This window comes from Acinonyx jubatus, chromosome D4 (genome assembly GCF_027475565.1).
Source record: "Acinonyx jubatus isolate Ajub_Pintada_27869175 chromosome D4, VMU_Ajub_asm_v1.0, whole genome shotgun sequence".
Lineage (NCBI taxonomy): Eukaryota > Metazoa > Chordata > Mammalia > Carnivora > Felidae > Acinonyx > Acinonyx jubatus.
This window is the reverse complement of record NC_069391.1, coordinates 994667-1118302: the sequence shown is the minus strand read 5'-3', so window position 1 is coordinate 1118302 and position 123636 is coordinate 994667. Positions and strand designations below refer to the sequence as shown.

The window sequence follows — 123636 nt, the reverse complement described above, 5'->3', positions numbered from 1 at the left end:
TCCCCACCCCTGCCTCCAGCGTCCCCACCCCCTGCCTCCTGCTACCCTCCAGCCCTGCTGAGAGCCCACACTGCCCCCAGGCTGGGTGAGCGATGTGGTTCCACCTCAGGCCCTCAGGGACAGTTGGGAAACAAGCCAGGAAAGGCGGGCACTGGCCCAGAGCAGCTGTAGGAAACACCTGTGCGCTCACTCCTCTGTCCCGGCTGTTCCTGGCCATGTGAAATTCTGGAACGGAAGGTTGGGCCAGTTTCAGGTGGAATACAAAATGTAGACGCTGCGGGGAGGGCTGAGACCCAAGAAACACAGCAGGTTTCCGGGGGAGATGTGCGTCCCCCGACATCCCCGCCCCTGCCAGGCGGCCCTGCCGCCCCAGACCCTGCACGCCAGCCACGGTGTCTCCCGCCGGGGTGCTGGCCGGGGTCCAGCGTCTGCCATGACCCTAATAGTAGAGGATCTTGTTTCAGGAAATCTAGAACCGGGTGTTTGCAGACATCGTGTGTGATACCTTGTTCCAGGTACTGGCATATTTCCGACAGGATGTTAGAAATGAGAAAAAGGACAGTGATGGGCCCGGGGACACCCCATAATCCCACCGCTGACCTCCACCTCCCCTGGCTCCCAGGTGGGTCCTGGGCGTTTGAGTCGGCACCAAACTGGGAAAAGGGTGTTTGGCTTTCCGCGGCATCGCCCTCGGACGCCCCAGTGTCGTGGCTCCAGGGACTGACCGGCTAGAGGTCACCTGCTTAGCCCACACGCGTGTCCAGACAGGCAGGCTGCAGGCCCCGGGCTCTTCTCCCTGCCCTCCGCGTCCGTTCTGTGCTGCCCCTGCCCCTCGCCTGGGGGCCGTGTGGACTCCGCTCCCTCCCGCTACTCCCTCTGCCGCAGGCCGGCGGCCACCACGTCCCCAGCCGGAGAGGGAGGGCCGACGAGAACACCCGCAAGCGACGTATTTCTGGCGTCTGTGCCCGGCTCGAGCGGCACCCGCTCCGGTCAGCTCCATGCGCACACACCCCGTCCCGTCCCCTGCTGGATTCTCAGCCCTCAAAGTGTGCCGGGTGAGGAATAACACTTCACATCTCGCTGACTCACTGGGACCGTCCCAGAGCCGCATGACGCGGGCCCCGCTGTTGACAGCGACAGATGGGAGCCGCAGCCCGGTGTCCATTCACTCATCCCCGCACGCGTCAGCACCCGTGTCTGTCTGCTGCTGTGTGCAGGCACCCGCACACGATGGTGAAGCCCAGACACCACCCCGCCCTCGAGCTCACAGCCTCAGCGGTGGGACGGCGTCTCCCCCACGGTCAGCAGCTGGGGGCCACAGAGGCAGAGCATCCCCACCCTCCCCAACCTGCAGTGACCCCCGACTCCTGGCCCGACATCCGGCGCCCTGCGTGAGCTGGTCCAGACGCCCTGCCCCGTGGGCACCCCTCACCCCGCTCCGGCCTCCCTAGGGCCTTCTTCCCCCAGGGAGCCCACGGAGCCCCGGCCCCTCAGAGGCCCCTGCTGCCACCGCCCCTCCCATGGCCCCCACCCAGGACGACCTCATCTCCGGGGTTGGAGCCTCCTCCAATTGCAGGCTCCCGTGCAAGCTCAGGCTTTGGGTCGGATTGTCTGGGGGTCAAAACCACAATAGGGCCATGTCACAGCCCTGTGACCCACAAGCTCACGTGGTGGGTGTCAGAGCCTCATTTTCTTCGTTGAAAATAGGGTCTGGGACTCCCATCTCAGGAAGGTGAGCAGGAGGCACGGGGGTCACCTTGCTGGGGGAATCCCAACCCAGGACAAGACCTGTGATGGTCAGGGCAGGGCTCCATGAGGGTGAAGACTGAGTCCCTCGTTCCCATTCACGGCTGGACTTGGTCACTCAGAGCTGAGTGCCCTTGATCCCGGGGCCGCAGTTCATGTATAAGAAGGGGTGAAGTCAGTGAGCACCCCGGGGAGTCCCTAGCAACTCTAACCACCCCCAACACTCAGACATCCCCACGATGTGCCCCCTCCTTCCTGGGCTCCCTCCCACCCCTCTGACCCAGCCAGGGCTGCAGCCAGGGACAGGCTGCCCCTTGTGTCCCGGGTTCTGGCAGGAAGACCGCGGGAGGAGGTGGAGAGAAGGAGGGGGAGGCGGGAGGTGACAGGCCGATCCTCTCCTTGCCCGTACTTGGTGTCCACCGTCTCCTCCAGGACCCCTGCCCCAGCCGTGCACCCAGCTGGACCCTGGGGGGGAGCGTGGGGTCTGTGACAGCTGGGACGGCATAGGTACATTCGGCGACCCTCGTGTACCCGCGTGTCCAACCCACCCGGCCCTCAAGTCTGCAGCCCACTGGCTGGGGTGAGGCTGATCCGAGGGCTCACAGGATTTGGGGTTACAGGGCAGCGGTCTGGAGGCAGGGCTCACACGGAATCAGAGGCACGGAGCCCCCCGGGGAGGGCACACGGCCGTGCCAGGCCGAGGACACGAGACCCAGCTGCCCTTTGCTAGGGAGGCCTGTGTGCCTGGCACATCTCCTCTCCATCCACCCAGGAGGAGAGCCTGGGCCCTGTCCACGCTGACGTCACTCCACGCCCAACCTCAGGGCCAGGTGGGAGACTGAGGCCAGGGACCGGCCCAGGATACGTGAGGTGGGCAGAGTCCAAGCAGTGGGGGTCTCCGTCCTAGGCCAAACTCAGTCCTCCCCTGGGGTTCGCCCTGGGAATGAGACCCCTGAGATCCCGTCGGATCCCTATCAACCCCATACGAGGTGGGGCTGTTATATCTGGATGTCCCCACACCGTACAGGCAAGCACACGCACAAACACACAGACACACACACACGCACACACACAGAAACACACACACACACACACACACACACATGCACACTGACCACCCGGCAGTGGCTCAAGGGGAGTACACCCTGGAGGGGGGAGGTGACACCGGGGCAAGAAGAAGGGGACTGGAGGCAGCTCTGCCACGGGGCAGGGGCGCCCAGTGGGCTAGCAGCACGACCAGGGCTCATACGTGGGGTGGGGAGACGTGCCAGCCTGATGGCCAGCGGGGTCTCCAGGGTACCCAGGGGGCTGCCTGGGCTGGGCGCTTCCCCGGGACACCCGGAGAAGACGGGGTTTGGGGTCCTGTGTCCACCACCAGCCTGGAGCTAGAAGGAGACACCCCCCTACTGGGAGGGGGCTACGGGACAGGCCTCAGCTTACTCCTGTGTAAAGTGGGCTGCATAGACGTGGTGTCCCAAGGGTCCCACAGGCGTGTCTGCTGGCCCTGGACCTCCACCCCTGCCCCAAGAGGCTCCTGGTCCTGGGAAAATGCTTTCTCCTCCCTCAAGGTCCTTCTGAGCAGAGGGCAGCCTGGGGGCTTGGAGGACCGAGGACCTGGGTGGGCAGCACGTGGCCGAGCAGCGGACACTGGTGTGGGGACCGAGGTCAAGACCCTCCTTGTCGGAGCCCCGGGACCTCATTCGGAAGGGCTTCCAGAGGTAGTGCCCTGGCTGGGGTGAGGAAGCCTTAGGAATGAACGGGGCACCGGGACGGGAGAGGTGGAACGGGCGACAAGGGAGGCTTCTGAAGTCCTCACATCGCCCCTGGAGCCCGCAGGTCCTGCCCCTGTGGCCCCCTAGGGCCAGGGAGGGCTGCTGCCTTGACTACATCCAAACAGAGGCCTGTGTTTTGTTTTCTGGTTTCCAAGCCTGGGACTGTCATGCTGGTGCTGACCACCAGGGGGCAGGCTGTATACACTGTGCTCAGTGAAGCCTCTGGAGCGGGAATGGACGCTCAGGGGTCAAGCTGGGCGTCCCTGCCTCCAACTCAACATGTACCTCTTACTATTAGTCTGCATGTCCACAGCGTGAGCTGCTCAGACGCAGGTAGGGACTCTGAGATCCTCTCTGGACGCATTCAGCTCCTGTGCTTCTCACTGTGAGCAGGGGCTGTTGGGCCCGGGGGCCAGAGTCAAAGGTCCTGTGAGGTCCCAGCCCTCCAGGAGCTCACAGCCCAGAGGGGGAGGTGGGTCAAGGCACAAGAGCGAATCCGTGTGAAAGGAAAGACCAACACTGTCGGGAAATGAAGCAGGGTGAAGGAGGGCGGCCAGGGGCCCCTGGGTGGGGAGGGGGGGGGTCTCACAGACCTCCAGGGTGGCCCTGATGCTGGGACCCAGAAGGACAAGAGGAGCCAGTCCCGCACACGTCTGCAAGCAGTGTGCTGCGGGGACGAGCAAAGCTGCAGAGACTCGGAGGCACAGAGGGTTTGTCCGGAGAGGAGCTGAGGAGGAGCCAGTGTGGCCGGAGAGAGCTCGGGAGGGAGGAGGGCGGGCCCAGCCCCCAGCCTGGAGGATGGGCTGTTGTCTGTGCTGGGGGACACATTCACCTTCCTTGGACCACCTCACACTTTCTGTACCAGTCTCCCGGCTCAGCTCGGCTGGGAGCCTCAGCCCCACGGTCACCCAGGAGGCCAGGGCTGCAGCCTCAGCTGAGGCTCCACTGGGGCAGGGTCCGCCTCCAAGACCGCGACCGGGCACGTGCTCTTGGCAGGATTTGGCTGGGACTGGGGTGTCTCAGGACTTCTGTGTCTCAGCCCGGAGCCTCTGCAGGTTCTTGGCACTGGGCCTTCTGGGGCACCTCATATTATCTGCTCTTCCTTCGTCAGAGAGAGACACACACACAGCCACACACACTGACACAGAGACAGAGAATGGACCCGGGAGAAAAGGAACCCGGAGACACCACAGGCTTTCATGAACCAGCTTGAAAGCGACACCCATCGTTATATTCTCTCCCTCAGAACCGGTCACACGGGCCTTCCACCGGGGAGGGGAGGGGATGTCACGAGGATACAAGAGGCTGTGTTAGTAAAAGAGGGCACGTGTCGGAGATAGAGACCCCTGTGGGTGTTGTGACGCCACAGTCTGATGCCAGCAAGGACAGGGCTGGTCCTCCCGTGGCCCAAACAGAAACCGGAGATGCAGAAGGCCGGATGGTCACACAACAGAGGGGAGAGCACCCCTCACGACCCAGGGCCAGAAGGTTCACAGGCCTCTGGGCCAAATAATGCACCAAAGCCAGTGCGTTCCCCGGGATGGAGGGCAGACCCGTCGCAGTCCAAGGGGAGGCGACCCCCATGGGAGCAGGCGTCAGAGATGCGGGGCGTCCCGGGGAGGGACTCGGGCAAGTGAGACCCGAGGGAGGCAGCGGTGGTCTCTTCAGACGGGCAGGTTTCTGCTCTGGGGACCAGCCGCCCGGGTGACACGTGAGGAAGCAGAGGTCCCCAGAGACAGGTGTGACGGGCTCCCGTCTCCGGGAGAGAGTCCTCAGGCAGAGAGGAGGGACCGGGGGCTCCAGGGGGATGCTGCCAGCCTGCCGGGAACCAGCCCCTCCGGCTGCTGGTGCACCCAGGTGGCAGAGGGGACCTGAATGGGACAACACTGCGTGGCCGGCCTCGCTTTCCCCATCCAAGGCCAACGTCCTCTGCAGCCCTTGCCACACCGCCCCTCATCTCAAAGCAAAGTGGTCTGTTCCCTCAGGTTCCCTGGTGCCTGTTCAGGACAAGGATGCCTCCTGATAAGAAAGAGGAGAGCCGGCGGGGCTCACAGGGCCCGGGGGCCCCGGCAGACAAGCCGGCACTCGGCGTGTGGGCCACGGCCCTCTCCTGCCCCACCGGCACCGTCTGCCCTCTGTCCCCTGACCCCCACCTCCCAGGAGACGAATCCAGCCCCGAGGACAGCCTCGGGGCCCTCCTGGGAAGAGCCGGGTGGAAGGACAGGTGAGGGAAGACACAAGGGGTGTTCTCGACTCCCAAATCTGACGACCGAAGTCTGGGAGGCGAGAGGAAGACGGGAGGAAATGCAGGGTGCGCATTTGCACGTCTTCCCAAGAGGAGAGGTGGGTGGGTGCCCCAGGGACTCGGGCGGAGACCTGTCGCCTTCAAGGGAGCCGGGAGGAGGATCCGAGAGAACCAGAGCAAACCCACAAAAGCACAGGGGCGGCGGGAGGTGCAGGACACATACGTGTGCGGGTCCTCCAGGGCCCCCACCCTTCGCTCCGTGTGTGTGTGTGTGAGTGTGTACGATGGTTAAAAACCTTGGTGAATATGGCTTACGTGTCTTCTTAGGGGGAGGAGGGCCATGGGGACGGTGCCCCCCCTTGCTGGCTGCGGGTGAGAGGCCGTACTACCTCCTGGGTGGGGTCCGGGGCTCGCTTTGGGGATCCAGGTGCGTGCACACAGCGGGGAGCAGACAGGGTGCTGAGGGCAGGCATGGACGCACCCACAAAGGAACAAGGACAGAAGCGGTTTCTGTCAATGACAGCACCTGACGCATATCAATTCATCTGGTTATTCAAGAAAAGGTAAACGTCCACTACATTGCAGGAAGGTTCTGGGGACTTGGACTCAGAGCAATGAGCCAACCTAGTTCCTGCTCGCATGGAGCTGACTGGAGCAGGGAGGGGTTCACTGAGGACTTCTGGTGACAGCCATGTGGTCTCGCTGGGATCAGCGGGCTCGTCCGGCAGCTTAGGACCAAGCCAAGTGAGGCCCGCGGTGGAGGGGCTATGCCCCAGCTACCCCGGATAAGCAAGCCTCCGTTCCCTTGGCCTGTCCTTAGATTTCCCATCTGTCAAATGGGTGTGTAGGGAAACACGCCCCTCGATTTGTCCGTGAACTTGGTCTCGACTCTTCCGGGCAGATGAGGAAGAACTTCCTGGTGGTCGGTCTCCCCACTGGTAACTCCAGGAGAGGGGTTGACATCACCAAGGGGATGGGGCGGCATCCCCGGGGGAATGGCTAGGGATCCTTTTCTGGTTAGCGGCCAAGCTGGACCGGGAGCCCTGGCCTCCAAACTCCATCCTCAACCTCCCTACCGCCCAGATCCTCCGGCTCGATCCCTTGCTGTGACCTCCGCCTGAGATCCCGGAGGAGGCCCGGGAATGTCTCCCAGGAAGGAGGGGCTACGTGGTCGAGCATGTCTTAGAACCCTGGAAGGAACAGGAAGACAGGGCTCCCCAGACCTTACTCTCCAAGGGCAGGTGGGGGCAGGGCCTCTAGCCCAGTGAGTGCATGCACCTCCCTTTGCTTACCGGAGGGCAGAACATTCTGTTTGGAGCAAGGGCCAGCGTTTTCCCGGGAGCCCAGCAGACGGCTCTGGAAAGCTCAGGGTAGACCCAGACATCCATGTCAGGCCCCGCGGGGCCTCGGTACCGGGACTGGGCGACAACAGGAGACGTGTCTCTGTGGACAGGTGCCAGGTCTCAGGCCACCTGCCACGGGCTCTGCCCTTGAAGTTCTGGGTGACCTTGGACAAAACCTCAGTGTTCCCTGCTATAAAAAGAAGCGATGGGTTCCTCATGGGCTCGTCAAGCTGTGCTTCTGGGATTGGGGGTCGGGCCTCTAGGGGGCCGTGGACGTTCGGGGAGTCCACGCCTCATCCCGATGTCACCCTGAGCAGCTCTGTCCTGTGTTTGCCACACAAGGCTTCTGCCTTAGGTACCGTCGGGACAGCATACGCCCACCCCCATATAGGTGAGGTTTAAAACCGTAAGGGCAGGTGAGCACTGGGCCAAGCCTGTCCCTCCGGGTCTCTGCTCCTCTGTTCCTTGTTGTCCTGTGCGCTCAGGGGGGACCAGTGGCTATGCAGTCTGGTTGCTCAGTCTACAGGAGTCGAACTGAACCTGCAGGTCATTCTTTTACCAAATCCCAACATCCCGCACTCGCTAAGGCCTGGCCTCGACCCACAGCCCCCATCCTGTCCCTGATCCCACGCTGGTCATGGGGAGCAAATCTGCAAGCTCTTCTGAGACCAGTAGGCCAGGACTCCAGGAGCAGACCCAGGGAGAGGAGAGGGCTCCCCCTGCATCGGGCAGAGGAGCTGAGGGTGGGGCAAGGGGCCCAGACCCAGATGTGAAGGAGGGCATGTTCGGAGGGGCCTGTGTGCCCAGCAGGCTCACCCTGGGCTGGAGAGAAGGCCTTGCACTTTGGAGAAGGCTGGGAGGGAAGGCTGGAAGGTCCAGCCTCCCTCATCCACTGTGGGGGTTGGGGCCGCCTTGCCGGTCAGGCTCCACAGGCTGGGACCTGGGGCAGGTATCTGGACCTTCCGGACTCATGCTTCCTTGCAGGCACATGTGCAGAGACCTCCCTCCCAGACTCGCCAGAGGGGACACAGCACAGGAAGATTCAGACCCTGCAAAGGAAGATGCCACCCGGGGGACCCCGGAGGGTCGTGCTCACTGAAGAGGTCATGGTGCTCAGCACACAGCAGGGACCTGAGTTCCCCAGCTGAATTAGGGAAGGAGGAAGGGAAGGAGGGAGGGAGGGAAACCATAGAAGCAGGGTCCACACCAGGTCAGGTCAGAGGTCTGGTCAGAGGGTGTCACAACTCGGGCCCTGGAAGGGGGCACGGGACACATCCTTCTGTCTCCCAGCGCTGACCTTCCTCCACGTGGGACCTGTTGACCTCCTGGATCGTCTCCACCTCCTCCGCAAACAACGCTGGGTGTTCCCAGAAGGGGGACAGCGGGCAGGGGCCTAGAGGGGCTTCCGGAATCCTGTGCCCTGGGAGACTCTGGGACAGCCTTCCGGGTGGCCCTTTATGTGCTCTAGGCACCAGGCCACGATTCCACCTCATCTCTCAGGGAATGCGACAACCCATCTAGAAGGCCCGTTACGTCCCCATGTCACAGATGGGGGCACCGAGGCTAATAACACAGCCTGGGTCACTAGTAAGATGACCTGGGTCAGGAAGCCCATCTCCTTGATTTTGGATTGTCCTACCCACAGGCGTGCATCTTGGCGTCCTGGGGCTCGGGGTCCCTCTTCCTGGGAAACCCCACCATCTGCCGAGGGCCCCCCCCCGAACTCAGGGGAGCAGAGCTGACCAACCTGCCTGGGGCCCCACATGGGCTGGGGAAGGGCCGACTCTGGGCTCTGGGGGCTCTCCCAGTATTGGGCCAGCCGGTCCCCTGCAGGACGAGGACTTCTCGCTGGGGATCAGCTGGGGCCTCTGCTTCCTCACGTGGACACCTAGGCTGCCAGTCCCCAGACCAGAAACCTGCCCGTCTGAAGGTGACCAGCGCTGCCTCCCTCGGGTCTCACTTACCCGAGTCCCACCCCGGGACGTCTCGCATCTCTGACGCCTGCTCCCACGGGGGTCGCCTGCCCTTGGACTGGGATGGGTCTGGCCTCCATCCCGGGGAACGCACTGATTTGGAACATTATTTGGCCCAGAGCCCTGTGAACCGTTCTGGCCCTGGGTCGTGAGGGATGCTCTCCCCCCTGTGGTGTGACCGTCCGGCCTTCTGCATCTCCCGGTTTCTGTTTGGGCCACGGGAGGACCAGCCGGGTCCTGTCTGGCTTCAGGCTGTGGTGTCACAGCACGCACAGGGGTCTCCACCCCGAGACCGTGCCCATTGTCACCGAAGGGGCCTCTTTTTTCCCACCTAATCCTTAATCCATTGTGATTTCAATGTCAATGGAGAAAAAGTCTATTTCAAACGGCCACAAAGTACAAAAATGAATCTGTCTCGTCTGAAAATTCGGTGCAGACCCAAAGGTATCTCTTGTGAGATTCCACTTGAAGGAAACCTCCAGAGGAAGTAACAGAACATGGAGAGAAAGCAGACTGGGGGTTCCCAGGGGCTGGCGGGGGCACGAATGGGGAGTGAGGGCTCCGGATACACGGTGACCCTTGGGGACCGAGATATTCTGCCGCAAAATTCTGTGGCGTGGTTCACGGCGTTGTGAGCATACCCAGTGCTCAGGAATTGCACAATGTAAAATAAATAAAACTTTTTATTGAAGATTACTATAGATTATAACTAATGAACAAATAAAGTAACAGCTAAAAAGTAGAAGAGAAAAAGTATAAGGGAGAAGAGGAAGAGATATTCTGGTGGGGGGTCGGGGTCAGGGATTGGAGAATAAATTTGAAATAAAATATAACAAAAGTAAAGTAAAGTAAACACCCCGTGTAGGCCTTCAGGCCCTTGATTTGTGACTGGCATCCATGTGGGAGCAAGGGCGGGGGCAGGGGCAGGGAGAAGGGCGTTGACAGGGGCGGGGGCAGGGGCGGGGAGAACGGCAGTGGCAGGAACAGTGTTGGGATCAGAGGCAGGAACGGTGGAACCAGGAGAAGCGGGAGCAGAAGCAGGACCCAGCTGACTCTGCTCAGTTGCCTGCTGTCCCCGCACAGGTCCCAGGTCACTTGCTGGCTCCCAGGCCCCTGCAGGAGTCGCTCCAGACTCCACCCCTGCCTGCAGAGGCTCCGAGGACCCCGATGCCCTTGGGTCGGGCTCTGGAGCCGCACCGGCTTCTGCTCCTGCCCCGGACTCTTGAGAAGGAAACAGAGTGATGGTTGCAGTGGCTCCAAGGCGTCAGGGTGAGAAGAGGGAAGGTCCCACCTCACACCAGCGCCAGCCTCTCCAGGGGCCTTTGCAGAGACACAGCTCACCCCAGAGCCTCCCCGAGAAGCCGCGGCCAGGAACCCACACCAGGACCCCTGCCCCCCTGCAGGCCGCAGCCCGGGGCTCTCAGTCTCTGCTCCTGGCCCCACACCAGCCCCCGGGGGCTCCTCCCTGGGTGGCCCAGCACCGCCCGGGCCCCGTGAACACACATCTCCCACCCCAGCCTTCTCACCCTCGGGCTCTGGCTCCAGGGGCTCCGGGTCCTCATCCCAGGACCGGTGAACCAGGACCCTGTGGAGGGGCCAGGGCGGTGAAGGAGGCCTTCTCAGGCCAACTCCAGGCCCTGCTTCCCGAGACCTCCGTGCAGCCACTCTCTCCCTGGGTCCAGGGTGGCCCTCCTGGGCGACGGGGCACTCGCACAACTCTGTAGGACAGGTGAATCGGGATTCCGACAGTCGCCTCCCGAGTTCATCGGTTGATTTCTGTAAAGACAGTGACCCGCGGACGGCCCGGAGACATCACAGCCCCGCCCAGCCATCCTCAGTGTCCTTCCGCCCTCTCTCCCCGCTGCTCCCAGATCGGACACAGACCTGAGTGTGCACAGCCCTGCGCTTGGGACACAGTGACATCCACCAGCAGGGCTCAGGATGAACCTTGGGGAAGAGAGGGCTACCCCAGCACAACCTGTCCCTGCCCTCCAGCCTTGACAGGGGTGTGAGCCTGACCCGCCCACCAGGCATCTAACCCCTTCATCAGCCTGCACCTGCTCAGGTGGGCCCTCCACACACGACCCCTCCTTCCATGCACACACACACACACGGGAGGGGACGTGGGGCCGCACAGGTCCGATCAGAGCAGTGTCGGGCTGGACTGGATGTCTCTGGGTCTCCTGTGTTACCTTTGGGTCCCTGCGAGCTAGAGACCTGAGGCGTCCTGTGGACGACCTGACCCACTGTCTCCAGGGTCGGGAAGGGTCGCGGCCGCGGGCTCCCCCGAGCCGACAGCCGCGGGACACGGGCACACAACAGGAGAACATGTTCGTCAGGTGAAGGTGTCCCAACGAATGAGCCCAGTCGGGCACTGTCCCCACAACGTGGGTGCCTGGTGACCCGGGTTCCGAGTTCTGTTGGGCTCTGTGACCAGGGAGGTGAGGTCACTTCCTGGGGTCCCCTTACCCGGCTTCCTGCTCCTACAAGAGCCCCTCCCAGGCTGCAAAGGGCTCCCCTCCCTACAGTGCCCTGTCCCTACAGTGACACCAACACAGCCCAGACACGTCCCCGCGAGGCCTGGTGCAGCCGGGGCCGCGGCTTTGGGGCCACACAGCTGGGTTCAGACCTGGGTTTTCCTCCTGACCAGTGCTGGGACCCCACACACACCCTGTGCCTCCTGGGGTCCCCCGGTCTCCCCGTCTGCACAGTGGGGTCCTTGTGGCATCTACTTGTAGGGGCGCCATCAGGGAGCCACCCGTAGACACGTCCCGTGCCTGCTATCCCATGAGGCTCGTGGGCACACGTGGGCGTGGAAGGATGAGGAAGGGGTGGGCCTGGCACGGAACACACTCACGCGGGCCTGGGTCTGCTCCGGGTCCAGGCACGGCCACCCCTCCTGCCTGAGTCCCAGGCCCGGGGGAAGGTGGAGGTGAACTCGTTCAGACCCTGGGCCCACCAGACACGCACTCCAGGGGCCCCATTGCATTTGGGCTCTGGTCCCAGTGCCTGGTCTGGGCCTACGTGCTGGGCGGTCCCCACTGTGGCTCCCAGCCTTCCCGAATCCTGGTCCCACGTCCCTCTGTCACCCCGTCCCCTCCCGTGTGGATGGCCCGTGTGACTGGGTTCTAAGGGCTAGAACATGATGACCAGTGTCATTTCCTGGCCGATTCATGGAATTTCTGGTTTCCTCTCTCCTGGGTCCATTCTCTGTCTCTGCCTCGGACTCTGTCTGTCTCTGTGTGTCTCGCGGAAGCAGGGCCTGTGGGCTCCAGGGTCCAGGTGACAACCCTCAGAAGCCTCCTTTGTGGCCTGTGTCCCTCCCCTGGCCCGGTGTCAGCTCACTAATGAGTCCTTCTCACCCCAGCCAGGGCGCTGCCTAGGGAACCACTTCCTAATGAGGACCCGAGACTCCAACAAGGAGGGTCTTGACCTCGGTCCCCACACCAGGGTCCACTGCTTGGCCACGTGCTGCACACCCAGGTCCTCGGTCCTCCAAGCCCCCAGGCTGCCCTCCGCTCAGAAGGACCCTGAGGGAGTAAGAAGTGTTTTCCCAGGAGGGGAGAACAGAGGGCCAGGGATGAAGATCCCAGGACACAGACTCATCTATGAGCCTGTGGGACCCTTGGGACACTGTCGACGCAGCCCAGTTTAGGAGGAGGAAGCTGAGTCCTTCCGTGCTGTAGCCCCGTCCACGCTTCCTAGCTCCACGGGCCCAAGGTGGTGGACACCGGACCCCAGACCCCATCTTCCCCTAGTTCCTGGCAATCCCCCCGGACACCTTGGGGACCCCCTGATCTCAGCCGGCATGTCATCCTCCCCATGGTGTGGGTCCCGGGCTATTGCCAGGAATCCTGATGTCCCTGCCCCATGGCCCCACTGCCTCCAGCCTTTCTCTTCTTTCCCCCGTATTACCCACCCCCTCCCAGTGTGGACTCCCCTCTGATCCCCAGCTGGGCAGTCAGTGTCAGCGTGTGTGTGTGTTTCTGTGCGTGTGAGCCTTTCTGGAGATGGCCAGAGGTCACAGCCTCACACGGGTGGGGTGGATAGGGAAGCCCGAGCCTCTCAGGGGCTCTCATTCCCAGGGAGAACCCCATGTCAGGGTAGAGGCTGGCCTAGGACTGGAGACCAGCCCTGCTCCTTGGACCCTGCACACCTCGCATGTCCTGGGCCAGTCCTTGCCTCTCCTGACCTCAGTGTCCTCTCTGTCCCTGAGGATCAGATGGGGAAGTGCATCAGCATGCACCTGCACCTGGCAAGCTGCGGTGACCCCAACTCCTTACCTGACATCCGGAGCCCCATGAGAACTGGTCCAGATGCCCTCCCCAGGGTGTTCCCCTCCCCACTCCCTAGTGTTTTCCTCCCCCAGGGAGCCCACCATCCCTGGCCCCTCAGAGCCCCCTGCTACCACTGCCTCACTTCACGGCTCTTCTTGTTCCCCGAGCGCAGAAGGGACCCAAGGCTGTGAGTGGTCCAGGGAAGCCAGGTCAGCGTGATGCTGGGCGTCTGGCCTGGCAAAAGGAGGGGTCCTGGACACAGCTGCAGTGTGGGGGTGGCCTGGGATGCCAGCTGACGTAGAAATTGCCTGGAAGCCTCATCCACTCCTGTCTGTAGTTGCTTATCTACCCAACAACCCAGACCTGCACAGTGGCCCTGTGGATGGCTGGTGTCCACAACAGTTAGAAGGTTCCTCTGGGTAACTAGAAAAATAGATCAAAGGCAACCTAAAAATATTAGATCGAAAGAAATTATAACGATAAAGGAAACAGAGGAGCCCTCGAGAAAATCGGTGAAAACAACATTCTTTCTTCTAGAGATTTACAAAATTGACAGAATAGACAAAAATTGAACAATTTCGCACCAAGAAATTGGCTGAGACGAAACGTATCAATTCTGAGACACACACAAACTACCGGAACTGACTCCAGAAGAAATGGAAACCGCGAGCAGACCTGGAATAAGTGCAGAGACTGAAGCGGTACCCAGAGCTTTCCAACAAAGCCAACCCCAGAGCCTGACGCTCTCACTGGTGGTTCGTCCCACACGGTTCAAGAAGGAGCCATTGTTGCAGGATGAGCTTTGACAAAATCTACAACCTTTCATGACAAGTGCTGCCAAGGAAATAGAAATAGGAGATTGCATTATGACAAAGGGTATTTAGGAAAAAAACTCACATGTGTGTCATTCTCAGTGGTTAAACACTGACCGTTTTCCCCTGATGATGGTGACTAAGGGAAGGATGCCCTCTTCCAACACCTCATTTCAACGGCTTAATGGAAGTTGGGTCAGAGCTACTATACAAGATGGATAATTTAAAAGTTCTCGAACGGACAAGAAGAAGGAAAATATGTGTATATATTCCATGACCTCACGGGCAAAATCTCATGGAATAAAAACATTCTGTGTGAGATTATGATGCTTTCACCAAGCTATGGGCACAGAAGTCCAACACATATGGATCAATGGAATCCAACTGGGAATCAATGAATAAATCCGTACGGGTATGGTCACTTGTTTATGAACATGGGTGCCAAGACCGTTCCGTGCGGTAAAAACGGAGTATTCGCAAACGGTGTTGGGAAACCAGATTCCACACAGAAAAGCGTGAAGTCAGAACATTACCTGACACCACGGAAAACAATGATCTCCAGGGGCACCTGGGTGGTTCAGTCAGTGAGTGGGTCATCCAACGTCAGCCCAGGTCATACCTCACAGTTCAGGAGTTTGAGCCTTGTAGCTGGCTCGTTGCCATCATGGTGGACCCCGCTTCGGATCCTCTGTCCTCCCCCCCACCGCCGCTTGCCCACTCATGCTCTCTCTCTCAAATATAAGGAAAACATTTTCTCAAGTGCAAAAATGTTAACGCCCCAGAAATCAATAAAGAGCACTTAGAGGGTGATCTTCATTCCCTTGGGTTTGGCGGTCGTGTCTCTAGTGTAGCACCGGAGGCAAGGCAACCAAGGAGAAAAGAGACACACGGGACTTCATCATTGCCAAAACGTTTTGTGAATGACTGACGATCTCAAACGAATGTAAAGAAAACCCAAAGAATGGTAGGAAATATTGGCGCACCATAAATCTGATAAGGGTATTGCATCTGGAATATACAAAGCAAAGGAAATGCAACCCGACACCGCACCACCACAGTAACACGCCTTCCCACACCCACAAGGAGGGACTCTACTGAATACACCGACATCACACCTGTTGGGGAGGATTTCGAGAACTCGGAACCCGCTTACGTAGCTGAGGGAGACGTAAAATGGTGGAGCCTCTGTAGCAGAACGTTTGGCACGTTCTCGAAGAGTTAGGCGTACGGGTATCATTTCACCCAAGTTCTCTATCGTATAACCAGAAGAATCGAGTTCAGGTGCTCTAACGAAAGCCTGTACGTAAATATTCATAGCAGCACCATTCACAACAACCCTTTAGTCGTTCGGGCACAAAGGACTGAAGTGTGGATACGGGCTACAGTGTGACGAACTCGGTGTTTGTTTCTTCAGAGAGAGAGAACGTACGCACAGTGTGAGGGGCAGAGGGAGAGGGAGAGAGAATCTGAAGCGGGGTCCACTCCTAGCACAGAGCCCGTCTCTGGGTTCCACCTCGTGACCCTGAGATCATGACCTGAGCTGCAGTCAAGAGTCTGATGTGTAAGCAACTGAGCCTCCCAGGCCCCCCCGACGTAGGTGAACTAGAAGACGTTATACTGAGTGGCAGAAACCAGACACAAGATACCACACGCTGTAGGATCCCACCCGTGTGAAAAGCTCATAATGATAAGTAAAGAAATAGTGACGGGAGCCACGTCGCTGGTTGCCGGGGAGCACGGGGGGTCGGCAAGAGCAAGCGCCTGACCCCTCGGCGGCGACTGGTTTTCTGCTTGGGGTGATGCGGCTGTTCCGGAACTAGATAGTGGTGATGGCGCCCGGCAGAGGAAGCGTAGTTAAGGTCAGGGACTTGTACCGTGTTAAATGTTTAAAAGGAGAAAGTCGACGGGCACCTGGGTGGCTCAGTCGGTGAAACGTCCGACCTCGGCTCAGATCACGATCTCACAGTTCGTGAGTTCGAGCCCCGGGTCGGGCTCTGTGCTGACAGCATGGAGCCTGGAGCCTGTTTCAGATTCCGTGTCTCCCTCCCTCTCTGCCCCTCCCCCGCTCACACTCGGTGTCTCTCTCGGTCTCAAAAACAGACGTTCAAAAAATTAAAGCGAGAAAGTCGATTTTATATTACCTTTAAGACATAAATACACGTACTCGTGAAAAGAAGCAAACCAAGAAAAGAGAAAGAATGCCTTCCCGGGTGAGGACGGGAAGACTCCGGTCTGGAGCTGGCACTGGCCGTGTCTCGTAAGCGGTGCCGAGGCAGGCGGGAGCCGGGTCTGGCTCTGGAGCCGGTGCTGGCGGGGTCTCGCCCGTGTTGAGGGCATCGGCTTGCGAGAGCGAATGCGGGGCCGGCTCTAATCTGGGCCTTGCGCCGGCTCTGTCTCCGCGAACGTGTCGGAGCGGGTCACGGCCCTGGAGCAGGGAGCCCAGCCGACACCGGGGCAGGTGACAGAGCATCTCTGTCTCTGGAGTCTCCGGGCATGGGGGTGCTCAGGCTTCTGGGAGCTTCTGTGTTGGACCTAGAGCTGGTCTGGCGGCTGGAGTTGTCCCTGGAACTGGCCGGGCTCCAGCTTGGAACTGGGCCCGAGCTGGTTCCGGGCCCGGCCCTGGCTCCAGACCTGGGGCTGGAACGACGGCTGGAGCGCTCCCGGGGCCTGGCCATACACCTGCCTCTATTTCTGGCATCGGCGCTCGAACTGATGCTGGTGCCTTCTGCCTCCAGCTTTGGCGTCAGAGCTGACGCGGGAACTTCGTCTCGCTCTGGAGCTGGCACCGGAGACCCCCGTGCTCGGACGTCGGGGCCGGGACTGGTGCCGGCACAGGTGGCGATGTTGGAGCTCCTGCTGGAGCCCGTGCTGTGGCCGGCCCGTCCTCTGAGCCTGGCTCTGAGGAGTCGTTGCGGAGCTGGTTCTGGCTCTAGGGCAGTCCTGCCTCAGTTTCCTGCTGTGTCCAGGGTGGGGCTAAGGCGTCCCTCCTCCCGGGGACGGGCATGCTGCCAGGAAGAACCGACTGGGCTCGGTCACGAGGAGCCCTTACAAAAGAGGACCGGACGGAGGGAGGAGGGCACCGAGAGGCCTCCCTGCCCGGGGGCGCCCCGGGCTGCTCTCGTGCAGGTGGCCATTGTCCACATCCGGGGTGACGCGGGTGACCCCTTGTTGTCTCCGGGCTGGAAGCAGAGCTGCAACGCGGACCTGTGGCTGCAGACCCCCGACACAGAGCGTTTGTGGGTGCGTGTGGCAGGCAGGGCCTTGGCGGCAGCTGAAGACGAGGGGCTGCTTGAGGCTGACGGTGCCAGAAACCACCCGGGACGGAGGTGGGCGCGCGGCGCGGTGGGGCGGGCGCGTCCGGCCGATGACCGGACCCTGCAGGGCACCCCAAGCTGGGCTCCAGCTCCTGGGCCCCGGCGCCCTCGTGGGTGTGGGCTGGAGAACACGGCACCGGGAGGGGCTGTCGGGGAGAAGGGCGGGAGTCACCTTCTCCCCCAAGCTGTCCAAGGCAGACAGCGTCCCGGGGCAGGACCTGGCCTGGGCGTGTGTTCTTTCCAAACCCCCGTGTTCGGTGGGCGCTGCCCTGTCTCTGAAAGCCCCTCAGCCCCCAGAGCCCCCTGGGAGTGAGGGGCTGTCTCCAGCCCTGGCCCAGGATCCCGCCCGGGAATGACCCTGTCTTTGGGAGGACGGGTCTCCATCAGGACCAGGGAGGGGACCGGCCCCACCCCTCCCCACGTCCAGTAGGCTCAGGACCCTGCGAGAGCTCTCTGTTCGAGGAGTCCTTGAGAGCACGTGTGTCCCCTCAGCCTGGCAAGTGAAAGATCCAAGCCACAAAGCTCAGGTTCTAGTAGAAGCAGAATTTCCACCTAACAATCAAGTGTAGCGTCTCTGTCTACAGCCAGTCTACACCCGCTGACCCCCAACCCCCGCCAGGGAAATAATCACGGGGAAGAGCTGTCTGGGCTGGGGAGGGCTCCTCCCATTTCTCCTGGCCTGGGGGGACCCCAGAGAACGTCTCCATTGTTCTCTTTCCTTCCAAGGGAGGAGCTGCCCCGAACACCCCTGCACCCTGGGTGTCCCCGCCCCCGGGTCCTCACTGCTGAGAAAGAGACCACAGTGACCTGTGTCAGGAGTCTGGTCGGCCACCGCTCCTGGGGCCATGCCAGGCCCTGGTGGCTGGATGGAAAGGCTGGATGGCTTTGGGGGCGGGGCCTCACTGGCGTCCCCTCCCCCCTTCCCCACTGCGGTCTGCGATCCGGGTCCTTTACGGGTGCTCCATACGTCACCGGTACCCGCCTTGTTCCTGCCATGGGAATGATCGCTCTGCATCACCCATTTCACGGAGCAGGAGAGTGAGGCCCAGAGAAGGGAGGCAGGTGTTTTTGGGCACAGGGCTGGTCAGCAGAGAGCTGGAATACCACCTCCGGAGCCCCGCCAGCCCGGGCAGGGCCCCCCCCGAGTCGAGGGTGATCCTTCCCCTTGTGCCTGGCCACTCATTCTTCCCAGACCTTGACGGTGGCCTGTTCCTTTTGGCCACAGATATTGCTGGCCGACCAGGAGGGAGTCCAGCTGGTAGGACAGGTCTAACTACAGGACACAGGGACACCTGTGAGCTACCAGGAGCCACATTGTGGTCTCTGTCCCCGAGCCTGCCCGGCAGCTGGGGTCCAGGTGCCCTAGGGGTCGGCACACACCTGGGTCTGGGCTGAGCAGGAGGCCATGACCTCAAGGAGACTCCACTCGGCCCTCTCCTGGCTCCTGCCCGGTCTCACCTGTCCTCCCTGAGGGGCTCCAGGGCCCGGATCCAGGCCCCTGAGGGCTGCTCGGGCTCCAGCCGCGAAAGATGCAGAGCCTGTGGAGCAGCTGGACCTCTTGGGGCTGGAGGGAGGGCCGGCCACCCACGGGCCTTGGCTGGGGAGGATGAGGGCCTCTTGGGGTGAGGAAGAGGCCGGGACCCGGTCCCGGGGTCACGGTTCATGTATACAAAGGGCTGAAATCACTGAGTGCCCGGGGGATGGCCAGTTAAAGTAGCCCCCTGACACTTGGTTTTCCTGGAGGTGCCCCCTGGCCTCCAGGGGCCTCTTCCCACCCTCTGACTCCGCCCAGGGCTGCAGCCAGGCACAGGCAGGACCTCTGTCCAAGGTCCTGCCAGGAAGACAAGGCGGAAGGAGGAAAGGAGAAGGGGAAGGGGCGGACCGACTTCTCCCTGCCCTGAGTCGGCCTCCACTGCTGCCTCCAGGAGCCCTGGCCCAGCCATGCCCCAGGGTCCAAGCACCTGGACCCCGGGGTGGAGTCTGCGGTCCAGGCCAGCTGGGTGGGGTGGGTGTAGTCACTGGCCGTCGTGTCCCCAGATGTCCAACCCACCTGGCCTCGCACCCTGAGGCTTGCCTGGATGGGGAGGGCATGGTTCTGGGGCTCAGGAAGGTTGGGGTTCCAGAGTAGTTGGCGGAGGTGGGAACATGGGGGACCAGCCAGGTGGGGAGTGATCGGATTCATGCACGTCAGCGTCACCTCTGGATCATCCACAGGTGCTGAGTGCCGGTCCCTGGGCATACCTGGCCATGACACAGACCCGGCTGACCCTGGAGAGGGAGGCCTGTGTCCCCGGGGCACCTCCCCTCCACCTACCCCCGGGGGCGAGCCTGGGCCACGGCCACGCTGATGCACTTCCCCGTCTGACCCTCAGGGACAGGGGGGACACTGAGGTCAGGAGAGGCAAGGACTGGCCCAGGACATGCGAGGTGTGCAGGGTCCAAGGAGCAGGGCTGGTCTCCAATCCTAGGCCAGCCTCTACCCCCACATGGGGTTCTCCCTGGGAATGAGAGCCCCTGAAATGCTCAGGGGACCCTATGCACCCCATCCGTGTGAGGCTGTGACCTCTGGGCATCTCCAGAAAGGCGCGCGCGCACACACACACACTCTGACTGTCCAACTGGGGATCAGAGAGGAGTCCACACTGGGAGGGGGTGGGTAACACGGGGGAAAGAAGAGAAAGGCTGGAGGCAGTGGGGCCCGAGCCCAAATGCAATGGGGCCCCTGGAGTGCGTGTCCGGTGGGCGACGGGTCTGAACGAGTTCACCTCCACCTTCCCCTGGGCCTGGGACCCAGGCGGGAGGGGTGGCTGTGCCTGGACCCGGAGCAGACCCAGGCCCACGTGAGTGTGTTCCATGCCAGGCCCACCCCTTCCTCATCCTTCCATGGCCACCTGTGCCCACGAGCCTCATGGGATAGCAGGCACGGGACGTGTCTACGGGTGGCTCCCTGATGGCGCCCCTACAAGTAGATGCCACAAGGACCCCACTGTGCAGACGGGGAGACCGGGGGGCCCCGGGAGGCACGGGGTCTGTGCGGGGTCCCAGCACTGGTCAGGAGGAAAACCCAGGTCTGAACCCAGCTCTGTGGCCCCAAAGCCGTGGCACCGGCTGCACCAGGCCTCGCGGGGACGTGTCTGGGCTGTGTTGGTGTCACTGTAGGGACAGGGCATGGGGTGGAGGGGAGCCCTTTGCAGCCTGGGAGGGGCTCTTGTCGGAGGAGTAAGTGGGGTAAGGGGACCCCAGGAAGTGACCTCACGTCTCTGGTCACAGAGCCCAATTGAACTCAGAACCCGGGTCACCAGGCACCCACGTTCTGGAGACAGCGCCCGACTGGGCTCATTCGTTGGGACACCTTTGCCTGACGAACATGTTCTCCTGTTGTGTGCCTGTGTCCCGCGGCTGCCGGCTCAGGGGAGCCCGTGGCCGCGACGCTTCCCGACCCTGGAGACAGTGGGTCAGGTCGTGCACAGGACGCCTCAGGTCTCTAGCTCGCAGGGACCCAAAGGTAACACAGGAGACTCAGAGACAGCCAGTCCAGCCCGACACCACTCTGATCTGACCTGTGCGGCCCCACGTCCCCTCCCGTGTGTGTGTGTGTGTTGTACGTGTGTGTGTGTCTGTGTGTGTGTCTGTGTGGAAAGAGGGGTCGTGTGTGGAGGGCCCACCTGAGCAGGTGCAGGCTGATGAAGGGGTCAGATGCCTGGTCGGCAGGTCAGGCTCACACCCCGGTCAAGGCTGGATGGGAGGGACAGGGTCTGCTGGGGTGGCCCTCTTGTCCCCGATGTTCATCCCGAGCCTGTAGGTGGATGTCACTGTGTCCCAGGCACAGGGCTGTGCACACTCAGGTCTGTGTCCGATCCGGGAGCCGCAGGGGGAGAGGGAGGAAGGACACTGAGGATGGCCGGGCGGGCTGTGATGTCTCCCGGCTGTCCGCGGGTCACTGTCTTTACAGAAATCAACCGATGAAATCGGGAAACGATTGGCGGAATCCCGATTCACCCGCCCTACAGAGTTGTGCATGTGCCCTGTCGCCCAGGAGGGCCACCCTGGTCCCAGAGAGAGAGTGGCCACACAGAGTTCTTGTGAAGCAGAGCCTGGAAATGACCTGGGAAGGCCTCCTTCACCGCCCCGGCCCCCCCACAGGGTCCTGGTTCACGGGTCCTGGGATCAGGACCCAGAGCCCCCGGAGCCAGAGCCCGAGGGTGAGAAGGCTGGGGGTGGGAGATGTGTGTTCACGGGGCCCGGGCGGTGCTGGGCCACCCAAGGAGGAGCCCCCGGGGGCTGGTGTGGGGCCAGGAGCAGACTGAGAGCCCGGGCTGCGGACTGCAGGGGGCAGAGGTCCTGGTGTGGGTCCCTGGCCGCGGCTTCTCGGGGAGGCTCTGGGGTGAGTTGTGTCTCTGCAAAGGCCCCTGGAGAGGCCGTCGCTGGGTGGGGGTAGGGGGGCACCTTCCCTCCTCTCACCCTGAGGCCTTGGAGCCGCTGCAACCACCACTATGTTTCCTTCTCAAGAGTCCGGGGCAGGAGCAGAAGCCGGTGAGACCCCAGAGCCTGACCCAAGGGCATCCGGGTCCTCGGCGTCTCTGCGGGCAGGGGTGGAGTCTGGAGCGACTCCTGCAGGGGCCGGAGAGCCAGCAGGTGACCTGGGACCTGTGCTGGGACAGCGGGCACCTGAACAGAGTCAGCTGGTTCCTGCTTCTGCTCCCGACACCGTTCCGGCCACCGCCCTTGTTCCCCTATGGATTCCGGCCACAAATCAAGGGCTCAAAGGCCTTCGAGGGATGTTTATTGTATTTCTAATTGTTGCTCCAGACCCAGTCCCCGACCCCTCCACCAGAATGACTCTTCCTCTTCTCCCTTATCCTTTCTCTCCTCTACTTTTTAGCTGGTACATTATTTGTTCATGGTATGTTTAAAATCCACATTAATCTGCAATAAAAATTTATTTATTTGACGTTGTGCAATTCCTGAGCACGGGGCACGCTCACAATGCTGTGAACCACGCCTCAGAATTTTGCTGCAGAATATCTCGGTCCCCAAGGGTCACCGTGTACCCGGAGCCCTCATTCCCCATTCGTCCCCCACCAGCCCCACAGAGGCGGGGTCCACACCAGGTCCGGTCAGAGGGCGTCACAGCTCGGGCCCTGGAAGGGGGCACGGGACACGTCCTTCTGTCCCTCCAGCGCTGACCTTCCTCCATGTGGGACCTGCTGACCTCCTGGATCATGTCTACCTCTTCCGCAAACAACGCTGAGTGTTCTCAGAAGGGGGAGAGTAGGCAGGGGCCAAGGACGGGCTTCCGGAATCCTGTGCCCTGGGGGACTCTGGGACAGCCTTCCAGGTGGCCCTTTGTGTCCTGCAGGCACCAGGCCACGATTCCACCTCATCTCTCAGGGAATGCGCCAACCCATCTAGAAGGCCCATTACGTCCCCATGTCACAGATGGGGGCACCGAGGCTAATAACACAGCCTGGGTCACTAGTAAGATGAGCTGGGTCAGGAAGCCCATCTCCTTGACTTTGGATTGTCCTACCCGCAGGCGTGCATCTTGGCGTCCTGGGGCTCGGGGTCCCTCCTCCTGGGGGATCTCACCACCCACCAAGGGCCCCCCCGCACTGATCTCAGGGGAGCAGAGCTGACCCACCTGCCTGGGGCCCCACATGGGGCTGGGGAAGGGCCGACTCCGGGCTCTGTGGGCTCTCCCAGTACTGGGCCAGCCAGTCCCCTGCAGGACAAGGACTTCTTGCTGGGGATTGGCTGGGGCCTCTGCTTCCTCATGTTGTCACCTGGGCCGCCGGTCTCCAGACTAGAAACCTGCCCATCTGAAGAGACCACCGCTGCCTCCCTTGGGTCTCACTTGTCCGAGTCCCTCCCCGGGACGCCCCGTATCTCTGACGCCTGCTCCCGTGGGGGCCGCCTCCCTTGGACTGCGACGGGTCTGGCCTCCATCCCAGGGAACGCACTGCTTTTGGCGCATTATTTGGCCCAGAGGCCTGTGAACCTTCTGGCCCTGGGTCGTGAGGGATGCTCTCCCCTCTGTGGTGTGACCGTCTGGCCTTCTGCATCTCCCGGTTTCTGTTTGGGCCACGGGAGGACCAGCCGTGTCCCTGCTGGCATCAGGCTGTGGTGTCACAGCACAAACAAAGGTCTCTGTCTCCAACATGTGCCCTCTTTTACTAACACAGCCTCTTGTATCCTCGTGACATCCCCTCCCCTCCCCGGTGGAAGGCCTGTGTGACCGGTTCTGAGGGAGAGAATATAACGATGGGTGTCACTTCCAAGCTGGTTCATGAAAGCCTGTGGTGTCTCTGGGGTCCTTTACTCCCGGGTCCATTCTCTGTCTCTGTGTCAGTGTGTGCGTCTGTGTGTGTGTCTCTCTCTGACGAAGCAAGAGCAGATAACATGAGCTGCCCCAGGATGCCCAGTGCCAAGAACCTGCAGAGGGTCCGGGCTGAGACACAGAAGGCCTGAGACACCCCAGTCCCAGCCGAATCCTGCCAAGAGCATGTGTACGGTCGCGGTCTTGGAGGCGGACCCTGCCCCAGTGGAGCCTCAGCTGAGGCTGCAGCCCTGGCCTCCTGGGTGACTGTGGGGCTGAGGCTCCCAGCCGAGCCGAGCCGGGAGACTGGCACAGAAAGTGTGAGGTGGTTAAGGGCTCTTCCTGCAGGCACCTCATTAGGGTAATGTCTTTGTGGAGACTCTGGAAGAATTATGGTGTGCATAGTCCTTGTGCAGCTGTACAGAAGGCATCTAGGATGCTTGAGGCCCTCTCTCTCGGAGGCTGATAGTCCCCAAATTCTAATAAGCTATTGCCTATTTTGCTCACTGCCCTCTTGCCAGCAGCGAGCACGTGCTTGGCGTGTCACGGGTGCTTATACGTGTTTCCCGAAGGAGTGGGCGGCTTCATGGGGAAGTGTGGGGTGTCAGGGAGCCCGGGGAGCGGTGCGCAGACTCACTGCAGAGAAGACACGCGGCAAGGATTACACTGGACCAGTCCGAGGTCTATTTCCCAGCAGACAAGAGATGACAGCCCCTCTCGGCCGTGTAACCTGGAGGGCACGAGCTGACGGGCCAGGACTGGACTCTCCCTGCCGGCCAGCACGTGCCCTCCTATCCCCAGCTCCTGAGGATCATCAAGGATCCCTCTTGGGCTAGAGCCACGGCCCTTGGACTTCACCCCATCAGCGGCCTGGGGTCACCAAACACCTCTCAGCAAGCCGCGGGATGAGAACTCCCGGAATCGCGAAGAACGCTCCTGGGGTCTCGGAGGACCACGAGCGGAGCCCCAAAGTAAAGGTGGTGGCCCTCAGGGCAGGATGGTGTGCGCACAGGAGGCTGTGGAGGGAGAGGGGCACTGAGGGGGCACTGCCCGGTGGGGGCCGGTCTGCCCACGAGCGTTCCCTTTCTCTCCCCGGTTTCTCGTGTGCTGGTGTGGGACACTGTCCTGGTCCTCCAGCCACGGCCACAGAGGCCAGACCGGATAGGCTGCCCGGTGCCCCCTGCCCACGCCCATCAGCAGGACGAGCCTGGTGCTGATGCAGGACCGGGCCGTGGAAGGGGAGCACCTCCCACGGGGCTTGGAAGAGACTGCTGTCACCCCTCCTCTCTCTGCCCCCGGTGAGCCGACCCTAACAGGGCGGACGGGGCCAGGCACGGCGCGGACCTGGACAGTGGGGGGCACGGGGGGAGGGCTCTTGACCACGTGTTACCGTCTTTCGGAAGAACGGTCACACCATCGGCGAGCTCCAAAGTCTCACATATGTCTATGAATCTTTTCATGCTCAGGAAGCTGGACGTGTTCCATCTGCCTGCGGTCGGGAAGCACAGTCACATCAGTTACCAGTTCTGGCCGCGTGGGCTGCACCCCGACCCCCACAGACACCGCCAGGCCCTCGCAGGACAGAGATGCGAGGGTGCTGCCACGGGAGGCACAGCAGACAGGTGATAGGGAAATGTCCTTCTGTCCCCTCTGTGCCCCGAGGCGGGCAGGTGTCCCCAGCGAGGCCCTGGAGACCGGCTCGGGTAGCCCCGTCTGCTCACCCAACCCCTCTGGCTGCAGCCCTTCCCCCCCCCTCCGCCCCCCCTGTGCGTGCCCTGCGTGCCCCACGTGTCCCGTGTCTGGAGGGGTCCTTTCCCAACCCCACTCCCTTCCTTACCGCCTCCGCCCAGCACAGAACCTCTCCCCGTCTGCCTTCCCTTCACCACCTCCACCTGCCCCGCCCCCAACTCCCCCCATCCTGCCCTCAGTGCCAGGGCCTGAGCCTCCCGCGGATGGCCAGCCCCACTCCTGGCCTCTCCTCCTCCGGCCTCCCCCCCTGCACTGGCCTCCCCCACTCACCCCTGCAGCAGCCACCTCAGAGACCTGCCCACGTGGTCTCCAGGCTCCGCCCACCCACCTGCCCCCTGCCACCTGCCACCAGCCTGCCCTGCAAGGGCTGCGACCCATGGTATGGACTGCCCGAGTCCTCCCAGAGTCATACACCAAAGCCCCAGTGCGACGGTGCGAGGGGTCGGGGCCTCCGGCGGTGCATAGGGTTAGCTGGGGTCCTCGCGACAGGATCGGTGCCCTGGTAAGAAGAGGAAGGGACCGGAGCCCCCTCCCCAACACCAGACACGGCGAGACGGCGGCCGCCTGCAGACCCCGACCCTCCATCGGGTCTGCGCCCTGAGCTGTGAGGATCGGTGTCGGTCGCGGGCGCCCTGTCGCGGAGCCCGAGCTGCAGCAGAGGCCTCCCTCTGAGCCTGTGCCCCTGCGCCCCCCCTTACCTGCCCCCGCACACCCCCTCCCCCAGATGTCACTCACTTAAGAACAGTAGCATCTTGGCGGTCCGGCCGGCGCGGCCCAGGCACAGGTAGACCACGCCGAAGCTGTAGTCCGTGGACAGCAGGTGGAAACCCTCCACCCCCTTCACTGGGCGGGAGAGAAGCAAGGCAGGGGCATGCGGGAGGGGTCGAGAGCCCCCTGCTCCCCCCGGGGCCACGGCCCGCCTGACCGCCCCTTGTGCCAGGTGCCCATCCCGCCCCCCTCCACGTTCCCCAGGACAGAGGGGCGGCCGGGGACGGCGCTGGCAGAGGCACCCTGTCCCACGTCTGGGTGACGAAGCCGGGGGGGGGGGCACTGCCACCCCCGGCCTCCCTCTCCCGGCCCCAGGCTATCATACGTACGTGTGTTCCTGAACACCGCCTTCTTCCCATCTTTCCGAAGAATTAACGTGTGTGACTGGCACCCCTGTGACCTAGGGGGACAAGGCGGGACGCCCATTTCTGGAATTTTCCAATTTGGACCGGGACCGGTCCCACAGCTTAAGGGAAACACTTCGAACACCCAGTGCCTGCTGAGTGACCCTGTGTAGCCTGGGGGCTTCTCCCAAAATCAGGCTTTTGAATTTTAGGGGCAGGAAGTGACGGGTTTCAGGGCTGCGGGGACCGTCACTCTAGGCTTTCTCGGTGATCCGGCTCCAGCACCCCCACCCAGACAGGATGATGCCCCAGGCTGCCGTGGCCAGGGCTCTGGGGAGGCTGTGCTGGGTCCCGCGCCCTGCTCCACTCACCGGCTAAAGGCCAGGACCACCTTCAGCTGGCCCACTTTGTGAACCTTCACCGTGGATGCCCCCAGCTTCCTCCTGTGTCTGCCAGGCAAGAACCCCTTGCCATCAGAGGCAACAGCCAGAATGTACCAGAACCCTGAAAACTGTGCAGAGGTGCTGAGGAAGGCGCTCCTTCCCAGGCTCCCAGCCAGGCTCCCGGAACCCACCGGACAAGGGATGCCTCCCAGACACCCAGCCCGCGTCCAGCACCCACAGATCTGCACGGCAGACACCAGACTGTCCGGGGGTGTGGAGGCTGGGCAGTGGGAACCGTGTGCTGTAACTTTCTTCCCGTGCAGGGCCTCCGGGGGGGCCCCATCCCTCTGATTTCCTGCCACAAACCCACAGTCCCAGACACCGCCACAACCCGCTCAGCCTGTGCCCACAGCCACCTCCGCTGGAGGGTTCCACCTGCCAGCGATCTCCTCGTTCCAGAACACGTCCTGCTGATTCCACCTCTGCCCACCTAGCATCTCTGGGTACACCTGCCTGGGGCCCTGCGCCCTACCCACCCCCCATGGCCGGCAGCTGCTCTGGGAGAGGCCGGGGGGGCAGTCCCACTGGGCTGGCAGGGGCCTGTGCCGGAGACTCCTGCCAGCCTCGGGGCACTGCCCAGGGCCCCGGAAAGGCCCTTGGAAGATTTTTAGGGAGCGATCTTCCAGCTGCCCACACTCGGACGATCCCTGGCCCCCACAGCCTGGGTGCCTGGCTCGGGGGACAGCAGACCTACGGCTTTACCTTGTTCCAGTTGAGGCTGTGGGCCTCCCTGGGCAGCTGTTCCTGTGGCCGGGACCCCATGGCCAGCACAAGCGCCAGGACCAGCGTGGACACCAGCCTCCCCGGTCCCATCTTCAGCCTCCCTCTTCGGCCACCAAGGCACTGAGTTTAAATCTCCCCACCCACCGACCCTGCCGTGGCCGTCCAACCAACCCGGAGCCTTGAACCGGCCTGGGGTGGGCCGATGGGAAGGCCGGGGGGCTTCGGGCCCTCTCCTGCCCCGGGCACAGAGGGCCAGCCCAGGTGCTCAGCCTGGTCGGTGCCGCCTGCCTGGGAGGCATCAGACAAAGCCATCGTGTTCCCGAGGTCACTCCCCCCAGACCTCAGGTCACCACGTGTCCCCTGGAGCCGTCCCTCCTCACAGTGGGAGCCCTGGGCCTCTCACACTAGCTCCCCACCCCCGGAAGAGAGACAACAGCCAGCTAGTGTCACTATGAGTCACTTCATAAGGTTATCTGCGTGTGAGAAGGAGGACCTGAACGCAGGGTCGCCCTGAGCAGGTGCTGACGGGGGGTCTGTCCTGAGCAGGTGCTGACGGGGGGTCTGTCCTGAGCAGGTGCTGACGGGGGGTCTGTCCTGAGCAGGTGCTGACGGGGGGTCTGTCCTGAGCAGGTGCTGACGGGGGGTCTGTCCTGAGCAGGTGCTGACGGGGGGTCTGTCCTGAGCAGGTGCTGACAGAAGGGGCAGCCGGTGTGTGTGCACAGGCACATGGGGTGCGTGTGCGTGTGCGTGCAGCTCTCCTGTATGTGCCCGCCTGCTGCCTTCCTGGCGTGCACCCCACCTCGCCGTGAGGGATGGGCAGCCCCCACCCCAGCTTCTGCCAGGACCTCTGGCAGGGCCCCACCAGACCACAGGAGGACCCACAGGCCAGGCCTCTGCAATCCTGGGCCCCTGGCCTTGCCCCAGAGCCCTGCCCCGGACACCGAGGTGCCCCAGCCCGGCACCCCGGTGGGCACCAGTGCCCACCTCGTCGGCCCAGCACCCTGTCCAAACTCGAACCGCAGGCCTGCTCTCACTCGGGCAGACGACCCTCCCATCGGCCCGGGGCTGTGTGATCCCTCCCTGGGGAGCGGCTGCCTCCGGCCCAGCCCCTACTCCCCAGCCAAGACCCGTGTGTGCGGGTCCCCCCACCCAGAGGGACTCTGCCGAGGGACACAAGTGCAGGCCGGCCCTCTTGCCCCCAAGCTAGCTCTCTGTGCTGTGTGGTTCAGCCGGGGTGTGCCCACCGCACCCTATCCTCTCCCTGTGTGGCCCGAGCCCCACGAGAGCGGCGCCCCGTCCATCTCTGTCCGCCCTCAACACCGAGCCCAGCCCCGCACACGAGTGAGAGGTAACTACAGCGGTTTGTGGAATCGCTTTATTTGGAAATGCAGCAAGAGTCCCTGGGAGCACCTGCCCAGCACCCAGCACCCAGCACCCGGGTGGCTGAGCAGGTTGCCAGCGCCTGGCCGGCTTCGCCCGGACACGGTGGGCACTGTCCCCACTGGAGGCGAAGCATTCACTGAAAACCAGGAAGAGCACTGGAGGACCCCAGGCTCGAGGGGCGTCTGCCTCCACCCAGGTCCCCGGCCCCTCATGGCTGCAGAGCACTGGGGTGTAGGACACGGGGTGATGCTCGGGAAGCCAGCTTACCTGGAAGGCCTTGTGCGCACAAGTGACTGGAGGGACAAGAGGAGCCGTGAGGTCTGGCCCACAGCCTCACCGGGGGGCTGACTCCCTGTCCCTGTCCCTCCCCTGTCGGCCTGACTTCGGGCAGGGAGCAGGTGACTCCTTGAAGAACTCACCCTCCCTAGTCCTGCCTGACTCACTGAGGCCGGGAGGCTCCCCGAGACCAGCGGAAGTGAGCCGGTTCTTGGGCATGGGGGTGGCCCCGGGGGACCCTTGGGCGTGGGGGGCGGCCCCAGGGGACACTCACAGTCCCGCTGCAGCGCGGCCTGCTGCTGGGACAGGAAGCCCAGGCCCCTGCTCCACCTGGTGAAGAGGCGCACGGCCTCCTGGCTGGCCAGCTCCGTGCGACCTGCGGGGCAGGAGGGGACCCTCACACCTGTGCCCCCCGCCCCAGCTGCCCCTCTTGCAGCAGGGGGAGTGCAGGGATGAGGCCCCAGGCAGAGAGGGCCATGGCGAGGCGCCGGGTCCCTGGGGGCACAGGGGCCAGCCCAGGCGGCAGGCCCCTCTCTCTGGCCCCGGACCCTGGGACGATGTGCTTCCCGCACAGCGTGGCTGCGGCCGGCAGGGAGTTTGTGGGCGGGCCCGGGGTCTCCTCCACTTACTATATAGCTCCCGGTGCTGAAGGCCTCGTCCTTGAACTCCAGCTGGGTGAAGACGACGGCGTAGTCCCTGAAGTCGGTGCCCAGCACCCAGTAGTCTGACACGCCCAGGGCTGGGAGACACGAGAGGCCCCCCGGCAAGCTCAGAGCCCCAGAGCCCCGTGGTCCCCGGGTTCCCGGTGACGGATGGCCAGCTGGCGAGGGCCTGTCCCAGCTCATCCGGGGTCACACTCCCCCGGTCCTGTCCCCACGGGGGCAGAGGGCCACCCCCCTGCACACCACAGAGGGAGTCTGGGGGTGACCGATCCCCTCCCCTTCCCGCAGTGCTGGCCAGGCGAGCGAGCCCATCTACGCTGCCCCGCACCCCGAGGGACACCGCGGAGGCTGTCGCCTTACAGGGGTTCTCAAACACCCATCCAGAGTTCTGTCTCCACAGCAACACCGTGCCCACGTCACACCTGTCCAGCCCGGAAAAGAGACCGTCCATCCTCAGCTCAGGGTCCAGAGTCAGGACCAGAGGACACAAGGGTCCTGCCACCGGGGCCCGGCCTGCCACCAGCGTGTCGCAGAGGGGACCCTGGCTTCCTCTGACGGCCCCCATTACCCAGAAACCTCGCTCTCCAGTGAATCCAGCCTGGCTCGGGAATGAGCCACAAGAGAGCCAAGTTCAGATCAGCTCCCTCCCCAGGGTGGTGGGGGCACAAAGGGCGCAAAATGAGACTCAGACAGACGCTGGGCCCTCTGCATTTTTGGGTGAGGAGCCCCAGCATCACAAGGGACCAATCAGTCCCTAAAGTGAACGGACACAACAGACAGGCAGTTGGTCTTGGGGTGGCCAGGGGGCTCAGGTGGTTAAGGGTCCACTCCAGATTTCAGCTCAGGTCATGATCTCATGGTTTGTGGGATCGAGCCCCGTGTCAGGCTCTGTGCTGACAGCGTGGAACCTACTTGGGATTCTCTCTCTCTCCATCTCTCTCTCTCTCTGGCCCTCCCCACTCACAATTTCTCTCCCTCTCAAAATAAGTAAATAAACTTTAAAAAATTAAAATTAAAAAAAATAAAACAAACAGAAACAACCCGTCTCAATGTTATAAGAAAAATTACAAACTGGGAAATATATTTGCAACTAATTTTTATCACAGATGAGAGGCTAATATCCCAAACACTCAAGGGTTCTTACAAACCGGTAAAAACACACCTAACAGAAAAATATGCCAAAGATACGAACAGGCAGGGGCGCCTGGGTGACTCAGTTGGTTAAGCGTCCGACTCTTGATCTCGGCTCAGGTCTTGATCTCAGGGTTGTGAGTTTGAGCCCCATGTTGGAGAGGAAGCACAAAAGGCACGTTGACATGTCCCAGGATGCCCCTGGCCTTTGTCCTTACAGAAGATGTATAAAAGCTGACACAGGGCCATCTGCTGCCCATCAGATGGCAAAGAACAAAGAGTGAGGGAATGCCCGGGGCAGGCGCCAGTCCAGGGGACCGGCCACGTGTGATGTGGAGACACGGGGACTCCGAGAGATGTATCCTTCGGGTAGACCCCTGGGCCCACTCCCCAAAGTGTGTTTCCAACTGCAAAAGATTGGAGACCCCCGTCTGCCCAGCAGCAGGGCGCTGGCACAAAGCCTGCTGGACCAATACGCAGCTGTAAAACAGAGCAGAACCTTAACAGGAACCCATGGGGGAGGGGAAGGAGAAAAAAAGAGAGGTTAGAGTGGGAGAGGGCCAAAGCATAAGAGAATCTCAAAAACTGAGGACAAACTGAGGGCTGATGGGGGGTGGGAGGGAGGGGAGGGTGGGTGAGGGGTATCGAGGAGGGCACCTGCTGGGATGAGCACTGGGTGTTGTATGGAAACCAATTTGACAATAAATTTCATATATTTAAAAAAAAACAGAGCAGAGCGCCTCCGAAAATGTGACATGGAATCGCCGTGTTGACCCCGCGGTCCCACCGCTGTGAGTGCCCAAAACCGAAAGCAGGATCTGAAGGGAGACTTACACACCCACGTTCACGGCAGCGTGATTTACAAAACCAAGAGGCGGAAGCTGCCACGTGCTCCGGCCACACCACGGGACGTCAGCCTCAAAAAGGAGGGGAATCGCGGCACCTGCTAGCACGTGGGCAAACCCGGAGGACACCGTGCTGAGTGACGTCAGCCCGTCACAGGGGACACGTCCTGTAGGAGCGGACGCTCACCGGAGGCCCTGGAGGAGTCGGAGCCACGGACACCGAGAGCGGGAGGGTGGGGCTGGGGGAGGGGAGGGTCCACGTGTAACGGGACAGAGTCCAGTCTGAGAAGACGAACACGTTCTGGGGACGGACGGGGGCGGGGGGGGGGGGAATGGCTGCACGACAGTGTGAGTGCACCTGACGCCCCCGAACTGTGTCCTTGAAAGTGGTTAAGACGGCCGTTTCTGTGCTGCATTTATCTTACCACAATTTTTAAAAATTCAGTAAAGACAGAAGAGAATAAAAGGTGAAATGTTCTAAAAGAGAGCAGAGGTGGGGCGCCTGGGTGGCTCGGTCGGTGAAGCGTCCGACTTCGGCCCAGGTCATGATCTCGCGGTTTATGGGCTCGAGCCCCGCGTCGGGCTCTGTGCTGACAGCTCGGAGCCTGGAGCCTGTTTCGGATTCTGTGTCTCCCTCTCTCTGCCCCTCCGCCATTCATGCTCTGTCTCTCCCTGTCTCTATCTGTCTCAAAAATAAATAAACTTAAAAAAAATAAAAATTAAAAATAAAATAAAATAAAATAAAAGAGAGCGGAGGCTGTGTGGACGGATACGGAGAGGTTCCCGGCGTGCGTGGCTCGGTGACACACGCGTGCTGGCGTGTGGCCGCCCGTGTCTGAGGAGCCGCCACGAATCACAAGCATGGGTCACCTGCAGGGAGGGGACGGGCTGGCTGGGCAGGTGAGAAGGACCCGCTCTGAGCACCTTTGGGGACTCTGATTTCTGAGCCATGCAAATGCACTTCCTATCCGAAGGCCAACAGATGACTTCAATTCAATTCAATTCCATTCCATTCAATTCAATTCAATGTAAGAGGAACCACTTGCAGTCCTGGTGGGGAGGGGGGCTCGGCACCATCCGTCTTTCCAAACCAGCGTCTGGCCGCGGTCCCCAGAGGTGCAGGTGACACAGCACCAGGGGGCGCTGCTAACCAGTCACACCAGACAGCGGACACCGGAATGGCGTCCCAGCCCCGCGGCCACCCCCGTGGCCCTTACGTCCACCCCCGTGGCCCTTAGGTCACCGGTGGCTTTTCACAGAGCCTGAGGCTCTCCAGACGCCTAGCTTCTGGATTTGGATGTCTGATTCCGCCAGCCTCACCGGGACACAGCCAGCCACGTGGCTTCGTAGCTCACACCGTGGCGCACGTGACCGTGTGTGCTCACCCAACACAGCGGGGCCGCCATCGGACCCCAGACCTCCTCTGTCCTTGCTCGTCCCATGGCCAGGCCCGTCCCAGCGGGACCCAGGGCCCCACGGCTCCCGAAGGCAGACGCAGGTGTGGGAGGAAGGTTACCAGCGGCTCCGAGACACCACGCGCGAGCCCAGTTTAGGCGGCAGCTGAGGGGGGGCCTTGCCCCGAGAGGCCTCCCGCATCCACCGTGATCCCACCCAGAGGCCCGCCAGACCTACTCTCCGGGGACACAGGCCCACAGCACACAGCTCGCTCACCTGGGCCTGGAGGACAGCATTTTCAGACTGTTTTCTGCAGTAAGGGTCACCACGACACCCTCGATGTCCTTCGTGGCCTTCTCCACCGCAAAGCCCTTCTCACCGGAGGCCACGGCGAGAACGTGCCAGGACCCCAGAAGCTGGGAAGAGAGGAGCAGGTGAGGGGGGCCGGGTCCCCCAGCCCCTTGAGGTGTCCTCTTCGTCTGGGAGTCCAGGGCCCCTGACTCAGGCTGACCCGTCCCCCCGTAGCCGGTGCCGGTCTGGGCCGGCACCGGGAGGGTAACCCAGAGACTGCGGCCCCACAGGAGGGGCCTGGGCCCCTAGGACCGACGGGGCTCGAGGCCAGCGCTGGCACCAACGGATGGGCCATTACCTGCCTCGGGTCCAGCCTTCCCAGCCACACAGCCTGGGTGCAAGACACTGAGACCAACGTCAGAAGAGCAGTGAGCAGGACGCTCCCCATCTTCCGGAAGTCTGTGCACCAGCACACCTGCCGTGGGGCCCAGGGCTGCGCAGTCCCTCCGGCCCGTGTAAACCCGTTCAAACATCTCTGCGTGGGTCACTGTGGGCGGCCACTGACCACCAAGACACCACGCTGGCCTGTCTCCTTGCAAGGTGGTGACATTTCCCGAGGGGGTGACATTATTATTCAGTGGTGGCCCCTGTGCCCTGCCCGGATGCACTGGAGAATGGGGATTGGGCCCCGGGGAGCATCAACACTGCCGTGCCGACCCCTGCTTCTGTCTGCTTCCTTCTGTTGGGCGGTTCCAGAATGGGCACCCTAACCCCGGTCAAACCACTGACACCACTGGGGATTCAATGCTCTCCCTTGCTCAGTCTGGGAAGGCCAGAGACCCTGGTCTTTGACCGTGGCTGGCAGCAGGCCAAAGTCAAGACCAAGGGAAGGCACAAACAGTTCTAGAAGCTGCACTTCAGATCTTTTGTCTCAATCATTAAAAATAGGAAAAAAAAAAAAAAGCTCCCACTCCCCCCTGGCCCACCCATTACTCTGCTCTCCTGGCCTTGGCCTCCTGCCCCCACACACAGTCAGCAGCCAGCCCGGAATGTCCTGTTCCTTCTGCCCCTCCGCTCCACCTGTCTGGACTCGCCCACTCTCCGGCCAGGCGTGGCCTGCTGCCCCCCACCTCTGTACTCCATGACCCGGGCCAGGAGCTGCACATCCCCCAAGTTTCCGTGAGAGTTCTCTGTGGGCCTGGGTTTCTCACCTCTGGGTCATCTGAGCCCCTACCTGGGAGCAGAGGGCAGAGGGCTTGGCGGGATCCGTCGGAGCCCCTGAAATCCAAGGGGAGGCGGCCAGCAGGATCCTTCCCCGGGGGGTGGGGGTGGAATGGGCAGACTACGTTTCCAATGGCTTTGCCAGTCGGCTTCCAAGGGTTCTAACAACACAAAAACAAGCAAGATATGGAAGGTGAAGGAAAGATAAAGCCAGGTGTCTTGCCAGGTCTAAGGACTGACCCCTGATGAGCCACCACCCGGCCCTTGGTGAGCCCCGTGGGGAAGTTGGACACAGGTAAACCAGCCAGCCCCGGCACAAACATGCATCTAAGCTCCCACTGCCCCGGAGCCCGGGGAGTGTCGGGCCTCGAACGTGGATTAGGATGGCCCCTGACTGCCAGCTTCTCCGACGCCTCGCAGCTGGAGATGACTCACAAGGACAAAAATATCACCCTACTCTTCAGAGTAATCCTATTTGCTGTTTTTTCATATAGAGATTCCTGACAAAACATTCGGGGAGACTAAGGTGAACAGAGAGAAACACAGCAGAATAAAGGTAACAGAAGCCCCACGGACGCTTCCTGCATTGGGACCCCCAGGCAGCCTCCCTTAGTGCCCCGGGGCTGGCATCACAAAACCACACACCGGGCGGCTTACGCGCAACAGACACTGATTTCTCCCAGTTCTGGACGCCGGGTGTTCCAGTCAGCTGTGCCTGCAGGATGGACAAGGGCGTCTCGGTGTCCTCACGGCGGGGGGACGTAGGGGGCTCCGGCTGCACCGATTCCCCTCATGGGCACTCCACCCCCATGACCTTGTCACCTTCCAAAACCCCACCTCCCAGCGCCATCACGTTGGGGGTCAGGATGCCGACAGGAATGCCGGGGGCCGACACACACGTTGGAACCACACAGATTGTGAGAACGGCTACGAACACCTGGCTTAACAAGGTAAGAGCCACATCCGAAATTACACCATGTTCTTTAAATTCTCGTAATGTAGCTGGAAACCATAAAACATGGTAGAGATGAAAAGACATCTGGGTAACCCGAAATGATCTTACGGAATGCAGATTTAGGGAAAAAATATTATACAGTAGGCTCTCCTGAGCCAGATTGAACACGTTGTGCTGCAAAGGAGATGTCTCAAATCCCAGGAAAAAATCAGTTTTTGTAAATAAATGCTGTCAGGGCAACTGAATATCCATCTGGAAGAAGATTAAAATGAAACATAGTCGCCTCATGCACGAGAGTAAACACCAAATGGATCAGAGATCTGACACTAAATGTGGAAATAGAACCACACGAGTAATGAATGAAATCATTGGTGAATTTCCCTATTACATGGATGTAGGAAAAGGCTTTCTAATTGCATCAGTTCAGTCCTGAAAGCAGAACCACCAGGAGGCATATGAATTCACAAAAAAGGGATTTGGGGCAGGAGTTTGACCCCATGTCGCTGTGGGAGCTCATTCCATAAGCCCGGTAAGGCTGTCGCCTTCTGGGAATTCTGGGAAACGCCGTGCAGCTGAGGCAAATCAAGCCATTACAAACCCATAGGCCACACTAACTTGCATCAAAATCCAGATGTAATTTAAAAAAAAAAAAAGTATTGATAAATAACCCGTCTGTATTTTTTAAACTTTTTTATAGCAAAAATAAGCCACAAAGTCAAAAGATGAATGACAGATCTGGAGAAAGTATTTCCAACATATATCACATGCAAGGGCTAATAGCCATGCTCTATAAGGAACTTTTAAAAATTAAAGAAAAAGGGCACCTGAGTGGCTCAGTCAGTTAAGTGTCCCACTTCAGCTCAGGTCAGGATCTCACAGTTCCTGAGTTCAAGCCCCACATTGGGCTCTGCACTGGCAGCGTGGAGCCTGCTTGGGACTCTCTCTCTCCCTCTTTCTCTCTCTGCCACTCCCCCACTCGCTGTTTCTCTCTCTCAAAAATAAATAGTTAAAAATTAAAGAAAAAAGGGCCAAAAACTCATCAGAAAAATGGACAAAGGACGTATCCAGATAATTCATGCAAAAAAAATTAAAGCGATGCCTAAACATACAAAAAGATGTTTGCTATGAATTGTGTGCCCCCCAAATTTCTCTGCTTAAGTCCTGACCCCAGCACCTCAGAATGCAGCACTATTTAGAGATGGAGCCTTTGACGAGGGATTAAATCAAAACGAGGTCATACGGGTTAAACGTAACTGGGGTCCTTATGAGAAGAGATTAAGACACAGACACCACCCAGGGGAGACCGTGTGGGGACACGGGGAAGAGATGGCCGTGAGAGAGGCCTCAGGAGGACACAACCCAGCCACACCTGCATCTCAGACTCCAGCCTCCAGAGCTGGGACAGAATCCACCTCTGATGTTTAGGGCTGTGGTCCTTCATAAGGGCACAGCCCCAGTGAATGAAGACGGTCTCCATTCTCATTCACCATGGGAGACGCACAAATTAAAACAACACCGATAACTGTTTATCACCTATCACCTGGTGAAAAATCGAAGAGCTTGGCCCCACCACACGCTCCCTGGCCAGGCCGTGGGGCCCCGAGCGTGCCACGTTTGGCTCTTCAGACCGCAAAAGGGTACGATTCCTATACAGGGAAATGTGGCGACATCTAACAAAACCGATTTATCTTCTGATCTAGAACCCCGCTCAGGAACTTACCCTAAAGAATCACCTGCCAGGACCCAAAAAAATGGATGTGCGCGGTGCTCACTCACCGAAGCACTGTTTCTAACGGAAAGCTGTTGGAAGCCACCTAAATGGCCACGCACGAGAGCTTGGTTGGCCCAAAGACGGTGTGCCCGCAGCGGAGCCCTACGCGGCGACGCACGCGGTGGGAAGTCTCCGTGAACTGGTGTCGGGTGACATGACACGCAGGTGTACCATCAAGTGAAAGAACAAAGTGCCAAAGGGCACGCGAAGCGGGCGGGTTGTAATGCCCGAAGTTCCGAAACCTCCCACAAAAGACCACCAGAGTCATAAGTCAAAGCCAAGCGGCAAGGGTCGTTTATTGCAGATTCGAACTTGGACCTCTGCTCACTCATTGCCGGTGACGCTAAGAGGCAAGGCCGACCGATCGGGACCAACATTCTTGATAAGAGTGTGGCTGACCGATCGGGACCAACACTCCTAACAAGAGTGTGGCTCTGAACAGCCGGGGTACAGAGTTTTTAAAGCCGATCACATCGTTTTATCATTGTCTGGGAACAGAACAGAGAAACAGTTTCTAGATGAGTTAGAAACAGTTGCCAGATGAGTCAGAAACAGTTATCGAATGAGGTGATTATTTTAGACTTTCTGCCGCTAAGTTGCAACCAGTGGATCTCCTTGACCTTGTCTCTGATGCTCTTTTTTGAGCTTTTCTTTCCTTCATTGGTAAAGCCTGATTCACAAGAGTATGAAGCATGATTTACAAGAGTAAAAGCAAGGTTGTTATCTTTTGACCTTCAGTGTCAGAACAAAGTTATCTTTCAAGCTAAGCGTTAGCCCTACAGTACAATTTAACCCTTACACGGGTGAGACTCAAAACGTGTGTGTCTGCCTCCTTCTGCCAGAAGAAACCCAGAACAGAGAAATCAGAGTCTAAGGAGTGCGGTCCCCCCCAGGGGCAGGTAGGGTAGGTAGGGCCGGGGAGGAAGTTAGACCCCCCTCCCCCGTGCATGCCTCCTTGGTGTCGCTTTGACTTTGGGATCTGGGTAACCCATTACATCAAAAGCAAACGAGTGGAATTCAACTGCACAGGGCGCCTGGGAGGCTCCGTCAGTTGAGCGTCCGACTTCGGCTCAGGTCATGATCTCGCGGTTCGTGGGTTCGAGCCCCGCGTGGGGCTCTGCGCTGACGGCTCGGATCCCGGAGCCGGCTGCAGATTCCGTGTCTCCCTCTCTCTCTCTGCCCCTCCCCATCTCGCACTCCATCTGTCTCTCTCTGTCAAAAATAAACAAACATTTAAAAATTTTTAAAAGGAATCAAACTGTATAATAGACGAATGACATAACACCCGAACGGGGTCAGCGGAATCAGCCCTGATTTTTTCTGTATATTCTCAGGCTAAAGAGTAAAGGAACCCCAAACAAACCCTGAGTTCTGGATCTTCTGAGGCTCGTCCTTCGCGGCGGTTTGGGGGAGCAAGCCCGAAACGGCTTTCTGTGCGCTCCGGGATGTGTCAGAGGGCGACGGTCTTCTCAGGGTTGGAAAGCGGGGGACATCTCTCTGCCGAGGCCAAGCCCATGCCAGCCCAGTGAGGAGGGAGCGGGGGGCACCTGGCTCTCGGATCTTGCTTTCTCAACACCGCTCTCTGCAAGAAGGAGCCGGCTCCGTGGGGGGATGACTCCAGGGTGGGGTCACGGACAACAGGAAAGGACTCGGAGTGTTTCCGGTAAACACGTGTTTGAGGAATCAGGGAAGTGTGTCAAAAGGACTCAGCGGCTGTCCGGGGGGAGCCCCCACTGGACAGATCTGGACGGGTTTGCGCCTCTAGAGGAAAGAAGGGAGCGTTCCCGGGTCCGGACTGACAGGCAAGAAACACGTGGCGGAGAAGCGGAGTCTTGCGATCACGGGAGGTCACTGACCCTCCGTCCCCGCTGAGCACGCTCTCCCAGCATCCCCTGCGCCGCCGTCCTCCCCGCGGACCTCGGGGGGCGTCGCCTGCGATTTCCCTCTGCCTGAGGAACATGCTGGCAGTAATTATTGTGCCGCAGGTAAACGAGGGACAATCTCTCCACGTTGATTTCTCGAAGCGTAGCTTTATTGGGGCCCCCGGGGGCTCAGTCGGCTAAGCATCCGACTCGTGATTTCGGCTCAGGTCATCATGTCACCGTTCGTGGGTTTGCGCCCCGCGTCGGGCTCTGCGCTGAGTCAGCTTGGGGTTCTCTCCCTCCCTCTCTTTCCGCCCCTCCCCTGCTCGTGCCCCCCACCCCAAGAATAAATGAATAGATTTTAAAAATACACTTAAAAAGCATAGCTTTCTTTCCCAGAACTCCGAGTTGGTTTCAGAGATGTGCCTGCGTCTCGCGCCACGAGAAGGCAGCTGTCACGGCCTCTGGCTGCGAAGCGCCTTTCCTCTGCGGCTCCGTGAACGTCGTCCCCAAGCCGCTGCGTCCACTTGAGCACGATGTCCCTGGGGGTGGTTTCTTTCATCCTGCTCTGGCTTCCCTGCGCCCGGGACGTGTTCGGTCAAGTGGGCATATCTTCGCCTCTATTTCTTCAAATCTTTTTCTGCCCAATTTTCGCTCCCTTCTCTTCCTGGGAGTACTTCACACGCCCGACCCCGGCCGCTGGCAGTCATTCTCTGCTCCTCAGCTTGGACAGCCTGTGCCGGTGTGCCCCAGGCTCACGGCCACTGGCTCGTGCCCCCCGCGGTCCCCTACGCCCGTCCGGGCAAGCTTTCGTCTCGGCTGCTGTGCCACGCGGCGCTGGCGTCCCCGCCTGGCTCTCCTGATGGCCTCCGTCGCGCTGCCCCCCGGCCCCGTTGGCTCGCTCGTTCTGGGTTCGTTAGCCAGCTGTTTAATTCTGCCGTCTCGTCGGTGAGTTAGCCCCTTGAGCCTGCCTTCCTTTCGACGCTTTGTGTCCGTACCAGGCCGCTCTCCACCTGTCTTCTCACTCCGCCCACGGATCTTCTCTGGCTCACTTTTGTTTTTATTTTTTTTTTAATGAAAGACAGAGCGTGAACAGGGGTGGGGCAGAGAGAGAGAAGGAGACACAGACTCCGAAGTAGGCTCCAGGCTCCGAGCTGTCAGCACAGAGCCCGACGTGGGGTTCGAACTCACGAGCTGTGAGATCATGACCTGAGCCGGTCAGATGCTCAACCAACCGAGCCGCCCAGGCGCCCCCGGGTCACATTTAGCAGCGCTCCTGTTCGTTGTGTGTAGCTCAGCCGTCCTTTTCTGTTTCCTCGTACGTCCAGCAGCGCGTGCACTTAGGACGCAGTGCGGAGGCCCTGGACCCAGAGTCAGCCTCTGAATCCCGCTGGCTTTCGTTAGGGACTGAATCGTGTCCCCAGAAATGCAACTGTTGAAGCCTTAATCCTCACTGTGGCTGTGCCTGGAGACGGGGCCTCTGAGGGGGTGACGGGGTGGAGGGAGGTCGTGAGGGTAGGACTGGAGCCCTTCTGAGAGGAGGGAGGCAAGACACAGAGGTCTCTCCGGGGTGTGTGGGGCAGGGGCCTGGCGAGGGCACAGCCGGAAGCCCGCGGGCTCCAGGCCGGAAGAGGGCTCTCAGCAGAGACCAACCCATCAGCACCCGGGTCTCGGGCTTCCAACTTCCAGATGTGTGAGACATAAACTCTTGGTGCCGCATTGCTCCCCCGAGCCCCGCCGCCCCCTCTCCAGGCCCGTGGAGCTTGTGGCGGCTGCCAGAGCCGGTGAGCCCACCGGCACGCGGACCACCCAGCACCGCGAGCTTCGGGCGGACAGATGCGTGGAAAGTCCCAGTTGTCCCCTCTAACCTGTCAGGGGCAGCTTCAAACAACATGGGTCTGTCGGGAGCCTGGCTCGGGATTCGGTCCGGCAGGTCCCAGGCAGGCCTTGGTGGAGGGTGCTGGACGCCTGAGCCGGGGCGGTCTCTGCTGGGGCTGGGCCGGTCCCCACCAGCCCCCCAGCACTGCTTGGCCTCACCCGTGAGGCAGCTGCTCCCTGTGAGCCTTGGTCATCCTGGGCCGAGACCTTCCCCACTTTCTCTGCCCTGACCAGGACACCCTGTCTGCCCTGTGGTCCCAGCCCCCGCTGGTGGAAAGGAAGTGGGGCGATCAGTCAGTGTAAGACATGGGGTGACAGCGTGCATGAGGGGACCCGGACACTGAAAGGGCTGAGCTGACCACGCAGGGGAGGGTGGGAGGAAGCCAGCGGGTGGACAGAAGAGCGGCCTTGACTGGAGGACTTTGGACTGCATGCCTGTGGGATCTGACTTTGGGGCGAGAGGGAGCCATGGGAGAATGTAGGCAGAAATGCAGTGTGGTCCCCTTTCATCTGGGAGACTAAACCAGCAGCTCAGCTCAAGGGTGCCCGGCTCGGGGCCGCTCAGGCTCTCTGGGAGCGGGACGGTGGTGGGAGGATGGTTGCGGGGCCCACGCACCCGGGCAGCCTGGCTCGTGGGCCCCGAGCAGGGCAGGGCCGGGTGAGACCCTCAGGGCGGGAAGGGGGGAGGTTCCGGGGGCTGTCACCCTGCATCTGAGCTGGGTGGCCCCCGGGCCCCACAGGGAAGGAAACACGGGACAGACGGGGAGCCAGCCTGCCCAGAGGCGGCCCCCGAGCCCAGCCCTGTCTGGGCAAAGGTCCAGCGAGGGACGGGACCTGAGTGGTTCACACGCGCCACCGTTCACGGTGAACAAACACGCAACCCTTAGCTTTGCTGCTGCTTCAGGGAAGCCATGGGACACACACCCACTGCACCCACCTGTCACCCCCCGGGCCCGCCTCCCCAAGAAAGACACTCAGGGCAGTGGGCTTGGCATGGGGTTTATTCGGAGCGGGTGCGAGCCGCCCCCCGGGGCCAAGGCAGGCCAGGCGGGCGGGGGCTCGGACCATGCTGGCCTGGGGTCAGGGGATCCTCTAGATCAGCTCCTGAGACACAGAAGGGCAGGGCCTCAGGGCAGTGGTTGGGGCCACAGGTGGGAGCCCGTGTCTTAGCTGCATGACTGTGAGCAGCCTCCCTGGGCCTCAGTTTCTCTACCTGCAAAGCAGGGTGATAGTCCCCCACCTCTCGGGGCTCAGGCAGGGGATGGGCCAGCACAGTGGGAACCTGAGACACGGGGTCTGTGTCCCCACCCGGGTGGGACCTACGGGCTCCGCCTCTCCCCTTCCCTCTCCCAACCCTGTCGTCAGTCCCCCAGCCTCCAGGGTCCCCATCTGGCAGCGTGGATCCAGAGTGACCCAGGGCCCCTGTCAGGCCGGGAGACTCAGCCTGGGGGCTCGGCGCAGCGGGGGGCAAGGCTCACCTCCTTCAGGAGCTTGGCACACCTCCCTGCGGGACAGGAGAGCATGAGGTACTGTGGGACGGGCCTCCAGACCCCACCCTCGGGGTCCGCAGCCCAACCCCCGCCCGGAAGGCCTGGGGCTCACCGTGCCAGGCCACCAGGTACAGCCCTACATCAGCTGTCAACTCCCGGAAGCTCCAGAAGCCTGGTCCGTACTCGTCCTCGAGGCTCCGAGCTGTGGGGACACCAGGGGGCTGGGCTAGGCCGTCCCCGGGACGCGGGAGCGAGGCCAGCCCCCACCGCGGGGTGCGCTTACTAAAGTATTTGAGCACGTGGAAATCCTGGCCCTGCCAGTGCAGGGACACCCTCAGAATGGCGTCCTGCTCGTAGTCCGTGTCTATCACGTGGGTCTCCCTGTGGCCTGGGGGGTGGGGGGAGGAGAGCCCGCGTGCACCGGGCTGGGCAGGGTCTGACTCCATCCTGTCCCGCCCAGCACCAGACCCTCCAGCAATACCAGGCAGGGGGCCGGGGGGACCCAGCCCTTGAACGATGGCCCAGTTTGTGCTGCGAGAACGGGAGGGTCTGGGGCATGAGGAGGAGCACAGGGAACGGCAGAGCCGAGGAGAGCTGGCCTGCAGGGCCAGGGGGTGGCACCTGTGACAACCGGGCAGCGGTTCTTAGCAGGAAAAACAAATCTCCCCGAAACGTCGGTTTCTGAGCCCACTATGTTTTCTGTCTCACAACTTCCTGAGCTGGAAGGGAGCAAAGGGCCCATGAGGGAAAGGCCAGCCTGCGTTCTTTCTGCCGGGTCCGTCACAGGGGTGCGGAGAGGGGAACGCGTCTTCACAAAGGGCTCCAGCAGTGGATCCACACCCAGGAGGGCCTGGGGCAGGCTGAGGGTGGCGGCGGGGGGGGGCCGGGGCCCCGCCAGCCTCTGCCCCCCTGGGTCTGTGACCCCCAGGGGCCCCAGCACTGTTTTCTCTCTTTTCAGTTATTGGGGTTTTTTCAAAACTCTACGCTTATCTTCAGGTCTAGGAGCAGATCGACGTGTGGCAGCTGTGGGAGCCCGGGGTGCGGGGCTGGGGAAGCGGGTCAAGGTCTGGTGTTTTGGACACAGCGGGGACCGGTCCACCAAAGGGACACCGTCCGGCTCCCGCAGCTACAGCCGGTGCAGCCTGGGGCCGGCCTCACGTGCCTGTTCCTGCCGGAGCTCCCGGGAGCCCCCTGGGGCCCCTCACCTGTCATACGCAGCCTTCCCCGTCAGCTCATCTCCACTCAAGGTCAGGAACAAGGCCTCCAGCCTCTTTCGGGTCTTTAGCGCCAGGTTTTGGCTGGGGGCCACACCAACTTCTCGCCAAAATCCTACAATCTAGACAGAGAAGCCGGAGCCCCGTCCAAGGGAGCAGAGCCCACACCACCTGGGCAGGGTCAGGGTCAGGGTCAGGGAGCAGGCCCACACCACCTGGGCAGGTCTGAAAGGTCAACAAGCCCTTGTGGCAAAGCGACGGTCACCACCCTCCTGACAAGCCCCTCTGGCCCATCAGACGGCGATGCCCTGTCCTTGGGGCCAGGATGCCAGGGGCAGCGGTGGCTGGAGCCCGAAAGACAGGAGGGAGCAGCCAGCAACCGTCCCCCGCAGGAAGGGCACAGCTGGGGGAGGGGACTTCTGCCTTCGGACACCCACCCGGAGCCCAGAACTTCCATCTGAAACTCAGAAACTGATCGTTTTGCAAGAGAAAAGAATTCGTGTCCCCAACGTCTGTCATCTCTGTGCCTTCTGGTGTGCTCCTGACTCAGCAGCCAACACAGACTGGCGAAGAAGCATCTAGACGGGAACCAAAGGCCCCACGCTGGGAAAGCCTCTTCCGGGCGCCACGGGGTGTGGCACCATGGAGGGTGGGGGCGACCCCACCGATCCGGGAGCAGGAGGTGACCACGCTGAGCCCCGGTCCCTGGAGACCCCGCAGGGCCAGCCGGCCTGCCCACAGGAAACGCTCAGGGAGGGCTCTGGCCCTGCCGGTCCCTGGGTCCTTGTTCTCACACCCCGTCTCCAGGAGAGGCTCGTGCCCTCAGCAACCTGGGTGGGCCCCGGGGCCCCTGGGGTGGCTGCTGTGGCATCGGCTGGGGGCTGGAGGGACGGAGGCAGGGCCGGCGGAGCGGACACACAGGCCCCTCCCTGCCCGACCTGTCCACGTAAGACAGAAGAGCCACCTTGTGTAGATTGAGGTCCTGCGTGGCCGTCTCCACCCGCACTAGGACAGTGCCCAGGATGACACTCAGCAGCCCCGCGTCCATCGCCGCTCACGGAGCCTCTGCTGCCCCAGCACCTGGGTTTATATCGGGACGGTGTTGCACAAGCTCCCGGGGACACCCACGGCCCCACGGTGGGCCCGCCTGGGGTCCCCGAGAGGAGGAGGGAGGAGGCCCCCCACCCCCATGGGGCGGCTCGGGACCACAGCCCCAAGCCCGAGGGGCATGCCAGGCCCAGGCCCCACGGGCTCAGAACAGCTTTCTCTTTCTGGCTCTTTCAGATCAGCCTTGGGACAGTGAGGAAACGTCCTGACGGCCGGGTACATCCGGCCAGCGCAGCACCGAGCCGATGGGGGCCCTGCCCTCCAGGTGAGGAAGTGAATGATGGGTCCCTCTCCCCACAGAGGTCTCCAGGGAGGAAGCACAGAGCCCCGGTGAGGGGGAAGACTCATGGGAGATTCGGGGGGGCCGAGGCTCAGGGACCTCTGCAGACACCTTCCTATGGCCTGTGTCCTCTGCCACCGTGACAGGAACCAGGCCAGGCCCCACGCCCATCCCCCACCGGACTCACTCAGGCCTCGGTGCACAGCCAGGTAAGACCCGGAGCCCAGAAGGCCAGCCCGAGAGCGGCCCTGTCTTGCTGACACTGACCAGGACACGAGCCAGGGTGGTGGGACCCAGCCCCACCTCCTCCCCATCTGGACCCCCCCAACTTCAGTTTATCCCAGTTGATGGTTTCATGAACAGCAGCCCCGGCCCCACCAGCTGTGTGACTCGGGGCACGTTGCGCTGCCTCGGTTTCCCCACGTGTACTGGCGACAAAGCAGAGGGACAGTACCACGTGGCCAGGAGGGGTCTGAGGCTGCATCCTGGTTCTTGACCGGTAGGAGGGATCCTTCCCAGCTTCGGGGCCAGAAAAGCCCACCCTCGGATGGCCCCAGGCTTGGTCAGCCGAAGGGGAGGTCCCACCCACCAGGGGGACCGGCCACCTTGGACCCTGGACACTGCCCTCCCACAGAGGCTGTCAGTTTAGGGTCAGGCAGGTGTGGAAAGGTCAAGCTAGGACGGGGCGGCCCAGGGCTGGCCGGCACGCCTGAGACCGGGGGGGGGGGGGGGGGGTGGGGGGGCATCGACACAGCGGGGGCGGCGGGGCCCCGAGGAGGCTGAGGACCGGCCGATCTGAGCCCCAGGCTGCTCCCGGCCCAGACTAACAGGAGAGGCCCCCCCAGGACGTGCTTGGCCAGGCAGGAGAGGGAGGACAGGAAGCGCGGGGGACACTGTCTGTGGATAAGCAGGAGCAGGGCTAGGACGGATGTCCCTCATCTGATGTGGCTGATGGCCTCCAGCTCCAGCCCGTGAGCCATGAAGCAGGACCGCCACTACCTTCCTGCCCCACCCCCGCCCCCACCCCTTTGAAGTGTGTTCACTGGATGCAGCTCCTAGCGGGGGGGGGGGACGGCAGCGGCCAGGGCCCCAGGGAGGCCTCTCCTGCCCCCTACGTCTCACGGAGGCTCAGCATGGAGCCCAGGCCCTGGAGCCCGACCCCGGGGCCCGAACCTCAGCCTGGCTCCTTGCCAGGTAAGTCACCAAGTTCTCTGTGCCTCAGTTTCCCAAACAAGGAGGGAAACAAGCTCACCGTGTGTCCAGGGATCCACTGTGGAGCATCTGGGCCGGGCCAGCGGCGAGGGCCCCGAGGGCACCAGCCATGACCATGACCCGTCTCCAGGCCTTACTGAGGTTTGTATGACACGCCCAAGGTCAAGGTCACCCCAGCGGCAGGAGGGCGCTGTGCCTCCAGGGGTGTGTGTGCACCGCGGAGCCCCGGCTACAGGCGCCTTGAACGCGCGGGGGCCAGGCCAATGGCGTTAGACGCCGACCGCCTACGGTGCAGCCCCTCACAGGTGCCAGACGGGCTGGAGCCTCCTGTCCCCTCAAGCCAGGAGGTGCCCAGTGGCCAGTGGCTCCTGCACGCCCGCCTCCCTGCCTCAGTTTCCCCAGGAGTTCTGGGTCAAGACGGGGCTCACTGCGCCCTCCCCAGGGGCCTCTGCAAAGAGGTGAGGACACGCTAGACTGCAGAATACGTTTATTGAGCAGAAGAGGGAGGCCCAGAGATGGCGAGGAGGCAGCCACCCAAAGGCAGGGGGGCCTGGGGGGGTGGGTCCAGACAGCTCAGGACGACAAGGCCGGCTGCCCCAGCTCACCCTGCAGGGACAGGAAAGGCACCGTCACCGCGTGCACCCAGTCACTCAGCAAACACTCGGGCCCCTCTCTCGGCCCCCGTCACACGTCGCCTGCCCGGCCAGGGCAAGCCAATTCCACCGCTGCTGCCCCGGAGGCTCCAGGCCGAGTCCAGCACCTTCCCGTGGCCTGGGCACCTGCCGCACTCCCGGAGCCTCACTTGCTCGCTGTCAGGAGATAAGGGGCTGGCATGGCAAGAAAGCCCCAGAACGGCCCCTAAGCCGCAACGACACCCATATTCAGCACCGGAGTGGCCCACTTGGGGCACTTTACCTTGAAAGTCAGGGTATGGCACGCAGCAGGAAGATGGGGCTCACACGCTCCAAAGGCAGAGGCTTCCAGAAGGTGTGTGATTTGGCACAATTCCCTCCCTCCTCTCCTCCCGCCTAAAACAGCTGCACCCGTGGTAGGGGCAAAGCCGGGAGGCTGGGCAGGCGTATTGCAGAGCCACGGGGAGTTAAAACAGCCCGAACGCCCCACTGGGTGCATAGCCAGGACGGCCAGGGAGAGCGGGACGACGGGCACGCAGGCTGAGGAAGAAGCACCCCCCCCCACCCTCTCCTGCCAGGGCGGCCGCAGGGTGGCCTCCCACGCTGCAGGATTGTCACGTCTCACCTGTCATCTATCGTCTAACGTAGGTTCCCAAGTTTTGCACTACGAACTTGGTAAGGGGCGGCACGGGTTCCTGGTGACCCCTTTGGGGGAGGGTGTCCCCAAGAGTCCACCCGCGTCCATGTCCCAAGGGCTCCTGGGACCCAGCCCCGTGACGGCAGTGAACGAGAAGATGGCGGGCAGCGCCCACCTCATGAGACTCTCCCGGAGAGACTGAGATCCCAGGCCCAGCACCCCAGGGAGGGAGCCACACACTGTGGGGACACACAGCACACCGGACAGCGTCCCCCCAGATTCACGTCCACCCAGGACCTCAGAACGGGACCTTACTTGGAGTCTGGGTCTTTGCAGATGTGATCGGTTAAGGACCGAGACGAGACCGCCGTGGGTTGAGGGCGGGCCCTGCATCCCATGACGGGTGTCCTCGTAAGAAGAGGGAAATTTGAACACAGACGCAGAGAGGGAGGGCGGCCATGTGACAGCCGAGGCAGAGGTGGCAGGGACGGGTCTACAAGCCAAGGGACGCCAAGGACCTCCGGCACCACCAGACGCCGGGAGAGGCCAGGTTCTCCCCTGGAGCCTCCAGAAGGGGCCAGGCCTGCCGCCTCCTTGACTTTGGACCTGCGGCCTCAGAACTGCGGAGGGGATACATTTCTGTCCTTTGAAGCCACCGGTATGTGGTGACTTGTTATGGCAGCCGTAGGAAGTCAGAGGAAGCTTCCTGGAGGAGGTAACGTGTGAGCTGAGGCCTGAATCACAAGAGTGGACGGCCAGGCCGAACAGGGGGCAGGGGAAGTGGGGGGTGGGGTCCGCACGTGCAGAGCAGGAGGCAGGGTGAGAGGCAGACAGAGGGGTGGCCAGGAGCTGCCCGGACAGGTGCTGGAGAACAGGACAGAGGACGTACCCCATCTCCCTCCTACCTGGGAAGGGCCACGGTGGGTCTCCCAAGGAGTCAGGGAGCCTCTTTGTCCCCAGAGGAGCATGTGTCTGTGGGAAGGAAGACAGCGATGAGGCTGGGCCGGCCGGGACTGCCCACGGCCTCCTGCGGCCCCTAACCCCTGGGGGCCCCGGGCCCCCAAACAGCCCCACCCTCTGAAAGACTCTCCCTTCCCAGCTGCCTGAAACCTCTTCTGCAGTGTGTGTTGTGGGGAAAGAGGGGCTGCGGGCAGGAGGGCGAGGGCCTGACAACCTAGCGGGGAAGGGGGCTGGGGGCTGGGGACTGCGTAGACCCTGGCCCGTGTACCTGACTTGGGCAGCATGACCACCATGTCGTCAGGGAGCCCCACCGTGGGGTAGAAGTCCCGGAAGGCCTTCACAGCTTGGGGACTTGCTTCCTGGGTCCGGCCTGGGGCAGAGCAGGGCCCCTGTGAGCTCTGTGGCTCACGGAGGTGGGGGGCAGGGGAGACAGAGGTCCCTTCCTTGAGAGTTGGGAACAGGTTCGCCACCCAAGGTTGCGCAGGTTGTGCACTGCACAAAAGTGCCTGCCTGGCTGAGAGCCCAGTGGGGACTGGAAGCCACCCAGAGGGGTGTCCTTTCCTAATTTGCACAAGAGCGTCTGAGAGACTGGGATGGCCTGGCTGTTTCCCAGGGCCACATCCCCCTGGGCCCCACATCCCTCGGGCTCCCGAAACCAGCCTCCAGCCCTCACCCCAACCTCTGCACCTTGGGGAGGCCCTGGCCCGCTCTGCCAAGGCCCTCAGAAATTAAAGCGAAGCAGGATCTCAGCCCCCGCTTAACTCTCAGGCAGTGGGGCCGGGCAGGGAAGGGGGAGGGGGGTCCCCACCCACAGGGGGCCAGAGAGGTACCCGAGCTTCCGCCGGGGTGCCGGGGCCCCAGAGGCCCCTCGAGCCAACCTCGACCCATCCGAAGAGCTGTGGGGGCCCACCACCCCACCCCCGGTCCTTCTCGGCTTGGACTTGGGGGAGATGGCTGAGGGGAGGCCGGTCCCAAAGGGGCAGGGCCGGGGGGAGATGAGAAGGCGGGGCCTGGGGGGGGAGGAGAGGCGGGGGGTGGGGGGGCCTCACTGTACAGCTGCACCATGGTGCTGAGCGCCCCCTCCAGCTCCTTGTAGATGTAGACCACGGCGAAGGAGCTGTAGTCGGTGTCCACGACCCGCACATCGAGGTAGCCCAGGGCTGCAGAGGAGGTAAGCCGGCCAGCCGTGGCCAAGTGCTCGGGGCCCGGGCGCCGACCCCCACCCCCACCGGCCTCCGCGTCTGGGCCCCAGGGAGGGGCGGAGGGCGGAGGGCGAGGGCGCGGTCAGGAGATGGCGCCGGGGGGGTGGTTCGGGTCACCCCACGGAGAAGCCGCGTCAGGGGCCCCTGAAGGCGGGCGGGGCAGGACCCACCTGGGACTCTGAAGTGGCCCTGGGAGCCCACCCTCAGGTACTCGGCGTCCGCCTGGTTGCAGCCGTCAGCCCTGGGGGTGCAGGCCCGGTGTTCACTCCCGGCCGCCGGCCCGGCTCGCCCCCACCCCCCCCCACCCCGGCCCACCGCACTCACTGGGGGAACTCCATGTGGACGCTGAGGTTGCCGCCTGCCGTGGCCTTGACGACCCTGGAGGACATCAGCAGATGGCCCTTCTTGCCCAGGAAGACCTTGCAGTCGGAGACCATGGACACCACGTACCAGCGGCCTGAGAACTGTAAGGAAGCTCGGTGGCCGCCAGGCCAGACCCCCTTGCCCTGGGCCCCAGGGCCCCAAAGCCACGTGGGCACACAGGCTTGTCGGGAACCACGCGGCCAGGGGTCTCTGAGCACCTGTCTCTTGGTCCGAGCCCCTGTTCTGCCACCTACCTGGGTGGGTCACGTGGCCTCACTTCCCCCGGCTGTGAAATGGCTCAGTAATTATCCCCACGGGGTCGTTTCAGGATGAAATGGAGAGACGACCCCCAGGTTTGCAGGCCCAAGGCACAGAGCAGGCGCCCGTGGCCAGCAGCGGCAGCCGTCACCCCGTGGTGGAGCGTTGCCGTGGGCTCAGCCCCCACCCCACCTGTGGCGCAGTGCAGCGGCCTCCGTTACCTTCTTGGCATCAAAATCGGGCTGCACCAGGACCTCGGCCCAAGCCACGGACACCCAGAGCAGCACCAGGACGCGGCCCAGGAGGATGCACTTGGCCGCCATGTCTGCCCTCGGGATCGGTCGGAGCCCCAGGAGGCCAGGCTTTATAGCCCGGCCCACCAGCTGGGCTCAGAAGGCACTTGGCTCTGGAAACCCCAGTCCCCTTTGTCCATTGTCTGGCACGATCACTCAAGAGCACCCCCCCGCCCCCGCCCCCGCCCCAGGGGTCATTTCCTGGAGGGCCCCAGAGAGGTGAGCTCTCCCCTCTTCTGACCCTGATCTGTGCCCCAGGCCTGCCAGGCAGTCGCCGAGGACGAAGCAGAGACATCATCCTGGCCTCCATCCACCTCCAGCCTGGCTGGGGCTCGGGACCCCCTTGGGGTTGCTCCAGCCACAGGGTCCCACTCAAGGTCTGGGCCCCCAAAGTCCTCAGTCCCTCCTCCCCACACTGCAACGGAGTCGCCATCGGCCAGGCCTCGGGGCCTCACCTAGGAGCAGAGCCTGCCCGGGCCAGCTGTGACAGAGGGGACGTCGGAGGCCTGGGTGCCCCTCACTCTAGACCCCACCGCCCCCTACCCAGCCACCAACTGGGCCTCCAGCAGCCCGTCTGGAGGGTGGAGCTGAGCCGCCCGTCTGGGTGGATTATGGTATCACAACCACCTTATCAAGGGTTGCATAAGCCTGTAGGCGTGAGCATCGCCAAGGAGGCGCCATGGGCTGGTGGGGGCTCCCCAGTGACCTCTTGTGTGCACACACGCAGAGCACCCAGAGACACTACTTGCGATCACCCTGTGTCCTTGGGGGCACAGCGCCCCGACACCTCTGATGGGGGGCAGGGGTCCCAGGGAGGGCCGACACTACTGAGTGCTTCGGAGTGGAAGGGTCCCCCCGCTGGGGTGGGTGGAGGGTGGGAGGGGGGTGCTTCCGAGTGCAGCCAGGCCCCAGAGTCACTGGGCACAACACAGGAAAAGCCTTCCCATGAAAATATTTTCAAAACACACATCTGATAAGGGGCTTAAATCCTGAATGTATAAAGAACTCTCGAGACAGACGCAATGATAAGAAAAACAAACAATCCGAGTTAGAAAAAAAAAAAAAACAGGAAAAAGATTTGAAAAACCACTTCACCAAAGAAAACATCAGGAGGAAAGTCAGCACGTGAAAACACGCCCATCAGTCAGGGGACAGGAAGGGGGAGCCGCTCCGAGACGCGAGACGCGCTGCGCGGCCCTCAGGTGGCAGGGCCGCCTGCAAATACACCCTCCTGCGGCCGCTGGGCGGGAAAAGCCAGGCGCCACCCTGGAAAACGGTGTGGCAGATTCTCACAAAGGGAGACGGTCCTGTCCCAGGCAGTCGCGCACCTCGGCACTGACGCAAGAGAAATGAACCCGCGAACCCGCACGCGGATGTTCGGAGGGCTCTATTCACAACCACTAAAAAGCGGAGACAAGCAAATGTCTTCAGTGGGTAAGTGGACGAGTGGGGTCCCTCCGTGCCGGGAGCGAATGAAAAGCCCAAACCATCCGCTCGGGTAAAGAGCTTAGACAAATCCCAGATGCGTTTGCTGAGTGAGAGAAGCCTCTCCGGAAAGGCCACGGACCTGCCAGAATAGGTACGTCCCTGGGGACAGAAGCTGCTCTGGTGGCAAGAACAGGGGTGGTGGAGCGGCAGAGGGCAGAGGGACACACGGACACTTTTGGAGCCCGGACCCTGGTGGCCATGTGCCTGCATCTGTCAAAACCCGCAGATCTGTCCCCAGAAAGTGAGTCCTACCATACGTAAATCATACCTTGTTTAAAACACACACGCACAAGCTCCAAGATCTTCCTCAAAAACACACCCCTTGGGTTGGGGGACAGGAAGGCCAAAGGAGTGCCAAGTCCCCAAGTCCCCACGCCCCAAGTCCAGAGCTCCAAGTCCCCACGTCCCCAAGTCCCCAGGCCCCAACTCCAGAGCTCCAAGTCCCCAGGGGCCCAAGTCCCCACACCCCAAGTCCCCATGCCCCAAGTCCCCATGCTCCCAAGTCCCCAAGCCCCCAAGTCCCCAGGCCCCAAATCCCCACACCCCAAGTCCCCAAGTCCCCAAGCCCCCAAGTCCCCAGGCCGCAAGTCCCCAGGCCCCAACTCCAGAGCTCCAAGTCCCCAGGCCCCAAAGTCCCCACACCCCAAGTCCCCAAGCACAAGACCCCATGCCCCAAGTCCCCAAGCCCCCAAGTCCCCAAGCCCCCAAGTCCCCAGGCCCCAAGTCCCCAGGCTCCAACTCCAGAGCTCCAAGTCCCCATGCCCCCAAGTCCCCAGGCCTCAAATCCCCACACCCCAAGTCCCCAGGCCTCAAGTCCCCAGGCCCCAAGTCCCCAAGCCCCCAAGTCCCCAAGCCCCCAAGTCCCCAGGCCCCAAGTCCCCAAGCCCCCAAGTCCCCAAGCCCCCAAGCCCCCAAGTCCCCAGGCCCCAAGTCCCCAGGCCCCAAGTCCAGAGCTCCAAGGAAAGGGTGGGGGCAGGACAGACATGACCTCCAGCCACAGGACTGCTATGCCAGGGTGGTGCTTCAGTCCTTCCTCCAGCCAGCGAGGACCGAGGGACAGACCCCCCTGAGGAGCCTCAGCGGTGTGAGGCAGCGCCCCAACCCACAGAAGACACACCTGCCACCGGCGTGCCCCTGACCGGGGTCTTGAGTGCCATTCGGCCACCTGCCGGCCCCCCTGCTCCTCGCCCCCCGGGACGTGCTCTCCACACCGTGGCCGGAGCGAACCCTGAGGGGCACAGATCTGGCGCATCCCTGCTTACGACCCTCCCGAGTCGTCCGCCGGGGCACCTGGGATGAAACCCAGCCTCCGGCGGCATCGGCCCCCTGGCCCTGCGGCCCTTCCAGCACCCGGGGGAGCCTGCTGCTCCCAGGGCGGCTTCCGGCCTCTGTCTCCTCCAAGCAGCCCTCCTCACACCCCAGCGTGCACCCCACCCCTGGTCTGTTTCCTCCGGGCTTGAGCTTAATATTTTCCTCCGTGTTTATTTACTCTCCTCCTGCTGCACATGTTATAAACTCGGTGACAATGGGAGCTCTTGGTGGCCCGTTGGCTTCTGAGGCCCCACAGGGGGTTCTCTGTTCACAGTTGCGGATGAACAAGGGAGGAAAGTCACGTCGGCCAGCGGGGGGCGCTACACACCGTGGCCTCCGGAGACACCGCAGCACTCGCGGCCGGGGCACAGGCTGTGTGGGTGGCTTCAGCCTGCCTTGTCCGTGGCCGCAGCAGGCCCTCGAGGCCGCAGCCTCGTCCCCCGAGCCCCCCAGAGTGCACGCAGGGGGCAGCTGCCGGGCCTCCCCACTCCTGCCCGCCCAGCGCCCCGGAGGGCAGTGCTCCACAGCCACACACAGCAGGCTCTGTGCGTGGGGAGATGGGGGGGGGTGCTCCCCGCTGGCTGGACCCTGAGCTGAGGAGGGGCTCGGGCGGGGCGTCCGGCCCGCCGGGAGCGTGGTAGTCCTGGGACTGGAAACCCGCTTCAAACCGCAGGGAACGACAAACACAGAGCGGGAGACGGCGCCCAGAACAGGGAGGACCGAGGACCGACCGGCCACGTCGCTGATGAGCCTCGAGCGCGTCGTGCAGAGACACAGAGACCCGAGCCACCCCGTTCTGTGGGCCCACAGAAAGGCCATCGGTGGCTGCCGGGGCTGGGGGTCCCGAGTGACTGGTCAACGGGTCTGGGTCTCCCCCAGCTGGGGCTGCCCGACCCCCGCGCACGCTTATGGCTGAGCTGTGGGGTCGCGAAGTAAACCCCACACTGTCAGAAGTGACACATGCTGCCGGAGGCCATCCTGGCTTCCACAGACGACACAGGTTATGACACAGACAGAGCCATAGACTTAATTCCAGGAAAAAGAAAATGTACACGTGAAGCCTGCCTCCTGCCCCACCCCTACTCCAGCCGGGCACAGACAGCCCACTGGGGGCGGGCATGCACAGACAAGGCCCAAGGCACTGAAGGGTGGCCTCCCGGGAGGCAGGGGTGCATCCGGCTATGGCTTCTGCAGCCCCCTCTCCCCTCACCTGCAGAGACACCCTGGCCCCAGGGCTGGGGCAGGGTGGGGGGCTCTTTCTTGACGATGGGTGGGCACTGAGCAGGTGGCATCGCCCTCTCAGCCCCCCGGGGGAGACCAGGGACACAGAGGAGCAGGGCCCCAGCCCCAGTGCTGCGGGGGTGGGTGCCATCCAGGAAAGGCCAGTCTGCCCTCCAGGGCTGCCCCAGACAAGCTGAACCCCTATGCCCTGCCCACTCTGCCAGGGCTGGTCCAGCTCCATAGTGAAAAGATGCAGGGAAGGCGGGCTCTCCGAAACGCGGACCACACCCTGGCCTTTCCTCCGTGTGCCTCCTGGGGCCAAGTCAGACAGAGATGCCCTGCGGGTTGAGGAGGAGGCCCCACTGTGGGTAAAGGAAGGCTCTGGCCATGAAGAGGCCACCTCCTCCCCTCTCAAAGGGAAGCAGGGACTTCCAGCAGCTCCTGGTGAGAGGTAGGGAGGGGTGAGGGCGGGGGGAGCCCCTCCCCTGCAGGCTGTGTGGAGGGGTGGGCCCTGGGCCCTGCCCAACTGCAGCACAACCACCCAGGAGGCAGGAACCGGGGCTCCCCCGAGCACCCTTCACCTGCTCCTGCCCTTGTGCCAAGCTCGAGCCAGCAGCCACTGAGGACAGAATTGGTGGGCAAGGGGCCGTCTGGCTTCCTTGCCTCGGCCCCTCCCAGCGTCATGCTGTGAAGGCCAAGGGGACAGGTGTGGGGGTTGCCACCTTGTCCAGCAGCGCCTTTGCCCCCACCCTGGGGTCTGAGCCTTGCAGGGAGGAGCCCTGGGACTCGGGGGTTGGTTGGAGCCGGCACCCCCAGCGTGGCTCAGACCCAACACTTCCCTTGGTGGTTCTTGTTCTGTCCATCTCCACTCACCAGAGCTGTCCCAGACCCCACGGGCTTGGTTCTCCAGCTTCCTGACGATCCAGGAGCCCCAGGATCCTTCCAGTCACTTCTCACTGGTTTCGGTGGCTCAGGGCTGCTGACCGTCTCCCCCAGGCCCAGCCGTCAGGTTCGTGGCACTGCTCTCTTCCCCCAGACCTCTGCCCTCGGGGGAGAAGCAGTCTCCAGGTCTCCGTGCCTCCACCCTGCTGACCACAGAGGGAGCCCGAACTGTGCTGACGATGTCAAGGGCCCCCTGGCCCCCTGCCTAGTCAGACTCCACCCCAGGGAGCCCCTGCAGGAGCTGGGAGGGCGGAGGCCAGATCCTCCCTATGGTCACTGGGGGCCTCACCTACACAGTTCACCTCGACCTTCTAGAACCGGTCCTCCCCTCCACCCTTTGACCTGGGTGGGTCAGCTCTGCTGCTCCCAGCTCTAGGTTCCTGCACGGGCTCTCAGGGTCCCCTGCACCCCACCCACGTGCGCATAGTTTCTGTGTAAACACACGACCCACTTTCTCCTAACCTGTGGGTGCCCTCTGTGTCCCTCCAGGAAATGGGTCGGGGCTGGGCATCTCTGCCTGGGGCTTCAGGAGGGGCCCCTGCCCCCACCCTCACCTGGAATCCAAACCAGGCAGCTGCCTCCAATGCTCCTGTCCCTCAGGTACCTTCAGCACCCCGATCACAGGCTGCAGGCCACCGTGACCCTGCCTCAGGTTCAGTGTGCAGGGCAGTCAGGACGTGGGCTCTGCGGGCCTGGGTCGTCCCAGCCCCCACTGCTCAGCAGCCAGGCCCCCGTGCCTCCTCCTCTTGCCAAACCTGGGTGACGTGTCATGCACCTGATGGCAGGCCCGAGAGCTCGCACCCATGAGAGCATCTGTGGGGCCAGGTGGCGACCTCAACCACCAGGTTGCCTCAAGTCAGCCTCTGGCCCACTGGCAGCTGCCCCACCCGGGGTCTGGAGATCCTCCCATGTGCCGGGCCTCCAGTTTTGCTGGGGCAGCCACACTAAGTATGGGAATGAGAAGAGAAGGAGGAAGAGGAGAGAAAGAGGGAGGGAAGAGGGGAGGGGGGAGTGGAGAAGAGAGGAGGAGGAGGGGAGGGGTGGGAGGATAGAAGGAGGGAGAGAAGGAGGGGAGGGGAGGAGGGAGCAGGAGAGGGGAGGGAAGAGGGGAGGGGGAGAGAAATGGGGAAAAGGAGAGGATGAGGGGAGAGGGGGGAGGAGAGGGATGTGAGGAGGGGAGGAAGCAGAGGGGAGGAGGAAGGGGATGGTGTCCTCCAGGCCAGAAGAGGGCACAGCCAGGCAGGAGAGGGGCTGACCCCACTCGTTAGTGAGAGGCCACTGTGGGGTACCCGACCTGGAACCAGGGAGCAGCACGCACAGAGAAACGGGGTGGCCTGCTCTCTGGACCCTTGTGTCTCTCCTCCGTCTCTTCCCCTCCAGGGCCCCGGGCCAGGAGGGAGGCCCCTGTCCAGGTAAGAGGGGCTCGCGCAGACATGTCAGCACACACACACACACACACGTGCACAGGCACACGCACACACTCTAAGGACTGGGCATGTGGGAGGCAGGGGGTAGGAAGAGCAAGAGAAGCCCATCCTGGCAAAGGGCGTGTGGACGGCACAGGATGGCCTCCTCGGGGTGCCGGGGAGGGGGCGGGGGCACCAGCCTGCAGCCCACCCTCCCCTGTTGTGTGCGCAAGCGAAGGTAGTGGGTCTGGGGGTGAGGACAGGGTTACCATCCTCCGAGTCAGCCCTGCCTCTCCCGGCCCACAGAGGAGCCACGCCATACAGTGTCAATCGGGGGAAATCACGAGTTACAGGCCCCATGGGCAAAGACCTACACCACCCCTCCTACAAGAAATCCAGGCCCCTGCAACTCAGCCTGTGAAAAGTCTCCATCACCCTGAACCCTTGCTTTTCTCCATTGGGTTTGGTTCAGGACCCCTCCCATTTCCTTCTTCTCCGTAAAATAATGTTTCTCTCCTCTGTTGGACTTGTCTGTGGTTTTGCCGTTAGCTTGCATATCCCAAATTGCAATTCTGCGCTATTCCCCAATCAACCCATATCTGCTGGTAAAATAACTTTCATTCTTAAGGTCAACATGACCATTTAGTAAAGGGCCGGAGCCTCAAAGGAGGGGTCTTGCCTCACCCAGAATGCCCAGCCTTGGCCACTGGACAGGCACTGCCCCCGAGTCAGGAAAACAGCCCAGGCCTGGCCTCATCCTCAGGCCAGGCGGTAGCTTTGCTTCTCCACCGTGGCTGGGGCATACAGGTAAGCTAGACCTGCCCACATGTCACACAGGACCCAATAGTCCAGGGAATCTGTCCATTCCCAGGTCCCTGTGCCAGCTGGGACTTCAACGTTCTGACCACCGACCTAAACTGATGGTCAATCTACCCCAGAAGACCTGGCCAGGACCCAGCCTCACTCCCCTTCTACTTCAAAGGCCACCTGAGTCCCATCGCCCAGACTACCCACCATCACCCCCCACCCTTTCCCACCTTCTCACAGGACCCTAGCCACGCCCCCCCACGCCTCCCCCTTCCGACACAGGCTCCGCCCCTCCTCTCGCTCCCGCCCCCTCCGCGTGTCCTGCGCAGGCCCGCCCCTCTGTTCGGCCCCGCCCCCTCCGCCGGGTCTTGCGCGGGCCCGCCCCTCTGTTCGGCCCCGCCCTCCCCGCCGGGTCTTGCGCAGGCCCGCCCCTCTGCTCGGCCCCGCCCCCTCCGCCGGGTCCTGCGCAGGCCCGCCCCTCTGCTCGGCCCCGCCCCCTCCGCCGGGTCCTGCGCAGGCTCGCCCGCTGGCTCCCGGTGACCCGCCAGACATGGTGAACCTGGGCCTGTCCCGGGTGGACGACGCCGTGGCCGCCAAGCACCCGGTGAGAAGGCCGCCTGGAACGCGGGCCCCCGACCTCAGCAGCTGACCTGAGCGGAGCGGGTAGAGGATCCGTGGGGGGGGGGGGGGGGGGGGGGGGGAGGGGTCCTCGTCAGGGAAGAGGGACAGGGACAGAGAGGGGGGGAGCCTCCTGCTGTGGGGACCGGGGCATCCTGGGTGGACATGCAGGCAGGTGGGATGTGTCCAAGCCCTCAGGGCCTCACGAGGAGGTCTCCTTCCTTACGGCCCGAAGGAGGGACGGGAGGGACGGTAAAAGAAGCGGGAGGGGAACTGGGCCCTCAATCCCCTCCCTCATCCCAGGGACTCCGGGAGTATGCCGCGTGCCAGTCGAGCGCCTTCGTGAAGGGCATTTTCACCTTTGTCACAGGTAGGCTGGGTCCCCGTGTCCTGGGGTATGGAGAGACCTCGCCCTCCTGTCTCACCCTGACTCCCCGGCAGGTGGCGTCAGGTGCTGGGAGCCTGACAGGTGCCGGGGGCGCTCAGCACCTCGTGGACAGGCTGGCTGACGGAGACCTTGGCTCTTGGCAGGCACCGGTGCAACCTTCGGCCTGCAGATGTTCCTTCAGAGGAAGTTTCCGTACCCCTTCCAGTGGAAGGTGCTGGTGGCCGTAGGTGGGTACTCCGGGGCCTGTGCCTATGGCCTTGGAAATGCACCTGATTGCCAGAGGGGATGCTGGCTCTTCGGCAGGGGTGGGAGGCCTGCCTCCTGGGATGGGGTCCCAGTTCTCAGTGGGCGTCCTGCCGAGCCCACCACCACCATCTGCCCAGGTCCCCTTTCCCTGAGAAGTGCAGAGACCCAGGCCCACAGCCCACTGGCCCCTGCCCCTGTCCCCAGTCACAGGCTCAGTGGCCAGCTATTGGGTGACCCGAGTGGAGTCGCACAGATGCAGCAACCTCTGGCTCTTCCTGGAGACGGGGCGGCTCCCCAAAGGCCTGGGCACAGGTGAGAGGCTTCTAGAGACAGGTGGCTCCCCAAAGACCCCGGGCACAAGGGAGAGGCTGGGGGCAGTGGGAAGCAGAACCTGAGGGCCCAGTGCCAGGGGCTGAGGCAGGCAAGCCCAGGGTCCAACGTGCAGGCTGGACAGGGCCTCTCCCTGCTGGCCTGTCCCTCCTGCAAGGGCGGGAGTGGGAGGCACGCCAGACCTTCCTGAGCCCTTCGTGCAGGAGGGGTCGGGGGCCCTGAGGTGGGGGGAGTGCAGAATGAGGAGTGTGGGCACCCCAAGAAGAGTGGCCAGACGCCAAGCTGACTGATCTCAGGCCTGGTCAGCAGCTTAGGGTGCGGTTCTAGCCGGCCCCCTTTATCTCCTACAGATCGGCGCAGCTAGCAGAGCTCCAGCTGGGACGCAGAAGACCTGGGCCAAAGACTTCCGGAACACAGCCCTCAGGGCGTCTGCACCCCAAACTGGCCCTCTCCCCCCACGAAGACCCTCCCCACACCCTAAGGTGACCCAGCGGGTGTCCCCTGCACACAGGCGTGGCCAGATCTGCCAAACCTGTGCAAACTGCTTCCACGCCGGCCCAGGAGGTCAGACCAGAGGGGCTGTCCCCATGGTGGTTGGCTCCCATAGGGCAGTGAGAAACACGGTGGCCACCGAGAGCTGCAGAGGGTCAGAGAGGCTCTGGGCACTTGGCGGAAGGGCCATCTGCATGCTCTGGTGCTCTGACACTCCCTGTCTGGTCCCGGCGTCCCCCACAGTCAGAGGTGACAGCTGCTGCTGGGGGTCGCTGGACAAATAAATGCCTCGCCCTTCTCCAACCTGAGTTCTGCAGCCATCGGGAAGCACGTCAAAGCAGCAAGATGAGAGACAGATGTCACCTTCGCATCATACACGGGAGGACCTGCCAGGGCAGTTCCTAACACTGAGCCCCAGAATCAGGCCCTGCGGGCACTGGAAGGCCACCACCACGGCCTTGTCCTATGGGACCCACTTCCACACAACCAGTCCCTGAGGGGCAGAGCAGAAGGTGTTTGGCCAATCAGCGCCTGACTCCCAAGAGACGAGGGGCAGGAAGCGGCTGTGCCTGCCTGCCTGCCATTCCAAACCCACCTATCAGATTCCGTCCTTCTCTCCAGGGGAGGAGGAAGCGAGGGGTGGGGGCAGGCCAGAGCTAGCTTGCAGAAGCTCCGTCCGCTTGGCAGGCAAGTTCTGGAGTGGGTAAGATGACACACCCCACCCACCCCCCAGCAGAGGAAGAGGCAGAGATCACATAAAACCTGGGCAAGTCCACCTTCCCAGTAACCTGAGGACACACAGGCACAGGGCCACGCCGCCCCAGCCCCGGCTCAGCTCCCGTACCTCTCGGCGTAGCCAGTCGTTCGAAAGAATACTGTGCACCTACTGTGCAGCAGGGAATCTGTTAGCGGGAAGGCACAATGATGGGAAGCCCGGGATAACCACGGGGGGAGCAGGCCGGGGTTTGAGTTTTCTTTCGTGTCCAAGTGGGTGGTCCGGGACCCACAGGCCGTCAGGGGCCCGGGCTCCGTTTGGCCCGCTCCCTGCTGTGACGGCCTCTATTCCAGACCCACCTCGTGGTCCGAGACGGTGACAGCGGTGCTAGTTCCAGTCCCTGGGGAGGAGGACAGCTCCCTCCCACTTGTGCTTACACTCCATTGGCCAAAACAGAGTCCCATGATATCCCTGGTGCCAAGGCGCCTAGGGGGACAGCCTTGCTCTGGGCCACCACGTGCCCCACTAAAATTCAGAGGGTGTACATCTGCGGAAGAAGGGAGAAGCAATATTGAGGGACAGTGAGCAGCCTGGCCTCAGGCCCTGGGAGGACAGGGGGCAGAATTGGCACTGTAGGGAGCAGACCAGGCCCTTGACGGGTCCTTCCAACCCCCTGAGGTCTCAGAGGGAGGGCAGAAGCTGAGCTTGGAGTTTTAAATGGGTCTGGACTCCCCTTTTAAAAACTGGCAATGACTTGGGGCGCCTGGGTGGCTCCGTCGGTTGAGCGTCCGACTTCGGCTCGGGTCATGATCTCGCGGTTGATGGGTTTGAGCCCCACATCAGGCTCTGTGCTGACCGCTTGCTCAGAGCCTGGAGCCTCCTTCGGATTCTGCGTCTCCTTCTCTCTCTGCCCCTCCCCCGCTCACGCTGTCTCACTCTGTTTCTCAAAAATAAATAAATGTGTAAAAAAAAAGAAAAGAAAAAAAAAACTGGCAATGACCAGAAAGCCGAAAAGGTCTGTGTGAGGTCGTGGGGGACCTGCACGTGACAATATGTGAGTGAAGGCCGTGGTCATGAGCGGGGTCCCCGGATTTACATGTTGGACCCCTAACCCCCAGGACCTCAGAACATGACTGCACTTGGAGATCAGGCCTTTAAAGAAATGGTTGTGTTGAAACGAAGCGGGCCCTGATCCACTCCGGCCTGTGTCCCTGTTAGGAGAGGAGGTCACGGACACGCACGGAGGGACGGCCATGTGGGGACACAGCGAGAAGATGACCGCCTACAAGCTGAGGAGGAGCCAGCTCTGCTAACACCTGGCCTCCAGGATGTGAGACGAGCAATTGCCATTGTTTCACCCACCTGCCACTTGGCTGTGGCGGCCCCTGCAAATCCATGCGGCGCCGCTGGAGAAAGCAACCCATCCGGCGTGCCTCCCTCAGGGTCCCAGGCTGGCAGGTGTTCGGAGCGCTTAACCGCACGGGAAGCTTGGGCTGCACACGACCCCGCCTGGAGTAAGCGGCATCGAAACTGGACCCGGGAATTGCCCCAGGAACGTGGAGGTGGAGCAGGGTGGGCTCCAGGCAGCAGGTGGAGGTCAGGGCGGGGTGAGGTCGTGGGGGCTGACAGCTGAGGTCTCGGGGCTGACAGCTGAGGTCTCGTGAGCCAGGTCGCCCCGGGGTGTGGAATCTGAGCTTGGGGTGGGGTGAAGAAATGGAGATCGCATAAGGCAGAGATTAGAGGTTTTAGGAGGCTCAGCGGAGGACAGCCTTGGGGTATGGAGGGGATGGGGAGGGTACAGGGGGCTGGCGTGGGGTGCCGTGTCAAATCACCACAAATCACTTCGCTATGGAAAGTGCCTTGACCCCAGCAGTGCTCCTGAGCAGACAGCAGCTGACCCGAGCATGCAGGGGGCAACCCCAAGGCTGGCGGGGGGCACAGAGAGGGGGCAGGGTGGGCCGGGATCTCCAGGGCCCCGTGGTTGAGAATCTCGGCCCCCATCACAATGGGCTGAGATTCCGGGGACATGAACTGCCTGTGGCTCTGCTGAACAGGCCCAGGACAGGGAGGGCGGGAGCTGCACGGGGGCCTGGAGGACCCTGACAGCCACCATGAAGGCATGCAGCGAGGCAGATGTGGAGGGGCAGATCCAGGAGCTGAAGACAATCACTCGGCTCCAGGGTGAGCCCTCCACGCCCCCCCCCCCCGCCCCCCCGCAATGGACCAGCCTGCCTGGCCCCATGCAGGGCCCAGGGGCTTTCAGATCTAACACAGGGCCGGTCCAGGGCAAACAAGGGCTAGCGGCCACCCCCCCCCCCCAACAGACCTGAGAGGAGGGATCAAAAGGGTCTGCCATGCAGGGGGCTTCACGGAGATTTGTGAGCACAGTGAGCCCCAAAGCCAGAGGGGACGTTCTCTGGCCATTGGGTCTGGAAGGGATCACAGGACGTGCCCACCTCTGGCTGCCACCTCACGTCCCCCACTGCGCAGCACAGTCATCACTAAGAGCCATCCAGATAAGCACTGCTGGGCAGTGAAGCCTGTGGCCCTCGAGTGGGGGCAGGAAGGAGCATCTCCGTGCCCCTCCCCTCCCCCCACCAGAGCAATGCCGGGCACTGCAGATCCAGGCCGTAAAGGAGAAGACGGTCAAGAACAGAGCCACGCTGGCTCTCCTGCACAGCACCATCCACCGTGGGGCCCAGGACTGGGCTTTGGCCAAGAAGGTGAGCAGCCCTGCTCCCCCTCCCTGCTGACCACGGGCTGGGGATGGGCACATGCTGAAACAGGCCCACACACGAGGGGACAACAAGGACCTCCCCCTTTTCCCGCTCTTACCTCTCGGGAGCCAGGGGGCATCTTGGGGAGGGGCTCCCCAGGACCTGTCACTCCAGCAAGCCCGATGGGCAGGTTCCCCACCGCCCATCCCAGATGGCAGGGTGGGCCTGATGGGGAGCTTTTCCTGGGCTCCCCCTACAGCAGGGGCCCCTCTGGCTCTCTGGCCATGTAGGGGAGACCTGGGTCCTCTTCTCCTGACTCCCATCACTTCTGAGCTGGGATAGCCTGGATGGGCCCTCGCTGCTGGGCTAGCACAGGCTAGAGAGGCCCCGGGGAGAATGCCTGGAGGGAGGGAGGGACTGGTGGCTGGGGGTACACAGGGAGACCGGGGTCCCAGCTCAGCCACCACCGCTCTGCAGTATGACCAGCAGACCATCTCCAAGGCCTGCGGGAAGGACGTGCCCATGAGGTTGGCACACTGCCGCTGCTCCATGGAGGTAAGGTGGCAGGAGGGATCCCTCGGCCTCGCCCGGCCAGCGCACCGCCCCCCGCCCCCCACCCCGACCACCACCACTAAACCACGTTGCGGAGCCGGTGGCGGGCAGAGCGAGTTCCCAATCCCAGGGGTCCCGCCCCGCCAGCCCCGCTGTGCGCGGTCCCCGCGGCCCCTTGCGCACCCACGCGCGGGCCGTGCCCTCCCCGACCCAGGTGGCGCGGGAGAAGCTGCAAAAGTACGTCTTCGACCGCGTGAACGTGCACAACGTACTGATCCACCTGGTGCGACGGCGGGAGCAGAAGCTGGAGAGCATGAAGCTGGAGCTGGCTAGTTTGCGGAGGCAGCCCGACCACACCAAGGAGGAGCAGCGCCTGCGGCAGGTGGCGGGAGGGGCGGGGCCTCCGGTGGGAGGGGCGAAGCTCCTCCGGGAGGCGGGGCCCCGGGAGAGAGGGATGGGACTCCGTTGGACGGCGGGGCTGGGAGAAAGCCACACGGGCAAACCCTCCCTGGAAGAAAGCGCAGCCTCCCCGGTCGGCCTCCAGGTGGGCATCCACGCGGTCTGTCCCAAAGCACCGTGTGCCCTCGGGCGACCCCCAGGTCATCCGCCAGCTGGAGAACAACATTGAAAAGACCGTGATCAAGATCACCGCAAGCCAGAACATCTACCTGCTGTACGTGGACCTGCTGGATTATCTGAAGAAAGTGAGCCCCCTCGCCCCACACCTCAGCCCAGGGAGGTCATCTGGCCCGGAGGGCGGGAGTGTCAGGCCCCAGCCTGCACGCAGGGCTAGGATCTCAGTGGGGACCTCAGCCTCCGGGGCAGGGCCACCCCTGCCACCACCACCCCCTCCCGTGGGGAGGGGGCTGAAACTCTCCTCCAGGCCGGCTTGCCTCCGGGACAGAGCCCTGCTTGAGGCCCCAGCTGAGCAGGGACACCCTGCACCTGTAGGTGGAAAACATTCCATCAAGGACGTGTAATTTGCTGTTTCAAAAAGGCATATTATGGGACACATCAGAATTGTTTGGGTTTTCTTGCACGTACTTGATGGTTCGGTTTTTATCTTGCCCCATCCTTTATCGTTGCCTGGCCTCCGAGGGCAAAAGATGGGCCCTGAGCCTTCAGAAGGTCCCTCATCCCAGAGGGACTTCATAGACGGCAGGCCAGTAACCTGGAGCTTGCTGCCCAGCTCTTTTAAGCCAGCCGCCCTGCCCCCAGCAGAGGACGCCTGGAGGAGGCCCCCAGGGGCCACAAGTCCCACCGGGAGGCAAGGCCTCTTCATGGGGAGGAAGAGGACCAGAAGATGGGAGGGCTGGACGGTGGGGGCCCTGGTGCCGAGAGGAGGAGGGGCACAGGGAGAACGAGGAAGTTGTCCACACTCCCTCACCCCAAGGCTGGGGCAGGGGGAGTCCTGGAGGGCAGCGCAGCGAGCCAGGTGACAGGTGGAGACGTGGTGGGATGGGCAGACACCGGCACTCTTCCTGGCTGGGGTCGCAGCCCCCCAGGCTCTGCCCAAACTGCACAGGCAGGTGTCACGGTCCTCCTGCCTGTCCCTCTTGCCTCAGCCCCGTTGCTAGACTCAGCCGAGGCCCTGCACACCTCGCCTTCCTGGGCCCACCACCCCACTCCGGCTGTTACCTGGGGTCCAGACCTCCTTCGTGTGACCAATTATGTCCCCCGGGAGGCATGTTCTTTTCAGAACATACGCAGTTTTTAAAAATAACTCCTGGGGTCATCTGTATTTTTTTTAAAAACTAGGGAAATTCTACAGTATGTAGTTATTAACAACAAACGACTAAGGGTCAAGATATATTAGATACTGGGGCACCTGGGTGGCTCAGTCGGTTGAGCGTCCGACTTTAGCTCAGGTCATGATCTCACAGCTCATGAGTTTGAGCCCCGCGTCAGGCTCTGTGCTGACAGCTCAGAGCCTGGAGCCTGGAGCCTGCTTCAGATTCTGTGCCTCCCTCTCTCTCTGCCCCAACCCACTCACATTCTGTCTCTGTCTCCATCAAAAATAAACATTAAAAAAAATTTTTTTAAAGATATATTAGATATATACGAGCCTGGCTCTGAGCTTAATACTTCATTACATATGGATTCTGACAGCAGCCTTGTGAAAGAACCAATTATCCATAGGTGGGCACACTCAGAAGTGAAGTGGCTCTCCCAAGTCCCCCTAGCCCGCTGGTCAGGGCAGCCTTGGCCTTGAGCCCTAGTCTCTGACCCCACGTCCGCGTTTCGAGCCCCTCTGCTATGCTTCAGACAGCAGCCACTCCCCAGTCGCAGGCTCCCCCGGGGTGGGGCACAGTCACCACTCACCCGGTGCCACACCTCCATCACAGCCTCCTTGGAAGTATGTCTGAGTGTCCTGGGCAGTGGGAAGGCCCACCAGGGAAATGCCGTCTGCCCTCCTGAAACGGTGCTTTCCCTGCTCTGTGCCTGGTGGGGGCTGGGGCCCCAGGCCGGACCCTCCAGTGTCCTCAGGGCCCACACTGTCTGGGGTAAGGAGTGAGGGGCAGCATCTGCTTGGCCTGGAGCCCCGGGGCCATCGGTTTCTGTGCCCACCTGCTCCCGCCCCTTTCGATGCAGGAGCTGGCCAGCTACCCCACAGGGCTGGACAAGCTGCAGAATCTCGTGGGTGACTACTGCTCAGAACTGTCAGACATGACCGTCATGTCCCAGGATGCCATGATGATTACAGATGAGGTCAAGGTGAGCTCAAGTCCCAGGCCTGGGGATCCCGCAGGTCCCTGTCTCTGACCCATCTAGCCCAGGGTCTGCAGGGACACTCACAGCCTGCGCTGCCCACCATCACTGGAGGGACCCAGCAGCCACCTCACTGGCCTGCTCTGCTCACACACTAGGCCCCTGGACAGAAAGAGTCGCCCCTGGGCATGGAAGCCAAGAGGTAGACACAGGAGGGAGAGAGTTAGCCCGGTGCAGGCAGAGGCCATCCATTCACCAGGTCTGCACCAAGGCCTCCTCGAAGCCCTTGTAAGTCAGGCATGCATCCTCCTCCTGATGGAACCATCAGCGGTCCATGAAGAAATGTCACACAACCACTGGGCCGTGCTGCAGAGACGAGTGCGTGATGTGGGGCCACTGGGGGGCCCTTAGCTGCTAAGGGAGGCAGTGCTCAAGTAGGGCTCTGCATATAACCGAGCGGTCCCAACCCTAGAGGACGAAGGACAACCAAGGTCCTGGGGCATAACGGGGCCAAAGGAGGCACGGCTGGCTGGAACAGAGCAGGTGCAGAGGAAGGGAGCCTTTGAACCAGTGGAGGCAGTGGGGCGGGGGGGGGGGGGTTAGGTGCTGGCCCCCCACCCAACCTGGAGCTCTGGGAGGAGAAATTTGCGTTTCAAAAACGGCCATGCTCTGGCTGCAGAGGCTAAGGGTGAGCAGAGTCCAGATCCTGGTTGCATGGAACAGACCAGCGGTAGAGCTGGGTGCCTGGTCATCACTGGGGCCCCAAAGCCTCTAAAGGTCACCCGATGACGTGTGGGGCCAAGTCAGATGTGGACGGGGGTGGGGAGGGCAGCGTGCAGGACGCAAGGGCAGGTGTGGAGGGATGATAGATTTAGCCGCCAAAGCAGGACACTCGGGAAGAGACGGGGCCTGGGGGAAGATGCTGACTTCCTTTTTAGACTGGGGCATCACTCCAGTGAGTTGTCAGTGGAGCCGGCTGAGGCAGCGGGGGGCCCAGGCTACAGAGAGAAACGGGGTCCCTGAGCCGAGGCTGCAGTTGCAGAAGGCAGCACCCCCAGGGGCCAGGTGGGAGAGGCGTCCAGAGAGGAGAACGGAGGGCCGGAAGGACTACGAAAGCCGCAGGCCTGGGCACGTTAGAACGAAGGGGACAGCCGAGAGCTTCCAACACTAGTCCCAAACCTAGAAGATCGGGACTGAAACCGCCGCCGGCCGGACTTAGCACCACGGAAGCCGTGGTGAGACGCACCCCTGCCCCACCGCCTGCGTCCCCAGATGAACATGAGGCAAGCGGAGGCGACTTTCATCGAGGAACGCAGGGCACGGGAGAACCGGCTCAACCAGCAGAAGAAGCTGATCGACAAGATCCACACGAAGGAGACCACCGAGAAGTTCCGCAGGGTGAGTCCCTGCAGGACCCTGGGACCGCACGGCGGCGGGAAGCCCCGCCCCCGCAGAAGACGTCACTCATCCCTTCCTCCCCCTCCTCCCAGGGCCGGCGGGACTTGGACTTCCCCTCCAGTCTCATGGGTGCAGAAACTGTGAAAGGTAACCTGAAAGGTAACCGCTCAGCTCTCTGCCCGCCCCCAGCCAGGGTCCCAAAAGGCCGGCAGGGACTCAGGTCTCTGCGAGGGCTGCCGGGGCGAGGGAGACGGACGGGCCCCTGCCTGTCCCCACTAACCCGCAGAGGCTGAGTGCCAGCAGCCACAGCCCACTCTGCAAGGCACTGCTCCCAACCTTGGGCTTGCTGCTGAGTGTGCTCGAGCCCCCAGTTTTCTCAGCTGTGAAATGCACTTAACGGTGCAGTCCCCTGGCTCCCCAAGGCTCGACCACCCAGTGATTCCTCAGAAGGGTTGTGTCAAGCCCCCCGGGCCCCCGTGCTGCCTCTGAGAAGTGCCCGGAAGCACCCGTGCCAGGCACCCGCCGGATGGAGCTGCCCTGGGGCGTCCCTGAAGGGCCAGCTGAGGGGGCGGGGGGAGCAGGGCAAAATGCAGGGAACTCCGACAGCCACCCGCTCAGCTGGGCACGCAAGGAGATGTCTGATGGCCTCGGGCAAAGCTCCCGTGACCCTCCTGCATGCTGGCCACCCTTCCCCTCTGCTCTGCCCAGTGAGGAAAAGAGAGACCTCCCAGGCTGATATCCAATACCAGACAGACGTGACTGCTTTGGTGGAGAAAGTGAAGATGGCCGTGCAATGCTCCCACCTCTGGGTACTGCCCCCTGGCACTCCTGGGGTGTGGGTGGAAGGCAGGGGCCCCCCCCCCAGCCCAAAGCCTGCCGCGGGTACCTCTTGAATGAACGTGGGCACAGAGCCGTGGCTTCACGGCTGAGAGTGGAGAGCACGCCGGGACAGGGTTGGCACATCCGAGCCACACTCCAAGGGCCACACAGGACCCGCTGGGACTGGAGGGAGGATCCAAATGCCGAGACCTTCACCTACGATCCTGTCCCTTCCTAAACTGCCAGGACCACAACGAGAGGCTGACACTGCCTGGCCCTTCCGTTTAATCCGATCTGGCTTTATTAGTAGTAAGCTTAGCTCCCATCCACGGCCCTGACTTTGGACGAGTGGCTCAGAGCCCCCAGCAGTCTCTCAGGGGTGATCTCCTTGCCTCTGCCTTGGGGTGTCTGCCCTCTCTGCTCGTGCTGTGAGCGACACGCGGGGCCTCACATAAAGCGCTTCACCCAGTGCCTGGCCGCGGTCAGCATCGTTCCTGACCGCTGGGGGGGACCCCGGAAGAAACCAGTTCTGGGGGGGGCCCATGCCTGCCTGGCCCACACCTGCTTCTCTCCCCACGGGCCCGGCCAGGACATCGCCGGCCGCTTCCTGGCTCAGAGGACCACGGAAGAGAACCTCGGGCTGCAGGTGGAGGGCTGCGAGCGGCGGCGGGTGCAGCTGGAGGCCCTGATGAAGAAGCTGGAAGCGGAGGAGACCGCGCTCAAGTTCCGCCAGACGCCCAGCTCGGCCAGGTACCCCAGGAGGCCCCTGCCTTCCCCCGGGGCCACCCAGTGGGGCCCTTGTGAACAGCCCATGTGGGCGGGGCCCGGCTCAGAGCCCAGTGTGTCGGCTGCCAACGGGCCTGTGGGTAGCCTGGCAGGTGGGCCGCGAAGGCCCAGCCGGGCGATGCCACGTGCCCACAGCTGAGCTCTTGAGCCCCCGAGTTTAGCACGACACCCGACGCAGGTCTGTGGCCGCCTGCCCTCGACTCTGTGCCACCTCGCTCTCCACCGTCCTCAACAGCTTTAAGTCTGTCGAGAAGAAAATGAAGGACATGCTGAGAGAGGAGGAAGAAAGGCTCCAGCTGGCCTACTCCAACATGACCAAGAGCCAGAAGCTGCTGCTGACCATCCAGATGGGCATTGACAACCTCTACGCCCGGCTGATCGGCATTGCACTGCCCACAGCCCAGGTACCAGCTACAGTGGGGTGGAGCCGTCTGCATGGAGGGTCCCTGGGAGAAGCCAGGGTAGAGATGAGACCCTTCTCCGGGCCTACAGAAAGAAGTGCTCTCCAACACCCTCGACGTGTCCAGCAAGCTGGCATACTGTGAGGGAAAGCTCCTGTACCTGGCTGACAGACTGCAGGCGCTGTCCAGGACCGAGGAGGTAGCCCGAGGCTGGGGGTGCCTATTCGTCCCATGTACCCTTGGAGCTGACAGTGCCCTGTGCCCTGCAGGTCAACGCAAAGGTGAGGGATACCCTGGAGTCCTCAACTCTGAAGGAGAAGCAGAACCAGAGGATCAGCTTTGAAGACCTGGAGGACGATGTGATAGGTACAGGCTCGGGGCTGGGGGCCAGGCCTCCCGGCATTGGGGAGGGGGCGTGTGGCAGATGGTTCTTTCTGGCCAGGACAGCCTAGAGGCACAGGGGGGCTATGAGGACAGACAGGTGTGTCTCTTGTACCCATGGGATTTTAATTCACGGAAGGGACTTAGTGAGGACATGGAGAGGCTGCTGTTGTCAAAAGGAGAATTTACTAACTTTCCTGACACATGGGAGCATCACTGCCCGCCAGGCGGCGGAGAGGAGCAGGGGGAAGGCCGAGGCCAGAGCCTTTATGGGGGTTTCTGTGGGAAAGGCAGGGGAGGGCAGGGTAAACAGCTTCGGATGGGCTTTTGGAATAATTCCAGTGGGCTTGCCGTGTAGGGGCCGTCCCCAGTTGTCTGGTGCCTGGGCCTGGGTTGATTCAGGAGGAGGATTATTGACCTGGTGTGAGAGTGTGACATAGAAAGGGGGCTGGGGCGTGTGGGCTCTGGATCGCTCGGTTTGCAGGAAAGACGCTCCCAGCGGGCGAGGCATCTGCTGTCTCTAAGGATTGGCTAGCCCTGCGAGGGGACAGCCTCTCCCCGGGTCTGTAAGACCCCACACGCCAGGGCATCAGGAAGATAGAAAATAAGAAAAAATTGCTAATAGCTGGCCGGGTGATGGATGCAGGCCAACAAAGCCCGCACTGTAAGCGAGTTCGCTGGAGCAGAGGGGCTGCAGAGTGCAGCTGCCCTCCTCCTGGACCTCCTTTCTAGAAACCTTCCAGTTCGCAGACGTGGACCACAGCTACGTCCCCTCGCGGGCCGAGATCAAGAGGCAGGCCCGGCGGCTGATCGAGGGGAGGCTCAAGGTGGCCAAGAAAAAGAAGTAACCCGGAGGAGGAGCCCCTGCCCCGCCCCGCAGCCCCCGCCCCCCAGCCGGCGCTTTGTTACACAAATAAACATTTTTCCAGGACTGCCGGGGGGGGGACCGCGGGAGAGGAGTCTCGGAAATGAACCCTGCGGGGACGCAGACGTGGGGGGATCACGTTGGGAAGTCTGCGGAAACGTGTGGTGCTGGGTGAGGGGCCAGGGTTAGGGGGTGAACGGCGGTGGGGGGAGGGGTCCGGCGAGGAAGCGGACAGGTGTCGAGCGCCTTCTGCGAGCCCGGGGACCGCCCCGAAGGCCGGCCGGCCGGCTGACGTGGCTCCGCGCGCACCTCCGGCCCACTGCCCCGCGCATGCGCACACCCCCATCCCGCCGCACAGCCGGGGCACTCGCGGCGCCCCTCAGAGGCGCGCCGGGCCAAGTCCGCTTCCGCTCGCGTTCCGCCGCGCATGCGCGTACCCTCTTGGCCCTCGCGGCACCCCGTAGCCGCGCGCCCAGCCGAGCCGACGCCAAGATGGCGGTTCTGACAGACGGAGGGCGGCCGCGCCGGGGGTCCCCGGGGCTGGAGCGGAACCGCCGCGGCTGAGCGCCTGAGCTGCCTTCGAAGCAGGCGCCCGGCCGCCGGGACCCGGGACATGGTGCGATCCGCGCCGGGTCGCCGTCGTCGCCGCCGCCGCTGAGCTCGCGGGCCGCGCCGGGCTCGGACGTGGGAGCGGGAAGATGTTTTCCGCGCTCAAGAAGCTGGTGGGGTCGGAGCAGGCTCCCGGCCGCGACAAGAATATCCCCGCCGGGCTGCAATCCATGAACCAGGCGCTGCAGAGGCGCTTCGCCAAAGGGGTGCAGTACAACAGTGAGTGCAGGCCGGGCGCGCTGGGTTCCTGCCAGGGGACGTGGAAAGGGGGGTCCGAGGGCACGGGTGGAGGAGGGCGCTGCCCCGCAGGGTCCGCAGGCCCGGGCTTTGGCGACTGGGACTTGGCAGAGACCAGGGCCCTGTCGCGCCCCCGGGGCCTGGCGGTCTGCGGGGAGACGTGGCAAGTCCTGTTGCTCCGTGTGAGATGTGCTGAGACCTTACCTGTGGCAGGTACCCTAGGGGTGTTCACTTGGGCTCAGGAGGTGATGTCGGGAGGTGATGCCAGGCTGGAGACGAGGTCCTGGAGGACCCCAGGGCCGGAGTGGGGGCGCCTGGGCCCGTGGCGTTCCCCTCTGACCGGTGGGTCATTCCCGAGGAATACGGGCACGTTAAGAAATCTGTGCGTTTAGTTTGCACTGTAAAATTCGTCCAGGCGGTTCCTGGTGCGTTCTGCGGTGCCCTGATTGGCCCGGATAACCTCGTCCAAGAGTGATTCTTATATAACGTGGGGAGAGCTCTGTGGTCTGTGACGCTTGAAGGGGTGATGGACTCCCCGGCAATGAACCACGTGACAACCTGCCCAGGGGCGGTGAGATCCAGCTGGATGTGGTGGTTTGAGCTTTGGGATTTTTCTTTGTAGACTTCGCATTCAGTTTGAAGAGAATATCATCTACGCCACGCGTTCCTGCCCCCCTCTTCTTTTTTTTCAAGAAGCATTTGTAAGGGATATATTTGGAAAAAGCTCCAGAAGGCACAGAGACTCTTATTGTAGGAGACTTCTCTTCCCCCGAGGGAAGGAGGAGTTATTTTCAGACGCCCTCGGAGCCCAGGACGTTTCCAGTCCTGTCATAAATTATGTAAAATGTATAGCTCCTGAGGCTGATGGTCCTCTTGGCCTCTTTTAAGGTTTTCCATCTGGCTGGCCTTTTCCTAGCATTACTTAAAGGACTTTTATGTTCTCTGGTTTTAAACTGTTTTCCTTTCAAGTATTTGCATATATTGCTACAAGATTTTGGGTTCCTCCCTACCCCCGCCCCCTTTGCCACTTTCAGGGGAACTTTCTGGTCCCTATGATGACATATTGAGGTGGTACCATGCAATATTAAACTAATTAGAAAGATCTTTGTGCAGGTTTAATTTCTTTACATTTATTTATTTTTGAGAGACGGTGCATGAGTGGGGGAGGGGCAGAGAGAGCGAGGGAGACACAGAATCTGAAACAGGCTCCAGGCTCCGAGCTGTCAGCACAGAGCCCGACGCGGGGCTCGAACCTGTGAACCACGAGATCATGACCTGAGCCAAAGTAGGATGCTTCACCAACTGAGCCAACCAGGGCCCCTAAAGACCTCTGTGCAGGTTTTAAAGAGAGGTATTTTAGATGTGGGTGTATTCAACTCTCAATTTTGTATGTGTTTGTCACATTCAGAGAAGAGAATGGTAAGTCGAGTTACTCATGTGCACAAAGCTTTAGAATTTCCATTTGGCTCCCTTATTTACTTTTATTACTTAGAGTATTATTTTAAGCTTAATTCTAGTTGTGTGGAAATCAGAGCTGGAAACTGTAAACTTTTCACCTTCTGAAAAGCACTCCCTGACGGGCACATCCCGTGGCGAGGGTGGTTAGGAAAAAGGGGGAGGTGCCATAGAGTTGTTCCAGAGAGGTGAACCCAGCCTCGGGTGGTTGAGGGACAGGCTGTGACTCCCTACAACTGCAGCAAAGGTGGAGAGATGGAGAGCAATCTCATTTAGAGGGAGATTGGCCCAGTAGGTGAACAGCGTGCAACTTGGAAACTTTGATTTCCTTCATTTATTTATTTTCCAAAATACCTTATTTAGGGGAAACTAGCCAGCAATCTGATGACTATAGGTTCAAGATATTTACACGCAAGGGTTGATGGTTTCCAAGTGTATCTGTTGCCTCTTACAGAACCTTTTCCTCCTAGGGCAAAGTTTTCTTTTAAATTGCTGTGATAATAGAAGTGATTCATGTCATATATGCAAGAGCCCCAGCACACACATCAAACTTAGAATCAAACCCGAATGAGACGTTGGACCATAATTATAGTTTGAAAGTTAATTGCATTCAAAGTGGAAGAAAGGATGTTACCTGACTTGGTCTATCCTTTCTACTCTGGACACGATTTACTGGCCGCGTTTAGTGAAGAAGCTTGAACTGGGGCACCTTCCCAGGTCAGGAAACGCCAGTCGTAATGGAACTTGTCAGGACTGCATTCCTCACAAAGACAGCGTCCAGACACTGGGACAGCCAGAGTCCTGGCCAGTTGGATCTCAGTGCTAGAATTTAGAAATGGACTTAAACACTTTCTCACTGAAAAACCTTCTGAAAGGCTGATTTCAGGGTGAGAGCTTTTCCAGGTAAGAAGGAAACGGCTTTAAAATCATATCAAGACTGTATGAACAGACAAGTCATGTTTGAAAAAGAACCAAAAAGAACAGCTAGGAATGAGAAACACAGCCGTTAAAAGCAAGAAGCCAGCAGTCAGGTGAATCAGCATAATAACCACACTAAGGAGAGAATTCACGCCTGGAAGGGAGTTGTGTGGCACAGGAATGGAGCACCCATGGGGTACGAGTTTCACACAAGATTAGCAAGAACGGGGAAGAAGCAATATTTGAGGGAACGAAGGCAGGGTTTTCCAGAATCCACGAAGCACGTGAAACTCCCAAGAAGTCCCAGTCCAGGGTTTTAAAAACATCCTGCGAGCGTTTCAACATCGAAGTCCACGAAGCAGCCAGAGCCCAGCCCGCCTTCAGAGGAGCAGCCCACACGCCACCGAAGCAGCAGTCCCGTTTGCGGCCTGAGGGAGGTCCTCACCCAAGGAAGCAGTTACTCGCGAGTGTGTGTGCTTCAGCTCGTTTGCAGTCTGAGCCGGACCGTTTGCTGTGCGCAGGCGCCCGCTGAAATAATGCCAAGGTTGTGCGCCAGGCCGATGGAAACGGCGCTTGGGACACGGGGGTGGGGTTCAGAAGGCTAAGGTGAGCGCCGAGACCAGTGAATATGTGGGGCGACATCCAAGCAAGCGCTGGTCGTGGCCGTCACCGCGATGGTGACTAACATGGTCCAGGTGGAAGGAGGGACTGATCCCCTGGAGAGACTCACGGAGCCCGGGACCGAGCCGATCCGAGTTAAGGCATTGGAAAGGCCTTGCGCTGTTTACAAGGAAGATAAAGAGATTAATTAACTTGAGATGTATCACAGCAAATGTGAATGACTGTTAAAAATTTAAGTTACTGGGCGGGAGCGCCTGGATGGCTCAGTCCGTTGAGCGTTCCACTCTTGATTTCGGCTCAGATCATGATCCCAGGGTTGTGGGATCAAGCTCCGTGTCAGGCTCCGCACTGGGCATGGGGCCTGCTGAATATTCTCTCTCCCTCTGCCCCTCTCCCCGGTGCTTGCTCGCTCGCTCTCCCTGTCTCTCAATGAATGAATGAGTGAATAAAAATAAATTTAAAACAATACAATTCAGTGATCGTGAACATCCCACATACTTGTGGTCACTGACTTAGGAATACAGTTTGAAAATTTAGGAAAAACACAATAAACCCCAAGAAAGGAGAAGGAAGGAAATGACCAAGAAAAAAGCAAAAACCAGTGACTCTTTTTTAAAAGAATCAATTGAAATGTTCACCAGAATGGAACATGGTGTGTGTCTGGTAAAGCAGATTCTGGAGAGATTGATAAAGAAAAAAGACAGATGTCACGAGTGATCAAGAGTACGCAACTATAACTACAAGGTTTTAAAATACATAATGTTCTGAATAATTTTGCGCCAGTAGAATGGAAAACTTAGAGTGGGCAGTGTCCTAGAGAATGGCCCCTAAAGCCGACCCTGAGAAATACAAAATCTGAGATCAGAGAGCCGAGCATCACACTGATGGAGAAGACACAGAGGACAGGGGCACTCAGCCTGCTTCCTGCACTTGGTAAATCCTGCTGCCAAGACAGAGGAGGACAGTACCAAAAGGGTAACCGTCCGGTCCTGTCCATGAGCACAGAGGGAATAACCCAGTGAGAAGCCAGGAAATCGGATCTAGAAAGTCATCAAAATATTCATAACAAACCATTGTATAGAGACCAAGTAGGACTGCCCAGGAGTGCACAGATTAATAGAAAAGATACATTCTACGCTTTACCAGCGGGTTAAAGGAGAAAAAGCATCATAATCTCAGTAGGTGTAAGAAGATCTGATAAAATTCAACGCTCATTCGTGATTTACAGAAAATAAAAAGAGAAAACCCACTTTTTTTTTAAAGATTTTTATTTTTTAGTAATCTCTACACCAACATAGAACTCGACCCCACAACCCCAAGATCAAGAGTCACATGCTCCATCATGTGAGCCAGCTGGGTACCCTGAGAAAACCCACTTCTTAAGAAGCAAACTAGGAACAGAAGGAACTTCTACCTGTTCAAGAGTATTTACCAAAACCTGCGTCCGTATATACTAATGAGACATAGGAAGCGTTTCTTTTCAAATCAGGACCAAGGCAAGGACTCCCCTCTTTCACTGAGCTTTCCACTAGGACATAGAATTCCACCCAGTACAAGAAAAAATACAAGTGTGGAGCAGGGGCAGATACGTGCCCTTCTAAAGGGAAAAAATTAACATAAAAATAATGAATTTTCCCAGGGTGCCTGGATGGCTCAGTCAATTAAGTGTTGACTCTTGATCTCAGCTCGGGTCTTGATCTCGGGGTCATGAGTTCAAGCCCCACGTTGGGCTCTGCGGTGGGCATGGAGCCTACTTTAAAAAGGTGTGTGTGTGTGTGTGTGTGTGTGTGTGTGTGTGTGTGTGTGAAGTCTCCCTTTGTTGGGACACTGTTACGTGTAGGAAATGGACTTCTCACGCCTTCTTTACCATAGCGCCCAACCTCTGTTTCTGGCAGCGTGATAAAGTTAGTGAGCTGAACAGCCCTTCCCTTAAAAAACTTAAAAAAAAAAAATTTTTTTTAATGTTTATTTTTGAAGGAGAGAGAGAGAGAGTGTGAGTGGGGGAGGGGCAGAGAGACAGGGAGACACAGAATCCCAAGCAGGCCCCAGGCTCTGAGCCATCAGCACAGAGCCCGATGTGGGGCTCAAACCCACGAATGCGAGATCATGACCTGAGCTGAAATCGGACGCTCAACCGACTGAGCCACCCAGGCTCCCCAAAAAGCATTTTAAAAGTTTGAATAAAACATTTAGGAAAACGTCGACGTATCACTCAGTTCTGAACTCAGATAAAGGTTGTGCAGCTGTCTGGTGCACGTTTCTTAAAAGCAAAGGGGGAGATGTTGGGAGGGAAGCCAGCTCTGAAGCCGCCTTCTCCCTGAGGCACCTGCCTGACCCTGGCTGGGTGGTGGTCCCCGCGGGGCAGGAGGGAAAACCCTGAACCCATTCTAGAAGGGGCCTCTCCCAGGAGAGCCCCGCCCAAAGCCAGGTCTGTGCAAGCCCAGTGGGTGACCTCCGAGAGGGTTTGCCTCTGCATCATCAGTGTGGTCCCAAAGTCTGAAATGGAGGATTTACTTAAGGTCTTCCCAGGTTGTTAGCGTTCCGAACAACGGGCAGAAATACCACAGGTGCCTTCCGACGGCGGCTCCAGCCCGGATCTTGGAGAGGCTCCGGGGATAAAGTTCCAAGAAACTGGAGCTGCTGGTGGAAGATCAGGAAACCGGCAGACAGCGGCGGGAGCAGGGCAGGCTGACAGCAGGCCCTGGCGGCTTCGGGGCTCGGGCTTCAGGGGATCCGGTCGTGCACGTCAGTAGCACCGTAACGGCTCTGAGTGGTGAGGTCGCGACGCGGAGTGCGGGAGCGTTCTGTGGTGTATACGGCGTCGGGTCCGCTGCACGCCTGAAACTAACGACATGTTTTGTGCCGACTGCCCCTCAGTGACAAAGTCAGTACATAGAGTATGTTTAAAGAAGTGGAAGAGGTTTCGGGAAGTAAGCGGAATCCGAAGAGCATAGAAAAAGGCCAAGTAGGTTTGAAAAGGAGCCTGCCTGGGGAAGCTAAGACCAGGGAAAGCGCGACCACGAAGTGAGAGTCTGACGCCATCAAAAGCAACATCCGGAGAGTGAAGGACAGCCAGCTCCTGGCCCGCCGCCGGGACGCGCTGGGGGCTCCGCGTTTGTGCTCCCGCCCTCGGGGTGAGCTGCGCGTGGCCTCTGTCCACCCACCCTCACCGAACGCGTGTCTCGTGTGGGTCCTTAACGTGGGGAGTGCTCTCCTAAAGCGACACGCTTCCTGCCGGGTGTTCAGGCTCGTGACAGGGACCCAGGGCATCCCCAGGGCTGCGCTGACAGCACAGACACGTCCTGGTGGCTCTCCCCGGTTCTGCCGGGTGTTTGGCTTCTGGCTGGAATCGCGTCTAGACTGCCTGCAGCCTTGAGGGCAGTGACTTGTTGTGTCCCATCTGGTGATGGGATAAAGTGGGAGCAAGAGGAACACCCCTGGTCTGACTGGAGGTGCTTCAAGTTGAAAACAACTACCACGTCCTGATGGCGGAAGCTGGGGAGGGTGGCAGGGGTGAGGTGGGGTAGGGGGTGGGGGGGAGTTGATGTCCTGATGGCGGAAGCTGGGGAGAGTGGCGGGGGGTGTGTTGGGGGGGGGAGTTGATGTCCTGATGGTGGAAGCTGGGGAGGGTGGCGGGGCGGGGGATCTGACGTGGTGACCACGCTTCGTGGGATGAGTAGTGAGTGTCCGAGAACAGGGGTCTTGGAGGAGGACGGGTTGCAGGAGAAAAAAGCCGGGCAACTGTGGGGCCAGGCCAGGGCTCTGGACAAGCCCCTGCTGGCCTCACCCAGCCCCAGGCTGTGAAGCACCATCCGCCGTCCACACTGCTGCGCCGGGCACCTGCGCGGGGCCCAGGAGCATTGCGGGGTCCTGGCGCGGGCTGCCCATCTCATCCACGGCTGCCCCGCCTGCCCCTCGTGTCCCCGCACTCGCTGCCTGTGGGCTCGCTCACTGCCGCGTGCGCACTCCTGGCACACGGGCCGCCACGTAAATCCACATTGGACCGGCACGGCACAGAACACGGGCTTGCTGCCGTAACCCCACGTGTGCGGCCTGGAAAGTGCTGGCACTCTACAAAATCGTGTGCTAAAAATACCAGGGCTGTGAGAAAGTGGGTTAAGAGCAAACTACCAAAACCTAGGGAGCCTCCTAAGAACATCAGCTGCCGCCCAAACCCTCCGGCAGCCTGACCCTGACCCTGACCCAGGGAGTCAGGGGTCCCCAGGACATCTGGCTGTAGGCGAGACCGCTCTCCGGCAGGTGTAAAGTCCGAGCCCGGTTTGACTCCATCAGCGCGGGGGCGGGGGGGGGGTGTGGGAAATGTTTCGGGGTCGTGGACAGGGAGGGAGAGCAGAGGGGCCGGGCTGCCGGGACACGGACGGTGTGGTCTCGTCCACGGGCCGAGCAGGGGCCCGACCCCTTGCAGGGGGTCTCCCAGCCAGGCCGCTCCCCGGCGTTGGGCTCCTCCCTGCTCGCCAGCCACGCGGGCCACGCTCTGTGTGGAAGGAACGTGGGTGGCAAGTGGGCTCCTGTCGGTGAAGTTAAAGTCTGCCGTTGGTTTGATTTGTTTACCCGATCTGTCCTCCCCCCCCCACCCCCCCCAGTGAAGATTGTGATCCGAGGAGACAGGAACACGGGCAAGACCGCGCTGTGGCACCGGCTGCAGGGCAAGCAGTTCGTGGAGGAGTACATCCCCACGCAGGAGATCCGGGTCACCAGCATCCACTGGAACTACAAAAGTGAGGGCAGGCTGGGGGCAGGGGGGCAGGTTAAGGGTCCGCCCTCCTGAGTTGGGGGGCAGGTACCGCACCCTTTGTGCGGTCGGGGCTTCTATTGAGGCTCCCTAGGCCTCGGTCCCTCGGAGACGCCTCCCCGGCTGTGCTGTCCTCACAGAAACCCTGTAGACCTTGAACGCAGAGGGCCGCAGTGGGGGCACCCGTTAAAGCCGTGCTTGGGTTGTCCTGAAATCCCCTCCCACGGGAAGCTGCTCCAGAGACACAGACGAGGCAGTGGTGGGGGCGCCTCATGGGGGGCTGTGCCAAGACCCCCTCGGTTCTGAGACCCTAGAGACCACCAGAGGGCTCAAGTTCCAGGTTTACCACATGTGACGCATCAGGGAGTGCCCGGGGGGGGGGGGGGGGGGGGAGGCTGCTCCCGTTACAGCCGGCACTGCGCCCACATATGCTCCACCAGCAGGAAGGACCCCTCTGTCCCTTTGAGCCCCGCCCCTTCACCTTTGCAAGGTCGAGGTCACGCGACAGACAGAGCACAGGGCACCTCGAGGCCCCTGGTTGCAGCTGAGCTGCAGGCGCTGTTGCCCCCGGGACAGTACAGCGGCCCCGTGAGCGGCAGGGCGGGTTCAGAAATCATGAAACCAAAGTCCTTTGAACCATTTTAAACATCCGTTTTTATTAAAAAAAAAAATGTAGTCGTCAACACACGGGGTCTTTGTGGAAGTTCCCACTTCCCGCCACATCCCAGGACGGCTGCGTGGATCGGCGCCACCCCAGTCATCAGCTGGGGCTGGCGGGGCCTGAGGGCAGCCACCCACGGCACCCCTTCCCAGCGGGGGTGAAGCTGGCCGTGCCCCTCAGCCTGGGGCAGGTGTGTGGCAATTCCCCACCTCTCCCTTTTCCCCTCGGAACCCGGGGTGGAGCGGCGAGCCACCGTCCTGCCCTTGGGCCCTGGGCCCGGACTGGCCATTCGCGGGGTCGGCCCCCTGGGTCCCCCGCACCCCTCCCAGGTCGAGCACCGCCAAGGAGGGTCTGAGGGTCTCTTCCCTGTGAGGAAAAGGCAGAGCACAGAAAGGCCAGTAGTTCTGAGCAAGCCTGGCAGAGGTGTCCCGACGGCCTGCACGAGGGCCCCCTCCCCTCAGGGGCCTGTCCTGGACCAGCTCCACCCACGGGTTGGGTGGAAACTTGACGCCAGGAGGCCAGCTAGAGTGGGCCCACGTCCTGGGGAGTGAAGTTGAGGCCGGTTGCTGGGTGAGAGTCGGGCCTGAGCACCATCAGGCCCACCGAGGCCTGACCCAGCACCCAGAGCCTGCTCCCCAGGTGCACCTGCAAAGAGCACCTGGCCATGTGGACCCGGGCCAGGGACAAGCCCGCCCCAGGGACACCCGCCGGAAAGGGGTGGCATGTCAGCTGAAGACAGGCCAGGATTGCTCACTGCGCCTTAAGCAGGAGCCTGAAGGAGCGATGAGTCTCCCTGCCGTCCGGGGAGGGGGGAGGGGCCGTGGCTCCTACAGAGGCCGTGGGGGGCGGGGCGGGGGGGGGGGGCTGTCCTTGGAGAAGGTGCTGAGGGAGGAGCGCAGTGTCTCCTGGCGGGGGACCCACCCTTGAAGAGTGGGAACAAACCTGGACACCTGGGCAGCCCCTAAAAGCCCCTCTGCCCAGAAGGTCGACGGTCATGTCGGGCACTAATCTTTGTATCCCCCCGTTGTAGCCACTGACGACATCGTGAAGGTTGAGGTCTGGGACGTAGTTGACAAAGGTAAGTCCTGTCTCTTTATTACAAGTACATTTTCCTGATGCTTCGTCCATTCTGCGGAGCAGATGTCCCCCCTCCCCCATGCTCACGCTTTGGGCGTGTCCTTGTGTGAGTCACGGGAACCTCTGGGTTCTCCGCAGCCGCAGGGCGGACACAGGAGTGTGTGACCAGCAGGTCTGCCCCCAGGAACAGCCAGGGGCTGTAGGAGGTCTGGGCTCGTGCTGCTTCCCTGAGTTTCTGCATCTGAGGCCGCTCCCTCCTGCATCCAGGGTGGCGGGGCGGACACACAGCAGTGACCTGTAGGGACCTCGGCCTCTGCTGCTTAAATGCACATTTCACGCACTGGGACAGAGCACGTGGCCGTGGGGCAGACACGGACCGGCAGCGGGTGGGCCCCAAAGCCAGAGGCCTGCACGAGGCTGTTCCAGAAGCCCTTCCTGCAGCAGTGCCCTTCATGTAGTGCCCTGGGCCCGGAGCTGAGGACCAGCTCCTGGGCTTCTGAAGCTGCCACCCTCCAGGGGCATGCGCCCACGTGACTGCTGCCCCACGGTCGCTGACGGCGGTGGTGTCTCTGTGCTCTCACAGGGAAGTGCTCCAGCTGTCAGGACCACACCCCAGTGCGCCTGGTGAGGGGGGCGGGCATGCTCCCCCTTCGGAGCCTTCTCCATCCCTCCTCTGTGTTTCTGGGCAACACAGAGGATCCGGTGCCGGTGCCCCATGGTGCCGGTGCCCCATGTGTGCCCTGTGTTCCCGAGCACGGTGTCACCCCTGGCCTGGGAGGCTTGCCATAGCCACAGGTGTCCTCAACAAGAAAGGACGGTCTGTCTTCTGTGAGCTCTGGGTTCTGGTGCCGAAAGTGCAACCCCTGTCCCCTCACCATCGTCTTCGGGTTTAGGTGGGTGTAGGTTCCCAGGCCCGACTCGGCTGCTGTAGGACAGCCTGAGGGTGAGCGGGAGCTCCGGGCAGGCCAGGAGGCTTAAGCCGCGGGGCCCCTGGTGAGTGCTCAGCATCCCTGCAGCTCCGTGTCGCCTGGTCCCCTCCACCACCCCAGCCCGTTGCTTGTGGGACAGGGTGTGAGCATGCACAGCAGCAGAGGGCGTCGGGTTTGAGAGCCTGGTGGGAAATGCAGAGTGGCAAGGAGGCGAGGCCCGGCGAGTCTTGGAGCGCCCCGAGAAGGGAGGGCACCTGGGAGCAGCCTTGTACCCCAGGGCAGCGGAAGCTCACCGAGAGTGTCGGTGGTGCTGGGCCCTGTGGCCCGGGAGCGGCCACCAGGAGGGCGCAACGTGGCCAGCTGCCGTCAGACAGGGACCGCCCGCTGCGCCCCATGGGCCCCAAAGGCGGTTAGAGGGTCAAAAAGAAGCTGTGGGGACAGGCAGCAGCTGGTGTGAACGCGCCCAGTCTATAACGGTGATGGTGTGGAACTCTTTATTCCTCAGGACCCGCTGGAGTTGGCTTTAGCTCCTTGGGGCCGCTCAGGGCCGGGCCCAGCTCGGCCGGCACCAGCACCAGCTCGGGGAGCCTCTCTGGCCTCCAGTGCAGCACCTCACAGGCTGGGCCGTGCCAGCCTGTGCCAGCCGGCAGCGCCCTTTCAGGGCTGGGACCTCTGTCAATCCGGGAAGGAAGTGCCCGAGTTCGAACCAGAGCCCGGGTGGGGGCGTTAGGGCGATCTTGCTGAGCGGCCCCGAGCCCTGCCGGACGTCCCTCCAGTCTAGGCCAAGCTCTTGGAGCCCCTCAGGGCCTCTCCTGGTGAGGTTGGCAGCTACAGCTGCCAGGAAGGTCTCGGTAGGGTTGCGGCCGCTTCCCTGGCGCTGGTGGGTTTGCTCCAGTGCCCGCTGTGGGGGCCGCGGCTCCCCGGGCCTCCTCCTCAGTAGAGTACGGCGCCTGCTGGAGGTGGGGGCCGGGCACAGGGTGGGATGTGGGGAGCCGCGTCCCTCCCTGGAGCCACAGTTCCCTCTGTGACTTGTGTGTCTTCTGACCAGGGAAGTGCAGACGGCGAGGTGACGGCCTGAAGGTGGAGAACGACCCCCAGGAGGTGGGTAGGCCGTGTCCGGCCACGGGGCCCACTGCTCAGATGGGGGTTGGGACCCTCCCCCGGGACTCCAGTGGCACCAGTCGGCCCCACTCCTCGTGCGAGCCTGCGCCGCCCACGGCTGTATTTTGGGATGGCCGGGCCTGCCTAAGCTGCTGGCCTGCAGGGAGTTTGAGCTGAGGGCTGTCGAGGTGCACTGGTCAAACCGTGTGGCCCCACGCACACGTGGGCACGAGTGTGGCTCTGAATGGGCTCTCGCTGTGGCCACCACTCTTGACACAAAGAAGTCGGGCAAACCGGCACCCCTTCCCTTCGAGGGAGGCCTTCACGTTGTTCCCAAGGGCCCTGCTCTCTGTGTCCTCCTGCCCGTAGATGGTCTCACGATTGGCAGGCAGCCTCCTTGATCCCCTCTAGGGCAGGAGGGTTAAGTGACCACCTGGTCCAGGTCTGTCTGGCCCTTTGCGTGACACTTTGCCCCTGGCCCCAGCACCGCAGCCTGTGTGTGTGCAGCCCGCGGCCCTGTCTGTGTGCTCTAGAAGGTTGTTTGCAAGTGTCTTCCTCAGTTCTGGAATGTACACCTTGCAGTGGGGCGCCGGCTGCTCCAGCCCGCTCGTCCCTCTGTGTGGCGTGAAGTCTGTGAGGCCTGCGGGTGGGATGCTGTTGGCCGGTGGAGAAGGCCCTGATCAGGGACAGAGCTGATGTGGCCCCGGGGCCTGAACTGTTCACTACTAGACCTTTTGACGCAAAGTTTTCTGACCCCCACCCTGGATAATCTCGTCTACGTGGTTTTTTTCCCAAAACGAAAATAGCTGTTGTCTTTTCAGATTGTGAAAGTCCTGTTCAGCCATTTCCAGGAGGAGACCGGGTTCTCGCCCCTGGGACTCTGCCCGGAGCACCCTCTCTTATGCCCAGTTCTCTCCTGTCCCTAGGCGGAGTCCGAGATGGCCCTGGACGCCGAGTTCCTGGACGTGTACAAGAACTGTAACGGGGTGGTCATGATGTTCGACATCACCAAGCAGTGGTAAGGGGGCACTGGCCGGCAGCGGCCGTCGAGGCTCCTAGGGCCTCGCCACCCGGAGGGCTCCCCCTGCAGCCCAGCGGGCGGTGGTTACGCCGGCGTCGCGGCTGGTGCCAGACCACGGGAGCCTGTCCGTGGGCGTCGTGCGCTCCAGCAGTTCAGCCGCCGGGAAGCGGAGGCCCAGCTGTCTCTGGACGTCTCTGTGTGGCGGGCGGACCGGGTGGGGGGCACGGCCCCGGGGGAGGCGCACCTCCCACAGCCCACGGCCTTCCCTGAAAGGACCACGCGGCGTCTGGCGGGATCGAGCGACCGCTTGTTTGGGGCTCCCCGAGGACACGCCCCACATCCTTTGATCACGAGGGGGCGCGTAGCTAGAATCCCAGCGAAACGCTACAGAGCAGGCTGCGGGGAGGAGCGTGGGAGCAGGCCACACGGGCGACATGAGCGGACTCCCCGGTCCCGCCTCTGCATCAGCCCAAGGTGGGGGCTGGCGAAAATGGCCGGTGGGCCATTCAAGGCTCCGCCTTGAAATTCTCATCACCGCATATGTAATCCCGCCGTGAGAGGCTGGCCCAGGCGTCACTTGGTGCCGGCCAGGTTTTCCTCAGGGCGCCACACACACAGATTCCGTCTTCGGGACACAGGCTCTTATACACGCATCCGCAGACACTGCGTTTATCTGAGGGCACGTTCGTGCACGGTCGGAGGCGCCGGCCTTGCTCAGGTCAAGCTTTCACTCTCAGGAACCCAGAGGGTTCAGGCCCAAGGGATCTGACGGGGCCTCCCGTCAGCCCTCCCGGCCCGCAGGGATGCGGTCCCTCCCGCCGGGGACCCATCACTAGCACGTGCGTGGGAGGCCCCTGGGTGGCAGCAGGCGCACCTCGGAAGCGTGCAGAGCAGGGCGGTGGCCCCCACGGACAGACGTGCCTGTGCGAGAGGCGGCCACCCTGCTCTCCCGGGGTCGGCGCCAGGGAAAGCCGGCGTGTCTCCCGAATGAGCTGCAGCGGTCCCTGCCGCCAAGGCACCTAGAGGTGGTTTCCCCGCCTAGAATCTGCGAGGGCGCAGCTCTGGGTAGGCCCTCGGCATCCCCGAAGCTCCCCGCGGCCTTTGCCCAAGGCCAGGAAGGACCACTGGCGGGAGCGAGGGGGGAGGGGGGAGGTGCCGTGTGTGAGGGGCAGCAGGAGCCCGCCCGCGGGCCTGGGGCAGGGACGGCAGGGGCAGTCAGCCCGGACGGGAGCAGCCGCAGCACCCTGCCGGTGGTGCCACTCTGTCTGGAGCCTTCCCCCGGCGAACGAGAATGGCTCCTCTGAGCCCTCGTGGGGCGGCGGCGTTTTCCGTGGACCGCGTGGGCCGGAGCCAGGCCCGAGTCGCTGGGCCCCGTGGCCTCGGACAGAATGCTGGAGACGGGCCCCAGGGTGGGAGGCGGATCCCTTTGGTCCTTTGATAACAGTTTCAGTTACTGTGCCTCCCGGGAAAATAAAGTCCAGTCTGTCAGCACGGGCGTGCGTGTCCGCATCGTGCCCGGTGGCGGTCTCTGGGTCGGGACGCGCTTCGCACCAGGTGTTGGCCCCACGGGGCAGCCGTGCCCCACGGGGTGCAGAGACACCTCACCCAAGAGACTCCCAGGAAAGGAGGTCGAGAGAGGCGGGAACCAGCGGAACCGAGGGCTCGGCCCTCCCGGCTCCGTGCGCTCCGGGTGAAGTGGCGGGTGGGGGTGTCACAGCTGACCCTGAGGACGTCTCTCCTCACCTGTACCCCCTTAGGACCTTCAACTACATTCTCCGGGAGCTTCCCAAGGTGCCGGCCCACGTGCCGGTGTGCGTGCTGGGGAACTACCGCGACATGGGCGAGCACCGAGTCGTCCTGCCCGACGACGTGCGTGACTTCATCGACAACCTGGACAGGTGGGTGGGTGGCCGGGAGACCTGGCACCTGGGACGCCCTCCTGCCCTCCCTCCTGCTCCTCGGACTCGAGGCCCAGCTGCATCCCCAGGGGCTCAGACTCCTTCCCCCTGCTCCAGCAGGGCCCCTGCTGCGGGCAGCGAGGGTCAGAGAGTGACTGGCAGAGGGTCTGCAGAGGACAGAGTGGCTTCCTGGCACCAGGCAGGCCGGGTCGGGGCTGGGTGTCGGGGTGATGCAGTGAGGCCCTCCTCGCGGGCGTGGAGGGCTGGCTGGCCCGGGTGTGGTCCGCGTTCCAGAGGGGCTGAACCACCCCCCCCCCCAAGCCTCTAGAACCTTCTGTTCCTCCTGCACACAGGCCCCCAGGCTCCTCCTACTTCCGCTACGCCGAGTCCTCCATGAAAAACAGCTTTGGCCTGAAATACCTTCACAAATTCTTCAACATCCCGTTCCTGCAGCTCCAGGTGAGCCTATCCCCGGGGGCAGAGCAGCAGCGCTGCTGCCCGCGGGTGCCGTCCCAGTGCAGGGGCAGGGCCACCCTCCCGAGCAGAGCCAGAGCCGTCTGCCTGGAATGCGGCCGCCGTGAGGGCTCACCGTGCCGGTGCCGGCGGCCCTGTGACGCCCGCTCCCTCCCCATCCGTCCCCCTCCGTCCCCTTCCTCTGCTCTGCTGCTAGCCTGAGACCCAGGCCTTTCTAGAATTTTCACGGATGTGGCTGCAGGAGAATGCAGGGATCCTTAAGATGTGTCAGGCCGTCTCTGACCGACAAGCCAGGAGCTAGACGTGTGGGCCGGCGGGTGCCCCAGCCCCTCTCCCCCTGGACCCACCCTGACCCCGGCCATGGGCTTCACCGGGCCTGCTCGGGTGCCTCTTCCCCGTGTGGGCACGGCCTGCCCCCAAAGGCCCACAGGAGGGCTCTGCTCCCCGGCTCCTCTGACCCCCGCCTCGTGGCAGGGGTGGCCCCCGCTGGTGCGTAGCTGCAGGGAGAGCCCCGCCATGTCTCACCCCCACACACACTGCGCAGGCACAGTGCCTGGTATGCGGCCTGCTGAGTCCAGGTAGCACGCCTGCCCTGTCTTGTTTCCTTCCTTCCTCCCTTCCTCCTTCCTCCCTTCCTCCTTCCTCCCTTCTTTCCTCCTTTCTTCCTTCCTCCCTTCCTCCTTCCTTTCCTTCCTTTCCTTCCTTCTTCCCTCCCTGCCTCCCTTCCTTCCTTCCTTCCTTCCTTCCTTCCTTCCTCCTTCCTTCCTTCCTTCCTCCCTCCCTTCCTCCTTCCTTCCTTCCTCCATCCTCCTTCCTCCCTTCCTCCTTCCTCCTTCCTTCCTTCCTCCTTCCTTCCTTCCTCCCTCCCTCCCTCCCTTCCTTCCTCTCCTCCCTTCCTTCTTCCTTCCTTCCTCCTTCCTTTCCTTCCCCCCTCCCTCCCTTCCTCCTCCCTCCCTTCCTCCCTTCCTCCCTTCCTCTCCTCCCTCCCTCCCTCCTTCCTCTCCTCCCTCCCTCCCTTCCTCTCCTCCCTCCCTCCCTTCCTCTCCTCCCTCCCTCCCTTCCTCTCCTCCCTCCCTCCCTTCTCTCCTCCTCCCTCCCTTCCTTCCTTCCTTCCTTCCTTCCTTCCTTCCTTCCTTCCTTCCTTCCCAGACTGAGAGCGAGTGGGGGAGAGGGAGAGAGAATCCCAAGCAGGCTCCACACTGAGCACAGAGCCTGACATGGAGCTTGATCTACAACCCTGGGATCATTACCTGAGCTGAAATCAAGAGTCAGACCCTTGGGGCCCCTGGGGGGGCTCAGTCGGTTAGGTGTCCAACTTCAGTTCAGGTCATGATCTCGCGGTTCATGAGTTCAAGCCCCGCGTCGGACTCTGTGCAGACAGTTCAGAGCCTGGAGCCTGCTTCTGGTTATCTCTCTGTCTCTCTTTCAAAAGTAAAACAACATTTTTTAAAAATTAAAAATAAGTAAATAAAAGAGAGAGGGACACTCAACCAACTGAGGCACCCAGGTGTCCCTCTGTTTTCTTAATAAACGTTTTACTCTGGAGCAATGTTAGGTTTACACAGAAGGGACAGGGACGGTGCAGAGGGCTCTCACACCGCCCACTCAGCTTCTTCGGTACCTCTCTCCAAACCACAAGCAGCGAGGGTCCGCCGACTGCCACACGCTGCCCCCCGAGGTGTCCCGCTCAGGCCCAGCCCCACCTCCCACGTCGTCCTGAGCCTGCTCTGGGCTGTGCGATCGCCATGAGCCCCGTTCCGGGTCGAGGCTCTGGGCTTTCAGGGAGAAGCCCGCAGAGGCGACTGCCCTTCTGGGCACATCACGGCAGGACTCGTGACATCTTGTCCCTGGGATGCTCGCCTGGGGCCCCTCTGCAGCCACAGTGGTTTCCATTCTTTGTCCAGAAAGGCGTGGGCTTGCCCGGGGAGGTGGTCGTCTTTCCTCTCCTGTCCTTCTGTCTTTGGAAGGAAACCAGGGCCCTGCAGACAGGGTGGTTGCCATTTGCGGCTGGAGGGAAGGCTGGCGTGGGCCCATTTCAAGGCAGTGTCCGCGGTCACTGCACCCTGCCCTTCCTTCAGGGAACCCGCATCGTTGTCATAGATCCCTGTAGCTACGACCCGCACACCCATGCGGAGGTGTCCCCTATACCTGGTGGGCCACACCGCGTGTCGTGTCGCTGGAGCAAGCGGCAGAAGGTTGTGCGGCTGATGCGCGGAGGCGCTGAGGCGCTGCGCTCCGGCCCCACAGCCGCGTTCGCACGTCGGGGCCGCCTGGACCTCTGGGGCTGCGTGTGGGCGGGGCGCCGTCTTCGGTGGGGGGTGCTAACATCAACGACCTCGTCCTCGGAGCCACGGCGAACCGCCTGGGTGTCGGACGAGGCCTTGGGCGCCATGCCCCGTGCTCAGCTGCTGCTTAATTCCTCGAGGGCTGGCCGAACAGGGACACGAGGCTGAAGGGGTCTGCTTCCCCCGTAGAGAGAGACGCTGCTCCGGCAGCTGGAGACGAACCAGCTGGACGTGGACGCCACGCTGGAGGAACTGTCGGTGCAGCAGGAGACAGAGGACCAGAACTACGACATGTACGTCAGCCCGGGAGCCGCCTCGGGTCAGACCTGCGGGCAGGCTCTGCGGGAGCACTGAGGGCGGGCCCGCCACGCACGCCTCTGAGCGGGGGTCTGCCTAGGAGACGGCAGCGAGGAGAGCCCCCACCCGGGTAGACCCGGCAGCTTGGGCGGGTCGTGTTGCTCAAAAAACCCGAGTCATTTCCTCCTCGGATGTGGCCGTGCACAGACTGGAGCAAGGCAGGGGGAGTCCAGGCCCCCGAGGGGAGGGAGAGGAGGGCGGCTTTCGTGGTGAGATCAGCCCCGCAGCCCTCCCCGTTCCCTGTATCGGGGTTCTTTATCGTTAACGCGCAGCGACACCCTTGCTTTCTAGAACAGGCAGCTTACGTGTCAGGTGGAGCCCACCTCACCTCGGGAAGCAGACGCTCCCTGGGAACGGACACCCTGAGGCCCTGCCCCCTCCCTATGTCCACCCTGCAGATTGGGGCCAGGCCTTAATTGACCTGACGGGCCCCCGGGGGGCCCCAAGCTGACAGGGGTAACCGGGGTACAGCTGACCGTCCGTTTGCCAGACACGGTTGCCGTTCTGGGCCACGGTTCCTGCTACCCCGGGCCGAGTGTCCACCTGAGCCCCTGGCGAGACCGGCCGTCCCCGATATCTTCCACTGGGGCTGCCGTGGGTTTGAGTTCGGTTTCCCAGATCGATGGCGATGTACAGTAGGGCTCTCGGAGGCCTGACCTTGGGGAGGCTTGTGGGGCAGGAGTGGGAGCTCGGTCCTCGGCAGCAGAGGGAGCGGTTCAGAGCAGAGCGTGTGCCCTGCCAGCGGCACGGCTGAGTGGTGCTGAGCGCCCCTGTCCGCTGCGTGCTCGGGGTCCCATCCGCCCTCCACAGTTCCCCGGGGAGGCACGCGCTCTCTCAGGCAGGTGTGACCTGAGCTGCCCCCGAACAAACAGGTGCTCGCGTTTTGTTTGGTGCGCAGAGAAGGCACGTAAACGTCGGAGCTGAGGCGGGGCACGCTGCTTCCCGGCCTGGGCTCCTGTCCTGGGAGCGCCGGCACCCCAGTAGGTGTCTGTCCCCCCGGGAACTCCAAAGGGCCTTAGGGTCTCCCTGGAGCCAGATCCATTCGTTGGTTCTGGAACCGGCTCCAGCGGTTCTGGGGGAGTGAGTTTTCACACACTTGGGCTGCTTGGCCGGTCCCGGTGGGAGCCCCACCCTGGCGAGCAACTGCCCTCACTGTGGAGCCCGTCCCAGGGTTGACCCGCTTCCGTCAGCTCCTCTGGCTGAGAGCGCAGGCACCCGGCACCACCCGGCCCCCTGCCCCCTGCCCCCTGCCCCCTGCCCCCTGCCCCCTGCCCCCTGGAGTGATGGCAGCCAGAGAGTCCCCTGCGCTCACCCCACAGCCAGCCCCGGCATCAGGCAGCACTGCCAGGGGCCTGGCGGAGACGTCTCCGCGACGCTTCCTGGAACATGGGGGATAGGCCGCCGCAGACGTAGGCGGGCAGACGGGTTCTGCCCTCGCCCTGCCCTTCTTTCTCACCTGCCCCGGAAATCCTAAGTCGGAGGTGCCGGTGCCCAGGGAGCTCAGCCAGCAAACGGGCCAGCTCTTCACTGCAGACCTCCTGTGGGGAAGCCTCCACGGGGAAGGCGATGCCACGGGCTGGTGGCACTCCCCACGGTAGCCCACGAGCGGTGGGGCTCGTCACTGACCTCCAGTGGGACTTGGAGCCCCTGGTCTTGACTGCTGCCTGTCTCGGGGGTCGGGGGCCTCCCCACCTCAGGTCCTGTGTCACGGGTGGAGAGCTCAGGGCGTGAGCCAGGGGACTGCCACACCTGCCTATCAGCACCCGCCGGCACCTTCCCTGTGGTGCTCTGCTTGAGGCCTGGGGGGCAGGAGGGCTGATAAGCCCGAGGGTGAGGACTCTGCTGTCACCGGCAGCTCAGAGGAAGAGCCCCAGGGGAAGGCAGGTTGCTCACTGCCTGCCCTGTGTCCCCCCAGCTTCCTCGAGATGATGGAGGCACGCAGCCGTGGCCACGCGTCCCCACTGGCCGCCAACGGGCAGAGCCCGTCCTCGGGCTCCCAGTCTCCGGTGGTGCCTCCGAGCACCGTGTCCACGGGCAGCTCCAGCCCCAGCACGCCCCAGCCGGCCCCACAGCTGCCCCTCCAACCCCCCTCGGCCTGCCCCTGCCCCCCACCCCCCGCGGAGGCCCCACCGCCTCCCGCAGCCCCTGCCCCGCGGCGCAGCATCATCTCGAGGCTGTTCGGGACATCGCCAGCTGCCGAGGCAGCCCCTTCATCCCCAGGTAAGCCCGGGAGTGGCTCTTCGGGGTGGGTGTGACGGGCGATGTGGCGGGGCGCCCGGCCTCCCTGGCCCCGTGAGCTTGGAGACCGGGAGGGGGTCCCCGTCCTTCCTCCTGGCCAGGCAGCCCCGTGGCCGGTCACCTACATACAGCCTGGGACGGGCCCGGCGGGGGCAGGCGTCGGACAAGCAGGAACCGGCCTGTGCTGTCCACAGAGCCAGCCCCGGCCTCAGAGGCCCCGGCAAAAGTCCAGAACGTGGAGGATTTTGTTCCTGAAGATGGCCTTGACCGCAGCTTCCTGGATGACACGGCTCCCCGGAAGGAGGAGAAGAAAGTCGAAGCCAAGGTCTCACAGGACAGTGACAGGTGAGAGCAGGGGCCAGGCAGGTCGGGGCCCTCAGCCTCCCCTCTGCCTTCTACACCCCTGGGTGAGCAAAGAGGACAGGCCTCACCGGTCCAGCAGGACCTCGAGGGAAGGGCTCAGGGAAGCTTCCACGCTCCAGGAGGAAGCCTGCTCAGACCAGCCATCGGGCTGCTGACTGGCGGCTGGACCTGGGGCTCGTCCCCCTGCCACAGGGAGGGAGCAGGGGCAGCGAGGCTGGCCCGTAACACAGGTGGCCCGACCTGGCATATCTGTGGTGCCCCGTGACCTGCCTGTCCACACGTTCTTGGGCTGATGCCATTTGAGAGCACTGGCAGAGGGGCAGCCTGTGAGGGCTCCCTGGGAGGTTGGGCCCGGCAGGGGGAGAGAGAGAGAGAGAGCAGTTCAGGCTTGGCCGCCCCACCCCTGCTGCTCACCCTTGTCACGGGTTCCGGGCCTGTCCTGTGCGGGCTCCCCCGCGCCACACTGACCCCAGGTCAGACCCGCCGGTCCCTCCGGGAGTGAGAGTAACAGAACTGAGCCGGCAGCCGAGCCCCTCCACACCCACACCCTTCACCCCGCCTTCGTGCAGGAGGGCACCCACACTGCACGTAAACGGAGCAGCCCCCCCCCCCCCCACAGCTTCCCAGTGTGTGGTGGTATCCCTGCCCCTCCCCCGGGCCCCCACCTCGCGCCCCCCCTTCTGCCAGCTTGTGCCACTTTCCTGCCACACCGGTGGGTCCCCTCTATGGCCCGCATCCTCACGCAAGTGCCGAGCGCCAGCGGTAGAGTGGCTCCTGGCCCGGTGCCCACACCCGGCAGAGAACATCCAGAGGTGTCCGGGGCGCAGGGTGGGAAGTCGGACTCTCCGTACCCGCCTTGTGTCCTCTGACCGCCCTGCCCCTCCTCTGCAGCGATGGGGAGGCCCCGGGGGGGAACCCACTGGTGGCAGGCTTCCAGGATGACGTGGGCCTTGAAGACAGGCCGCCCGCGGGCCCTGTCCCCAGGAGAGACACCACTGCCAGCGAGGAGGAAGCAGCGGGGATGGTGGGGCACACCAAGGCCACTGCCGCAACCCCCCAAAAGTGCGCCGAGCCAGAGACCAAACGGTACGTGGAGGGGATGCGCCCTGGGGTGGGGGCGGCCGAGAGCCCCCTGACCACGTCCTTGTCCCGAAGGCCATCCACGCAGGCCTCGAGGCCACCTAGGGCCGTGGAGTCCCGCCGGCCAGGTGTCCGCAAGTCCCACCGCCAGGACCCCTCAGGAGGCCGCGAGGAGAAGAGGGGTGAGCAGGTGGCGTCATCATCGTCATCAAGTGACCCCGAGGGGCCCATCGCCGCCCAGATGCTGTCCTTCGTCATGGACGACCCTGACTTCGAGAGCGACTCAGACACTCAGCGGAAAGCGGTGAGGAGGGGACGGTCTCGGTGGGAATGGCAGGATGGAGCAGAGAGGGCCAGGTGACGACATCCTGGGTTGAGAGCCCCAGACCAGCATGTGACCCCAGGGCGGGGTGCTGGGGCCCAATCCCATGACAGCAACCACGGAAGGGCTGCGGTGTCCCGGCTGCCACACCCGGGCCCCGCTGGCCACCCCAAGTCCAGGCTGGGCGTGGGGGCCCCTGAGGTGGCTGTCACCTGCCCGAGAAGCACAGGAGCCATCCCACAAGGGTCATGTGACAGGTGGCCACCCAACCTGCCCCCCACTCCAGGAGGAGTTCCCGGTGCGAGAGGACCTCTCTGACGACACGGACGAGGACGCCCGCCCTGCCCAGCCGCCCCCGCCCTCCAAGCCCCCCGTGTCCTCCTTCAGACTGAAGAATGACTCGGACCTCTTTGGCCTGGGACTGGAGGAGACGGGCCACAAGGAGATCAGTGATGAAGGTAGTTGAGGGGCTGGGGGTCCCACCGCCACCTGCCGAGTGCTTGCCCGGGAGGTACCTGGCGGCCGGGAGAGTTGGCCCGCTGTGTAAGCCCCTGGAGCACCCATGGCTCCCTGTGGCCCTGGCCCTGCCCTCCATCCTGGGCCCCGACCTGCAGTGTCACCTGGGACACATCCCGGAAGTTCCTTGTCCCCCAAAGCGGAGGAGTGGGGGTTGTGGTGGGTCGGCCCCACGGCGAGAGAGCGCCCCGGCCGCCCGTGTAGCCTGGCAGTGCCCCCGTGTGCTCTCCAGCCGGTGCGGCCCAGCCCTGGGGTGCACTGGGGAGGCTGCGGGGCCCACGCGGTGTCTCCCCTGTGCAGAGAAGGAGGGCAAGCCTCCCTCGAAGGAGAAGAAGAAGAAAAAGAAGAAAAGCAAAGAGGTAGGAGCCCTGCCTCCCACCTCTGGGCGCCCGCTGGGCAGTGTGGGGTCCCGGCGTCCACACGGCCTGAGCCACCCCCCTTCCCAGGAGGAAGAAAAGGCCGCGAGGAAGAAAAGCAAGCATAAGAAGGCCAGGGACAAGGAGGAGGGCAGGCAGGAGCGGCGGCGGCGGCCCAGGGGCACCACCGAGAGGACCGCGGCCGACGAGCTGGAAGCCTTCCTGGGGGGTGCGGCCCCGAGCGGCCACCTCCGCGGGGGCGGGGACTACGAGGAGCTCTAGGCCTGGCTCCGCCGACGGCAGCCCGGCGCGGGGATGGCCGCGGGCCTGCTCCACACTCGCTGGGGAGGCTGGGCCCGCCCTGCACCGAGCCGGCCAGCGGGCAGCGGGCAGCGGGCAGCGGGCTGGGCCGTGCGGGGAGCCGGCCCCCAGCGCTTCTCAGGGATGGGACTGAGGCCGAGGAGGCCGCAAGGCTGTTTACAGGGCGGGGCGCGTCCTCGTCACCGGCCGGCTCCTGCTTGCCCCTGGCCCGCCGCGCTCGCTCTCCTGGGCCCCCCACGCGCGGGCGGGCTCCGCTTCCTGCCCCTTTCGGCATGGGGGGCAGACGCCAGGCGGCACTGGCGCCTTTTCCCGGGCCCAGGGTCCAGCTTTGCACCTGCGCTCGGGCTCGCTGCCGGCCAGGCCGGGAGGTCGTCAGACACTGTTTCTCTCGTGTTCCTCCACCACTCCACTCTGACCATAAAGCTCTCCTGTTTTACTGCGTCTGTGTGTGCTTCTCCCTGTGAGCCGCCCCGCCTGTCCCGGGTGGCCCTGGGTTGGTGGGCAGGTCCTAAGTTCCCTGCCCTTCTCCCGGAGAGGCAGCTGCCCCCCCCCCCCCCCCCCCGCCCCCAACCCATCGGAGGCCTTCTGGCACCACGTGGCCCAGGGAGCTGACCTGCAGGAGACTTCCCGGCAGGCCCGGCCCCGCGTGTGCCCCGTCTTGTGCAGGCTGGCCAATACAGCCATTGTCCTTCACGCCGGTCCCAGCCCCCCCGGGCCAGGGCTGGGCGGCTGCACCCAGGAACACCCGCGGGCCTCTGGCCTGCCGAGGGCAAGCGTGCATCTGCTCTGCCGGCCTCTGGAAGGCGCTGTCCTGTCCCAGCCACCGTTCTGCCTCTAGCCCTGCTGCTCCCTGCATACCCCGGCCCCTCTAGTTGCGACCAGTGCCCACCCCCCACCCCACGGTTGCCATGAGAACCAGGCACACGGCAGGAGGCGGGGGTGGCAGCCAGGCCATCCCCCTTTCGGTCTGGAAAGCCTCCCCTTCCCCAGTTCCTGTGCCTAGACTAGTCAGTTTCTCACCCTGGAGGCTGCGGGCAGGGGCTGGGGACCAGGCACCAAGCTGATGTGGTAGGGACTTCCTTCAGCCCACAGCCTACAAGATCTCCTGTCCTCGTGGAGCCCAGTAAATGTGCGGATCGGGCCGACACGAAATGAACTTGCCCAGGGCCCTGGATCTAATGGACCTACGCGGGGCAGGTCTTGGCCTTTGGAGCCAAGGGCATCCATGACTCAACCCTCCACAGTTAGACGGTTCCCCAGCTCAGCATCTGGTTTGGGAGGGGCTGGTGGGACTGGAGAATGGAGATCACCATGTGGTTTGTAAGTGGCCCACGTGCAAACCTGCCCAGGGCAGTGACAGTCCTCCACGCACCTCGACTCTGATCCCAGGGAGCCTAGGAGCGTGCCCTTGCCCTGTAGAGCCCCGGCAGCCTGGGGACAGGAGGGCTGCAGGCCCCGCTCAGCCGTGCCCATCTGGCCCCAGGAACCTTCAGAGCTTGGCACCTCCAGCCTGGCGGAGCGGAGCAGGGCCCAGCGGGGCTGGGAGCAGACCATCTGCTCCTGCGAGACCTCAGCGGAGGTGTGAATTCCGGAGCTTGGGGCTCCTCCAGGGTCCTGCTCTGAGGCCACGGCCAAGCCACCAGCTGCCCCCGGGGTGGGGGCTGGCGGGACCGGCAGGCTGCTCCCTGGGTGTGGGTACCCCGGTTGGAGCCCAGGCCCGCACCCTGAGAACGAGGGAGCGCTTGTCAGCTGGCGCTCGGCACAGCCCAACCAACTGCCAGCAGGCCACACGGGTCCCAGGCCCACCGCACGGCCCCTTTAAATGCGGCCCCGCCAGCCGCCGCCAGGGGAAGCACTGAGCAGCCGGCGGCCTCCGCGCCGCTGCCTCGAAGCTTCTGCCGGTGCCGGGGACGCCGCGGAGCGGAGAAGGCGGAACGGGCGCAGGCCTGCGCAGCCCACCGGGCGCGCGCAGCGGGGAAGCAGCGCCCAGGTAAGGGATCGGGGGCCGCTGCCCCACGGGCCCTGTCATGGGGGGGGGGGGGCACCCGCAAGGATGGGGTCCTACTTCAGAGCTACACCGGCGGGTCCTCACTCCGGGCGCTCGGGGCGGGGGCAGGGCTGGGCCGGGCCGCGGGGAGACCCGCGGGAGGGGCGCGTTAGGCCTGGGGCCCCTGCAAGGGCCGACCGCCCCCGTGCCCACGAGGAGGGATGTCACCCAGCCCAGCTCCATCCTTACCGCTGCAGAGGCGAAGCGGAGCTGTCACCTCCCTGGGGCGGAGCTTCATGCCCTGTCATCGGACCCCCAATTCCAGCCTGGCTTTGAGCTTAAGATGGAAGGGAGTGGGAAGGGGACAGTCCTATGAGCAGGGACAGAATTGGGGTGGGCGCAAGGCTGCGATGGGACGGGCCACTGGGACTTCATGGCCCTGACCCAGAAGGGCAGCCCTGCCGGCAGAAAGCCCCTGGCACACCTGGGACACAGGGTCGGCCTGACCAGAGATCCTGGCAGGTGAGGCCCCCCCCCCCGCCCCCCGTCCCCCGCCCCGGGCTTCCCCCAGCTCGGCCAGGAGCACGCTTCCCCAGCCTGTGTGAGGTGGGGGCCCTGTCAGCACCGTCTGAGACCCTACACAACCTGTCCAGGCCCTGGGTACCACAGAGGGGCCGGTGGCCCAAGTCTCAGCATGAGCCCAGTGCAGAGGGGTGGACCCCCGCCCAGCCCCCATTGCGGGGGCAGCAGAACCTCAGGTTGCCATGGAGCCTTCCTGAGCTGCTGTGGAGAGGGCTCTCTCCTGAGGAGAAGCAGTGAGGGGGCCGCGGGGGGGTGGGGGGGGGCTTTACCCGCCCACCACCCTGCCTCCCCTGCTTGCGGCCTCCTGGCCCCATGCTGCTCTGGGGAAGAGGGGCGGCCCTGAGCTGGTGGCTCCCGCCCCCACATGGTCCTGCGGCCGGCACCGGTTTCTGAGCTGCAGAGCACAGGCCGCAAAGCTGGGGAGGCTGCTCCCCGGGCCTTGTCACGATGGCCCCAACAAGCTTAATGGGTTCCAACCACCCTAAGACACCAGGGATCAAAAGAGGTTTCTGCAAGGGAAAGGGGGCTCTAGGGCCAAGGGATGTTCTTTGTGGCGTGTGCTGGCCTGGGCCACACAGAAGGGCGAGGGTGGGGCAGGCCAGTCCGTCAGCCTAGGGGCGGTGCCTGGACCTGATGGGGCCATCTCCATGTCTGCTGGGGCCTCAGGGCTGGGGCTTGGTTCCGGGGACTGTTCCCAGGGCAGCCACCACTGCCGTACTGGGGGAGGGTCTCCATGTCCCACCCGGTTGGCAGGTGGCCAGGGAGACTCAGCAACTTTGTCACGGTCCAGGGACTCCCCCTCAGACCACACTACCAGAGGGCTTGCTCTGCACTGGGTGTGAGGACGGGGCTTAAGTCACCCATGAGTGTTGTGAGGCAAACACCCATAAAGAAATTTGTAAATAAGGTTTCGCAGGAGCCTACCGTCATCCCAGTGGGAACACACCCCCGTTCTTCCTGCCCCAGGACACGGCTTCTACCCAAACCTGCCGATGGTAGTGGGGGGAGGGGGAGGCCCCCCGGGGCACGGGCCTGGCCGCAGGAGCTCGGGAACCACAGCGACGGCCATTGCCTTTCTGCCTGATTGGCTACATCCCAGCAGAAAGTGGCCCGGAAAGGGTGGCCCGGGGCAGGGGACAGACCCTGAGTAGCTGGACGGCTGGGTTCCTCCCGCAGGTGCTTCTGACGCCGGCATGGAGCAAGTGCCTGGGGCCTCGGCCACCGCGGGCAGCCAGGACTGCTCCGCCCACTGGGTCCCAGGTAAGTCAGGCCAGCGTAGGGGTGTAGCCAGCTCTGGGTTGCAGAGGGGTCACCCTGACCCGCATCTCCCACCAGGGCAAAAGCCCGGAAAGGCAGAGTGAGCTGCGACCGCCAGCCTGGGGACCTCTTTTAAAATGACCCGCACGGACCCGCCGGACCTGTTGGTGTCGACCGTGTACCAGGACATCAAGGTGGCGGCCCCCGGGCCCGCGTCGCGGCGCCCGCCATGTGAGCGCCCCGTGCCCCCGCCAGCTGCGCCCGCGCCTTTCAACAAGCGCCACTGTCGCAGCTTCGACTTCCTGGAGGCGCTGGACGGGGAGGCCATGGAGGCCCGCCCCGAGCCGCCGCCCCCGGAGCCGGCCGTGCCGCGCGCCCGACCCCGCGATGGCGAGCCCCGGCGCCGCGCCCGCTCCAAGAGCGCGCCCCGCGCGACCCCGGGCCTGGCGCCCGCGCCCGCCTCGCCGCCGGTGCTGCCGCGCCGAGGCCGGGAGGCCCAACGGACAGCGCGGGGCGAGGCATCGCCGCATCGGGAGCCCGCGTACCCGGCGCTGCGCGCGCTCGCCAATGAATTGCACCCCATCAAGCTGCAGCCGCAGCGGGGCGGCCCCGGCCGCATCGCGCCCCTCTGCGCCGCCACGGGCCGCTGCGCGCCCCCCGAGCCGCCCGCCGGGCCTGCACCCCATGTCCGCTGCCGCCTGGACATCAAGCCGGACGACGCCGTGCTGCAACACACCGCCCGGGGCTCGCGGTCCTGCGGGCCCGCGGAGACCATGCCCTGGGCACGCCCTGCCCCGCAGCTCCACGGCCTCACGGTGCCCGGACCTCGCCACATGGCGCTGTCGCGCACCCCCACCCCCAGTGACACGTACTGCGCGGATCCGCGAGCGCTGTACTGCGACGGTCCCCTGCCTGGGCCCCGGGACTATACGGAGCGCCGAAGTCTGCCCTTCACCACGCCGCCGGGTCCCACCCAATTCTTCTACACCGAGGAGCCCGAGGGCCACGCTGGTGGCTTTACGGCCAGCCCTGGGCTGCCCTTCGACGGCTACTATGCCAGGCCCTTCCCGTCGGAGGAGCCCCCTGTGCCCAGCCCAAGGCGCGGCGGCGGCTACTACGCAGGGGAAGTGCGCACCTTCCCGGTCCAGGAGCCGCCCTCCCGTTCCTACTATGGGGAGGCCGCTCGAGCCTACGGCCCGCCCTACGGCCCGCCCTGTGGCCCCCGCTATGTTCCCGAGGAGCCGCGGGCCCACCCCGCTCTCCGCCCCTTTTACACAGAGGACTTCGGGCGGTACCGCGATCGCGACGTTCTAGCTCGGACTTACCCACACCCACGAGGCAGCCCCGCCTGGGGTGACTGGGGCCTGCGGCCTTACCGCACCCTGCAGGTGGTGCCTCCCCCGGACCCTGGCCCATTGCTCGCCTCTTGGCACGGCGGCACCGGCACCAGCCCGCCCCGGTTGGTCACTGACAGCCGCCACTACTCGCGCTCCTGGGACAACATCCTGGCGCCGGGGCCGCGCCGGGAGGACCCCCTGGGCCGCGGCCGCAGCTACGAAAACCTGCTGGGGCGAGAGGCGCGGGAGCCGCGAGGCGCATCCCCCGAAGGCCGGCGTCCGCCCGTCGTCGTGAACCTCTCCACCTCGCCCAGACGCTATGCGGCGCTGTCTCTGTCCGAGACGTCGCTGTCCGAGAAGGGCCGCGCGGGCGAGGGCCCGGGCCGCAACTGGTATGTCACGCCTGAGATCACCATCACCGACAACGACCTTCGAGCCGGGGAGCGACCGCCAGCCAGGGCCTGGGAGCTGCCCGGAGGGCGACCCCGGCCGTCTCCGCCCGCCGCCCCAGATGGGCCCACTGGTGGCCGCCAGCGCAGCCTCGAGCAACTGGACGAGCTCATCACCGACCTGGTCATCGACTCTCGGCCCCCCGCGGGCCAAGCCCCGGAGCCCGCGGCCGATGGACTGGGCCGCCAGCTGCGCCGCCTGCTGGACTCCAGGCCCGCGGGCTCCGGGGCACCCGCGCTGGCGCCGCGCTCGCCACCCGCGTCCGCCGGCAGCGCCGAGGAGCCGGCCGGCCAGGGGCAGGCTGCCGACGCGTCCCCGGAGCCCAGCGCCGACGAGGACGACCTGATGACGTGCTCCAACGCACGCTGCCGGCGCACCGAGACCATGTTCAACGCCTGCCTCTACTTCAAGTCCTGCCACAGCTGCTACACCTACTACTGCTCGCGCCTGTGTCGCCGCGAAGACTGGGACGCCCACAAGGCACGCTGCGTGTACGGCCGCGTGGGCAGCGTGTGCCGCCACGTGCTGCAGTTCTGTCGCGACAGCGGCCCCGTTCACCGCGCCTTCTCGCGCATCGCGCGTGTCGGCTTCTTGTCGCGCGGTCGCGGCGTGCTCTTCCTGGGCTTCCCGAGCCCTGGCTCTGCAGACAATTTCCTGCGCTTCGGCCTCGAGGGGCTGCTGCTGTCGCCCACCTACCTGTCGCTGCGCGAGCTGGCCACGCACGCGGCGCCCCTGGGCAGCTACGCGCGCGAGCTGGCGGCCGCCGGGCGCCTCTACGAGCCGGCCGAGTGCTTCTTGCTCAGTGTGTCGGTGGCCGTGGGCCCCGGCGCCACGCCCCCCGGCACCTCCGCCCGGCCCGTCCCCGCACCGCGCAGCCCTGGGCCCACGGTGCGTAAGTTCGCCAAGGTGGCGTTGGCGGCCGGCAGCCCGGCTCGACCGCCCCCGGCTCGAGGTCGCGAGGCCGACATGGAGACGCTGATCCTGACTCCGCCGCCAGGCACCGCAGGCCTGGACCAAGAAGGCGAGGCAGGCCGGCGCGCGCGCGAGGTGGCCTTCATCCACATTCAGCGCGAGCTGCGGCTGCGCGGCGTCTTCCTGCGCCACGAGTTCCCGCGCGTCTACGAACAGCTCTGCGAGTTCGTCGAGGCCAACCGGCGCTTCACGCCCACCACCATCTACCCCACGGACCGGCGCACCGGCCGCCCCTTCATGTGCATGATCATGGCTGCCTCCGAGCCGCGCGCACTCGACTGGGTGGCCAGCGCCAACCTGCTGGACGACATCATGTGAGCGGTGGGGTCACCCCCCGGCCACCGCCCAGCCCGCTCAAACCCCGCCCAGTCCACATTGGGCCCACCCCCGGGCTCCACCCAGCCCGCTCAGGCCCCCGCCCAGAGCACATTGGGCCCACCCCCAGGGCTCCGCCCAGCCCGCTCAGGCCCCGCCCAGTCCACATTGGGCCCACACCCCCCCCCTCCGGGCTCCGCCCAGTCCACACTGGGCCCACCCCTGGTCTCCGCCCAGCCCATTCCATATTGGGGCCTCCCCGGGCTCCGCCCAGTCCGCCTAGGGCCCACCCCCGAGCTCTGCTCCGCCTACTCAGACACCGACCAGTCCACCCAAGGCCCACCCGGAGCCCCACACAGCCCTCTCTGGGCCTGCGCAGTCCACCTAGGGCCCACCCCCAAGCTTTGCCTGCCCACCCAGACCCCGCCCAGCCCACCGGGAGCCCAGCCCAACCCCTCAGGCCAGGCCGTGCTCTTCTCGTCTTTCTTCTGTTCGCCACAAGCTCTGCCCAGGTCCCGCCCCATTGAGTTCGCCACAAGCCCCGCCTTTCATTCCCCCTCCTCCGGCTCCTAGCTCCCAGCCAGCCCTGGGGCCTCCCCGGAGGTCGGTCCTCAGCCGCTTGGTGCTCCCCGCTGGGAGGCGGGGTGGGCCTGAGGACCGCCCGACCCTGCCTTCACGCGGAGGGGTCACTACTGCAGACCCCACCGCGAAGATCCGGTCAGTCCATTTCCTGACGTCCGCAAAGCCTCCCTGCAACCTCCCCAACCCTGGTTCGCCCTGATTCAGGAGCCCCGGTTGCCCAAAGCCTCGTCCCGTCGCTTCAACGGTCCCCCCACCCGCCTTCTGTGGTTTAGGGTGCATCCTGCTCAGAGGCCTTTCCTCTCTGGCGGACACCCTGATTAGTCCCAGTGTGTTCGTGTCCCGAAATGACAAGGCTGGAGGGGGCCCCAGCAAGATAAGAGCACGGCTGGACCCTGAGCCCGCACACTGGCGACAGAGTCCACACATTGGCGACGCTACCCGCCCTCCGGTCCTCTCACCTCCAGCCGCCCTAACATGGGTCCTACAGGAGGGTTTGGAACAAGCAGCAGCGGAAGGGGATAGTCGGAGGTCTTCAACCAAGGCACAACACACCCAGACAGAGAGAGGGGCCTGGGTGGGGTGGGCGAGAGGATGTGGGTGGGGGCGCTGGCAGGATCCGGCCCAGAGCTGAGAGGTGAGGAGTCCTGGTTGGGTGTGAGTCGGCTGCCGGCCCACACGGACAGGAGGCCCCTAGGTGGGTGCCAGAACAGAGCGGGCGGGGGTGAAACCGGCAGCGCAGGCCCTAACCTCACAGGGAGGAGGGAAGCAAATGCAGAGGGCGGATGAACAGGAGGAACCACACATGCCCAGAAGGGGCTCGTACCCACTAACGTAGGGAGGACAAAAAGATTGGACTGCAGGGAAAGGGTGCCGGAGCGAGCCAGTTGACCAGGGCAGGGGACGACTGTAGGTGTGGGGGCTTGACTACACGAACATCCCGCGTGTGCTCGCTCTGGCCTTGCCCTGTGCTGAGGCCTAGAGACCCGAGGCAGGGGACTGGGCTCTGTTCCCGGGAGCGCACACTCATTGGCCCACAGCCCTAGCTCCATAAGGACAAAGTGAGAGGGGACTAGGCCGTACTGGCAAGCTCCTCCTGGGGCTCCCAGCACTCCCTAACGGGGCCAGGAGAGAACATCAATTGAATTGTGAACGTCCCCCACACCTCTGTTCCCGGCTCTCCTTCCGTGCCATGCACCCTGGCCCATCCCACAACGTCTGCGCGCCAACCTTGGCCTATCAGCCTAGCGCATTTGCATCGGCCACGTGCCCCGCTTGCCCTCCCGCCTTCGTGGCCTCCCAAGTCCAGCCGCCATGCCCCCTGCCCTAGGGCCTCAGCTTTCAGCCCCACGCCTGAGGGCCGGCTGGCCAGGAATGATCCTGGCTGGACTGGGATTATTTCCAGGGGGCGAATGCTTTCGAACCAAGTAAAACAACTCGAATGTAGCCATTGCTTCCTCCTTGATGGCGGGGCAGGGGCAGTCCGTGGGTGGGACTGGTGGGACTGGGAGAAAGGCCCTTGACCACGCTGAGCTGGGCAGGCGCGGGAGGGAAGGGAAGAGGGCCTTGAGGCCTTGGGACGCCTTGGGAGGGAGGGGGAGGCCTTGGGACGCGGCGGGGGACAGGGACGGAGGCCTTGGGACGCCTTGGGAGGGAGGGGGAGGCCTTGGACGCGTGGGGACAGGACGGAGGCCTTGGGACGCCTTGGAGGAGGGGAGGCCTTGGGACGCGGTGGGGGACAGGGAGGGAGGCCTTGGGACGAGGTGAGAGGAGGGAGAGGGAGGCCTTGGGACGCGGCGGGGGACAGGGAGGGAGGCCTTGGGACGCCTTGGGAGGGAGAGGGAGGCCTTGGGACGCGGTGGGAGACAGGGAGGGAGGCCTTGGGACGCCTTGGGAGGGAGAGGGAGGCCTTGGAACGCGCGTTGGGAAGACGGAGGGGGAGGTCTTGGGACGCGGTGGGGGAGGGGTCGGGACGGGCCCTTGTCGCTTGGGCCTCATGAGCCGCCCAGCCCCTCTAAAGGAGCCTGCCACCGTTCCCGCTACCCACTCCGCCTCCCAGTCCCCACTAAAAAAGAACTGCTAAGTTAGCTTGATTTAATCACCGCCCACTCCCGGGTCCCTGTTCCCCTTTAAGCGGGACCGGCGTGGCCTCAGAGTGGCAAGGAGCTAGGTTGCCATTGGCCAGTCTGTGTTGTGGGTCGGCGACACGATTGGCTGAAGCTCCGGGCCCGGGCAGCAAGGCCCCGCGGGATTGGGCCCGGGCTCCCAGGGCCCGCCTCCCGCACGGTCGACTCGACCCAGGGTCGCTGCGGGAAGGGCCGCGGGCTGCCGGGGCGGGCGGGCTGTGGGAAACATGGCGGCGGCGGACCTCGCCCAGATAGCCGATGTGGACATCGATTCCGACGGCGTCTTCAAGTACGTGCTAATCCGAGTTCACGCGGCGCCGCCCTCCGAGGCCCCGGCCGGGAAGAGCAAGGAGATCGTGCGGGGCTATAAGTGGGCCGAGTACCACGGTGAGGGCGGGGCCGGCCGGCGTTTTCGGGGCGGGGCTGAGGGCGTCCTGGGGCGGGGCTGAGGGCCCTGGGCGGGGAATGAGGCGGCGTCGAGAGAGGCGGTCCTGTACCCGGTCTGAGGGCAAGGGTCCTGGAGGGCGAGGGGCCGCCATGGCGCGACCCGTGTCTCCTAGTCCCAGGACTCCTGCCCGGGTGCACGCCTTCCTCCTTTCATGGCGTCCCAGCCCGGAGGGGCTCCTCTCCTGGGGAGGAGCTGCCCAGAGCCGGAGCTCCAGATCCCGCGGGCCTCCGCGGGCCGTGGCACGTGCTGAGCCGCCTTCCCTGTCCCAGCCGACATCTATGACAAGGTATCGGGCGAGATGCAGAAGAAGGGCTATAGCTGTGAGTGCCTGGGAGGCGGGCGCATCTCCCACCAGAGCCAGGACAAGAAGATCCACGTGTATGGCTACTCCATGGTGAGCCCCCGGCCCGCGGAGGGGGGCGGGGGGGAGGGACCAGCTCTCACAAGCCCTCACTGCCCCGCGCTGAGGACACCTGCGGCACTGGGGGTTCTCCGGCTGTCTGGGCCGCGGACCCCTCCTGCCAGTGGCTTCCCCATCTGCCACGAGCAGTGGGAGGGAGGCCACTGCCTGCCCCTCAGCCACAGTGGGCCTCGTCCCGGTCCTCCACGAGGCCTGGCTGGGCCATCCCCCCGTCCCGTCACCAGGCCACAGTGGAGACCCAGGGGCATTCACACAGCCTCTCTCGGCACCTAGGATAGGCCGCGCCGTGGGCCGGAGGGCCCACGCGCAAGGACTGCTCACCTTGGCGGCCAGCTTACCCTGGGCGCTCAGGGAGGGCTGGCCACGTCCGGCTCCAGCGGGCCCCCTCCATAGCCGCCTCCTGGGTGCTGCTGCCGATGGACGCCCAGAGCCAGGACGGGGCTGTGAGCGTCGGCTTCTGTCTTCAGGGTTATGGTCGTGCCCAGCACTCAGTCTCCACTGAGAAGATCAAAGCCGTGTACCCGGACTACGAGGTCACCTGGGCCGACGACGGTTACTGAGGCCTGCCCGAGCGACCCACTATACCCCCTGGCGCTATGCACCCCGGGCCAGGCCTTGGAGACCAACAGCAGCCGGGCCGAGCGCCCAGGTTTACCTCACCTGCAGGAATTAAAAACGTTATCACCCCTGCTCTTCCTCAGATGTGTGTGTGTCTTGATCTGTCTGCTTCCCGGTCACCCCTGGGGACCCCTGGCCGGAGGGTGTGGGTGACAGAGAGCTGGAGGCGGCCCTGGTAGCCGCAGGGCCCCTACTGGCTGTCCCTCACCTGGCTCCACATCTGGGGGCCCCGGGGGGGGGGGGGTGGGGGGGGTGGCGTGCACACTCAGCCCTTTGTGCTCTGATAAGGGGGCCCCTGGGCTGCTGCCCCCATTTATGGCCTGATTGCTCCTCTCCACCCCTCCTGTGTCCAAGGACATCTGGGAGGAAACTCTTTGATGAGCCCTTGCGCAAGGAGTTAGCACCAGGTCCCCCAGGGCCAGCTGACATCAGTGTCCCCTCGTGATCTGCCGTTTGAAGTCATGTGAAGTTTCCCAGACCCCTTGTGAGACCGGGTCCCATGGCACCCGCCCTGCAGCCACAGGCTCTGAGGGTTCAGGCTTGGAGCCGGGAGCCCCCCTCCAGGACCCCCTCCTCTCCTCCCAGTGCAGGGCTGAGGGGGGACGAGGTGTGGCAAGTGGATGTGTGGATGAGGGGACAGCCGAGCACAGCTGTCTCTGTGGCTTCCCGTGAGCACGGGTGCCATCTTGGCGCAGGCCTTCCGTGAGCTCACGGTGGCCTCTCCAGGCTGTTGTGACCACATCTTAGTGATGAGGAGACAGGATCTGGTAAGACCGAGGTCACATGGTGGTAAATGCCCTGTGCCCGGCAGCACCTGGCCACGCTAATCAGAACAGTTGTTGATGAATAAATGATCGTCCCTTACAAAGGAATAAGCGAACAGGCAGCCACAGACTGTGGTGGGGAAGGACGAAGTCCCTGGTCACTTGGGGCAGGGAGGCACGGAACGTGGGGCTGGGGGCACAGGTGGGGGGTACGTGCTGGGCTCCTGCCCCCAGCTCTGGGAGACAAAGCCCGAGTGGGTGCTTCCTCTGGTGGGGCCTCCGCCAGGCAGGGCTGGGGCGGTGGGCGTGATGACTGAGGCTTGACCTTTGGTCAGAAGGATCCGGGCGGGTGGGAGCCTACCTGGGCCAGGGGCCCCTCTCCTGGACGCTTTTACAGTCGGACGTTCGTCCTCATCAACACAGGGCGGGGCCTGCTGACGGGCAACGGGTACAGAAGGGGCCAGGTCCCCCCCCAAGCAGAGCAGACTCAGCCCGCGGGGCCACAGGCAGATAACCGGGCGAAATCCCCGCGAGGCCGCCTGGAGTGCGCGGTCTCTCCGCCTCACTCCCCTGGCCCAACCATGCGTCTGCCCCGCCACCTCCTGCTGGCCTTGCTCCTGGGTGAGTGTCAGGTCTCCTCCCCAGGAGAGGGGCAAGGCCCTGGGTAGCTTTCGGGGGGTGCCCAGGACAAGCCTTTGGGGGCCTGGGGGTTGCCCCATCGGGGAAGGGGCACGAATTCTGCTTTACCTGGCCCCAGTGTCACCCGGGTCCCAGGGCAAGAGGGCCCTGGAAGCAGAGCCTAGTCTGCCACTCTTGGACCAAATGGAGCCTGAGGGGGCCGGGGGCATCTCCTTGTTGGGTTCCTGCTCCCTTCCTCAGGGGGCATCCCATGTCGGGGACCGTTGGTCCCATGCTCACAACCCCCCCGCCCCCATCCTGACGTGCAGCCCGCCTCTCCCGGGCCAGGTGTGCCCTGCCTGGCCCTGACCGGGAGCCCCCAGCTGGCAGGACCCAGCCCCCTCCCTCCCTGACCTCTCGGCCTAGGCCTCAGAGCAGGTGAACAGTATCTGGGCCGCCTGGGATTGGGGGGGGGTCACCCCGCCCCAGGCCACCCGCCTGTCTCTTTCCTAGCAGCAGGGCCCCCAGGCCGGGCCTGGGTCCCCAACGACTGCAGGGCCCCCAGCAAGGCCGCATGCAACTTCGTGTGTGACTGCCCAGACTGCTCCGACGAGGCCCAGTGCGGTGAGCTGGGGCCCGGTGGGGCGGGCAGGAGGCGGGCAGGCCAGCCCTCTGCAGACAGCCCTGAGCCCCCCACTTTCCAGGTTACCACGGGGTCTCGCCCGCCCCGGGCGCCCCCTTCGCCTGTGACTTCGAGCGAGACTCCTGCGGCTGGCGGGACATCAGCACCTCAGGCTACAGGTGGCTGCGAGACCGGGCAGGAGCCACACTGGAGCCTCTGGGGCCGCGCTCAGACCACACTCTCGGCACAGACCTCGGTGAGGCCCTGGCGGGTGTCCGTGATGCCCCCTCCCCCCTTCACTTCCAGCCCCATTTCCTGACCTCTCTGCCGGCCAGGCTGGTACACGGCTGTTGGCACGCACCGCGGGAAAGAGGCGTCCACGGCAGCCCTGCGCTCCCCTGCCCTGCGCGACGCCGCCCCCACCTGTGAGCTGAGGCTCTGGCACCACACGGCCACCAGAGGTGGGTGCCCAGGACTCCTCCACCAGGGTGGGGCGCCACCAGGGGAGGGACTGGGAAAGGACGGAGGGCCGCCGCAGAGACCGGGAAGGTACCTCAAGGGAGGAACAAGGGTCCTAGGGCAGGGCACAGCCAGCAGGCTGCGGGAAGCAGCGGGGCCCAAGCCGCCCCAGGACCCCCCGCCCCCCCACTTACAGATGTGGCTGAGCTGCGGCTGGAGCTGACCCACAGGGCCGAGACGCTGACCCTGTGGCAGAGCTCTGGGCCCTGGGGCCCAGGCTGGCAGGAGCTGGTGGTGGCCACTGGCCGCATCCGGGGCGACTTCTGGGTGAGCTGGGGGTGGTCTGGATGTGGAGGGAGCAGGGAGGGTCTGAGCCCTGACTTAAGTCCTGAGGACCCCACTCTTTTCAGGTGACCTTCTCTGCCACCCGAAATGCCACCCACAGGGGCACCGTGGCCTTGGACGACGTGGTCTTCCGGGGCTGTGGGCTGCCCAGTAAGGCCCCCGTGCCGCGGACCCACACCTGGGGGGCAGTGGGTTAGCAGGACCCAGATGGCCTTGAGCCTCTCCCCCAGCTGCCCCGGCCCCTGGGGTCTTGGGGTCACGGTGACGGGCTGCCCCTCCCCCATGTCAGCCCCCCAAGCACGCTGCCCCCTGGGGTACCACCACTGTGGGAACATGGCCTGCGTGGAGCCCCACCAGCTGTGCGACGGAGAGGACAACTGTGGGGACGGCTCAGATGAGGACACGCCCACCTGCCGTGAGCTGGAGGGGCTGCTGGGGGTCACCAGGGAGCGTGACGGAGCGGGACAGGGGGGGTACGGGCCCTGCCGGCAGCCTGACCCTGCTTCCCCCACAGGCCGCCACACGGCCACCGACTTCGAGACGGGCCTGGGCCCGTGGAACCACTCGGAAGGCTGGGCCCGGAACCACAGTGCCGGCCCCAGGCCACCAGCCTGGCCGCGCCGGGACCACAGCCGCAATAGCGCGCAGGGTGAGGCCCACGGGGGACCGCCGGGGAGCGCCCACCGGGGCCCCGCCCAGCCACCCCGGCCCACGTCTGGTGTCTCCCCAGGCTCCTTCCTGGTCTCCGTGGCCGAGCCCAGCGCCCCCGCTGTCCTCTCCAGCCCCGAGTTCCAAGCCTCAGGCCCCCACAACTGCTCGGTGAGGTGGGTGGGGGACACGGGGCCGCCCGACCTGGCTGCCCAGGCCCGGGGGTCTCCCTGACCTTCCCTGGCCTCTTCTCAGCTTATCTTCTACCACTACCTGCACGGGTCTGAGGGTGGCTGCCTCCAGCTGTTCCTGCAGATTCAGAGCCCAGGCTCCCCTCAGGGCCCCGTCCTGCTGCGCAGGCGCCACGGGGAGCTGGGGGCCGCCTGGGTCCGAGACCGGGTCGACATCCAGAGCGAGCACCCCTTCCGGGTGAGGCCCGAGAGGGCGGCGGCCAGGGAGGGGTGGGCGAGCAGGAGGTCCCAGAGGGCCCCCCGCCCCCTGGAAAGCTGGGCAGGGGAGATCAGAGCCCCCCCCCCCCCCAGGCTGTGTCAGCAGGAAGCTCTGGGAGCAGGCCCAGAGAAGGAGGGGTCGCTTTCAAGGCCTGCGTGGGGGTGGTGACAGGGGAGGGTATCCGGTGACACGAGGCGAGGCCAGGCAGGGGGAGGGCTGGCGGAGCCGACCTGGGGATGACAGAAGGGTGCCGGGGGGGGGGGGGGCACACCCTGAGTCCCCTGTGCCCTCAGATTCTGCTCACTGGGCACACAGGCCCAGGTGGTGTCGTGAGTTTGGATGACCTCATCCTGTCGGACCACTGCCAGCCAGTCCCAGGTGGGCCCGCTGAGCCCCTCCCTCTCCAGGAGAAGCACAACCCACCCCCCTGACCCCTGTTCTGTCCCCACAGAGGTGTCTGGATCACCTCTTGGGCTCTGGGCCGCAGCCCCCTGGCGCCAGCCGTCCAGCCTGCGGCCCCGGGACTTCTGCGAGCCGGGACATCTTTCCTGCGGGGACCTGTGCGTCCCCCCAGAGCAGCTCTGTGACTTCCAGCAACAGTGCGAGGGGGGCGAGGATGAGCAGGACTGTGGTGAGGGGCGGCCGGAGCTGGCGGGAGGCGGGGGGGCCCTCTCTTCCTCCAGACCCTCCCTGACCCTCCCTGCTACTGCCCTTCCAGGCACCACGGACTTCGAGCCCCTCACGGCGGGGGGCTGGGAGGATGCCAGCGTGGGGCGGCTGCAGTGGGGGCGTCTCCTGGCCCAGGAGAGCCGGGGCCCTGGCGCAGGCGCCCGCAGGACCGCTGCTGGTGAGGCCCAAGTCCCCCCATCTGCGAACTGCACCCCCAGAGGGGACCTCGCTGTGCCTCCTCTCACCAGGGAGTGTGCCTGCCCGGGGCGGCAGGGTGAGGGGGGCGGGGGGGGGCCCTGGCAGGAATTGGCTCTGAGAGGCCTTGCTCTTCCTCAGGGCACTTCCTGGCCCTGCAGAGGGCCTGGGGACAGCTCGCGGCAGAGGCCCGGGTCCTCACACCTCCCCTGGGTCCCTCGGGCCCCCGCTGTGAGCTCCACATGGCTTACTATTTCCAGAGTCACCCCCAAGGTACCCCCCCCCCCCCCCCCCCGTCCCTCTGGCCCACCCCGCCCCGAGGCACCCTGCGGGAGGGTGGGGGAGGAGGGCCGGGCAGACCCACAGTGACCCCCTCGGCCAGGCTTCCTGGCCCTGGTCGTGGTGGAGGACAGCAACCGTGAGCTGGTGTGGCAGGCCCCGGGCAGCAGCCAGGGCTGGAGGATGGACAGAGTCCTTCTTGGGGCACGCCGCCGGCCTTTCCGCGTAAGGAGGGCAGCCTGGGGGGTGGGGGGGGGTGGGTCACAGAGCCGGCGCTGACTCGACAGCCCCCTCTCTTGTGCTCCTCACGAAGCTGGAGTTTGTCGGCCTGGTGGACTTGGACGGCCCTGGCCGGCAGGGCGCTGGAGTGGACGATGTGACCTTGAAGGACTGCAGCCCCGTGACAGCCACTGAGAAGGACTCAGGTCCTTCTGCCCGATCCCAGCCCCTACCCGAGGGCCTCTCCCCCCCACCCCCCGTCACCACCTCGAGGGACCCTGGGAGCCCCCACCCCAGAGAGAAATTCTCACACCCTCTAGGGACACAGGGCGGGTGTGAGGGTGCTCGGGGCATGCTGACCCCACCGCGGCCCCGCCCTCAGAGGTCTCCTGTAACTTCGAGCGGGACACGTGCGGCTGGTACACCGGCCACCTCACAGATGCCCACTGGCGCCGGATCCAGAGCCACGGCCCCGGGTACGACCACACCACAGGCCGAGGTAGGGCAGGGGCACCCAAGCCCGGGGGGGCGGCTCTCGGTCTGGGCCAAGCCCCTCCTGGAACCCGGGGTCTCTGCAGCTCAGCCCGGTGTCCCTGCCGCAGGCTACTTCTTGCTCCTGGACCCCACAGACCCCCCAGCCCGGGGCCCTGGTGCCCACCTGCTCACCCAGCCCCAGGTGCCCACAGCTCCTCAGGAGTGCCTCTCCTTCTGGTATCACCTCCACGGGCCCCAGATCGGTGAGTGACCCTGGTGCTGGGCAGGGCCTCCCGGGTCCGGGGCTCTGCAGGGGCGGAAGCCTTCAAGAGTCGGGCTCTGGTCCCCTCCTACCCCCACCCCCCTGTCTAGGGACACTGCGCCTGGTGCTGAGGCGGGAAGGAGAGGCAGACACGCTCCTGTGGTCACGGACCGGCACCCACGGCAACCACTGGCACGAGGCCTGGGCCACCCTCCACCACCAGCCGGGCTCTGGCACCAAGTACCAAGTGAGGCCCCGCGCCAGGGTGGTGGGGGGCAGGGCCAGCCCACAGCCGCTCACCCCCTCTGTCCCCAGCTGCTGTTCGAGGGCTCCCGGGACGGCTACCACGGCACGATGGGCCTGGACGACGTGGCCCTGCGGCCCGGGCCCTGCTGGGCCCCCAGGCGGTGCTCCTTTGAGGACTCAGCCTGTGGCTTCTCCAGCGGGGGCCAAGGCCTCTGGACGCGCCAGCCCAATGCCACGGGCCACGCCGCCTGGGGCCCCCGCGCTGACCACACCACGGGGACGGCTCAAGGTTCGCATCGGGGGTGACGGAGGGGTGGGCAGAGGGGGCCACATGGGGGCTGACGCTGGCGCCTCCCAGGGCACTACATGGTGGTGGACACGAGCCCCCAGGCCCTGCCCCCCGGCCACGTGGCCTCCCTGACCTCAGAGGAGCACCAGCCTCTGGCCCGGCCTGCCTGCCTGACCTTCTGGTACCACCTGAGCCTCAGAAACCCAGGTGAGGGGTCTGCAGCCCGGGGCCCCCGAGCGGCCATCACCCCTCTTCCCCCCCCCCATCACCCCCCCCCCCCCCCCCCCGCTGCTGCTGACCTGGGCTGGTCACTCGGCGTGGCAGGCGCCCTGCAGGTTCACGTGGGGGAGGCCGAGAGGCAGCAGGTGCTCAGCATCAGTGCCCACGGAGGGTCCGCCTGGCGCCTGGGGAGTGTGGACGTGCAGGCCGAGAGGGCCTGGAGGGTGAGTGCTGGGGGCAGGTGACCTTTCGCTTCCGGGGCCCGCCCGGACCACGCACGAGGCTGCCCTGCCCTGTCCCTGCCCAGGTGGTGTTCCAGGCGGTAGCCGCCGGCGTGGAGCACTCCTATATCGCGCTGGACGACCTGCTCCTCCAGGACGGGCCCTGCCCTCGGCCAGGTGGGAGCCCCGCGGCCGGGCCCCGGGCCCCCTTGTGACTGACCCATGGCTGGCACCAGCTCCAGTGCGGACCGGCAGATGCCTGGCCTGGCCGCCTGGCCCCCTGGCCCCAGCAGGACACAGAGGGGAGGCAGCAGCGCTCACTGGCCGGGCTCCCCGGGGGCGTGGGGGCACCCCTGCTCACTGCCCAGGTCTCCCGCAGCTTCCTGTGACTTTGAGGCTGGCCTGTGTGGCTGGAGTCATCTGGCCTGGCCTGGCCTGGGAGGGTACAGCTGGGACTGGAGCAGTGGGGCCGCACCTTCCCGCTACCCCCAGCCCCTGGTGGATCACACTCTGGGCACAGAGACAGGTGGGTCCGAGGTGGGCAAGGGGCCCCGGGGGCACACACCGCCCCCCCCCCCCCCCCCCGCCCCAGACCAACCGGCCCAGCCCGTGGGGGCTCCCATCAGAATCAAGGGCCACGGCCAGTGAGCCAGGCACCCTGTCCCTCTCACCTCCAGGACACTTCGTGCTCTTTGAAACCCACATGCTGGGCCCGGGGGGCCAGGCAGCCTGGCTGCACAGCCAGCCTCTGCCCGCCACCGAGGCCTCCTGCCTCCGCTTCTGGTACCACATGGGCTTCCCGGAGCACTTCTGTGAGTGGGCCGGGCCGGTAGCGACGGGTGCTGGAAGCAGCGAGGGCGGATGGGGGCAGCCCTGCCCCACCGGGCTGGGGACCTGAGCCGCCCCGGCCCCCTTCTTGCAGACAAGGGCCAGCTGCGGGTGCTCCTGAACAGCGCCCGGGGCCAGCTGGCCGTGTGGAGCATGGGCGGGCGCCTGCGGCATCAGTGGCTGCTGGGCCAGGTGGAGGTGGCCAGCGCAGAGGAGTTCCAGGTGAGGCCGGGCTGCCCGGAGCCTGGCGGTTGCGGAGGCCCCAGGCCCCGCCCTCCTCCTCCAGCCCGCGCAGCCAGCCCCCTCTCCCTCTGGTCAGATCGTGTTTGAAGCCACTCTAAGCGGCCAGCCAGCCGTGGGGCCCATCGCCCTGGACGACGTCGAGTATCTGGACGGACGGCACTGCCAGCTGCCTGCACCCGGCCGGGGTAAGCGCTCCCCAGGTCACCCAGCCCCGCCCCAGATCCGGGACTCCGTCAGGCTTGGCAGCCTGTGGCTTGCACGGCTGCCCAAGGAGCCAGGAGAGCCACCGAGGCGGGACCTGCCCTGCCCCTCCCCCTGCCCACTGTCCCCTCCCTTTCTGGGCTGGGCCACCCCTGCCCTTGGTCCCTCAGGAGCTGAATCGGCTCTCAGCCGGCCTCTGCACTCCGCGCCCTCACTCCCAGACCCTGGAGGAGGTGCCCGGCGGGCCGGCGGCCGTGGCCAGCCTGCCCGTGGAGCCCACGCGGCCCACTGTCTCTTTGTGATGTTGGGGCGGCTCTAGCTGGAGGCTGTGACCCCCGCCAGGTCTGGAGCCTCGTGCTGGCACGACCTGCCGGGGTTTCAAGGATGGGACGTCCCAAGCACCGCCTCAGGGGACAGGGCCGACAGGCAGGGCTTGAGTTCACGGGCTCACGCAGTCCTCGGACCACAGGGGACACGGTAGTGGCCACATCGGTGCCAGCCGCGGTCGGCGGGGCCCTCGTCGTCCTTGTCCTCCTCGTCCTGCTAGGACTGGCAGGACGACGCTGGCTGCAGAAGGGGGGCTGCCCGTCGCGGGGCGAGACAGCGGCTGTGGCCCCTGGCTTTGATAACATCGTCTTCAATGCGGTAGGAGCCCCTGGGTAGGGACAGGTGGGCAGGGCTGACTGGGGAGAAGCCCCCTGGTCCGCTCTCCCTGGCCAGGGCCGTCCACACGCGCAGCGGCCACCCGGCAGTCAGAGGCCCCTCTCCTTCCTCCTAGGACGGTGTCACCCTGCCGGCCTCGCTCACCGACAGCCAGTAGATGACGCAGAGAAGACTGTGGCTCCTCACAAGAGGGTCGCCCCCCGCCCCCTTCCCCCAATCCCTGGCAGGCAGAGCCCAAGGAACAACCCCTGCCCCCCCCCCCCAGGACGCACTGAGCCCCCATGCGGTCACCCAGCACCGAGACTGCCACCCACGTGCCTGGGTACAGTCCTCACCCCAACAATAAACGCCCTGGCCCCCGAGGGCAGCCCCCACTTATTGGCTGAGGTCTGTGCACCCTGCTCTGTCAGCAGGAAGGTGGGCTCTTGGGGATCCCCAGAACTGACCCAACCTGCCTGAGAGGACGTGCTTGGAGGCACCTCCCACAGGTCTCAGTAACTCAGCTGACAGGTAACAGGCAGGCCACACGGGACGGGGCCGAGGGCTAGAGGCACCAGAGGCAGATACAGCGGGACCCTGAGAAGCCCCTGCCCCTGGCCGTGCGGGCACCCCAGCACTCAGGCTGTCCAGCCCAGCCTGTGGGAATCTGACCCAGGCCCTGTCCAGCCCCTGCCTCGCTGGGTGATTCTAATTCAGGACAGGGAGAAACCCCGGACACCGACTGACTAGCAAAGGCTGAAGCGGCTGTCAGGGACATAAAGCTGGTCTGGTGAGGAAACGCCCTGCTTTGTCCGTGACTCCACACAAAGGTCCCACATCCGCTGTCCCATGGTAAAGGGTCCGTGCCGTAAGTGTCCCCGAGCTCACCATCCCGTGGGCAGATCCAAGTGATCCCCGGAATGATGTGTCTCAGAGGTCACTCGGTGCCCTGGGGATGCTGCTGAGGTCACTGGAAGGCAAACCCAAGGCTCCCGCCCTCCCGACCTCACGGGGTCCAAGGATGAAGGCAACCCCCCTCTCTCGGAGGTGTCAAGGCCCCTGGTGTGCCTGCATTCCCTCCTTGCCTAGTAAAACGGAGTCGAATCTTCCTAACCCAGGGAGGGTCCCCGGCTCTGCTCTTCCACAAGGGCAATTTTTTTTAAAAATTACTTATTCATTAAGTAAGCTCCAACCAAACCCAACGTGGGGCCTGAACCCACGACCCCTGAGACCAAGAGCCTCACGCTCTGGGGCACCTGGGTGGCTCAGTCGGTTAAGCATCCAACTCTTGGTTTCTGCTCGGGTCACGATCTGCCATGGCCTCATGAGTTCGAGCTCTGGGTCAGGCTCTGCACTGACAGCGTGGAGCCTCCTTGGGATCCTCCCTCCCCGCTTCATTCTCTCTCAAAATTAATAAATAAACTTTAAAAAAAAATCACATGCTCCACTGACCGAGCCAGCCAGGCACCCCCACAGGAAGTTTTGACACGGCCCTGCCTCGGCCTAGAAGGTCCCACTGGGCACGGCCGTCCTGGGGAAGGGGAGACAGCCACACCTGCACAGCCAACTGCCCCCTCCTGCCTGGGGTGAGACCACGTTGCCGTCCAGCCCACTGGAGACTCCACGCCAGGGGAGGGCACGGGTCCGGGATCAAGGGGATGACTAAAGCCTGTGGCCTGTCCCAGCAGACGGTGACGAGGAAGCGGCACCGCAGAGGGTGACCTTCAGGGTCCCTCAAGTACTCCCCAGGGCATGTCAGGAGAACCCTTTCTTCCCTACATCGTGGGCCAGAGAGAGACACACGCGGGGACCCGGCAGATCAGACCGGACACCAGCAGGAAGGGCAACACGTTTATTAGCTTCTCTAAAAGCCGACTGGAGAAGACATCTTCTCTTCTGGGTCAGGCCACCCCACCCCACAGCCCCGCCAGCGTGAGGTGGTCCCGCTCAGAGCTCCCCGGGGAGCCGCCCCGAGGCTGGGCAGACACCAGGGATGGGAAGGAAAAAAAATCAGGAGAAGCAATACTTTGCAAGGTTTTGTTTGACAGCAGGGTAGAGGGGGTTCCCGGGCAGGGCTGACGCCCCGCGTTCCGCTCGGCCACGTGAAGAGACCACGCTGGCACCGGTGGTCAAGGGGAACCAGCCAGGCGAGATCAGCCGGAACGCACTGATTTCGAGGCTTTGTGTTCATTTCGCCCTGGGCCCCTTCTCAATCGGCTTCCCGATATCCTTCCCCCGGAGCTTCAGGCCTGAAAGAGCCATTGGCCCGCTCACCGCCACGGCGCCCCGTCTGGGACCCAAGAGGCGGGGCGGCGCCACAGCGTCCCACCCATCCGCCCTGACACGGCAGCATTGCCCGCACGACCTTCTCCATGGGAAGGAGGGAAGGAAGGAAGGAGGGAAGGAAGGAGGGAAGGAGGCGGGAGAGAGCAGGGAGGCGGAGGATCACCAGCAGTCCTGGCTGGGCTTAGCTCCCCACGTGTACCTGCCAGCCCCCCAGCGGACAGGGCCGACGCCCCTCCCAGAACCAGAACTGGGACTCCAGCGCTCTGGGAGCTCCCCGTGCTGGGGGCCATGCTGACACCAGAGAGGAAGTCAATGCCCATGGAGGCGGGGGGGGGGGGGGGGGGTGACACAAGTGCCTGAACAGGAGGGCCACTGAGCCCTCTGTCCACGGGCCCAGAGGGCACTGGCCAGCAGCAGAGGGAGGGGTAGACAGGATGTGAAAGGTGAAAGCAGGGGAAGGCGCCCAAGACGGTGCCCTCATGAGCTTCTTAGGGGTCTGGAGAATTCCACGGCCTCAGGGGCCATCCTGTGCTCAGTGAGGGCACCTGGTCAGAGGGCAGCAGCGGAGACCCAATAAGGGACCTAAAGACACTCACCGATAGCTCTCTCGATCTTGCCCAGAACCTGATTATTAGGAATGGCCCGTCCGCTCTCATAGTCCGCGATGACTTGTGGCTTTTCGTTGATTTTCTAAAGAAACATATCACACGCATAGCGGTTCAGTAAGAAGAGGCCACGAAACTAGCACACAGCCAAGGGAGTTGCCACAAGCACCACCTTCCAGGCAGCACGCGGCCGAGGGCCTTACTGAGCAGCTGGGGCTACACACGCTGGAAGCCACCTCATGCTGGAAAGGAACTTACATCCACCCTGACCCGGCTTCCAGAGAGAATCCCAGGGCCAAGGGCAAATAATGCCTCGAGTCCCTCCCCCCTCCCCCCACCCCCTCCCCCCGCCAAGCCTGGGAGGACGACCCTGCCGCGCTCACCGTGGCCAAGTCCTTCTGAGTCAGCCCCTTGCTCTGCCGGCCTTGCTGGATCACCTTGCCCACCTCCAGGGTCACCCGGTCGTGGTGCAGCTCCTCAGTCTCCCGGTCCAGCTTGGCCGTGTTCTTGGTGATCGAATGCTGTTTGTTCTGGCCGGCGGCCCCTGGACCAGCATGCGACAAAAACAGAGGACAGGGTTTGCAACAAACCCAAAACAAAGCCGTTTCAAGACGGGAACCAGGCATGACAAGCGACCTGTGCCAGGGAGACACGGGAAGCCAGGTATCCAAACACGGGGAAGTCACAGGCTTAAGAGCATGGAGTCCAGAATTCTGTCCTCACTACAGGAAGTGAGCACAGCTGCTCAGCTAAGACCCCAGGCGTCCCCCAGCCCCGCAGCGGCCCCAGCTGCCGGCAGCCGCCCCGACACCCCTGGGGGCAGCACAGGCGAGGCGGGCGCCTGTCACAGAGATGCCCCGACAGCGCACCCTTGTTTTGTGAGGAAGCACAAGTACTCACACTTCTTGGAAGTCTCCACATCTTCTCCCCGTCTCTGAGCTGCTAGGATAGCCTAGAACGTTCAGAAAAGGGTTCTGGTCAAAATCGGCTTTGGCAGGGTCTGGCAAACACCAGCTGAGGCCGCTGTTAGCCGGACAGCACGCGTGCCCACGGCAGGTGCCTCTGGAGCCCGGGGAAGCCCGGCTCGGAGCTCACGGCCCCAGGCACTGCTGCGCTTCCAGACTGACAAGCTTGGCTGGTGCGAAACCCAAGCTCACCTCGAAAAACCCTCCCTCTGCTATCAGGTACGAGGTACCCCCGCGCCCGCCACCCCCACCCCTCGCTTCCTCACTGCGGACAAGCACAGGCTGACGGGTTCCTCTGAGAAATCCGTGCTCACGGCGGACCTACTCCTCCACTAGGCTCTCCTGCAAAACCAGGAAGGAAGGTCAAGCGCTGGCCTGGTGCAACCTTCCTCCGTGGACCTGACTCCTGAGAGGAGAGCCCAGCCCCCAGACATCACCAACGAGAGCAATACCCTTCTGTCTACGTTTGCCAAAAGTTAACGCAACGCATTTCTTGACAATTCTGACGCTTCGGAGAAGTGACCGGGGCCCTTCTGAGTGTGATACGTTCAGAGATGCTTTCTAGACATGTTCGGGTGACTCCTAGCTTATGGCTATGAAATTTCCTCTGGGGGAAAAAAAAAGGAACAGCAAATTTGGTTTTGACCATGCAAATGATAAGGTCAGGGCAGGTCAGCCACTGCCAGGTGCTAGGGCTGCACCCAGTCCCGGCCCAGACCGGGCACCAGGGCGCAGGCCCCAGGCCCGGCAGAGGTGGTCACTGAAGCTCACAGGTGAATTCCACATAGATTAACCAAGCTAGAGACCGGTTACCAAGTACCTCCCAGGGCGTGTCATCTACACTTCAAAGACCCAGAAGCACTAGGTCTCTAGGCCACCTCAGCCCAGTCACAGGGACCCCCGATGGCCTGAAACGCGCCTCCGCGATGCTCCACAGGCAGCGTCAGGCTGCCCAGGCATCTGCCGGAGAGACCCTGGGGGCGTCCGGACCGCCTCCGCCCCCTATCTGCACCGCGGTCCCCAGTCCCCGCCCCCAGGTCCACCTCTTCAACCTCACCTGGTCCCCCATTCCCCCCATCCCGGCTGTCAGAGGCCGCAAGTCCACCCTGTCCCTGTCCCTATTTACAGCCTCACCCCCGGATCTGTGTCCCTGGCTCCAAAGACTGCTGGGCCCTTCCGCACCCACCCCAGCGCAGCCGGTCCACGCCCCCACCATCTCCCTCACCCCTCGGTCCTCCCACCACGCCGACCTGTCGTCCCATACCCTGCGGCCGGGCCCTGGCCCTTGCCCGCACCCCGCCTCTGTCGTAACTGTCCGAGCCCGGCCATTTTCCTCACGCCGGTCTCCTGTCTCCTAGCCCCGGCGCCATCCCCTCACGCAGGCCCCTTGCTGATCCGCCGCCCCCTGGCCCACCCAGCCCCGGTCCCCACCCTGCCCCTAGTCCCCGTCCCCACCGGGTCCCCCATCCTCGGGCTCCCCGCCCCGCGGCCGCCCCGCCCGCGCGGCCGCCCCTGAGTCCCGAGGCCCACACGGCGCCGCACCTGCTTGGACTTGGCCTGGGCGGCCGTGGGGCCCTTCTTGCGCAGCACCGTCACCGTGTCCCAGTCGCTCTCGGCCATGGCTGGCAGGCAGGTCCGGCGGTCCGTCCGGCGGCTCCGCGGCAGCTGCTCGAGACCCGGCGACACGACGTCCCCTCGTCGCTCGGCCGCTTCCGGCGCCCGCCGCCGGCCCGCCCCCGCCTCCCCATTGGCCGGTGGCTCGGGGGGCGGGCACTTCCCTCTTCTCAAGGCCAATCCGCGCCCGGCTCGTCCGAGGGATCGGCGGGCGGCGCGCGACGTGGGGAGGGAGGCGTCGGGGCCGTGCGCGGCCCGGGCGCGGAGGGTGCTCTGACGGCGCCCTGGGCTAGGCCCGAGGACGCTGGCGGCAGGGCGAGGGGACGCGCGGTGGGGACAGCGGATCCCCGCTGGGGGGAAAGTGGGGAGGGGCGACTCGGGGAGGAGAGGGGGCACCGGTGTGCGGGGGAGACCAGGGCCCCTAGGAGGCGGAGGGGTGCGGTGGGGCGATGCGCAGGGAGAGCGGGGGTGCGGTGGGGGCGAGGGCGCCAATAGGAGGGATGGCGTGAGTGGGGAGGGTGCCGGGGCGCGCCGAGAGGACAGGACCGCGGAGCCCCGACCCCAGTGGGGGACTGGCGGCCACGCAGGCGCTCGGTGGGCCCACACCTAGCTCTCTGGTCCACCTTTGGGCACGGGGAGGGACCACCCCCTTCCCGGTCACGTGCGCGGTGGGGATGCGGAAAACTGGATGCCAAGGGAGGGACACGTTGCCTCCGCAGCTTTTCTGTATTTGAGCTCAGTTTCTGTTTCGTGCTTTTTATTTCGTCACCCTGCACGCAGTTTGAAGTTCAGTTTCCCTGGAGTTGCGGTCACGTGTTGCGAAGATGTTGGGGACGAGGGTGGATCCGGGTTTGGTGGGGCCTAAAGCATATGCAATTTGGGGAGGGTCTCTCAAAAAAAAAAAAAAAAAGTAAAATGATAAAATAAGCTTAGTTACAAAAGTTAATATTCTTGTATAACGTGTATATTTTGTATAATGTTGAAAATGGATGCTTTATTTTACAGTAATTACTAGCTTGCAGATAACTTACATAATGAGAAGTCAGTACGTTTTCAAAAGCCGACAAACTCCTCAAGCATCACAAAGTTTGGAAAAATAACATTTGTACGAAGTATCAAATGCATGTCTTTAATGCTTTTGCTTACATTTTTGGCTGTATTCTCTTGGCCACCTCATGACTTTGCAGAATGGTTTTATGAAAACAGCAGAAAGACTCCTCAGACATTTCCCTAGGCCGTTTGACAGAATTTGTATCTCATCTTTGGCATTGACATTGGTTTGGGTAACACTTGGGGCTTTGCATAGATGCGCTCACCCTTGGTGGCATTGCTATGGCTCCCTGCTCCACAGACAGGAATTCTGACAAATGCAGTCCCCGTCTAAAAGAAAAAAGATATACAGTACGTAAAATTGTGTTATGGAATACATTTATTGGAGAAGATAAACGTATCGGGTGCGTGCCCCGGCACCTTCCCCACTCACGCCCTTTATCCAGATGTTGGGGAGAACCAGGTCCTCTGCTCCCAATTTGCAGACTCACTTCTGGTTCAGAGCACAAATCTTGTTTTCTTCCTCACTTCCCCGTGCCTAGACTGTGGGGGTGGGCAATTCGCAGCCATAGAAGACGTACCCACCCAGGGAAGGCAAGCAAAACAACATCATAAAAATCTCCCATAAACCCCAACTAAATGCATCCCAACTCGAAATCGCCATAGTGGGGTCCCAAAAATGCCGTGGTCTCCCCAGTGGGCCCCAGAAAGAGTGTGATGAAGGAACAGCCTACCTGGAAAGAGGCAGCGGCCCTAACCGATCGTTAACATGAGGTCCGTGGATTTCGCCAACGTTTGACCACGTGAACCCACTACAGGGCCCTCGAGAGTCGTGGCTGGGATCCCGGCAAGAGAAGTTGCATCAGCTCCGCGGCGTTGCAACTGCCCTGGGTGGCTCAGGCCCAGAGGGCGGCTCTCCAGACCTAGGTGTCCTCTGTCCGCGCGCGCGGGCATCTGCCGGTATCCACACAGCCCCATCCAGCCTTTGGTCAGGAGTCCAGGCCTGAAGCCACAAAGACTTCCGGTGCCCCTGTCCTTGTGGCGTGCCCTCCTACAAGGACATGGGTGGTGCAGGTGTCTGTGCCTCCTCCCACTCACTGGCGCACAGCCCCTCCGGGCTCTGGGTGCTTCCAATTGACTCAGGGTCCAGGGAAGAGTAGCGTTGGGGACGGAGCCGGAGCGGGTGTCACACAACCAGCTTTAGGAGGCCTGGTAAGCAGTGCGTAAGCAGTGACTGGCTCTCAGCAGTGCCCTCAAGGCTCACTCATCGCACAGCGTGTGTCCGAAGTTCCTTCCTTTTTAAGGTTGAATACTATTCCGTCGTGTGCCCCTACCAAAATTGGCCATTCAGCCAGCCAGCCGGCCAGCTGCGGGCATGGGTTGCTTCCGCCATTAGCCGTTATGAATGATGTCATGAGTAATCCTGCTATGAACACAGATGTACACGTAGCTTTTTGCCACCCTGCTTTCAATCCTTTAGACATAAGGAAGTGGAATTGTTGGGTCGTATGGTATTTCTGTTTTCGAGTCCCACCATCTTCGGACTTCCCTTGCTTCCAAATGAGAAGTCAGGGGTGGGTACCGTCGTTGGTAACATCGTCCTCTGCAAGTCATGTGACATGTTCTTTACTTTCAAGATTTTCTCTTGATTTTTGGATTTTCCTTTCAAGTGCCCAGGTACACATTTGGTTTTTTATTTGGGGGAGAGACAAGAGTGTGGAGGCAGTGGAAGAGGGGCAGAAGGAGAGGAGGGAGACAGGATCCTAAGCAGGCTCTGTGCTGACAGCTTCAAGCTTGACACGGG

General features: G+C 63.3%; 12 protein-coding genes and 2 long non-coding RNA genes across 26 annotated transcripts; 6 read left to right on the top strand and 8 right to left on the bottom strand.

Moving 5' to 3' along the window:
- Positions 1–9749: 9749 nt before the first annotated feature.
- On the bottom strand, positions 9750–11421 carry LOC128312037 (skin secretory protein xP2-like). Of its 2 annotated transcripts, XM_053204343.1 has the most exons (3): positions 11272–11421; positions 10606–10855; positions 9750–10300 (listed from the first exon to the last, which is right to left on the bottom strand). In XM_053204343.1, exons 1-3 carry the CDS (start codon positions 11407–11409, stop codon positions 9789–9791), a joined length of 900 nt encoding a protein of 299 aa, XP_053060318.1. In that variant the 5' UTR covers positions 11410–11421; the 3' UTR covers positions 9750–9788. The 2 variants fall into 2 exon arrangements, with proteins under 2 accessions (XP_053060318.1, XP_053060317.1); XM_053204342.1 differs by having other exon boundaries at positions 9750–10855.
- A 9316-nt stretch (positions 11422–20737) lies between these two features.
- LOC128312039 (uncharacterized) lies at positions 20738–22396 on the top strand. Its single transcript, XR_008290809.1, has 3 exons — positions 20738–20987; positions 21435–21684; positions 21992–22396. It is a non-coding gene; the product is annotated as an uncharacterized LOC128312039 (long non-coding RNA).
- Positions 22397–22443: 47 nt separating this feature from the next.
- On the bottom strand, positions 22444–28229 carry LCN10 (lipocalin 10). Its single transcript, XM_027050986.2, has 6 exons — positions 27805–28229; positions 27031–27170; positions 26645–26715; positions 26283–26390; positions 25189–25287; positions 22444–24814 (listed from the first exon to the last, which is right to left on the bottom strand). Exons 1-6 carry the CDS (start codon positions 27913–27915, stop codon positions 24786–24788), a joined length of 558 nt encoding a protein of 185 aa, XP_026906787.1. The 5' UTR covers positions 27916–28229; the 3' UTR covers positions 22444–24785.
- Positions 28230–33785: 5556 nt separating this feature from the next.
- Positions 33786–34688, bottom strand: LOC113596694 (epididymal-specific lipocalin-6-like). Its single transcript, XM_027051007.2, has 2 exons — positions 34167–34688; positions 33786–33933 (listed from the first exon to the last, which is right to left on the bottom strand). Exons 1-2 carry the CDS (start codon positions 34254–34256, stop codon positions 33790–33792), a joined length of 234 nt encoding a protein of 77 aa, XP_026906808.2. The 5' UTR covers positions 34257–34688; the 3' UTR covers positions 33786–33789.
- Positions 34689–42791: 8103 nt separating this feature from the next.
- LCN8 (lipocalin 8) lies at positions 42792–45247 on the bottom strand. Its single transcript, XM_053205442.1, has 6 exons — positions 45164–45247; positions 44191–44321; positions 43607–43704; positions 43269–43373; positions 43098–43187; positions 42792–42999 (listed from the first exon to the last, which is right to left on the bottom strand). The coding sequence occupies exons 1-6, from the start codon at positions 45245–45247 to the stop codon at positions 42935–42937; spliced, it is 573 nt and encodes a 190-aa protein (XP_053061417.1). The 3' UTR covers positions 42792–42934.
- A 2021-nt stretch (positions 45248–47268) lies between these two features.
- On the bottom strand, positions 47269–51313 carry LCN15 (lipocalin 15). Its single transcript, XM_027051005.2, has 7 exons — positions 51072–51313; positions 50554–50693; positions 50400–50470; positions 50077–50187; positions 49296–49397; positions 48973–49039; positions 47269–47404 (listed from the first exon to the last, which is right to left on the bottom strand). Exons 1-6 carry the CDS (start codon positions 51171–51173, stop codon positions 49005–49007), a joined length of 561 nt encoding a protein of 186 aa, XP_026906806.1. The 5' UTR covers positions 51174–51313; the 3' UTR covers positions 47269–47404; positions 48973–49004.
- Positions 51314–58783: 7470 nt separating this feature from the next.
- Positions 58784–60695, top strand: TMEM141 (transmembrane protein 141). Its single transcript, XM_027051003.2, has 5 exons — positions 58784–58922; positions 59240–59306; positions 59468–59551; positions 59775–59882; positions 60251–60695. Exons 1-5 carry the CDS (start codon positions 58869–58871, stop codon positions 60262–60264), a joined length of 327 nt encoding a protein of 108 aa, XP_026906804.1. The 5' UTR covers positions 58784–58868; the 3' UTR covers positions 60265–60695.
- A 1516-nt stretch (positions 60696–62211) lies between these two features.
- On the top strand, positions 62212–72069 carry CCDC183 (coiled-coil domain containing 183). 4 transcript variants are annotated; one of them, XM_053204340.1, is made up of 15 exons: positions 62212–62621; positions 63162–63288; positions 63709–63830; positions 64302–64379; positions 64591–64758; positions 64976–65080; positions 66969–67091; positions 68358–68483; positions 68576–68642; positions 69192–69292; positions 69892–70052; positions 70324–70492; positions 70581–70688; positions 70759–70855; positions 71603–72069. In XM_053204340.1, the coding sequence occupies exons 2-15, from the start codon at positions 63219–63221 to the stop codon at positions 71716–71718; spliced, it is 1611 nt and encodes a 536-aa protein (XP_053060315.1). In that variant the 5' UTR covers positions 62212–62621; positions 63162–63218; the 3' UTR covers positions 71719–72069. The 4 variants fall into 4 exon arrangements, with proteins under 4 accessions (XP_053060315.1, XP_053060316.1, XP_026906802.1 ...); XM_053204341.1 differs by lacking the exon at positions 62212–62621 and having other exon boundaries at positions 63106–63288; positions 69919–70052; XM_027051001.2 differs by lacking the exon at positions 62212–62621 and having other exon boundaries at positions 63107–63288; positions 68576–68630.
- A 163-nt stretch (positions 72070–72232) lies between these two features.
- RABL6 (RAB, member RAS oncogene family like 6) lies at positions 72233–95768 on the top strand. 3 transcript variants are annotated; one of them, XM_027050998.2, is made up of 15 exons: positions 72236–72563; positions 80180–80314; positions 82020–82067; positions 84044–84096; positions 85023–85114; positions 86875–87015; positions 87369–87474; positions 89964–90067; positions 92047–92351; positions 92564–92714; positions 93624–93818; positions 93888–94116; positions 94421–94592; positions 94951–95009; positions 95097–95768. In XM_027050998.2, exons 1-15 carry the CDS (start codon positions 72434–72436, stop codon positions 95286–95288), a joined length of 2112 nt encoding a protein of 703 aa, XP_026906799.2. In that variant the 5' UTR covers positions 72236–72433; the 3' UTR covers positions 95289–95768. The 3 variants fall into 3 exon arrangements, with proteins under 3 accessions (XP_053060314.1, XP_026906800.2, XP_026906799.2); XM_053204339.1 differs by having other exon boundaries at positions 72233–72563; positions 93624–94116; XM_027050999.2 differs by lacking the exon at positions 80180–80314 and having other exon boundaries at positions 72234–72563.
- On the bottom strand, positions 89008–90147 carry LOC113596692 (uncharacterized). The gene is made up of 2 exons (XM_027051002.2): positions 89638–90147; positions 89008–89468 (listed from the first exon to the last, which is right to left on the bottom strand). The coding sequence occupies exons 1-2, from the start codon at positions 89879–89881 to the stop codon at positions 89095–89097; spliced, it is 618 nt and encodes a 205-aa protein (XP_026906803.1). The 5' UTR covers positions 89882–90147; the 3' UTR covers positions 89008–89094.
- A 152-nt stretch (positions 95769–95920) lies between the features above and the next one.
- Positions 95921–102352, top strand: AJM1 (apical junction component 1 homolog). Of its 5 annotated transcripts, none has more exons than XM_027050992.2 (3): positions 95921–97317; positions 99073–99156; positions 99232–102352. In XM_027050992.2, the coding sequence occupies exon 3, from the start codon at positions 99291–99293 to the stop codon at positions 102228–102230; it is 2940 nt and encodes a 979-aa protein (XP_026906793.1). In that variant the 5' UTR covers positions 95921–97317; positions 99073–99156; positions 99232–99290; the 3' UTR covers positions 102231–102352. The 5 variants fall into 5 exon arrangements, with proteins under 5 accessions (XP_026906793.1, XP_026906795.1, XP_026906797.1 ...); XM_027050994.2 differs by having other exon boundaries at positions 95921–97836; XM_027050996.2 differs by lacking the exon at positions 99073–99156.
- A 2534-nt stretch (positions 102353–104886) lies between these two features.
- Positions 104887–114753, bottom strand: LOC128312036 (uncharacterized). Of its 3 annotated transcripts, none has more exons than XR_008290807.1 (5): positions 114070–114753; positions 113258–113362; positions 112346–112468; positions 110792–111707; positions 104887–110555 (listed from the first exon to the last, which is right to left on the bottom strand). It is a non-coding gene; the product is annotated as an uncharacterized LOC128312036 (long non-coding RNA). The 3 variants fall into 3 exon arrangements; XR_008290806.1 differs by having other exon boundaries at positions 104887–109225; positions 110149–111707; positions 114070–114749; XR_008290805.1 differs by lacking the exon at positions 110792–111707 and having other exon boundaries at positions 114070–114736.
- On the top strand, positions 106647–117151 carry MAMDC4 (MAM domain containing 4). Its single transcript, XM_053204336.1, is given in 27 exon segments — positions 106647–107804; positions 108318–108425; positions 108506–108679; positions 108759–108884; positions 109079–109209; positions 109293–109377; positions 109517–110046; positions 110131–110304; positions 110619–110703; positions 110777–110956; positions 111044–111172; positions 111331–111462; positions 111572–111714; positions 111716–111893; positions 112070–112186; positions 112266–112424; positions 112534–112670; positions 112739–112958; positions 113028–113165; positions 113283–113401; positions 113485–113575; positions 113778–113924; positions 114076–114210; positions 114321–114448; positions 114546–114654; positions 115140–115315; positions 115449–117151. Coding segments are annotated over 27 exon segments (3933 nt in total). The 5' UTR covers positions 106647–107764; the 3' UTR covers positions 115491–117151.
- Positions 117150–120895, bottom strand: EDF1 (endothelial differentiation related factor 1). Its single transcript, XM_027050965.2, has 5 exons — positions 120711–120895; positions 119104–119155; positions 118587–118747; positions 118195–118288; positions 117150–117561 (listed from the first exon to the last, which is right to left on the bottom strand). Exons 1-5 carry the CDS (start codon positions 120786–120788, stop codon positions 117500–117502), a joined length of 447 nt encoding a protein of 148 aa, XP_026906766.1. The 5' UTR covers positions 120789–120895; the 3' UTR covers positions 117150–117499.
- Positions 120896–123636: the final 2741 nt, after the last annotated feature.

Excerpts from the sequence above, each read along its gene's own strand:
- LOC128312037 (XM_053204342.1), bottom strand. The coding sequence starts at position 11,409 with ATGTTCTCCTGTTGTGTGCCCGTGTCCCGCGGCTGTCGGCTCGGGGGA. Across the intron at positions 10,856-11,271 it reads TAGCTCGCAGGGACCCAAAG|AAATCAACCGATGAACTCGG; the intron begins GTAACACAGGAG and ends CTGTCTTTACAG.
- TMEM141 (XM_027051003.2), top strand. The coding sequence starts at position 58,869 with ATGGTGAACCTGGGCCTGTCCCGGGTGGACGACGCCGTGGCCGCCAAG. Across the intron at positions 59,307-59,467 it reads CATTTTCACCTTTGTCACAG|GCACCGGTGCAACCTTCGGC; the intron begins GTAGGCTGGGTC and ends GGCTCTTGGCAG. Across the intron at positions 59,552-59,774 it reads GAAGGTGCTGGTGGCCGTAG|TCACAGGCTCAGTGGCCAGC; the intron begins GTGGGTACTCCG and ends CCCTGTCCCCAG.
- LOC113596694 (XM_027051007.2), bottom strand. The coding sequence starts at position 34,256 with ATGGGGAGCGTCCTGCTCACTGCTCTTCTGACGTTGGTCTCAGTGTCT. Across the intron at positions 33,934-34,166 it reads GAAGGCTGGACCCGAGGCAG|CTTCTGGGGTCCTGGCACGT; the intron begins GTAATGGCCCAT and ends CTCTCTTCCCAG.
- EDF1 (XM_027050965.2), bottom strand. The coding sequence starts at position 120,788 with ATGGCCGAGAGCGACTGGGACACGGTGACGGTGCTGCGCAAGAAGGGC. Across the intron at positions 118,748-119,103 it reads TGTGGAGACTTCCAAGAAGT|GGGCCGCCGGCCAGAACAAA; the intron begins GTGAGTACTTGT and ends ATGCTGGTCCAG. Across the intron at positions 118,289-118,586 it reads CTCAGAAGGACTTGGCCACG|AAAATCAACGAAAAGCCACA; the intron begins GTGAGCGCGGCA and ends ATGTTTCTTTAG.
- RABL6 (XM_053204339.1), top strand. The coding sequence starts at position 72,434 with ATGTTTTCCGCGCTCAAGAAGCTGGTGGGGTCGGAGCAGGCTCCCGGC. Across the intron at positions 82,068-84,043 it reads CTGGGACGTAGTTGACAAAG|GGAAGTGCAGACGGCGAGGT; the intron begins GTAAGTCCTGTC and ends TCTTCTGACCAG. Across the intron at positions 87,016-87,368 it reads TTCATCGACAACCTGGACAG|GCCCCCAGGCTCCTCCTACT; the intron begins GTGGGTGGGTGG and ends TCCTGCACACAG.
- LCN10 (XM_027050986.2), bottom strand. The coding sequence starts at position 27,915 with ATGGGACCGGGGAGGCTGGTGTCCACGCTGGTCCTGGCGCTTGTGCTG. Across the intron at positions 27,171-27,804 it reads ACAGCCTCAACTGGAACAAG|TTTTCAGGGTTCTGGTACAT; the intron begins GTAAAGCCGTAG and ends ACCTCTGCACAG. Across the intron at positions 26,716-27,030 it reads GTGGTCCTGGCCTTTAGCCG|GTCACAGGGGTGCCAGTCAC; the intron begins GTGAGTGGAGCA and ends TTGTCCCCCTAG.
- LOC113596692 (XM_027051002.2), bottom strand. The coding sequence starts at position 89,881 with ATGGCGCCCAAGGCCTCGTCCGACACCCAGGCGGTTCGCCGTGGCTCC. Across the intron at positions 89,469-89,637 it reads CACGCGGTGTGGCCCACCAG|GGCCCTGGTTTCCTTCCAAA; the intron begins GTATAGGGGACA and ends CCCTGTCTGCAG.
- AJM1 (XM_027050996.2), top strand. The coding sequence starts at position 99,291 with ATGACCCGCACGGACCCGCCGGACCTGTTGGTGTCGACCGTGTACCAG.
- CCDC183 (XM_053204340.1), top strand. The coding sequence starts at position 63,219 with ATGAAGGCATGCAGCGAGGCAGATGTGGAGGGGCAGATCCAGGAGCTG. Across the intron at positions 64,759-64,975 it reads AGGAGCAGCGCCTGCGGCAG|GTCATCCGCCAGCTGGAGAA; the intron begins GTGGCGGGAGGG and ends GGCGACCCCCAG. Across the intron at positions 68,643-69,191 it reads TGTGAAAGGTAACCTGAAAG|TGAGGAAAAGAGAGACCTCC; the intron begins GTAACCGCTCAG and ends TGCTCTGCCCAG.
- LCN15 (XM_027051005.2), bottom strand. The coding sequence starts at position 51,173 with ATGGCGGCCAAGTGCATCCTCCTGGGCCGCGTCCTGGTGCTGCTCTGG. Across the intron at positions 50,694-51,071 it reads CCGATTTTGATGCCAAGAAG|TTCTCAGGCCGCTGGTACGT; the intron begins GTAACGGAGGCC and ends GCTTCCTTACAG. Across the intron at positions 49,398-50,076 it reads CACCATGGTGCAGCTGTACA|GCCGGACCCAGGAAGCAAGT; the intron begins GTGAGGCCCCCC and ends GCTCTGCCCCAG.
- LCN8 (XM_053205442.1), bottom strand. The coding sequence starts at position 45,247 with ATGGACGCGGGGCTGCTGAGTGTCATCCTGGGCACTGTCCTAGTGCGG. Across the intron at positions 44,322-45,163 it reads AGGACCTCAATCTACACAAG|ATTGTAGGATTTTGGCGAGA; the intron begins GTGGCTCTTCTG and ends TTCTCTGTCTAG. Across the intron at positions 43,705-44,190 it reads GGGAAGGCTGCGTATGACAG|CTCAGGAAGTTGTGAGACAG; the intron begins GTGAGGGGCCCC and ends GCTCCCTTCCAG.